The sequence below is a fragment of the Grammomys surdaster genome, unplaced genomic scaffold, assembly GCF_004785775.1.
Source record: "Grammomys surdaster isolate TR1022 unplaced genomic scaffold, NIH_TR_1.0 125925, whole genome shotgun sequence".
Lineage (NCBI taxonomy): Eukaryota > Metazoa > Chordata > Mammalia > Rodentia > Muridae > Grammomys > Grammomys surdaster.
Window position 1 is genome coordinate 1,823,675 of NW_021620749.1, and position 141,352 is coordinate 1,965,026.

Here is a 141,352-nt window from a genome sequence, read left to right on the forward strand (position 1 = left end):
AAACACACACATGTGCGAGTACACACACACATGCACACACACACACACAAACACACACATGTGCGAGTATACACACACATGCACACACACACAAACACACACACATGTGCGAGTACACACACACATGCACACACACAGGCATGCACACACGGGCACATGCACATGCAAACTGCACACATTAACCAATTAGTTAATTCTGATGAATGCACAGAAGAATTTGCCACAACCCTGAATACTCACCCCACAATACTGCTCTTCATTGAAGATCTGAGGGGGTAAAGGAATCCCATTCTGAGGTTTCTTCTCCCCGGGAACGTTCTCTCTCATCCACTTCCTGTTGTCTTCATCCCCAGCTATGTCCAGCTCCTTAAAATCTATTTTATTGGCTTCCAAAAAGCCCACCACTTCTTGCTGTTTTTTCCTAATCTGGTTAAGAGCAGAGAAAAAGAATGATCATTAATGTACTGTATCGTGTTATAGGCGCCTTTGAAGCATGTGTTGCTGATATCTACACAGCTTCGGTCCTTTCCTTTGGCTGTACTCTACAACACAAATAATTGTGAGCAGCATTAAAACAAAGAAAACGAAAACCACGCCTTCCCATCAGAAACGATCGGCGATGGGGCAGGGTGCACAAGTGGGTGCTGATACTATACTAGGCTCTCAGCATCTGCCCTCTAGAAAGAAAACAAGAAATCTGTTTGTTCTTGGACTCACCAAAGGCCACTTAAAACAGTCTCCTTGGCCAGACTGGTACAAATGAGGGAGGCCTGGCCTGGGAGCTTGAGAGAAGAAAGGGTCCTAAAGCCAAGCCAGAGGAGGAAGGAGGGGGCAGTGCCTTTTCTCTCTGATGAGTCCCCTCACCCTTTTACCCACCTCATGCCTTGGTAGGACCTTGCTCAAGTACTCCCACTGCTCCTCTCAAAAAGCTGTTCTTCTGGTAGCCTCCTGAGCTGACCCCCATGTATGCAGCATCAGCCCTCAGAGGACTCCTCCCCTTTAAGACAGGAATTGGGGCGCACATGGCACCCCAGCAAATCTCCTCCAGACTCACTTCACATCTTCCTCAGGGTCCCTTCTCTATCCTCAGGATGCCAAGGGGCCTGCTGGTTCCTAAGGAACCGGTCTGCAGGTCTGAACTCTTGCTTGTGCAGCAGAGGTTAAGAGAGTTCTTTCTCTGTCCTGTGGTATTTGCCCACCGGGAAGCTCTGTCTCTGTCCTGAAGTCACCCAGCAATTGTTGGCCACTCCAGCGTGTCTGGGAATATACAGCCATGCCTCTCCCAGCCTTTCACTTAACACCTCTTGTTTATTGTCTCGTACAGTGAGGAGACTTTCCAACTGAGGTCACCATACTGTAGAAGCCCGCTGGATGGAAGTTGTGGATGACATTTGTGTCCTAGCTCCAAGGACACTCTATGAACAAGGTCTTACTGCTTCAATTCCCTCACCTCCAAAACAGACACTGATGTCTTCCTCTGTGGTGTTCGAGTTCGTGACAAATGAATGAGATGAGGTGGTAACAAGGTCAGAGTCACAGCGGGGAGCCTGCACTGCCAGGCACCCAGCACCCAGTTAGGCTGGCCATGCCATCAAGTGAGATTTTGTTTTACTTGAGACAGGGTCTCACTACACAGTCCAAGTTGGCTTAGAACTAGCTATGTAGCCCAGGATGCCCTCAAACCTATGTTTTTCCTGCTTCAGCCTCCTGAGTACTGGGATTGCAACTGTGTGCCATCATACCTGGTTTGCCAGATACATGTTCTGATCAGTATTTTAAAGTAATAATGGGCTGGAGAGATGGCTCAGTGGTTAAGAGCACTGACTGCACTTCCAGAGGTCCTGAGTTCAATTCCCAGCAACCACATGGTGGCTCACAACCATCTGTAATGAGATCTGATGCCCTCTTCTGGTGTGTCTGAAGACAGCTACAGTGTATTCATATATAATAAATAAATAAATCTTAAAAAAAAAGATTCCTTCTAAAAAAATAAATAAATAAATAAAGTAATAACAGTGCGTTTCTGTTGAATTTGGTGGATTTTCCAAGACTGACACCAAGACTGAACAAATTTTTTTAGGGATAGAGAGAAAGACCAAAGTAAAAAAAATTTGTAAGGGTGAAGAGAGACTCAACACATGAGTGCTTGCTGCACAGACATGAATTCAGATCCAAGAATCTGTGTAAAAATCTGGTGTTGGGCAGTGGGCTGTGAGAAGCAGCTGGATGCCTGGTTGAGCATAGGCCTCGAACCCCAGACCCTTATCTGACAGCAGGTGTTCAGCTCTGCTCCCAGGCCCTGGTTCTTTTCATTCAGCTTCAGCCCTCCACAGCCCCTCCCACAGAGAGGTCTATGGCCATCAGTCATGAGGAACAGTGGCTCTCCTACACGTAGATGAGGTATCTCCAAGCTCTCAGACCAAGCCAATAGGCGTTATCTGCTGCCAGACCCTAACCCACCCTGAAACTGTATATAAGGGCTCTATTCTGGAGAAGTAAAAGGTGTGCGAGAATCATCCTGGTGTCCGAGAGTTTCTGTCGTAAGAGCTGTAACACTTGGGAAGAGATCTGCTCTCCACGAACCTGCCTAGGACACCAAGCTGCCTCCTTGCCAGCTAGCCGGCGCCTCACTAGCATAGCCTGGACCAGTTCAGCACGGAGAGACGAGTGCAGCACCTGGGAGTAACAGGGCAGTGACATTGGAGACACGGGGCAGAGGCAGCAGTGAATTCAATCCCCCTCCCTGCACACTCTCTGTCCTCTTTGGCCTGGACCTCCCACACAGGGCCGGGCCTGAGACTGACGGGACAGTGGAGACACGGGCAGAGGCAGTTGCAGAGGCAGTGGCGGACCCTCCCTGCTCGCACCCTGTCCCTAGCCGAGCGGGAGATCCTCGTGGGACACCCTCCAGAACAGGGGACCCTCAATCTGGCTGTCGCCACATGCACACCTGTAACCACAATCTGGTTGCCACATGCACACCTGTAACCACAATCTGGTCGCCACATGTATACCTGTAACCATAATCTGGTCAATATGCACACCTGTAACCAGAATCTGTGGAGAGCAGGGATAGGAGGATTGTGGGGCCTACAGGCTGCTAGCCTAGTCCCAGGCTCAGTGAGAGATCCTGTCTCAAGTGAACAAGGTGGATAATGATAAAGCAGAGCACTGGACACCCTCCTCTGGCCTCTGCACGTGTGTGCAGACACGTGCATACATGCACATGCATACACATACATGCACACACATGCTCACACATGCTAACAAATACACTCACAGAGTCCCACTTTTCCCATCACATTTATTCCAGCAATTTAGTGGACTGAGAAACCTAGAAGTTCCTATGATACTCTGCCTTCAGAGTGGTCACTGCAGGGGATTGAACACCTTGACAACAGTCAAGACTCTTCTCTTTTCTCTATCCTGCTACCCCATCGCAGAAGCAGCCTTCTAAAGAAGAGGGCTGTATGAGAAGAAACCTATCTTCTCCTGCCTTCCACATCTTCTTAGGCCAAAGCCCTCCTGAACATGGTACAGTGTGGCCCAGATCTTTGAATGCAATTGTTTAAATGTGGCTGATGCATACATTCAGGTCCTGTTGATGAGATTGTTGGCTGGTTTTTGTTGGCCCAGAACTCATTTTCTAAACCTGTGGTCTTTGCAGACAACAAACACAGACCGCCAACACATGCAGTCGAGATGCAAGCAGCCGCTGCATGATTTTTCCTGTCAAGAAGCTGTTGGGTGAAATTCCTCATTCCTGAACACTCGGCAGTGAGATGTAGGGTGCTGAGTTCTCATTATTTTTTGAGGGGGGTTGGTGTTTTGAGACAGGGTTTCTCCATGTAACCCTGGCTGTCCTGGAACTCGTTCTGTAGACCAGGCTGGCCTCGAACTCACAGAGATCCACCTGCCTCCTGCCTCTACTTCTGCTTCCCAGGTGTGCCACCACCATCTGGCACATCCTCATTCTTTATGGAAGAAACTCTTCCACTTAATGTGGTTTTAGACATCTAATATGTAATAACCATAGCCTGCTAAAAATCGTTGCTAAAAGCCACAGTAACTAATAATGATGACAACTGTAATGCTCATTAAGATATATCGTAGATAATATAATCAATTCCTGGTGGCTAACAGAAATGAAAATGGCAACTAACATAGCATTAACAAACAACTGCCAGTGACTGTAATTAATAATCGCAAAACTTTCCAGTGCCCGGATAGGCCCTGGCACGGTGCTGGGCGCTCGAGTGTGGCATCTCAGAGGTCCTCATGACCAAGCTATGAGGTGAGCACTATTCTTATCCTCATTTTACAGACAAGGAAATTGAGGCTTAGCAAGGAGAAATACCTCCTTCAAGGTCACACAGTTACAAACGGCACTCAAATAGTCGTCTAGGGAGTCACAATTAACTCAGCTACTCCAAAATTAAGACACCACCCAACAGCACCCCCCTGCCAGAACCAAAACAGACTCCCAGACTTCAAGAATGCAGGACAATAAACAAACCAAAGAAATCTGTGGATTTATTCTGTTGTCTGAAGAATACAAACAGCCATACAGAACAGATAAAAGACAGGCTGGAGAGATGGCTCAGCAGTTGAGAGCACTGGCTGCTCTTGCAGAGGACCTGGTTTTAATTCCCAGCACCCACATGGTGGTGGCTCACAACCATCTGTTACTCCAGTCCCAGAAGACCTGAGACCTCTTCTGGCCTCTATGTACATCAGGCATACAAGTGGTATACTAACATACATGTATCTACATGTTCATGGTAACATACGTGTATCTAAAACTAAGAATAAGTAAATGACTGTGAAAAGTTTTCAACACTGAGCACTGTCGTTTAAGACTCACTTCAAAACTGGCCCACCAAAGCAACTCTCTTTGAAAAGTTATTTCCAATCTAAAACACCCAAGCATGAACTCTCAGGATGCAGCACCATGGTAAGATACCATGCTTACACAACAAGTGTGAGGCCCCAGGTGTGAACCCAGCATTGAGGAAAGATGGATGTGTTTATTATGTATACCTATCAAAGCCAAGTCCACAGTCACCAACAGCCACGGAAGGTCTACGTTTGCAATCTCTGTCACTGGAACTCTCCACTCGAGCTGTGTGCTCCTCTTTTTCTCCTAGACCAGGGCATCAGCTCAAGGCCACATGACACGTCATCCTATTTCCAACTCTGAGTTAGTCTACATCCTACAGAACGAATAGAACCACAGAAACCATCGTAGACCGGCGGGTGAGTTTGCCAAACTCTTTTATTTTCTGCCTGCCTTCTCTGGAAACCCTCCTGAATGTCCGGGATTTTGGAGTGGTGGGCCTCTGCAAACTGTGGTTGGGGCTGACACTTAGCCAGGGACTGGAAACATCTCTGCGGAGTGACTGTCAGAATTCCAGCCGCAACCTGAGACCCTGTAGGAATCAGCTATAAAAGGAAACAGCCCCCTCTCTGGTCTCTAACTCTTGGGATTAATAGTCTGTTTTCCTCCCACAGTCTTCCTCAGTTCTGCTAAAATATTGTCCAGAACCTCCACCAGACAGATACTAGAGTCCACCTGAAGCCAGTCTCCTACAAGTCATTCCTAGAACTGAGTCTCTAAGTCGCTCTTATTTCTTCGGCTGGTGGGTCAACACAGCACAGAATGCAGGCTGGAATCAGAGGGTGGGTGGTCTCAAGCAATCCAGGCTAAGCCATTGTATGGAGCTGGGCTTTTGGCTCACACTCTGGGTGCCCTCACTTCTGAGAGCATTTAAAACTGTGGCCTCAGATAGGTTTGCTGCTGTCATTGTGACATCATGTTCTACAAATAATAACATCACACCTACTATCTTCGAAATGCTTCCAGCTATTTCAAATATAGGAGGAATTGTACCCCGAGGTCTTTTGGGCGATCTGATTGAGTTCTCCCTGGTCCATCATCTGTCTCCAAGTTTTAGCCTACAACTTACAGAATGAATGGTGAAGCACCAAAAAACAATCCAAATGGCCAATACCACACAGCACTACCCACAGCACACCAAGCACAGGTTAAAAAGAGCATGAAACACTCCACCCTCCTGTCATTTTTCACGCCCACCTGCCAGATTACACACTTCACAAACTTTTTCCAACATCGCAACATCGCGAAGACAGAGGCAAAAAGCGAAGGGCACTCATGCTCACCGGCAGTGTGCAGTTGACTCCCACACAAAAACAAAACCAGCATTCAAGGCCAAAGCCAGGGCATACCCGCTCCTTCTGCCTCCAGAAAATCACATAGGAAGAAAGCCCACAGAGCCCCAGACACCTACCGCTATGGACCCAGAAGATGTGGCAACAAACACTTTGATAACCATTTCGACAGTCGGAAAGAGGACTCCCCCTAACACACCCCTGCTAGGGAAGTCTCTGGACAAATCCCGCAGTGACGCTGGAGGAGCAGGTGCCAGGTCGGCGCTGGAGGTGATCCAAGCCTCTGCTCCCAACCCTCCCCTCCAACCAAGAGGCGAAAGAGTAACCGGGAGGCATCCTGGGTTTCCCCCACCGTTTGAGATGTCAGGAAAATGATTGGCTGATAAAAGCGGCCACTGGACCCTTTCCCTTATCACTTTAAAGGCCTAACAACAGTCCCTAAAAGGCCAGGCTGCGAGCTCGGGAGCGCACCAATCACAGACCCATGGAGAGGTGGCTAGGGCAGAAGAGGCGGGGCTGGGAAACTGTGGGGTGTGGAAAAGAAGCGAGTAGTCCCGAGTCTAGGGGAAAGCCCAGAAAAACCCACCTTATCCAGGACGAGGCTGAATTCGCCGGGCTTTGGACAACCAACAGAGCTGTGGAGACTGAGACAGCCGCAGTGGCCATTTAAATAAAGTGCAGCTTCCTGCTTTAAAGTTTTCTAGAGGGTTACTTCAAAACCCAACGAACTGTCACACAACAGAGGTTCCTCTGTGAGCCTGTTTTGTGCTTTCTCCCTTCATCAGCTGTTGGGTGCTGTAAAACATCACTGACACTTCAGAGCTGGTGGCTGCCGATGACTGTACCTAGAAATAATCTCCCCTATTTTATTAAAGGCCTTGCGGCATGTTTATATCAAGCTCTAATACATCTTATTTATATAGGTTCTTTGAAATGCATTTTAAAAATCAGAGTACAAAACTAGTAAAGAAGTCCAAATGTTAGGAGCCCAGATTCTTCTGAAGGTTTCAAAGCAAGGTCAAGGGCAGCTCAGTGGATAAAGGCACTTGCCTCCAAGTCTGAACACCTCCCTGAGTTCCATCTCTAAGGAAAAAAGCAAAACACACACATACACACTCATACACACAGACACACACATGTATGCACACTTATACACACAACACACACACAGATACACATGCACACACCCTAGAACTTCATAGTGAAGGGAAAAAACAATACACACACATACACACTCATACACATAGACAGACATGCATACACACACATGTGCACACATATACACACAATAAAAACACTACACACTCATACACATAGAGACACATACACACACATGAATGCACACATGTGCACACATAAGTACACACATGTGTGCATTTATACACAGACACACAGACACACACATGTATACATATACACACAATACACACACATATACTCAGACACACATGCACACATATGTATACCCACGAATGCACAAGCACACTGATTGAGAAATCAGATCCGAATGCATTAGGGGCAAAGGCCCATCACTTAGGAAGCGCTGTGAGCATTTACCTCCTTCTGGTACCAGACCCTCTCCTCTCCCTGTTACTCATCACAGAGAAGAGAGGCTGGTGTTCTGGAGCAGGGTGGGACCTCTTTGGCTCCAGTACCTGCTCTTTACACCAGTGTCTCAGAGATCCCGAATCCTGGTCCCTGTCCCCAGGTGGGTGTTATCGCAAAGATCCTTATTGGACTTGATTTTTTGTGGAAATTTACCAGCCTTTTTTTTATATTATTATTTATTTTATGTATACAAGTACACTGTAGCTATCTTCAGATACACCAGAAGAGGGCATCAGATCCCATTACAGAGCACTGACTGCTCTTCCAGAGGTCCTGAGATCAATTCCCAGTAACCATATGGTGGCTGAGTAGTCACAGACTTTGTAAATAGGTAGCCTTGGCAGACAATATCAACTTAGATAAGGACAAGCGAGTCATAGGCAGAGTCATAGTGACTTGTCCCCTGAACCTTCACCCAGCTGATACCCAGTTCTGAAAGATATCTGTATTCCCCCTGAACATTCACACTCCAGTGTCACTCCCTTCCCCACATCCTGCCTTTCTGTGTTTATAACCCCTGTGTGAATGAATTACGATTTGAGAAAAAATAAATTATTTTTTTAAAAAAAGTACCCTGGGGCAAAAGTATTTGATGCACCCTGGTATGAATCAAGCAGACAGTTTTGTATGAAAATATCACTTCTATAAAGCATCTAATTTCACAAAGCAAAAAAAAAAAAAAGGGTTTGCCATCTGGAGATTTACAAATTTATTTACATACTGAGCATATATGTGCTAATTAAAAATATCTGACTACTGAAAAAAAAAAGACTTAAAACCCCTAGTAAGTCTTATAAATTATGGACGTAATCATTGTTTTCATAAAAAAAAAATACTTGCTATTTCTTATCAAATCCAACTGCCATGCAGTGCTAAAAGACTGTTCGAAATTTCCTGTGAAGGCATTTTAGTTTTTTTTTTTTTTTTTTTTTCGAGACAGGGTTTCTCTGTATAGCCCTGGCTGTCCTGGAACTCACTCTGTAGACCAGGCTGGCCTCGAACTCAGAAATCCGCCTGCCTCTGCCTCCCAAGTGCTGGGATTAAAGGCGTGCGCCACCACCGCCCGGCCTGTGAAGGCATTTTAATGTGAGCAAATATAAAAGGACTCAATATGAAAAAGAAAAAAAGAAAAAAAGGCTACCTCATACATCCTTGGTTTAGATTAATAATTCCCTACTCTCCTTCTCTCCACCCTCCTGTTTCCATTCCCCCTTATTTAATTGCCAGTGGTCACCCTATTCTTCAATAGCATATAGTAGCTTCTTATTACCATGTGTACTGGCTAAATCAGAGACACATTACTGTTAAAAGTGTAGGAAATGAGCAACTGGGAGCGTTCGAACATAGAAGGAACATTTATATCAGTCATCTTGCCAAGACTCAGGGAACATGAGAGAAAAGGAAGGAGAGAGAATGTCAGGGAGGATGGCTGTGAAAGGCTGTCCCTGGACATGGCATGACCGTGACAGCTGTGGCTCTCCACATAAAACCTGCACAGGACCAAGCCAGTTACAACATCCAATGTGCAGAGCAGATGGGCTCCTGAGGCCCATCCTTAGCTGAGGAGCCACTGGCAGGGGTGGGCTGTGATAAAAGGAAAGACAGTTTTCTTCATGAGTGTGGTCACTAGATTCCCCATGTCCCAGTGGGTGACCCACGCCCAGTACTAACTCGATTCAGAGAGTTTAAAAAAGCAGTCATAAAGTGGGAGGGATGTGTGATGAGAAGTCTGGGAGGCAGGGAATATAATCAAGATACTTTATATCCATGAAGATTATAAACCAATTTTACATTTATTTTTTCTCTGTTTTCAAAATATCTACACTGTGTACTTTTTCCTACACACAAAAATGCTTTTCACATCGTAAAGTCTGTTACATGAACCTTCTATTTTTCCTTTCTCTGAGGACTATGTAAGACAGCAATAAGCTGTCTTTTTCTACGCTTTTTTTTTTCTGTCATGTGCATTAGAAATCTAAACTGTGGCTACATTCTGCATGTGTGTTCTGTGGAGAATACACATCTGCTCAGAGGATGGAGTACATTGCTCAATAACGGTATGCCCTCCAGCTGTGATCCGTGAGACCTACGGGAAAAACAAAACTGTGGGTTAAAGTAACAGCTGCCAGGATTTTTTGGAGTTCGTCGTCAGCCAGCCTCACTCTGGGTGCTTTGTACAAACTGTCCTTTGATCTGGACACCCCTAACTTAGTTCCCCCTCAGCTGGTTCTCTTCACATGATACAAACGAAGGCCTACAATGCTTCCCTCAAATTCCCAGTGCCTCCTTTTGCATGGTGATTTTTTTAAAGTATATTCTTGTTTTAGTTTGGTTTGGTTTGATTGTTGTTATTTTGGTTTTGGTGTGGTGGTGGTTTGGTTTGGTTTGGTTTGGTTTGGTTTGGTTTGGTTTGGTTTGGTTGCTTTGGTTTCTTGAGACAGGTTTTCTCTACATAGTCCTCGCTGTTTGAAACTCTCTATGAAGACCAGGTTGGCCTGGAATTCACAGAGATCCCCCTGCCTCTGCCTTCCAAGCTCTGGTATTAAAGGTGTGCAGCTCTCGGACAAGCCCAGGTTTATTCTCTTTTTAAAAAAAAAATAACCATAAAAATGTATAATAAGGTCTCTGGAAAGTCAAGCTGAATTCCTGAAGTGTTCCATTGAAATGGCTGAGCTTGGAGAAGATAAACAGAATTGCCAAATATCCCAAATAAGTTTTAAAGTTCAATATGCTTCTGAATTTATTTTCCACCTCTGAAAGCAGCTGTGTGCCCAGGTAAGCATTCAGGGGCAAACCACTCAGCACCTGTGGTGGGTGAGAATGGCCCCCAGAGGCTCATGTATTTCAGTATTTGATCAACAGTTGGTGAAACTGTTTGGAAAGGTTAGGAGGTAAGGCCTAGCTCTTCCTCCCTTCCTTCCTCCCTGCCTTCTCTGCTTCCTATTTCTGGATCAGGATGTAAGCTCCCTGCCATGCTCCCTGCCATGCTCCCTGCCATGACAGTCATCACCTACCCCTCTGAGACTGTTAAGCCCCTAATAAACTCTCTTCCATAACCTGCCTAGGTCATGATGCTTTATCACGTGTTCCCCTGGAGTTGCTGGCCCCAGGGGAAAGGCCATAGACTTATTCCAATTATAATTAAAAGATTTATTGACAACAGTATCTGAGCCAAACTTGAGATTGCCATGCAAAGAGGACTAAGGGAAGAATTTTTAATGGTAAAAATCACAAGAAGACATCGAGTGTCTGCACAAGCAAGCCAAGGGCTGTTCTGCTCTGCCAAGACTAGGTAGTCAAGGCAACCTCAAATAGTCCTAGAACATCTGTATAAGCAGGTTACAGAATACAAAAAGACAGTTAGTCATAACATAGCAAGTATATCGTCACGGCTGGACATTTCTGAGTTGGGGAGTCACTGAGTCAGGGTTACTAGAACGTATCTTCCAGGGAAAAGACAAACAACTAGTGAATACCAAGATGGACGTCTAGCATAAAATGAAGTTAGCTGTCACAATGGCAAAAGAAAAGTAACTAACACAGTAGTACAGGCCTGTGGTTCCAACATTTTGGGAGGTAGGAAAAGGAGATCGAGAATTCAAGTTCCTGGAGGGTGCTAAATATATCAAGATACATCATATACAAATACGAAATTGTCAGAAATTATATAAAAATATTCTGGTTTTGTTGTTTGGCGTTCTAGTTCGTTTTGAGACAGGGTTTCCTTGTGTAGCCCTGGCTATCCTACAACTAGCTTTGTAGACCAGGCTTGCCTTGAACTCAGAGATCTGCCTGCCTCCCCCCTCCAGTGCTAGGGTTAAAGGCACATATCACAATGCCCAGAAAAAGATAAAAATATTCTTGAAAAAAAAGTAATTGTGCATTGAGGAGCAGTTCAAAGCTAGCCTGATCTATGAAGCCAGGCCAGTCAGAGCTACATTGTAAGAGCCTGTCTGTCTCAAAATGCGCAGGTGCTGGAGAGATGGCTCGGTGGTTGAGAGTACTCACTGCTCTTGCAGAACTGGGTGTAAATCCCAGGACCTTCAAAACATAAAACACATTTTAATTAAAAACTTAAGGAACGTAAAAGTCATACTCAGTTACAGTAACAATTGTGAGGCCAGACTGGACTACAAGAGAACCTGTCTCAAGAAACACAATACTTAAGAGAGCAAATAGAAATCTGCCTCTGTCTACACTAAAAACAAAAGATAACTTATGGGAGCATTTACCTTTAATCTCAGCACTCAGGAAACAGAGACAGGCTGATTTCTATGAGTTCAAGGCTAGCCTTGTCTATATATGGAGTGAGATACTGACTATAAAAAATATTTAAAAAAGTAATCAGCAACCTAAAGGAACTATTTACAACATATATCACAGACCAAGTTTCCATACATCGAAAGTTCCTCCAAATCAAGTTTTATAAAGACATATAACAAGCTTAAAAGTGAGCTAAAGGCCAGGCTCATCCTGGTAGACCAAAGCACTTGAGAGGCTGGGGTAAGAGGATCATTTGACCCCAGAAGTTGGAAGACAGTCTGGACTGTGTGGTGAAAATTAAAAATCAAAATCCTAAGGCCCTGGGTTCCACCTCTAGTGTTGCCAAAATAAAAAGTAAGGGGAGGGGGAGAAATTACAAAATAAGAGTAATGGACACTGTGAACTGAAATCCCAAAGAAGAAAGGCACACCCTTGTTAAAGATACTAAGATCTGAGTAGCTAAGTAGATTACATAATTGTGACTAGATAGAATGTGGCAAGTTTGGAGCCAAATGGACTATCTTTAGTCTCCGTAATGGACTGGTCACTGTACAGGCCCATGATGGATATAACATTTATGTGACCATCGGGTAAATTCTTTTACAAAGCACCAACAGACCACTCGCTTCCACCAACCCAATGCACCTAGGGCCTATAGATTTTCACGATTTGCTGTAACCTGCTTGGTATCTGACGGCCCCCAACCTACATATTTTACAAGTGACTTGATTTGTGACTTATTTTGTTCTATGGCCAATAAAACTTTACAAAACATTTACCATGTTGGAACATGATATTTGAGGTAAAATAAATCTGTGTTCCAGGCCACGGTCATTCATATTTAGCTCCAGAATAAGCTCTTCCTCCCTGTGAGAGCCCTGGTTTTTAGGGGGGGGGTTCAGTTGTTTTGCAATGACACCAATAAAGTTATTACAGCCCCGTACCCTTCTTGGTAACAAGGAATTTACAGTTAAAATGCCAGTTTTAACACTCAAACTCAAAAATATCAGCTATAATTCTACCACCTGAGTGACTCTGTCTTAGCCAGTTTTCGGTTTGGAAACACCGTACACCAAACACAGTTTTTCTGCTAGCACTTAGTTTTAGCAAGAAGCCCCACCATGTATAAAACCAAGTTAACAGGGACACTCTGTTCCAGTTCTCTCCCTTCCTGGCACTGCAGCAAGGAGCAGGGTCAGCTATAAATTCCTCCTGCAGTCTGGGTTCCAGCTTCTCAGGGAGCAAGACCTCTCAGACCCGCCCTTGGGCCAAGTACGCGTGCGTACACCTGGTGTCCCGCCCCCAACTCCACCGGCCAGCCAGCTTGCCACAGCGCCAAGTACGCATGCGTACACCCAAGCTAGCAGTCCCAGGAGGCCCTGCGTGGTTTCCATGGCTACGCCCGCGCTTCCTTAGGTCCGGGGTCGAGGCAGCTGCGGGAGCAGCGCGGAGCAGGTAACGGCCTTGGCACCGCCGCCGCCGTCCCCCGCAGTCGTGGTCTCATCAGCCGGTGCTGGCCTCCCAGGAGCCACCAGACAGGCCCCTCCCGGGGCCCGGCACTGCGAGTCTCTCCGTCCGCTCTGGCCTCCGGCCTCGCCTTGCCTCGGCGGAGCTGGTAACGTAGCCCCGGCGCCTCCCGCCCGGGAGCATGCGCCGCCGGTGGGGTCGCTGGTCAGTGTCCTCCCCCAACCCCCTCCAAAGTGCAAAGAGCGAGAATGGGGCCCAAGCCTCAGTGCTTCGGAACCCCGAACCTCCGTGGTGCATTCACCACCCCGCTGGTGTGCTTTTCCTTCCAACCCTGGCACCTCGCGATGCTGCCCCGTGGGGCGTCTGCATCCTTCTAAAACGCCTCAGAAGCTGTGATTTTCCACCCACAGCTCAGCCTTGGGACTCTCTTTGTCAACCCAGTTTACCTTGCGTGCTTTAAGATTTTGTTGTTTCCTTGACAACGGTTAACTCCTTTCAGGCCAGCCTTTTTTTTTTTTTTCCTTTTCTTTTTTCTTTTTTCTTTTTTATTTTTTTTTTGGCAGAGCGTGACACCGAACTTGTTTTCTGTCTGCACAAATCATATAGATGGAGTCATCCCGTTCCAAAGACTCAAGGCCCACGTAAATGCCGCTGAGCCCAAAATGTGTATATCCAGCCCTGGCCCTTTTCTGAACCCCATACGGTGGACTCAGCAGCCTGACCCTGTCTACCAGGTGTCTAAGCTGTTTCCATACCAGCTTGTCCAAGAAGGTGTCTGATAAGTCGGCAGCCAGGCTCCTCTTAGATGCATACATAATCCACCCAGTTGCTGAAAACCTCATTCTTCTTCCACTCGACGGATCTTTGTATCTATTTTGACTTTGTCAGCATACCCTTTCAAAACACATCCAGAACAGATTCAATGGTACCATTTCTCCCAGCCGCACTGTCCACCACATCATTGCCCGAATTATTTCAGAAATGCCTTGGGTTTCCCTGATAGTGCTCTTTCTCTACTCGAGCATGGTCGTTTTATACTAATAAGATTTTATGGGACTTGGAAATCTGTGTTTCGCACACGTGAAAACAATACCTTAGTATATATTTATACTTACAAATTCCAATTTTTAAGGCAAGACTACTTAAGCATGTAGAGTTGACAAAGTAAACCCTGAGTCCCTGGAGTCAAACTGTGGCCATACAGAAGAACAAAGCAGAGTTGCCTTCCAACCCTACCCTCTGATTCCATCCTCATCCCTTCTCTTCCAGGATCCTTAATAGCGGGAGGCCCTCAAAGTTCAGTGTGTTTCCAATCGTCTTCCTAGCCCCTGACACCAAGCACGCATCTGTGCCCACAGCTTTATGCACTGACCATAAGCACTCAGTGGAGTGACGTCACTTTTACTGTTACTAAGATACATACACCCAGCTCACCATGCCTGAGCAGGCACCTCCAAGCTGACTGAACAGGAACCTCTTCCACTGTAAAGCAGGGCTCCCCTCGCTGTCAACAGCACCCAGTAAACCACTCAGCCCCATTGATGAGTCCTGAACGTTTTCCTTCATGCTGCCACCACCTTGGTTCAGGCTGCCACTTCCTGTCAGTCAGCTTTCCATAGCAATAACAAATACTGAAGAGAGTCAGCTTGCAAAAATTAAAGGTTTCAGTTAATGGTCAGTTGACCCTGTTGCTTGAACCTGTGGTAAGGACCACAATCCTTACTAAAGGCAAGTTCTAGGGATCTAAATTCTTCATTGTATAACAATTTGTATCTTGTCTTTTTAAGACAGAATTGTGATTGGTGTCTTGCCAACATAGGATTCCACACACACCCCACAACGTGCTAATTTATTTACCTTTGTGTTCAGCGTGGTTCCTTGATACATCACGGAGTTAGTTCCTGTCACTTGATGGGTTGGAATAGTGAGTGGAACTAACATCCAGTACAGACAAATCAAATGTGAACTGCCAGATGTCCTAGTACAACTTTATTGAAACAATGAAAATTTTAGTAAGAAATAAACGTTGGGAAAAATAAAGTCAGGGGAGCTAGAGATCTGCACCTCTATAGTGACCCGTCAGCTTCCTCTGAATTGCAGTCTGATGCATCTACAACCACTTAGAAGGAGTAGACAGGAAGCAGACAGGCACAGATTCCCATCCGAAGACAAGACTGCAATATCCAGGGACTGGAAACTAAGTGAATGTATGAAACTGATAACTCATAAATGATCAAAACCCACAAAAGCTAGTGTGTAACCTTCCAAAGGTCGGGCTTGACACTTTCATGTTGCAACTCTTGAAGGCCCACGTGCATGTGCACGTGTGTGTGTGTGTGTGTGTGTGTGTGTGTCTGTCTGTCTGTCTGTCTAACTCAGAAAAGAAATGTGTGTTTCAGTGATGGATTTTTTTTTTCTTTTTTGAGACAGGATCTCAATATATAATTCTGACTGGTCTGAAACTTACTGTTCCTCAAACCTGGAGACACACACACACACACACACACACACACACATCCACTTCCAGAGTGCTGGGATTAAAGGTGTACTTCACTATGCCTAGCTTTCTTGTAGATTTTAAAGTTGGGCCTTAGAACTCATTGAGAAATCACCTAATTTCTTGTTTTAAGCAGCTGAGGCCAAATAGCTGATTATATTGACAAAGCTGGAGTATAAATTCAGATATCTTGCCAAAGTCTCACTTTTATTTTTCTTCTGCCTCTCAATCAGTGTTAATTCTTTTCCTTTCTAAACAGTGTTTCACTGTGTAGTCCTGGCTGTCCTAGAAATCACTCTGCAGACAAGACTAGCCTCAAATTCAAAGCTCTGCCTGCCTCTGCCTCCAGAGTGCTGGGATGCAGGTGTGGACTGCCCAGCTGTCAGTATTAATACTTAATTTCCCTTTGTCAGGATTTAGAGGGATTAAATTTCTGGATCAAAACTTAGGTAAGTATTAGAATGCATTGTTTCAAGCTGCTTTCTTTCAAATCCTGGACTTTCAACCCCTCACCTGTACAGCACATGTGCATGAGCCAAGGGAAGAACTTTTCTGGCTATGCGCTTGTTCCAGCAGATGCTCTGCCCTCTGCCTTACTTACTAAAGGGCTCTAAGAGCTCTTTCTAAATCTCCGTTTGTAGCACACCACTTACATTCTTGTTTGTTATGTGGAAGTTTTCATTTAAATACCATCAGTTTTGTCCACTGTCTCCTTCCCCACCAGCCTGGGCTCTGTGCCTCTCCAAATCTTGTGTTTTCATCTAAGAGACTTTTCTCAACACCTGCATCTCAAAGCCATCTGATAGCATCTTAGAGTAAAGAATGCAGTGAGGATCCACTTTGAACTTGCAATTGACCTTTCTGGTCCATGGGGTCTTCTTGTCCCCGAATCCACCTTTACTCCGTCCTGGGCTTACTGTGTGGACCTACGCCTCTATTCCATCAAGCCTGCAGCTACCCAGGCACTGTGCCCACCACAGCTTTGCTTCATCAGGTCTGGTGGGTGTGGCTCTTGTCACCATTGTTTTTCAGTCTCCATCTTCGTCCATACTTGTTGCCTGCACTTTTGTATCATTTTGTCCAATTTCCAAAAGTTAGCCTTGATCCTTTGAGCCACAGGGCCAGCCTTTGAACGAGTGACAGGAATCAGAGCTCAGGTTCTTATGCGCCTGTGACAGTCATTGTACCAGTAAGCCATTGCCACAGCCCCATCTTTCTTAGTGTCTTATGAAGTTTTCTAAGGATATATTTGTATTCTCTGCAGTTAATAAATAAGTTACCTCTCATTTTCCAACATTAGTATCTTTGGTTTCCTTCTCGTGTGTGTGTTTTGGTTGTGAGCTTCACCTTTAATGGTGGAACTATCTCTCCAGGCCATTTCCTCGTGTCTGATTCCGTTGGTGAATGCCTGAAGAACGATATTAGTTACTGATAGATGGTATCCTTATCTTTATTCATATAGCATCTTAATACTTCAGTGTTAGCACAATACTTGTTCATTTTCCATGCTGGGTAAGAGTTCACTGAAAACATTTTCAGCTGGGCTTAGCAGTAGTGAAAAGTTTTGCCAGACTATGACAGTAATGGGCATGCATTTAGAAATTAAGGTAGCACAGAAAACCTCTGAAAAGAAATTTATGTAGGTCATATTTATTGAGCACTCGGTATCCCTAGGAATTTTTCAGAACTCTAGAGGAACAACATTAGACAAAGTCGTCATCATATCAGCCACAGTGAAACATACAGTAACATACAAGCTAAATGAGTAACGTCTGAGCACTCAACATGATGGTCAGTGCTCAAAAGGGAAGAAGTAAGAAGGGGTTCTCGTCAGGAGTGAGTAAGGAGAGGGGAGACGAGTTGAGATGCTATTTCCCACTGACAGATGTGGGAGCTGAGCCAGAGCAGGCTGAGCTAGGGCTGCTGAGCCCGGCCTCCTTCACTGGACAGAATCCAGAACAGTGCTCCTGCTGAGCTCACCTGCTAGGGCATATGATACAGGAATCTGCAGAAAAGGCACTTGTGTCCTACAGACAGGACAGGACAGGACAGGTAATACGCTCGCCTCACTGTAGAATAATTTGGGGGAAGAAACACAGTCATTACCATTTAAACTATAAATATGAATTAGTTATAACTTCAGTGTACAGTATTTAAAATTAGGATTTTTCTCACAGGGTCCTGGGTGGATCACAAGCACTGGGGAACAGGGGAGAGGTTATGATTGTATACCAATAGTCAGAAATCTTTTACATCGTGAGATCAACTGAGGACAACATGTAATGGTCAATACCACTGCTTAGATCTAAGTAAGACCAAGAGCCTACCCATCATGCCTAGAGGCCCTTCTTTTTGACACTCATTTATAGTAACACATAATGGCAACACTACTTTATTTTCATGGAACACCAGAGAAAAGAACAGGCAGCCAAAACACAGGCTTTTTTGCTACTCCTTCAAATCTTACTTCAACACAGCTGTCTGATGATCACAGCCAAGCTCCTCCAAGCCAATGCAGTGTTCCTAACAAAAGCAGCTTAAGAGAGGTTTGTTCTGGCTCGAAGTTTGAGTGTACAGTCCTCACTGGGGAAGGCTTGGCAGCAAGGAGGGACATGAGGCTTCTGGTCATGTCACATACAACCAGGAAGCAAGGAGAAATGAACTGTGGTGCTCTCCTAGCTCTCCTTCTTATCCACCCCAACCCTAACTGTAAGATGGTGCTGCGACAGCTAGGCTGGCTCTTCCCACCTCAGTGAACCTAATCTAGAAGCTCCCGCCCCAGTCACACCCAGCGCCTTGTCAGGTCAACAGGTGGCAGCCCATACCTGCAATCACAGCACTCAAGAGGCAGGGCAGACAGATCTCTGAGTCTGAGGCCAGCTGGTTGACAAAGGAAGTTCTAGAACAGCCAGGGCTACACAAAGAAACCCTGTCTCAAAACAAAAATGAACAAACAAACAAACAAAAAACAGTCAAGTTGTCAATTAAGAATAATTCAGTGGCGTCTGGAAAATGGTTAGGGACACTGGCTGCTCTAGAAGAGGACCCAAGTTCAATTCCCAGCACTTACATGGTAGTTCACAACCACCTGTAACTCCAGTTTCAGAGGATCCCACACCCTCCAAAGGCATCATGCTCATACATGATGCAGGCAAAACACCCATACACATAATAAAATTTTAAAATAAGAGTAACTACAACTGCCAATAGCTGACTATTCTTTGGGAGAAAAAAAAGGACCTCAGTATATGATGTATACAGAAATCTATAGTGCACACAAGCACAGTATTTTAGTTATTTTTCTACTGCTATGAAAAGATGCCATGACCAAGGCAACTTATAAAAGGAACCATTTAATTTGGGGTCCTAGAGTTCCAGAGAGTTAGAACCCATGACCACCATGATGAGGAGCACGGCAACAGCAGAGAGGCATGGCACTGAAGCAGGAGCTGAGAGCTTACATCTGGTCCACAGCATGAGGCAGAGAAAGCTAATCTCAGAGCCCACCTCAGTGACTCCCCCTCCAGTAAGACCACACCTTCTAATCCTCCCCAAACAGTTCTGCCAACTAAAGAGCAAGCATTTGAATAAATGAACCTGAATATAAGCATTCTCATTCCAACCACTGCAGGTAAATGATAGATAAATAATTACTGTTCTTATACAATTGTCTCTTAGAGACTAACGTTTGTCTTTTATAATATTTTAGGGTTTTTTTGAAATATAGTCTTTGTTTAAAAAGAGACTAGAACATGTCAGAAAGTCTTACCTTGGAAGCTTCATGAGTCCCACAGTGAAGAGTGCTCCGCGTGCAGCATACAGTTCATCCCCAGACACCTTAGGGAATGAATTTGAGAAAGAGCAACAGGTATGCAGTAACTCGTTTTTAAATACGTTAATATGTGCTTTTTTTAAAAAAAAATCTGCTTTATTGCAAAATCAGGATTGAAAACAGCATGTAGAGTCTTGATGATTCAAGTGTCCAACTTAATCTAGAAGATTCTTATGTCTTCCTCTGCAATAGATAAAGCAACAGAAATGTTTGCTGCTATTATGAGCAGCCATCCCTTTGGTCTGGTGCAATCCATGAATATTGTCAGCCAGATCAGATTCTTCACTATAACAGCTGGTTCCATTTCAGATTGTGTTCCAGAGACATGACAGCAAAGAAACAGCTGTACACTTTGCACTACTGAGACAAAACTGTGCTTCAAATGAATAACACAGACATCACTGTACTGTATAACACCAGTGCTTCCAAGTGTAAACACTGCCAAAATGAACCTGAACTAGACACCACCTCAGATGTGACCAACCAGCACCTAACAAGCACTAAAGGAGCATCCTCTGGATGGGCTAAATAATGAAGAACACTTTGAGCTGGGCCATTTCGTGCCACACAATGAGAAATTCACGTGTGGAAACAGCATAAGTATTTGTTGGGAACCATGAAATGCAGCCTACTCACGTTAATGCACAGATACTCTAGAACAGTTTAATCAGAACACACTCCTAATATTAGCCATCAATCAACTCCTAACAGATCAAGGATGAAACTTGAACTGCAAAGTTGGAAACTGCAGAGAGCACTTGATGCTGTGCAGGGGGCTTGGAGATATCACTGCTGCCTGCACTTGACGTGCCAGAGTCAAAGCCTCCTCTTACTGAATTACACCTCCCATGAAGGGTCTCAGCCCTGTCTAGCTGCACAGGTGAACCCAAGCAGCCATATTCAGCAACAGAGGGAGAAAGTTTCGTATAGCTCTGGGGTCCCGAGAACTTCAGAATACTAATGTTCCATCGCTTTGATGGGTATAATTTAAGCTAAGTGCAGATACTACTCTTCCAACCAACAACAGGATTATGGTCACATAAACTTATCATCAAAAATATGTTTAGCAGCCAGGTATGGTGGTGCTGCCTTTAATCCCAGCACACAAGAGGCAGAGGCAGGGAGTTTTTCAACTCTGTGAGTTCAAGGCCAGCCTGGTCTACAAACTGAGTCCAAGACAGCCAGGGCAGTGTTACACAGAGAAACCCTGTATTAATAAATGGAAGAGAAAAAAAATCTCATGACACTGTTAGCATGCTGTGGGTTAATTTGAAACACTCCTGGTCTCCTGGGCAGATCTCATCATCCTGTCCTAACTCAGGCCCAGCTCAGACTGAGCTCAGAAGACAGAACTAAGTCTGAGGGGAGAGAAACAGTGCTGTTCTCCTCTCTTTATGGCGTCTTGTAGTGTCCAATGGGATGCCCACTGCCACAGCCTAAGTAAGAAGGGCTTTTCCAGGTGGAGTCTCCAGGCCTGCAGCATGGCCCTCAAGTGCCCCTCACTCCTGACACCACCCCTGTCTGCTAAGTGGGGACAGAACCTGAGCCTCACTCCAACCAGGTAAGTGTGGTACCACTGGGCTGTGCCGTCCTCTCCCTAACCCTGGCTCTCCCTGCTCTCCCTCCACCAATTTTCCACTTTTTACTAGCAGTCTCCTTAATTCCACAACCACAGTATGACAAAGGACATCTGTTATTTAAAAAAAAAGATAGCAGGTATAATATGATATAATATTACTCATACATGCATGCGAAACACCAACACACAAATGGATGCAGTCTGTCTAAAGTGAGAGACTGAGATTGCCTCCCAAAATGCAAAACAAGGACATCCAGTCTCGCAGAGGCTCTGTCCATTGCAACCAAGCAAGAAAAAGGCATAGCCATTCATAAAATGAAATAATTCGACTTTCTTTATGCACCAACTACACAGTCATCCACGGAGATCATATGCGATGCTGGGGTGGTGGGGGACTGGAGAGAGCAAGATACTCTTGCAAAGATTCTGGGTTCAGTTCCCAGCACCCACATGTCAGCTCACAATCATGTATAACTCCACTCCTTTGAGATTTGATGCCCTGTACTGACCTGTGCGAGCACAGTACTTGGGTGACTCATACAAGCATGTGAAACACCAACACACAAATGGATGCAGTTTTGTTTGTTTAAGTATGAGAAGAACCAGAAGACATTAAAACCGTGTGTGAACTTAGGCTGCACAAGGCAAGGTCAGTACACACTCCGGCAGCCTGCTCACTGACAGGGAGCCGCAGAAACTCAAGATAAAGGATGATACTAGGCACGGCATCCATGCCTGTTCTATAAAAAGTGTGAAACTGGGAGTGAACCTAACAAAACTCAAAGACTTTTTCAGAATGAAAACTGTGGAATGGTGGCAAAAGAAACCCAAGACGACCTAAAATGAGACACACAGTGCACATGAGTCAGATCCTCAGTGGTAGAAGTTTCCAGAATTTACCCACAGATTGTACACAGTCTCTACCAGACCATTTTCCAGGCATTGTCAAACCAATTTAGAAATTGATATGGAAATTCAAAGGACAACATAGGCAGAATAGTCTTGAAAATGAAGATGAGAGTTAGAGGGTTAACATGGCCTGACTTCAAGTTAAAGCTGACAGCGTGGATATGTGCTGATCAGTAGAGCATCAGTCAGTGTGAATAGCTGAGTCTTGACAAAAGGGAAAATTCTGTGGAAAACGTACTTTCAAAAAACGGTGCCAGGCATGGCATTACGTGGTTTTAACTCCAGCTCTCAAGAGACAGGCTCTCAAGAGACAGAGGCAGGTGTATCATTGTAAATTCAAGGCCAGGCTTGTATACACAGAGAGTTCCAGGACAGCTTTGGCTACATAGAGAAACCTTGTCTCAAAAAAACAAAAACAAACAAAAACCGATGCTGGAACCACTGGCTTCTCATCCATGAAGAGTGAAAGTTCTGTCAGTGCCATGACTAGCCCATCATCTCAGCTTGGTGGAAGGCTGAAGTGAATGGTCGAGCAGACCCCCACACGTGCGCATACATCCCACACATGCTACACTCTACACATACTACATGTGCATACAGCACACATAATACTACTCTTGTACACACTACATACACAACACATTAAGGCACCGCATACACATATACTACTTCACAAACTTTTGAGATGAGGCCTAGAATTGGCTGTGTGGGCCAGGCTGGCCTCGGCAAAGAGTTCTGCCGGCCTCTGCCTCCCAAGTGTTGAGGTTAAAGCCTGCCATCACATTCACCCAAACACATACAACTTTATAATTGCATTCCAAACATTTGGGAATGCCTTTTTTCATAAAAACATGTAGTTTTAGTAAGCCAAAGTTGGCCTATTGAGTGTATACTTCAAAACTATGTGTATGTTTAGGCCAAGCATTGTGTTAAACTGAAAAGAACTCTTAAGCAAACAGATCTGGGTCCAAAACTCAGCTGTCCATTCTGAACCCTCAGTTCCTAAACTATAGAGCATCATGGGTAATTATCATTTCACAGAACTGCCTCCTGATTAGGTAAGCTAGTGTATGCAAAGCCCCCACTTCTGTTAGACACAGAGCAGAAGGGGGCAGGGACAGTAGCTGTAAAGTGTTGGTTATGACAGCAGCTCACTAGACCTGAGTAACGGCAGGGACAAGACAGTGTTTCTGTCTTCAAGACTTTTTCAGTGTAGAGGGAATTTTCCAGCCATCCCTCTTGATACCAGCAGTGCCCTACCAGCAGTGCCCTTGACAATCCCTGTTTGTCCTAGAATCCCTCTTCCAGGATAGAAGCTAGTCTTTGTTGATGCTTGGTACGATGTGTTTTTACAGACACCATCACACACACACTCATGCACACACCCATAATGGAACTATGGAATTGCTGGTGTTTGTCTTGTACGGACAGCTAGGTGCAGCTCCAGGTTTGTCTACTTCAATACTGTCTATCATGCATTGCTCCAGCACTTCCTGCAGTTACCAGACTTCACTGGGCAGTCTATGAGAGAAGCATGAAAAGTACTTTACAACCAGGCAAACTGGTGCTCACCAAAATCTCAGCACTAGGAGATAGACACAAGGATTAGAGTTAAGGGTCATCATCAGCTACATACCTGAAGGCCAGCCTGTGCAACACAGGACCTTGTCTAAAAATAAAAGCCCTCGCTGTTGAAGCCTGAATTTGGCCCCTAGAACCCACAGTGGAAGGACAGACCTGACTCTTAAGCATAGTCTTCTGAGCCCCACCCCCAAACACACACACACAAAAATTATGCACACAAAAGATTTTTTTAAAGTAAAAAATTTTAGAAGATAAATTGTGTGAATTCTTTGTGTAACTGTATTAGTTGGAAAGACTTGTTTTCCCTGGAACTGGAGCTACAGACCATTTGAGAGCTTCAGTGTGGATGCTGGCCCTCTGGAAGAGCAACCAGCACTTGTAACCTCTTAGCCATGTCTTCAGCCCAACATCTGGGATTCTTAATCCAGAGGCAACAATTCACAAAGCAGGACCTTTGCCTGGAATTCTGTCCACTGCTACCCAGAAGAATGTGCCTAAAAAGAGAATTCTTTGTGCTGGGACTGTGTTCAATTCTACTAGCTATCCACACTGTAAAGCCGGAAAAGGACCCAGGCACAAGCTGCAAAGCCAGGGTAGTCACTTTGCTTCTGACCTGTCTGAGCCTCTGTGCAGAAGGAATTGTTGCTGCAGGCACAGTTTGTACATCATAAAGGTAGCAGTTAAGGAAAAGTCTAGTATTACTAGTCAGGTCATATGGCTATGATTCTTAGTGGGAAATAGGAATTGCACAATATGTCCCATCAGCCAAGGAGAAGGCTTCGAGCATTAAGCACATGCAGCAAAAGGCAGAGACCAACTTGGGACACACAAAGCTCTCAGTAGAAAATGTTGTGTTGCCATTGAAAAGGATCTTACACCAGCTAATGCCTCTTTTACTTTCTTGATAAAACAGAATCGAGAGCTGAATGAAATAGCCATGCTTTCAAAGACACCTGCGATGGATTGGTTTGTCTCCTTCTACTGATGAGGTAGGCTACTATGCAAGAGCTTCCCAGAGCCTGATCCTTCCTAATGTGGAGCCTCATGAGGAAATGTTGAGCCTCTTCCTCACAAATCAGTTGTGTTGAGTGTATCCACTGGGGGTTCTTCTCGTGACATCCTCTGCTGTCCATTTTAAATAGCTCACACCAAAAGAACCCAAACATTTCTTCCTTGAATGACATTGAGTCCACCTCTGAGGTCACTCAACAGTCTGTAACGAACCATATAGACCTACCTGAGCTTGGCAGCATGCCTGTAGTCCTAGTGCTGGGGAAGCTGAGGCAGGAGGATTAGAGTTTGAGGTCAGCCTGGTCAGAGATAGCAAGTTCAGTAGATAAAGAAGCCTGCAGCCAAACCTGACAACCTGAAGATGCCCAGATGAACTGGTTCTGGTAAGTTGACCACTGCCCTCCACGTATGTCACCTCCACCCCATAAATAAATAAATGCAAAATAAATTATTTTTTTAAATACTGTTGGGCTGGGTTCCAGATCTAAGAATTAAGGAAACTCACTGCTTTCATTTTCCTTTTCTTTTTTTAAACTTAAATTGTTTTTAAATTGTGGCCAGTCAGGGCTGTGCCTTTAAAAGGATCAATGGCTCAGCAGGTGAAAGCACTTGCTGCTCTTGCAGAAAGCCTGAGTTGGGTTCCCAGCATCCACATGGCAGATCATAAGTCTCTAACCCCAGTTCAGGATGATCTGACACCCTCTTCTGGCTTCTACAAGCACTGCACACATGTGTACACAGACACATAGGGCAAACACTCATAAATATAAAATTTAAATATATCAAAAAGTTGCCAGGGTTTTTATCTGATATACTTTTATATTTCCTGTGAATAGTATCAAAATTTGACCCCAAAGGTCCTATATTTCATGTAGAAATAATATAAAACCAAACTGAGACTGTTCAAGAAAATGGTTTTTAATAATGTGTCATTTTGAGCTGGGTACGATAGCACATCCTTTAATCCCAGGTCTTGCAAAGCAGAGGTAGGTGGAGCTCTATGACTTTGAGCTGGTCTATACAGCAAGCTCCAGGCCAGCCAGGACTGAACGATGAAACTTTGTCTCAAACAAACAAACAAACAAACCAAAAACAAAAAACAAAAAAATACTGTTTTACATCCTAATTACCCATTATAGTAAAGAAAATATAGTAAAGCACAGACTCATTTTAATGCCAATAACCATAAGCCAAAGCATCCTTTTGTTTTATTAGGTTGTGGACTATGTCTTTGGCTGATACAACAGAAGCACACACAAATGAGCATTTCCCCAGTCTGGCACTAGGAAGCAACAAGAGGTCTGCAGAAGGCAAGCGTAGCCCTGGCACTGGCAGCCTGTCACAGAACAGCCGGGCTTCCAATGGGAGCGTGGATTACAGCAGGTCCCAGTGCTCCTGCACAAGCCTGACTTCTCACTATGACTACTCAGAAGACTTTCTCTCTGAGTGCTCTGAGGCAGCCATCAGCAGATATCAGTCAGAGCAGCCTCTGGCGAAACAAAAGGAGAAAAGAAAGTCTAATTCTTGTAAATTTCCCCAGCCTAAAGGTAAGAAGCCAGGCTTCCCAGCCCGGCTGCAGCACTGGTCACAGTGCAGTCTTTGTTTAACGCTGGTATCCTGTAGTGACCACAATCAGTTACATGTGTGTGTTCCTGAATATATATGGGTGAGATTTTGGAAGGAACTGGAAACAGAAAAACTAAGGAAATCATAAAATAACAAGAAACTGTAGTCTCTTCCCCACAGAGCTGACCCGCTCCCCAAGCCTGCTAGTAGGGAGAGTTCTGTTTTAGTTAACAGGTGCTCATCACAGGTACTCAGTACACAGGTACTCAGTACTTGGTTTCACCAGCTTTTTGCCATTGGTCTCAGCTAAAGAATCAAAATTTGAACTGTCAATGAAATGCCTTGTCTTGACCCCAAGAAGACAGTCTCCCAAGCCTGGTGAGGATGTTGAGTCTTTCAGAACCAAAATCACTGTTAGCCTTTTCCTTGTGGCCTTTTGTTTTGTTTTCTTAGTTTTTTTGAGATGAGATTGCACTGTATAACAACGCTGACTAGCCTAAAACTCCCTTAGTAGACCAGGCTGGCCTTGAACTCCTAGAAATATGCCTGTCTCTGCCTCCGGAGTGCAAGAATTAAAGGCTTATGCTTTCAGTGCCCAACTGAAGGCGTTATCTGAGGTTCACTCCTCTCAAAACTGACTTTAGCTTCTGTCAAGTTGACATAAAACTACCCAGAACAATGGTTTTTAACATAACTTGATGTGTTAGAATTTCATTGCTGTGAAGAGACGCCATGACCAAGGCAAGTCTTATTAAAAATAATAATAATAATAGGGCCGGTTTACATTTTCAGAGGTTCAGTCCGTTGTCATCAAGGTGGGAGCATGAAAGCAGGCCTGGTACTAGAAGAGCTGAGAGTTCTGCATCTTCATCTGAAGACAACCAGGAGGAAACTGATTCCACACTGGGCAGAACTTAAGCCTAAGAGACCTCAAAGCCCATCTACACAATGACACACTTTCTCCAACAAGGCCACACCTCCTAATAGTGCCACTTCCTATTGGCTAAGCATATTCTAACCACTAGTGTTCTGGTCTCATTTAGTCCAGGCTATCCTTGAACTCATAATCCTCTGCCTCTACCTCCCCAGTATTAGCACACAGAAATGTGCCTCCACACCTGGCGTGATTTTTAGAGTAACTTTTATAGCAGATATCTAAACACAGGCTTTAGACTTCAAAAAGAAGTCGTTTTTAATCTATTCTGTGTTATTTACTTCATGGCTTTCCAACCTTGGATGACTTAAAATAAATCTCCAGACATAAAGTAGATGCAACTGGACCGAAGAGCTGTGTCTGTGAGACAGCTATGTGTGGAGTGCCTAGCCTGCAGCAGGCACATCCAGTGAGCCTTAGGTGTGTACTGGGGGGTCGCTACACGTGTGCCTATTTACATGCCTCTGTGCACTGCTGGTAACAACCTGCATTATCTGTTCACTCAGGCCAGAAGGACATCTCAGCTGAGAAAAAGCACATCTGGAATGCTTCATTTTTCAGTTCTCAAATCCAAACAGTTGCCAAGAGAAGAGACACCATGACACATCGGATCCTGTCAGCCAGGCTTCATAAAATCAAGGAGCTGAAGAACGAGCTGGCAGACATACATCGGAAGTTGGAAGCCACTGTCATAGAAAACCAATTTCTGAAGCAGCTTCAGCTTAGGCACCTGAAAGCCATAGGGAAATATGTGAACTCTCAGGACAATCTACCTCAAATTACAGTTAAGCACCAGAATGAGGTGAAGAACCTTCGACAGCTCCTCCGGAAATCCCAGGAGAAGGAGCGAGCTGTGTCCAGGAAACTTCGAGAAACCGACAGCGAGTTACTGAGGACCAAAGACACCTTGCAAGCCCTGCAGAGACTCTCAGAAGACAAAAACCTTGCAGAGAGAGAAGAACTGACTCACAGGTTGACCGATCTTACAGCCAAAATGGAAGCAAATGATAAAAAAATACAGGTTTGTGTCTCAGAAGTTCCAGTATTGGTAAAGGAGCAGTCAGCCATGGGCTGTGACCCAGTTCACCACAGGGAGTAGCTGTGTTCAGTAGAGAGTGGGGGAGGGGGCTGGAAGGAGGAGCACAAGTGTCAGAGCTGGGAGTCTGCCCTGGAGTGAGCAAGAGTGCTCTCTCTCCAGCAAGAGTGCTCCCCAGCAAGAGTGCTCCCCAGCAAGAGTGTTCTCTCTCCAGCCTGACTGGAGGTAGCTGGCCAGATGGCCACATGGGCATGTCCTGTGAGCCAGAGGTCTACAGTGTGTTGTGGGAATCTTCCTTTGAAATGAACACCTGCTTTCAGCTCCTAGTGAAAGGCCTCCTCCTCTTGCCAGAGGATTGTGTCTGCCTGTCTATCTGCCCAGCCCCTTGGCTTGTATTGTCTCTCCTCAGTCTGACAGGTTAGACTTGTTTCCACAGTTTTAGTTATTTAAAAATAATGTTTCCCTGGGAAGAAGAAAGAAAAGGGGAAGAAAAGGGAAGAGAACAGAGAGAAGGGGAAAGAGAGGGAGGGGAGAAGGGGAAAGGAGAGAAGAAAGGGAGGAGAGAGGGAAGGAAGAGGGAAGGGAGGGAAGGAGCAGAGAAGAGAAGGAGGAGGGGAATGGAAAGAATGGAATTAAGTATCTGAAGAGGGAACAGACCCTGGTTGTCCAAAGCCGGGGGATTTCACTAACAGGGACGATGGGGGAGCAGGCACTGGCCACACAGGGCCCTGCCTGTTTTATATGATCTTCATGGACATAAATACAAGTGGACCGTTCAATTCTCTGATACTTGATGGTGATAAATATTTTCTGATAAGCATTCGATGGCTTTGCCTGCATCTTCATGATATTATTTGTTATGAAATATAGTGTTGCGAGGGGGAACCTGGGGGCCACGCCAAGGAGTCCCCTGAGAAATCACACTATGCAACAGATCTGGTACAAGGCAGTTTATTTGGGGGAAGGGAGGAGAGTGGGGACCTGGAGAAGGGGTAGAGGCAGACATGTAGACAGGCAGATAGGCAGGAGCAGAGCCATGAGGGCAGAGAAGAGGAACAGAGAAGGACAGAAAGGAAAGAGACCAGCAGGAGCACTGGGGACAGAGAGAGCTGGAGCCACACCTGAGGCACCTGATGGCAGACGATGACATAGGCCTGCTAGGACCCTGGGAGTGTGAGCTCTGCTAGGTCCCAGGGAGTGTGAGCCCCTGCTAGGTCCTTAGGAGCAGCTTAGTGGAATGGTCTTTAAACTAACACAATTCTGCAGGAAAAAAATCCTTTACTATACAAGAAAATTGTCTTCCATAGAGTAGGTGGTAGGCACCAACAATACCGGTAGCCCCTGTTGCACTGCTACAGCTAACTCTCAGCACCTGGGTACTGGTGCATCTGGCAGACTTACCCAGCATGTCTGCTCTCCCATCTTACAGTCCACCACTGTGGAGAGCAGCATGAAGCCCATTACAGCCTTCCTGTCTGCTCTCTAGGGACCCCTGTCCTTGTGGCCTGTACCGAGGCTGAGCCCTTCCTCTAGGGAAAGGAGCCAGAAGATTTACCATCTACAAAGACAACAGAGCAACGCATTTGGGTCCCACTGTTATGTATGCCCTGGTTGTACTTGCTGGGTTTTCAGGGTGCATTTGAATATCTGTTACCAGTGTCCAGGGTTTGTAAAAAACATTGGGGCACTGGGCTGGAAAGACTTATTTACTCTCTAGACCTGAAAGCTGGGGCTTTTGGGCTATGTTTCCTTTTATAATAAATGTAGCTTGTTTCATCACAGTCAAGTTTCATGAGGACACACTGGCTACAGAGTAGTTGAAATATATACTGTTTTCAGAACTTGGAAAAACAGCTGCGGCTGAACAATCGGTCCTTTACTCGGCAGTTGGCCAAAGAAAATCGGAAGACGTTAGCAGCCCAAACAGCGACAAAGACTCTGCAGGCAGACGTGCAACAGCTACAACAGAAGCTTAAGGTATCTCCCCCAAGACAGTCTGTCCCAAACACCGGGTTATTTACACATATTATTTCTTCAGGTTGTTTCTTCAGACCGTTGTGAGCAGATGCAGGATCTGTAGTTAGCAGAGAGTGAACAGCCCAGCCACTGTGCATTGCGATTAGAAAAATTCACTGTCTTCACAAGGCTGCTTGTTTCATTGTCATTTCACAACAGTAAACAGGAGTACATTCTGACAGCAACATTTTAATGCAACTCAGAATATGCTTTTAAACTTAGAAGTCAAAGCATGGTAATAGTCAGAATATATTTCGATAGCCCATAATTTATTTAAGGTCTTACTTGTGACTTGAGGTATAGACCAGTCCTGATTCATCTGCACGGTAAGCATGGCCACAGATTCAAACCAAACAGATGCAAAACAAATAGTTTGATTTGCACATCCAGGTGTGGTGGAGACAGGGGGATCAGTAGTTGAAAGTCACCCTTGGCTATAGAGCAATTTTGAGACCAGCCTAGGCTATGTGGGACTGTCTCAAAAAATAATAGGGCTAGCATAGTAAAGGGGCTTGCTGCCAAGCCTTACACCCTGAGTTAGAACCCTGTGACCCACATGGTCAAAGGAGAAAACCAACTCCCCCAAGTGGTCCTCTAACCTCCACATGTATACAATGGCATGCATGCAGAAGAGCTGTACACGCTGGACCACCTTAGAGGAGGATGCAGAACAAACTATATGCTGGTTAGTAACATAAGAAAACAGCCGGCTATGGTGACTAACAGTCTTGGCACATGTAAGGCTGAAGCAGGAGGGTCATGGGTTCAAGGCCACAGCTGAGCTAGATAGGAAGATCTAAGCCAACTGGGCTATTTAGTGAGATTCTGTGTCTACACATACACACACACACACACACACACACACACACAAGAATGTGCAGAAGACAGAGCAAAAGGGCTGGCTGTAGAACCATACCTGGGGCCACAGAACTGTTGTGTGTCATTATACAGCAGGGTTGAATATTTTAAAAAATCCTGAAAAGTCCCTGAAAATACAAACTAAGAGTTAAAAAAGAACCAGCTATGTATTCCACTGATGGTATAAGGTAGTCATGGGGAAAAGCCACTTCAAGTGACTTAGCACAGTAATTTCAGGTAATTCCAGCCAGTCACCTGCTAAGAACTGAATAACTAATAACTTCACACACAAATGTGAATGGTTTCAGAAATGACATACAGAGGGGAGTGAGTAATACGGTGCTTTGAAAACACTGTGAATAATGTTGGTGCCCTTCAGAACAGGGTTCTAGGGATATGGTAAAAAGAAAATACACAAGTAAGACAAGGTTAAATAAAAGTCCACAGTCCTGATTTTGATCTAAGGTGGAAATATGACTTCACAACTTTTTTTTTTTGGTTTTCCGAGACAGGGTTTCTCTGTGTAGCCCGGGCTGTCCTGGAACTCACTCTGTAGACCAGGCTGGCCTTGAACTCAGAAATCCACCTACCTCTGCCTCCCAAGTGCTGGGATTAAAGGTGTGTGCCACCACTGCCCGGCTGACATATTTTATTTTAAAAGCTAAATATTTCCAATGTGACTGAGAACAGTGGATGCCTCTAATGTCCACTGGTTCAAAGAGAAACACACCATCTTAAAGAAGTCATACCAGAGAAACTGTCACCTTGCAGGAACATGCAGAACTAGTTCTTACTGGCCAAAAATGATCAAAAAAGATAGTCAGGCATGATGCATACTCCTGTAATGCCAGCACTCCAGAAGCTGAGACAGGAGAATTCAAGGCAAGGACCGCCTAAGATCTATAGCAAGACCCTGACTCAAAAATTAGTAATATAAATAAAGGGAGACATATGAGAGTAGAATGGGATGAATATGATGCTCAAAACATTATATATGTGTATATATGTGTATGTATGTATATATATTATATATGTATATATGTGAATTATGTATGTTATATATGTATATGTGTGTATTATATACTATGTTATATATGTATATGTGTATATATTATGTATGTTATATATGTGTATATATGTGTGTATGTATAGTAGATATGTATATGTGTGTATGTATGCATGTTATATATGTATGTGTATATTGTATATGTATATATGTATATTATATGTGTATATATCATATATGTATTCATGTTATATGTGTATATGTGTATATTATATATGTGTGTGTGTATTATGTATGTATATGTGTGTATATTATATATGTGTATGTATATTATATATGTATATGTATGTATATGTTTATATATATGACATTGTCAAAGAATAGTATTTTTAAAATTTTTTATTTTATTTATTTGAGTACACTATAGCTGTCTGAAGACACACCAGAAGAGGGCATCAGATTCTATTACAGATGGTTATGAGCCACCATGTAGTTGCTGGGAATTGAACTCAGGACCTCTGGAAGAGCAGTCAGTGCTTTTAACTGCTGAGCCATCTCTCCAGCCCCAAAGAATAGTATTTTTATATAAAGAAAAGGAATAAAGAATGTGTAGTTCTTAGATAAAACGCTTCACCTGGAGAAATGGCTCTGCAGTTGGGAGCATTTGTCTTGAAGATGGGCTTAGATCCATGTAACAGGCTAGGAGCCCCATGCACACCTACAAACTCAGCTCTGAGGGAGACAGGGACAAGAGAATTGCAGGGGCTCGCTGGTTTCCAGCCCAGAAAACAGGAGTCTCGGGTTCAGGGAGAGACTCTGCCTCAAAGTGATAGGCAGAGGTGCTTGAGGAGAGCCATCCTGGTGGGTCTGAGTTGTCGTTGTCGATTGAGTATGGGGGTGCTTGTGGGGAGCCATCCTGGTGAGTCTGAGTTGTCATTGTTGATTATGGGGGTGCTTGAGGGGAGCCATCCTGGTGGGTCTGAGTTGGTGTTGAATGTGGAGTTTAGAATGTGCTCTGCTCTAGGCCACTCCAGGTTGTACAGCACAGGGGTTTCAGGCTGTGCCTCAGTCTGGCTGATGCCACTTTACTAAGCAAAAGTTAAGCATGTGCCATCACACAGAGAATGATGACACTTACTCCCACAAATCAACTTTAGGTGAGGAGCACATGGGCATGGGCATAATAACATCAGGTCATGAGACACAGGAGACCAATGAAGGGCACAAAAGCCTCACCATAATGAGGGGTACAGTAGTCAGTGGAACCCCAAAAATGAAGGACATCTGCCCTCCACCCACTGGCTGCCCATCAAGAGATGACAAAAGTCCTGTCCGTCACTTTCCTTTGGGGCTTCAGTTGAACACTATCTACAGATTCCCATCGATTGACACATCCCTCTCAAATTATGTCCACCTGTCCACCCAGCCCTCCAGACACAGACCTGGTCCTGTGTCTTGGTGGTGGCTTGCCTCTGCCATGACATGTGGTTCTGCAGCTTGACTCTGCAAGCCTCCAGCTGGTCTCTTCCTGGATTCGCTAATATGCAACCACCTGTAGTGACTGACTGTCAACCTCTGTATTAGCTCTGTCTTTGCCTTCTTAAGATTTCTGCACTCGTGTGTGTGTGTGTGTGTGTGTGTGTGTGTGTGTGTGTGTACAGATCAATACTTCATGCCTTCCTCTATCTATCTCTACCTTATTTTGAGACAGGGTTTCTCACTGAACCTGGAGCTTGGCAATTTGTCTAGACTGGTTTGGCCAACAAGCTCCAGGATCCTCTATCTCTGCTTCGCTAGGGTTACAGGCTGTGTCACTGTGCCTGACTTTGCATGTGTATATGTGTATGTACACATGTATACACATGTTTGAAGTGTAATGTGTGACCTGAGAATTAATTCTAGTAATTAAGACTGCAAAAAGAACCCATGATTGTCAGCAGGCATGCTATCCAGAGTAATATAGATAATGTGGTAGACCACAGAACAAAGATAATGTAGCTTGTGAAGTTATCAGTAGCTAATAAATTCTGACACAGACTTTCCTGTTCTGTTCTAATGGAGTGTGGGCTTGTTGGTAGGTTATTTCTGCACTGGTGAAATGAGCCAGTTCAAGCCAGATTAGATTATATGAAAGGCAGATTTATTGGGAAGGTTCTCTAAGGTGAGTTCACTGGCCCCAAGGACTGAGGCCAGGGGAGTCACCATGGGGGGCAGAGGTAGGAAAAGGGGTAGGAAAGAATGCACACAGAGAAAGAAGGGGAGGAGGGAGGGAGGGAGAGAGCACTGCACAAAATGCCTGGATTATATAAAGAGGAGCCTCTGGTGTAACCGCCCGAGCTGCCCCACATTCGGGGGTCACTTTATAATGACCCATTCTGCTGTTCCGGTCCGAGGGTCAGGGTCTAGCAAGAGAGAGTGGGGGCAAGAGACGCGAAGAATGGAGACAAGACAGGGAGTCTGATCAAGTCTCGGTTATTGAAAGGAAATCCTGGGTATTTATACCCTTTACCACGTGCCTTGCCCTCGTGGACAAGCACAGCTGAAGGCACTACGTCATGTGCCTTGCAGCGTGGATATCACGTGCGCCTAGCTAGCAGTGAGGAGACCACGTGCACCTAGCTGCTGGCGGCACTAAACAGCAAAACAAGATATGTGAGAAAAACAAGATGTTTATCAGAGTGTGCTCAGCTGTTGCGGGCTGTTGAAAACAAGTCTCTTGTCAGGGTATATGGCTCGAGATGGCTACAAAGATGATAGCCGCTTTTGGCTAGAAGTCGGCTCCTAACACTCTGGAGGAAGGGCAGCCCAGCTCCTGGGCTAGAAAGTTCAGGGTTGAGGGCAGGATATGCCAGGTAGGGACTGAAGGATGCTGGGAGAACCTGGAGGCCAGGTCTGCTTTGATATATAAAATATGCACCTCAGTCCCTTGTCCTGGGGTCTGAAACCAAACACTCATGACCCTCAGACACTACCAGTGGCGATCACTGGGAATTCTTCCTGTGTTTAGGATCACCTCCCAACTGTAGATAGAATCTCTTATAAACATCACCTGTCAATAAAAAAAGCTATGGCCAATGAACTGAGGCAGGAAGTAAGAGATGGAACATCCAGAAGGCATAGAAAGAAATCTGGGAAATAGAGGCACAAGGGATTTCCCACAAAACACTGGGGAGATGGATGTAAACTAGCAGGTAACTGAACTCAAGGTAGGATAAAGGGGAGATTTGTCCCAGGAACCCTGAGGAGATGTAAGAAGACAAGGAGGGGAAAACAGCCACAAAGCTGAACCCAGGTTAGCATAAAAAGGAAAACAAGTTAAGAGCAAGTCAGAGAACAAGTCGAAGGTTATGGCCTAGGCATTTCTTAATAAATAATTAGTCTCAGAGTTGTCATTCTGGGAGCATGGGCTGGGAGGAAAAGCAGGATGTATTTTTTACACCCACCAGAGCAAGTCATCTGGGCAAATGAGTTGGGCTTGTAGGCTTCTCCACTATAGTCATCCTTGATAATGAACCAAGGGCAACAGAATAGAAAACTTAAGGGTGTTATATTCTAGACCATTCTCATTATTATGTTGCATAAAATTACTTTCAGGCACTAGAGAGATAGCTCAGGGGTTAAGAGCACTGGCTGCTCTTCCAGAGGTCCAGAGTTCAATTCCCAGCAACCACATGGTAGCTGACAACCATCTGTAATGGGATCTGATGCCCTCTTCTGTCATGAAGGTATACATGCAGATACAGCACTCATACATAAAATAAATTACAAAATCATTTCTAAAAATATTTTTTAAAATTACTTTCAAACATCAATGACTTAAGAAATGACATTAATTTTGTTTACAGATCTGTAGTTTAGGCAGGACTTGTCAGACAGCACATCTGTGTCCCTCCTGGCTTGAGTAAGGATGGTTCACAGTCTGAAAGATAAACAGCCCAGAAGGCTCACTCCTGTGTGTGCAGCTAGTGCCAGTTAACAGCTCAGACCCTAGGTTGTTGGTGGAACTCGCATGTCAAGGCCTTCCTCACAGATCAGTGACTGAGAGAAAAAGGATGGAGGTGCGGGAGAGGGAAGACATGCCACTCTGCCCGTATGAACTAGCCTCAAAGTCACAGAGCCTCTCAGCTGCCTCCTTCCATGAGTTGAGACAGATAGTAAACTCCTGCTGTGGAAGAGCTTAGGGACCAGAAATCAGGCCAATTTCAGGACACTATAATCTACCACATAAACCCAAGTTCCCAGGACATCTGTTTCTGTACATTAGCCTCATTTCCAGAGTCATCTCTACAAATGAAAGCCCATCACTGAAGTATGGGATTAACTATGCAGATGGATGTCAGCTTCCACAGCTCCCAAGTGAGATGCTGGGGCCTGGGCTTACAGGCAAGCCCCAGGGAGCACCAAAAAACACATCCTTAGTTGATGGGATTCCGTGTGAGCTCATGATAAACTTCACTGTAAATTCATCCATGAGCCCTTGTCCTCTGTGGTCTGTTGCAGGTTATGTGATCACACTGTGAACCCCAAGATTGTGTTATGGTATGGCTCAGCCATTAGCACACACCTTTAATCTCAAACAATGAAGGTAAAGTTAGTTTGTAGAAGGAAGCACCCGTGTTTGAAAGTGGTGTCTAATTGAGTGGCAGACAGCGTGACGAATCAGATTTGACAGAATAGATCTACTTGAGAGAGCAATGCAGAGAGGGGCTCAGTCTTACTGGGACAGCCCTACAGAGACAGACTGCGAGAGACCTCACTAGACACAGACAAAGACACAATGAACCAGTGAATGAGAAGGAGCCAGAAGATAGCCAGTTTGAATAAGATTGGAAAGGAGTTTGAGCCAGAACAGGTAAGTTGACCAGCCAGCTAGAATTCAGAACAAGCTAGAAAGGGAGAGCTTATTCAGCAGTAAGTTGTAGAAGCTGAAAACATTCTAGGTATAGATAAGATTGAATAGAAGCTAAAAAGCTTCCAGGGCTAGGCCTAGGTTAGCAGACGGAGACGATAGATCTCAGAGAGGGCAGTTATATCGGGTGAATAAAAGTTATTTTAACAGTGTTCCATCTTTCTTTTTCTCTTGATTAACACACACCAGTATCCTGGATTGTGTTACAAACTGTTAACTTAGCCCCCTTGGGCCCAGCCCAACCTCTGTTCTGTGCCCAAAGGAGCTTCTCCCTCATGTTGCTCCCTTCCTTCCCCACTCAGCCCCGCATCAGCTTATCTGCGACCACTGCATCCGCTGCTGAGCTAAATCTCATACCAAACCAAAGACAGACTAAACTTCCCAGCAACCAAAACATGTGCCCTTGTAAACACTGAACTATCAAAAGCAGTGTGAGGGACAATCAGGCTAGGGCTGGAGAGACAGCTCAGCTGCTGTGGGCACTTGCTGCTCTTGCAGAGGAGTCAGGTTTGGCTCCCAGCACCCATGTGGCAACTCACAACCATCTTAACTGGCTCTAGATCTGGTACCTTCTGCCCTCCATGGACTCAGGCTGTTACAGCTGTAAACTGTTGGCACATCTAGTCTCTGAGCTAAATGTTAAATTATGACAAAGCAGGAAAGGGCAATATGGACCATAATACTTTGTTTCTGGAAATATATATTCTAGAAAAGATATTTCTCACCCACGTCCATACATCTCAAAATAAAACATTATGATTAAATAGAGCATAAAAAATAAAAGAGGAGGGAGGGAGAGGGATGGCTCAGCTCTGTTCTTTCAGAGGTCCTGAGTTCAACCCTCAGCACCCACATGGTGGCTCACAACCATCTGTAATAGGATCCAATGCCCTCTTCTGGTGTATCTGAAGACAGCAACAGTGTACTTACATAAAACAAGTAAATCTTTTTTAAAAAAAGATAAAGGACTGGGATGATTCCTGAAAGGTTAGCAGCTGCTCTTGCAGAGGACCCAGATTCAACCCAGCACCCACATGAAGTTCACACCATCTCTATCTGCACTTCCGGGGATCTAATGCCCTCTTCTGACCTCTGCAGACACCAGGCTCACATGTGGTGCCAGTGAAATGACCTCAGAGACAGAGGTGAAGCCCAGCAGGCCAGCAGGCTTGTCTCCATGTATAACATCAGGACTACATCCGGTTCTTAGTCCTTTTCTTACCCCCACCCCCAACAAGTTAAGACCTTCAAAGCTTTTGTTTTGCCATGATTTAAAGCCATTATTGTTGGGGTTGAAAGCAGAGCAGAGGCCTTGTCGTTGTCAGTCTTACCCACCTCTATGCACTACCTGAGTGAAGGGGGCCAAGATAAAGGGCTTGATCTCTGCTGTCCAGTACTGTGGTCACTAGGTATGGCCAGAGAGACTGAGGACTGGATTTTTATTTTATTTCACTTCTCCATTACAGCATGTGACCAGTGACTTCCTCTGAAATTGATCTTTTAAGTCTAGGTTTATAAAGCAATTGTTCCTGGGAAACTGACAAGATGCTCTTTTTAGGAGAAGGATCGTGAGCTGGAAATCAAAAACATCTACACTAATCGAATACTGAAAAATTTACATGATAAGGAAGATTACCCGAAAGGTATGTTTTAGTCCCTTCTGCTCAAAATCTATTTTTAATCATCTGCGAGTATTTTCCTAACTTATATAGGCAGAACAGTGGCACTTGTAACAGTCCCTTGACTGGGCACTGGCATGCATTTTGTGACTGGAATAATGGAGCTGATACTGTCACAAAGAACCAGCAACACTCTTGCTCTCACTGGGCTCAGTCCCTCCTGCTCCACCTCAGGTGAAGAAGACAAAATGACTGCCCACTGGAGCTCTCTAAGGAGATCTGAAAGCCAGTGTACAGCTTCTGAACAGGAAAGTTGTCTGAGGTACATTTTATAACACGTGTCTACGTCAGCCTTCAGGGTCAGTGGATTTAGGCCAACACTTACAGCCATGTAACTATCACTCTGGTCAAAAGAGCATCTCCCACCCTACACACCCCCACACCTGATTATAATCCTGAGCAACACCCACCAGACAAAACAGTGTGACTGTCATGGACATGAGACTGTTTTGGCAGTCACATCTCTTGTTCACGTCACAGACAATCTCCTCACCAGGCCTCTGGAGCTCTGGCATGGTGTGGCAGTGGCTTGGTCTCTCACAAAGTCAATAAAACAACTATGCTGCCTGGTCCTAGCATCTACCGGGTTCCCCTTAACACTGTGAGGCTCATGACCTCTGAGACCGAGGCTAAGACAGATGAAGGAAAGGTAGGAAAGAGAACCCTGACCATGTGTTGCCTGTTTAGAACACTCCTGTACAGGGTGTCGTTTAGTGTGCACTTGAGAACAGTAAAGCTGCTGAATACAAAATGTTTCTCACATATAATCTACCTATTTAACAGTTTGTTCAACAAAATCAGTACAAGCAGACAAGAAAAGTTTGCCATTTGTAAATATGAGACACCAGGAAACCCAAAAGTCAGATGTCCCATTTTGGATAACTAAGGTATGAGAACTCTGAAATCTTGCATTGTCTAAAAAATATCTTAACAAAAAATAGATTGTCTGGCTGGATGTGGTGGTGCATACCTTTAGTCCCAGCTCTTGGGAGGTAGAGACAGGTGGATCTCTGTGAGTTCAAGGCCAGCATATTCTACAAAGTGAGTTCCAGAACAGCCAGGGCTATTACTCGAGAAATGGAGGGGTGGGGGGTAACTAAAAATAGTCACTCATATACAAAAAGCATTGATATTTATTCAAAATTATCTACACTTCAAAAATGTGCTTTTTACTGTTTTTATAAATTATAGGGTAAAAAGGCAAAAGGAAACATTGTTCATAAAGAAAAATCAACAGAAATAAACCATGATGTTTCTTACTATATGTGTAAACTACCAAAGCAAGAAGAGTCTAAGAGAAAATATGAAGGTAACTGAACAGCTTTAAAAAGTCTCCTTGGCTCACCTGCAATCTCAGCATGAGGCTGTAGACAGTGAGGCAAGGGAAGGGCCACAAGTCCAGGGCCCAGTCAACTGGCAAAGTCATGAATTATCTTGGAAGACACGAAGTCATAAGCTCTACAGCCAGGGCTCTTGGGGGTAGATCCAAGACAGAGAATATTCAAATGGGCTGCTTAGAGTATCTAAACCTAAGATCACCAAGCTAACTTTCCGCTCTTGAGAGCAGGTCAAAGCCAGATAATTCTGTGGGTGTAAGGAGGACCCTCACCCAGCCCAAGCTACAGCTGCCCGAACAAAGTCAACCCCCCAGGCCACAGGCAGGGCGGGGCCAAATCTCTAGCTGTCCTGGTTAGAGGAGTCTGGAGGAGAAAGGGATGGGGGTGGGCACATGGGTTGATCCTGATCTGTCTGCTGCTGGTGTGCAGCTGGGTTCTCCCATCATTCCCTGAGGCTCCCTTCACTGCCTGAGTCTCCACTGAATCTTCTGTTTACTAAACCACGTCCTCATTTTTGCACAGCAAATCTCACGGTCTTAAAGAACATGCCATCTCCTCGAGCTTCCTGGGGACAGGTGGCCACTGAGCAGATCTGTGCCTTCCATCTGGAATGTCACTCTTGTACCCAGACAGGTGATTAATAATTTTTACATAGGTAAAAAAAACTGTAGGTTATCGCTTTCCTTGAGAATCTTGAAGACTGGCCACATTGTTTTTATAGTTCACAGGTGAGTTAGGAACGGCAAGGCTGAGCAGGAGGTGAGCCAGCCAAAACTCCATGCATTTCCTCAGGCCTGACAGGAGCTGAGAGGACCTAGCAGGGCCAGACTCTTGCTGTGAAGTCAACTATGTTGAAATAGAAGTTTTGGCAGTGTCCCCCGTAAGGCCAATCACTGGGGGGTTGGGGGGACAGCTTCCTGGAAGGATCACCAATTGTGCATTTCCTGTGGCCAGTGTTCACTTAACTTTCCCACTTATTTTTAACCACATTTGGAAAATGTACTTGTTCATTTGACAAATTCTATTTGAGCACGCACTGTGGTGAGGCATTCATACACACATGTACACACACGCAAGCACACATGCACACATGTACGCACACATGTATACATGCACTCGTGCACTTGTGTACACACACATGCACACACACCAGCAGCAGCAGCAGCAGGAGGAACAAATGCAAATACCTTGAGCTCCTGTTCTAGTGTAGAATTCCCGGAAGGCCACTTGCCCAGAGCTGCCCAGAGCCCACAGCAGCATGCTGTCTCTCACCAACAGCTTCTCTCGAGTATCTGCAGTGTTTGAACTAAAGCATGCCTGCTGTATACACAGCCTTGCAACTCTGGTTGTGTAAGTTTGTTCCTAAAGATGAAAGAATGTTTTCACTTAAATTCTACTAGAAACTGCCAAACTACTGGAAAAACAAAAAACTAAATAAAAATAAATTGCTGATTTACACACACCCATCATTGGGCCATTTCCTCAGCTTCTATTGAAATGATTGCTGTTTGAATTGATGCTTAGCATGTTTTAATAGCCCCAAGACAAGATTCCCTTAGTATTTTGCATGAATAACCTGTTTATTTTCCTAATTCCCACTTATTTGGGATGGTTTAGGGAAGGTTAGCCATGCCCCCTTCTGTGTATTAGTGCACTGAGTATTTGCCACTTCTGCCATTTCAGTGTCTTGTCTAGACGTCTAGGGAGGTGTGTGAACATGCTATCCTGAAATGGGAATCCCCTGAGGTTTTTCTGGTTGGGACTGGTCTTATGGAGCAGGGGTGTCAAACCTAGAATCACACTCTCAGCCCTGAATCCATTCATTTTTTTGTATGGTGTGTGTAAGTGCAGTGAGCACATGGGTGGAGACCAGGCCAGGAGACCAGACCAAGACACCGTATCTTTCTCCACTACCCTGGGCCTCATTGCCCGGAGGCAGGGCTCTCACTGAGGGAAGCTCCCCTTTAGCCCAGCAGCAATGCTCAGGATCTGCCTGTGCTGGGGGCAGAGTCCCGCACAGCCATGAATTTGCTTTCTAGTGGGTGACAGGGGCAGGAACTCAGGCTCTCAGCTTGCACCGCGCTGGGAGTGGGGGTGAAGGAACCTCCTAAAATCCACTTGTTTGATGGAATGCTCCATCTTTCTAACGCAGATTTATCAAAGGAGGTCGAACACCCGAAACCACAAACCTCTCTGGAAACTCCTAGGAGGCCAAAAGAGAAAAAGGAAGACCAAGAAAAGAGAGCCATCCCAGCAGAAGCACAGCCAACTGCAAAGGGAAGCGAGGCCCCCAAGGACACCGAGGATGAGGCCATGGCCAGGGCGGCCGGCGATGCAGGCGATGCAGGCGATACCGGCGATGCGGGCGATGCTGGTGATGCGGGCGAAGTCGGCGAGGTGGTCGGGGCGCACGAGCTGCCCGGGGCGGACGAGGCGGAAGAGGTGCACGGTGCGGGGGAGGCCGGCGACAACGAGCACGGGCGCTGCCGGAGGAAGACCCCGCGGTCGCGGAAGCACTATTCCTTCACCGAGGCCACCGAGAACCTGCACCACGGGCTGCCCACCTCCTGCAGGCAGGTTTCCGGCAGCCCGCACTGCTGCTGCCGCCACGGCACAGGCAAGCACCGCAGCGAGCAGGAGCTGCGGCTGGAGCCTACCGGCTACGAGCCCTCGTTCGGCAAGGGGGCCAAGGCCAGGGCCAGAGCGACGGCGTTCCGCGACAGGAAGAGCAGCCTCATGGAGGAGCTGTTCGGAGCGGGCTTCGCGGGCAGGGCTGGCCCCAGCAAAGGCGAGGCAGTCAGCAAGTCCCCGCAGCCCGGGCTCCAGGCCTCGGCCAGCAACGCCTTCGGGGACTCCAAAGCCACAGTGGTGCGGTCCATCCAGGCCTCACCCACCGAAGCCAACAAGAAGACTGTTGTTTAAATGCAGCAGCCACCTGATACATTCTGGCTTATATACTAGTTATGTGCCTTTAATCTTTTTTACCATGTGAGGGCTTACATAGTGTCTGTTTTAGTATTTGGGTGGACTGTGGGTAATTTGGGTAATTTGCATGATATCTAATAAAAAAAATCCACTGTACCTTGGTCATATGGTAACATTTTAAATACAAATCTACATCTTTATTATGAAGGCGGAATATGCATGCCCACTCTTTTTAGGAAGATTGGATTTATTACATAGCCCGGAAATCTGGGACTCACAGCTCGTGATTGTTGGCCAGCCTAAGGCGCGTTAAGTTCTGTCAGCAAGACTGCTGGTCGTCACAACTGCATGGAAGAGGTACTACTGATCAGCAAGATGGCCAGCAGACACAAAGACAGTACAAGGATTCAGGCTTGGCCTCGTGAGACGTTGCTGGTGGTCTCTTGCTCAGCTGAGCTGAAGACATCTAAGTGGCCTGCCTTTGTGAGCCCCCCCCACCCCGTGCCTGTATAGAAGTCTATTATTTTGTTATTGTTGAGATTTATTATTTCTTTTTGCTACACAATGACCGTTTCTCTTAATCTTGTTGTAGAACAACTGTATGTTCAAGCTGGCTGCTCAGGTCTGATTCTAACAGTATTTTGTTGGACTATAAAGGGTCTGTATTCCCAGTCTACATTGTGTAACTTGCCTTCATTTAGCTACTAGAACAACTTAATCATTATCTAGAATTGCTCACACTGTCTCTAAATGTTTATGGGCTAGTATGTATTAACACTTTAACAACTGAGATCAAGGGCTGTGTGTGGCCCAATGGTATAATGCCTGCTGAGGGATAATGATGGTGATGGTGATGGTGGTGGTGATGGAGATGATGGGGTATACTGGATATAAGCTGTGTGTAGAGCCTCTACCCACATCCCAGCACTCAGGAGGCAGAGGCAGGCTATCTCTTAGGCAGGATGTGCCAGCCTGGTCTTTATGGTAAGTTCCAGGATAGCCAGGGCTGCACAGTGAGACCCATCTCAAAATTTAAATTTAAATAAAAAAAAATTAGAGATTCTGATTTTTTAGATACTTCCTTTTATAAAAAATGTTAAAGGCTTTAAATGCACACACACCAACATTCATAAACATGGACCATCTTGGAGAACCCTAAGAAGCAGGTAACAGTGGAGCCTGGGAAAGTGCCAAGGCAGGAGGAGACAGAAGCACGCTTCCAAGGCACCCAGTCCCTTTTTAACTCAACGTTTATTACCCATTAATAAACAATTACAATTTGGGGGGAACCACAGTGACATCCCCTCCTTGGTGTTACATACACTACACGCAGGGGACACTAACAGTCACTCGTTCCTTCAGGTCAGCCAAAATCATGAGTCCTGTGAGAGGCATCTGGTCGGGACACTTTCTTCTGATTGCCCTTCTAAGTGGCCTTGGGATGCTGACCTTGGCTACCTAAATGATGTGGGCAAAAAGCTCCATTGCAGACTGTGGCTCACTACAGAAAGGAGGAAAACATACACCCTCCCCCACCCCAAGGGCTGAATCCCTGGAGGGAACCCAGATTCTGCCCCAACCTCCTCAGGTCCTCAGCTAATCTTGTACAGACCAAGTGCTTGCTTTGTGGTGAGCATGCTGGAGCTAGCGGGCAGGTTCTCCTGGCAATGTTGCCTATGCCCACTGCTGCACTCCGTTGTGCCCATTACAAATAGAGCCAAGTAACTGTGGATCTACCTGCAGCATCTGCTGAGTTTAAATCAATGGACTCTCAAGCCTGCTCTGGTGGCACTCGGTCTACAGTCAACCCAAGAGCCACACACTTGGCCTGTTCACAGTACAGTCAGAATAACAAAGAGCTACTTAGGAGATCATTAGGAAACACAAGAATATAAATATGATCCTTCAAAACCCATTGCTATGACTTAAATCCCGGCAGCCATGAGGCAGAGACAAGAGGATTCTTGTAAATTCCAGGTCAGCCTGGTCTACGTAGTAATTCCAGGACAGCCAGTGCTGACAGGGAGCTTTTCTGTGCAGCCCAGGCAGTGATGGACTGCTCCCGCAGTAAGGCTGTTGGGACAGTCACACTAGCACTGGCAAATACTGTAACTAGGAAAAGTGCTTCAAAAACAGTCTTGGCGTAACACACCTTTAATTCTATCATCTGGGAGATAGAGGCAAGTGGATCTCTGTGGATTTGAGACAAGCCTGGTCTACATAATTTCAGGCAGGACAGCCGAAGCTACACTGAGAGACCTTGTCTCAAAAAACAGAACAAAAAAATAAAAACAAAAACAAAGGCAGAATTCTGCCTAGTATCTTCACAAGCCTAAGGAGTCTCAGATGAACCGGATCAGACTGCACCGTGCTTGATCCTGTTCCACTCTGCACAGCATAAACACCCAGTGCTTTAAAGACAGACTTCATTTGAGATGCTTTACATAAAAATATACATAGTCTTGTGAACACATGTAGGAACCACTATGAAAAATTAACAAGCTTAGCCATACGGCAATACTTTTCATACACTTATGTGTGACATTTCAAGGGGACAAGCACAGACAGCCACTAGCCTATGTCACCTTCAGTAACTGAAATTAAAAGGAGGTTTAGTAGTGCTACGAAAAATGTGGGTTTTTCTAAAATTAAAAATGACACTATAGGAGTTGCTACAAGTCTGACTTTGCAGCTGATGACAGACCCAAACCATGCTCAGAACAAGCCCCAGCAGATGCCGCTTGGTGGTTCCCAGTCAGTATGGACCGAGAGCTGTGTCAGACGATACGCGAGTGCTGTAACTGGTCTTTCTGGCTCAATGGCGAGTGTAGAAAATCCTGACTTCAGCAAGAATCCCAGGTGACACATCAAAGCAAACATATTCCAAAACATAAAAGACAATCTGTGGACTTGTGTGCAATCTGCTGTTTATCAGAATCCTTTTGTAAAGACTTGTAGCTGGCCTTCCCCTCAGCTGAAAGGATGGAGAATGATAGCCACAACTTTGTTACAGACTAAGATCCAACAGGTGATTCCAATTCCACCTGAAAAGAAAGAAACTCACGTCAGAGGCACAGCAGCCAAGCCTTTGTTACCATCAACCTACAGGGAGGAGGTGCAGGAGAAGGAGCTCCTTAGACACGGCCAGACAGGGCTGCATGTACACCTCCTGACAGAGAACTCACTGGGTCTATGTCAACAGGCTGGAAGAACACCTGTACCACTATTCCTTTTTCACTTCTCACAAAAGCACTATAAATAAATTCATGTTTTCTGAGGCCTAGAGTGAAGATATCCCCAACCTCCCCGCCCAGGCTGTGAGGCCTACAGCTCAGCAGAGTGCTGCCAAAGGTGGTCTGCTGCTCCTCAGGCCTGAGCCCAACAGGCGGAGGGGAGGTGGGAGGGGAGGGGAGAGGGGAGGGAGGTCGAGAACACAACACAGCTACACTGTAGGACCACACATTAGAACCCATGACTGGCGAGAATATGCAGGTTGCTTTTTTTTTTTTTTTTAACAGGCTTTTACACTGTAGTCCATGATGGCCTTGAAGCTATATCAATCCCTCCTCCCCCTCCCCCTCCCCCCTCCCCTGGCCCCTCCCCTTCTTCCTCCTCCCAGGGCTAGGATTCTAGGCATAAGCCGTCACATCCAGCAGCAGTACTTCTACTAGCAAAGATCAGGACCCAAAAAAGTGTCCTCACAGGAAAATTCAGATGACAAGCAGCTACTGAATGTGGAATGCTATGACCTACAAGTATGGATTCTAATTCACACACTAAAGTCATACCCTGGGGACAGTGGTATTCTGGGCCTCTGAGAGAGGCTGGGATCACACGGCAGCCTGAGGAAGAAGCCTACATGGTGCAGTCTGATGTTCCTCCTCTCACCCAAGGACCCTAGAGAGGGTGCCATTTATGAACCACTGAATGGGTCCTAATAATACCCAGTCTGTGTGTATAAGCCGCCCACTGTGGTATTTTACTGAGTGGGCTTACAGCGTCGAGGGAAAAGGGATAAAACGTCAGATGACCTCGATCACTTCAAAACAGACCACAGCATTAAGGGTTTATCTGTAACTGAATGGATTTTGTAGGGGGAGTGGTGTCTTTTTTTTTAAATCTATACAGCATTGGCTGGCTTGAAACTCCCTATGTAGACCAAGATGGAAGGCCTAAAACTCAAGAGATTCTCCTGCTTGCCTCCCAAGTGCTAGACTGAAAGTATGCCAACTGGCATGATTTTTAAAAAATAGTTCCTAAATTGCCAGGGCATGGAGGATCATGCCTTTAATCCCAGCACTGGGAAGGCAGAAGAAGGTAGATGTCTGTGAGCTGGAGGCTAGCCTGGTCTACAAATCTAGCTCCAAGCCAGTCGGGGCCACACAGTGAGACCCTGTCTAAAGAATACCCAACAAGAAAAAGTATTCCTATGTGTCTGCTCACTCTTCAATGACATGAACAACCTTTAGCGTCCAAAAGACCTTTCACACTCAAAGGCAACAGCCAAGAGCAGCAAGCTACTTAGAGAGGGAGCCATGGGAGGAGAAGCAGCCTCTGGGTGCCAGGGATGTAACCCTGCCCCTGGCAAGTAGCTTCCCCAGACCATAGAAGGCTGGGATAGGAGGCGCAGGTTGCTGAGGGGACAGTGAGGATGAAGTCAGGTCATCTAATCTCCTGCCACCACTGTATTTCCAGAAAACAATTACCTGCTACTCGAGTGGGAAAGGCGAGCAGGCGGTCTAGTGGGGTGATCCACTTGCTGGGCACCACAGCCACAGGGATGGAGTAATACTTCCAAATGAGTGAGATCATCAGTGCTGCCTGGAAGGAGGCTGTGGTGAGTGGGGGCCTCAGGGCTCCATCAGTCCTTGCAGTAAACACACAAGCGTGCATGCGCACGCAAACACACATAGCTCCAGACAAACCGTCACACACTGGTGGCAGGGGGTAGGCCTTCTTGTGGGAACTGGCATTTTCCTGTTTTAACATAGATGCTGCACATTTAAGTGAGCTGAGTCTGCCCACAGCCTCTGGGCAGCTGAACTGCATGCCTGTATAAAAGCAGCCCAGACTCCATAATCCCTCTGTCACCCCAATCAGCTCCAAGAGGGTGAAAAACTAATGTTTCACTTCTTATCCTTTCCCAGAAGCACCTTCTGTAGTCCTGAACGCTCTGCTGAAATGCTCAGAATGAAGAGAGCCTGAGTCTCTGTGGGTGAGTCTCTGTGGATAAGTCTCTGAGGATGAGTCTCTGTGGAGTACCCTAAGTGGCATCCAGAAGGCAGAGAACACACACACCCAGATAAGAATGCCAGGGGCCAGTAATGGGACAAGTCGGGGAGAATGGAGACCAAGAGAGATGGCTGGCTCTGCTTTTAAGAGTACTGCCTGCTCTTCCAGAAGATCCAAGTTCAATTCCCAGCACCCACCGGGTGACTCGCATATGTCTCTAACTCCAGTCTCAGGGAATCTAATATCCTCTTCTGAACTCTAAGAACCCCAGGCACATACATGATGTACAAACAATTATGCAAGCAAAACACCCATACACAGAAATGAATACATTTAAAAAAAAAAAAAGACAAGTGTCAAGTCAGTGCATACTTTTACATCCCAGGACTGAGGGGGTAGAAGCAGGGTGATCTCTGTGTCATTGAAGCAGCCTGGTCTACAGAGCTAGTTCCGGGACAGCCAGGGCTACACAAAGAAACCTTGTCTTGAAAGAAAAAAAAAATAAAAGAAAAAGAAAATCTTTTGGTTTCCCACCTGGAGGACACAAGCACTGCCTTACAGCACCAGAAAACATACAGCCCCAGGGAGAGCATTCCCCTCTAGGGGAAGGCAAGGCAAGAAGCTCTAAAGCCAGGTCTCCAGCTGGGAGGCTTTTTTATTTTCAATCTTAGGAATTCACAACTGGGGACTGGGTAAATGGCTCAGGAGGTAAAGAGCTGGCCATCCCAACACCCACAAAGACTGTCTCAGAGGCCACAGCAGGCCCTAAGCAAACTGACTAGATTACAAACTTCAGTGACAGAGCCTGCCCTGGGATAGAAGATGGAGAGTAATCAAGATACCACAACCAACGACAACCTCTGTACACATGTGTGCACAAACATACACAGGAAAATGCCTACACACATGTGCACATACACAAGCAGACTAAGGGGAAACAAATCACAGCTGTGCAGAGCACTGGCAACACTCACTTGCAGTATGTAGAAAGCAACACTGATAAACCACTTGATCTTGGCCAACTGAGCTGTCCGTGCCTTCACTGAAAGAAAAAAAACAAGGTGAAACATGAATTAATCCTGCAAAACTGAGAACACAAATGAGAACTGAGAACCGAGAAATGTTTTCCCTTATTAAACATGTTCTAATCATAATCATAATCAACATACTTAGAAATAACAAACAGGACAACATATCCTTACGCTGGATGGCACTTTACAAAATTTAAAGGTGGATTGCTATGCTATTATTTAAGTAGAAATCTACTAACACTGCACCCTGAAGTCACTGCAAGCGTCTCAGAGACTCTTCTCCTAAGGCGCTTGCCGCTCATTGACAGTCCCAAACCCATCATCCCCATTTTCTAACCTACACCATCTCTGAGCCTCCTGCACGAGTCCAGCCCTCCCAGGCCTGTGCTCTACACAGCCTGCTCCAGCTTACACAGCCCAGCAGGGGCTCTCAGGACACACTGCCCTCTGGAGGACTCACTGTGTAGCCCTAAAAGGAGAGATAGACAGACAGGGCTTCACTATGAAGCCCTGCCGCAGAACACTGGGACCAAGGGTGCACTATCCTTCACTCGCACAGGACCTGCTCCGTGCCATCTACACACTGTGTGCATGCCCCTGAGAGTGCCAAGTGCCCTGAGGACCCACTGTGTGTTCATCTGGACTTCCCTAAGCAAAGTGCCAGCCTTGAAAGTGAAAATCTACAGAGAATGAATTGGCTCTGAAGAAAAATCTACAAGGATTTCTGGATCTAGAAAGCAAAGGGTTTACCAGCAAATAAGGAGAAGTAACGCATGTACCTCAAATCCACACATGAAGACAGTCCCCCCACCTCCCCACCCCCTGCCCTCAGCCCCCTTCCCCCGCCCACCCCCACCATCAGTGGCTGCAAGACAAGCACCGTGCGTTTTGAGCTTGTCCGTCATCTTGTTGATCTTCCTTTCCAGCCTGGCGTATCTGGCAAACTCGTCCATCATGTTGACGGTGGCCAGCTCCTGCTTCATGTCCTGGATCTCTGCTCTCATCTGTGACTCCTGCTCTGCATCCTTCTGCAGCACCCTGGAGATCTGGCAGGGAGGAGGCCTGCATCAGTGTCCTTCCTCACTGAGACCCGGACGATTTAACTGTGCTCTGGATACATGCAATGGTGGCCACCAGGTGGCACCCAACAGCTATCAGGGCTTGTCAGGTCCCAGGACTAGGTGGGGAAGGCAGGGTGCAGAAAGGTACAGTCTAGGCCAGTAATCGCCAGAGACCTGCCTCACCGACAAATGGAAGCACTGCCCCAATGGCTGAGCAGTAACAGCATTGTCCAGGACCCTCCAAACACAGCACTACTGGAAAGAGCCCTCTCCTCTGAGGGGAAACCAAAGCAAGCCTTCAAACTGAACACGTGTGTCACCAGTATTACAGCCAAGACCTTTGCTCACTCACCAAAGTACAGAACAGCAGAGGACTGTCAATTTACCTTCAAGGGTTCGGGAGGAAAACTGCTTTTTTATATACTGTATGCCTAACCCCTGAATGTACATGTTTGCCCAATCTTTAAGAGAATAGCTCTGTTGGTTTGAAAGATGAAAAGAGTATGTAAAGCTTAGCTGGCCCACAGCAATGGCGCCACCTCCAGCTCAGAGGATCCCTCTGCTTGCCACAAAGTAAGGCAACTTCAGTTACAGCCAGGGCCAAACCCTTGACCCCAGCAGTGATGGTAGACAAACAGTTCAGGCACACAACCTGAGGCGCCTTCAGGAACCCCTATGTTGAAGCTCCTAGGCCGGACCAGCACTGTGAGTCACCCTGATGGCTACACAGTGGACGAGGAACAGGGTCTGCAAACCTGCCTCATTCTCCACTGTTCTCCACTCAAAGGGAGAGTTGCTTCAGCCTGGTCCACCCTGGAGAAAAAAAAAAAAAAAAAAAAGGAATGGACCAAAGTCTGTAATGGTTACAGGGGCAGAAACGCTCAGTGCTAAGAGTGCTTGTCTTTAGAGGGTTGGGGTACAGTTCCCAGCACCCACATGGTGGTTCACAACCATCTCTAACTCCAGTTCTAGGGGATCCAACACCCTCTTCTGAATCCATGGGCACCGGGCATGGAGGTGATACACAGATACATATCATACATGCAGGCCAAACATCATTCACATAAAAAATATAATTTTAAAGGCCAAAATAATATTTAAAAAGTCACAGAGCGCCGGGCGGTGGTGGCGCACGCCTTTAGTCCCAGCACTTGGGAGGCAGAGGCAGGCGGATTTCTGAGTTCGAGAGTTCGAGGCTAGCCTGGTTCTACAGAGTGAGTTCCAGGACAGCCAAGGCTACACAGAGAAACCCTGTCTCGAAAAAAAAAAAAAAAAAAAAAACAGTCACAGAGCTATCATTCAAAAATCAGAGAACCAACTCCCCATCTCCCCACCCCTCATTCCCTGGAGTCAGCCCTGACCCTTGCCACCTGTAGCACTCAGGAGGGTTAGCTGGGTCAGTATTGGAGGCTCTGCCTTGCTGGTGTTGGTACAGGAGAACAGATAGGCCAATCAACTCAGCTACCCGCAAGGCCCAGATCCAGGGCTTTGAGCTTGCTTACCCACCCCAGCGTCTACCCAACCTATGAACTTTGGGAGCATGTGAAAGGGTCGGTCCTGCAGATGCAAAGCTGCAGCATCTCCATGATACAGGACAACAACAGGATATCCTAGAGCAGTCTCATTGAGGATCCAATGTTGGTGTAGCCAAAGCCAGAGGCCTCAAACCAGGCCAACGACTCACTGCAACCAACATTTACAATGTGTGCTGGGCAAAGATGTGTGGACAAAGGGTACACTGTGGGACACACTACAATTAACACGACAAGATTTTTTTTTATTTTTTCATTTGTGGGGGTGGGGTTGCAAGGGCAGAGAACAGATATGAAGGGACAGGGAAATGAATGGGGTTGGGGTGCATGATGTGAAATTCACAAAGAATTAATAAAGTTTAAAAAATCTGGGGGGCTGGAGAGATGGCTCAGTGGTTAAGAGCACTGGCTGCTCTTCCAGAAGACGTGGGTTCAATTCTTAGCACCTACCTGGCAGCCCATAACTGTCTGCAACTCCAGTTCTAGGGGATCTGACACACACAGACATACATGCAGACAAAACACCAATGCTTTTTTTTTTTTGGGGGGGGGGTTGGGTTTTTTGGTTTTTTGGTTTTTCGAGACAGGGTTTCTCTGTATATCCCTGGCTGTCCTGGGACTCACTCTGTAGACCAGGCTGGCTTCGAACTCAGAAGTCCACCTGCCTCTGCCTCCCAAGTGCTGGGATTAAAGGCGTGTGCCACCACTGCCCGGCACATCAATGTATATTAAATACATACATAAATATGAAAACTTTACATTTAACAAAAAATCAGGAACTCTATAAAGGATGTTTAAACTTAAACAGGAAACATCCCATTAGGGCTCTGCTTTCCCGCCCTATAGCAGCATGACCTGTGGTCACAACCAGCAGATCCTGAGGTGGTGGGGTGGACAAGGAAGAACAGTCAGGGATGGGGACCTCAGTCAGGGAAAACAGACTCTCAGGCTTCAGTGAGACAGCTTATTTAATTTGGAGAACAAAGGCTATTATTAAACCTTTGGGGGTGTGCAGGGGTCTTCAGGGAGAATGCACATCATTGGCTGGGGTCAGGGTGCTGAGGAAGCCTCACACATGGGGAATTTCAGATACTGCTGGATGTAACCTTAGAAAGACATACATACAATGCCCATCATGGTTGTGGGCTCCCTAGCCTCCTCTGAGGCGCAGAGGGTGGGGTGGTCTTACCCCTCCTCATCTCAGGGGTATGGACACGCCCGGACCCCACTCTTGCTTCAGGCCAGCTCCCCAGGGCTCCACAGAAGCAGGAAGCACTAGGCCTGAAGATGCTCCTGTCAGCCCATCATTTGGGAAGCTACAGGAGGAGAGGCTCAAAGCCAGCTACCTGCAATCCAGTGATGGCACAGTGGGTACACCTCAGAAGAAAAACAGATGATTCCAACTCACAAAGGCCCTGGAGGGAGAATTACTCACAATCTGAGGCACTAAGTTTGTGAAATTTTTACCCAGATGACTCAGGTGGAGCAAAGGACAGGAGCTCAGCTTCCTTCTTCCCACCCTGTGGCCGGAGGTTAGCTGCCTGCGGGCAAGTACACCGTGCTCCTGCCTGCAGTGCTTCAGTCCAGTTTGGCCAGGATACACCCTGCCGATAGGTAATGTTTGTCCAGGACTTAACTTGTGGCCATGTTGTCACTGGCGAGCCAGGGACAGGTCTGAAAGCTGGCAGCATGACATGCACAGCCCAGCTCCACCCTCCTGGGATTCCTCAGGCAAGTTCAAAAATGACCAACCCAGGTCACCAACATGTAGACACCAAAACCTAAACACAGAAAGTCCAGAAACCTGCACAGGCTCACAACTAGTACCAGGGTCATCTAGTGCGACTTCCTGGGCAAGCCTAACTTCCTCCAGAAATGCCTGTTCCCCATTTGTGTACCCTACAGAGGCCCTGTCAGCCAAGCACTGTGCCCACCACCCAGAACACACCGCTCTGTCATGGCCCAGGTTGGTATGTCATCCTAACACTTGGAAGTCGTACAAAATCCTGTCCCAGTCAAGCATGGTGGTGCATGTCTTTAATCCCATTTAATCTCATAAATAAGAGGCAGGCAATCTCTTCAGTTTAAGGCCAGTCTGGTCTAGAGAATGAGTTTCAAGATAGCCAAGAAACCCTGTCTCAAAAATAAGTATAATAAATAAATAAATAAATAAATAAATAAATAAATCCCAAAGAAGGGCTTTGCTCAGAATCTGGTCTGTGGAATGCGAGTACCTAAGGCTTGAAGCAAAAAGCAAAGGGGTAAATCAAAACTGCTGAACAAGCAGAGAGAAGTAGGCTACACCAGCCAGGCCCCAGAAGCATGTGTACACATGCGACTGCCAGCAGAGAAGGGTCTATCAGGAACTTGGCATAGGCACCTGCATACTACAAGCCCAGGACTGTCATGCCAGTCCTAGGAATTCTGAAAATCTTAGAAGAGTCTCACCCACCTGTACACGTCAAATCAGGGGCACCTGAGCAGTGTACCCCTCCCCATGAATGAGCACACAGTGTGTCCAATGTCCCCTTCTCCTAAGACAACACTGGATCCCTTTCTTTATAAATTAGGCAGTCTCAACTATGCATGTCGTGACCAACCTAAAGGGAAGGACACTCAGGAAAATTCCAACCAGGCAAACTACAGGCACTAGACAGAAGCCATCTAGGAAAGGCTATGTATGGCAAGTAAGTTTTCAGGAGACGGTCCACCACTTCTCCATGGCTGCAATGGCTGCACTCTGAGAGACAGAATCCTCAGAGACTTCCCCGCAGGACTGCATCCCACCGTTGATATGCCTTTCCTGACACAATTCTACAACTTAATGATTCCTTCAGTAACAGGAATTCACCCCACCCTACTGGGCAGATTTTCTGGAGATCAACATGAACATGTACTTTCATGTAACAATGCTGTGTAGAGGAACTGATGATTTCATAATTCCTGATCATGATTTTATAGAACCCCTAAACTGACACAAGTAACCGCAAGCCTTCCCTGTAGAATGAAAGCTGCAAATAGAGCTCTGTAATCCTTCATGTGTCGTGGGCTAATTGAACTAGGGAAAGAAAGCAGGCTTGGAACAAACCTACAATCCAGGAAGGCATTCCTTCAAAGTTAGGAACAAGGCCACTTTCTGGTAACTGAAGGTCATAAAACTGGACATGGGCAATTTATTTGTAGGTGCAAGGACAGAAAATAAATGATGGACTAATCTATCTATACAAGACTTCAAACTAGTAAGGCACAAGGAAGATGACTTGTCTCTTGACAAAATCATGCTAACTTACAACATAACAACTATCGCTCTAAACTAACAGTGAACTTGTGGGGCTAGTAACAGTAATGAATGTTCACTCCGGTAGGTACTAGCTTAATGGAAAGACATGTAAACAACTCTGCTGCAACGCCTTAAGCCTTATCAATCTACGACATGAAATATGACCTTAAACTTACTATGAACTTATGGAATGTAAAAGTGCTTAGAAGAAAATGTAATCAATTATCCTGAGAAGGTATAAAACTAAGAACAATAAGCAAACAGTGGTGTAGCCCTTTTCCGATTCATCCAGTGTACGTGCATCTGTGTGTGTGCCTGACTTTCTTTCTTTTCCTTCCTCTCTGGCTCACGAAAAGTTAATAAACTCAGAGCCTCTGGCCTGGCCATCTAGAAGCCCAGTCAGAGTTAAGAACCTAGATAACTAAATTTCTTTTCTTATCCCCTGCTGCTATCAGCAGGAGTTAATAGCCAGAAGCCATCAGCTTTTGGCTCCAGAACAACAAGAGAGTTAAATAGCCCAAAAGTCATCAGCCTTTGTTCCCCACTGACACTGACACAGCTCACTGCCTTCCTCAGTCTACCTGGGTGCCCAGCACCTTGCCCTCCTTCCTGCTGCACTGAGGGTGTGCACTCCTCCTGACTGCACCGATGCTCAGGAACACAGTACAAAAGGCTACACTCTATAGCCTCAACCCAACCTTCTTGTCATTGATTTGTCATAGTTGGTTCTTCAAATCAGAGGCTCGGGGGTTGGGGAAAGGGTGCTCTAAGCATTGTAGGAAGGTATTCTGGCCTCCTTATACCAGGGTGTACCCAAAAGCTCCCTTACTGGAAACCCAGCCACCAGGCAAACTGATCTCTTATTTGTCCTCCCTGTTCTAAACACCAAGGGCAGGCTCCTCTCCCCTATGGTAATGCGTTGTCTTTCTGAACCCAGCAACCACCCCAGGTGTCACTGCCAAAGGATTTTACCTCAGTGGGTTCAAAGCAGAGCCTATACAACCTTCAGGAACAGCACGGGACTTGGGACAGGCCCAGGTCAAGGCCCAGGCACTGCCTCAAAACTATGATGGCCATGCACAGAGAACAAACACTCAGGCATGTGAAACTATAGTGCCCATCCTTTGTGACAAGGGACTAATACAGAACACATGCAAGTCTGGTAAACATGTACTGGAGGACCCTGAGTTGGTGACAGGATCTGTATCTCCTCCCAACCTGCTAGTTACTGGAAACTCGCGACCAATTCAGTGAGGAGGACAGCCCTACACAGCCTCCCTGAACATCTGAGTTCCGTTTCCTTAGCTCCATTGTGAGGTCAAAGGGAACAAGACACAGGACAGAGGTGGAACCCCCAAGGCAGGGATCTGTCTCAGTGGTTAAAGCTCTCAATATACAAGCATGAGGAACCACCTGAAAGGTGGGTGTAGATATGGAGCCAGGGTCCCCACAGCAAGCTAGCCCTGTCAGTGTCCTCTGGGTTTTACTGAGAGACCCTGCCTCAATGAATAAGGCAGAAGAGTGGCCAAGGCACCGACTGACCTCAGTCTTCACACACACACACACACACACACACACACAAGGATGGAAAAATAAAACTACACAAGAAAGCAGAATGAGAACACACATAATCACAAGGGGCTGCTATCCAGACACAACCACGGAAACAAACAAAAGGATTACAGGGATGAAGGACTAGATGCCTCTCCAGAAAGACAGATGATGATGGCATCACGTTCAGTGTCTCCTATCAACTGCTCACAACACAGATGTCTGCTGTGATCTCAAATGTGTGGGCTCACCTGCAAGGTGTTCCCCATTCTACAGTGTCACATCCCAAAGGTGGGGGGCCTCACTCACAAATCACACAGGCCAGCTACAAGTTAGCGTTCCCTTGACTCCTCTTCAGGCAAAACTCTCACATTAAAAAAATAGTTTTTTAAAAAAGGTTTAAAGGCTACAGATAGTAAGACAGATGAAGAGAAATATGCAGGCAGGTTAGGAAGGGCATTGAGTGTGGGAACATCCATCCCCAGTTAGTAGCCCCTCAACCCCTCTCCCAGTGCACAGAAAAATCCTTATTGAGCTTCCTGCATCCAGTCCTTAGAGGAATTATGTGAAGACTTCATTATACAGGCATGAGTGAAAGACGAAGTCATGTAGAAATATGTTGGGGCTGGAGATGGCTCAGTGGGTAAGAAAGAGCACTGAATACGGTTGTAGAGGGCCTGGGTTCTGTTCTCAGCACCTACAGGGCAGGTAACTAATGTCTGGAACTCCAATTCCAGAAGATCCAGCGCTCTCTTCTGGACTCTGCTGGCAATGAAACCACAAGGTGCACAGATATACACGCAGGAAAAACACCCACACACATAAACAGAAACCTGAGTGAGGAAGAACAGTATGGCCTGTGTAGATTGCTCTATAGTGTTCCTTGTTCTCACGGATAGAGCAGAAGGGAACTAGCTCCCTTTAACTGGGGATCAGCCACTCAGGCACCTGTGAGGATGCCTGGCCCGGGCTGCTCCTCTGTCGGGAACCGTGGTTCGGGACCTCCCACCTCTAGAATGCAGTAAGTAGAGCTGGCTGCAAACTCGCGATCTGTGAAGCTCGGAGCCACCTGGAGGAAGAGAGCTTGCAGCAAGGACCGCTCAAGGCCCAGGGCTCGGCCTCTCCCCGACCCCCGGCAGCTACTTACAAACGAGGACAGGGACGGCAGGAGGATGCGCAGCACGTTGCACCCGAACACGAAGCTCAGCACCAGCAGCCACGCCCAGCGGTCCGTCTCGGACCCGCTCATTCTGGATCCCAGGCACCTGCACCGCTACTGTAGCGCCATGGTGACCGCGCCTCCGCGCTCGCCTACGCCGGCGCACTGCAACCCTGCTACGCTACGGCGGCGCCTGGGAGACAGCGTCGTCTACTGCGCCTGCGCACTGCGGCCCCGCCCCGCTATGGTCTTGGCTGGGAGACAGCGTCGTCAACTACGCCTGCGTACTCCAGCTGAGCTCCGCTACGGCGGCGCCTGGGAGACAGCGTCGTCAACTGCGCCTGCGCCGGCGCACCGCGGTTACAGCAGCACGGTTGGACCCAGCACCAGAGGCCGCAGTGCTCACACGCTACACCTCCTCTAGGGGGCAGCACGGAGTATTACTTAGCTCTATCTTCGCCTTTCGCCTTCCCGGCTTCCGTAGCCGAGTGGTCGTCATCCCACTCGCGGAGGCTAAACAGCGTTTAGCAAACTGTAATAACCGAAAACTACTTACATTCTTACTAAGTTAACTAGTGCACCTTTATTCTTAAATAAATTTGTTTTAGGATAAGCCTCTAAATGAACAAAAAGTTACTTTATCATAACAGGTAACTAAAAATGTTTTCTAACCTGTTGTCGCATGTAAAATGATTCGTCTACATTTTAAAACTAAGCACTAATAAACACGAACAATGTAGAAAATTATAATCCTATAAGATAAGTTTATTAATCAAAAGATATCATTTAGTGACTGGTAGAGACTTGTCTAACATGTGGGAAATCTTAGGTACCAGCCATCCTCAGCAAGCTCAAAGAAAAAGTTTACAGTGAGCTTTTAATACAATTATCTAAATTTAGACAATAATGAGTATAACGAACCCAGGTTCATTTACATATGGTAAATAAAGTGAAAGATAGTTGGCTGTCTTTTCTGCTTTGTTAGTCTGAGAATGAGATACATATAGAAATACTGCCTGTGGTTCTACCACCAGCAGTGAAATGAATTGTCTCCAAGAAAGGGCATGCTGACCAGAAGACTGCCACTCCATAAGCTTTCCTTCCAACTGGACTACCCCAGACTGCAGCCAGACTGCCAGACACTGTACACGCTGAAGATTTAGGTGGATTAAGGAAAAGCAGCCTCATGAGAAATTATGGTAGTGTGTCTGAGTCTCTCCCACCCACAAACCCTTGATTCCCTCACACCTACTTGCTCTTCAATACCAAGTCTCTGCTGTTTAGAAAGAAGAGGAAAGTATCAACCAGGTCCCCACTGCCCCAGAGGACCACTCTGTCCTTGGTGAGGCAAGATGCTAACAAAATTAGTGGTGCATATGCTATAATACACATGCAGCTGGGATAGTGTGATGGTTTGTATATGCTTGACCCAGAGAGTGGCACTCTTAGAAGGTGTGACCCTGTTAGAGTAGGCGTGTCGCTGTAGTCATGGGCTTTAATACTCTAATCCTAGCTGCCTGGAAGTCAGTATTCTGCTAGCAGCCTTCAGATGAAAATGGAGAACTTGAAGCTCCTCCTGCATCAAGCCTGCCTGAATGCTGCCATGTTCCCACCTTGATGATAATGGACTGAACCTCTGACCTCGTAAGCCAGTCCCAATTAAATGTTGTCCTTATAAGAGTTGCCTTGGTCATGGTGTCTGTTCACAGTAGTAAAATCCTAAGACACAAGCTTTCTGGGACTCCTTGGCCAACGAGCCTGGCTGAATCAGTGAGTCCAGATCCCAGTGAGTAAGACATTCAACATCAACCTCTGGCCTTGAGAAGTCTGCACACACATGTGCATGCACAAGCACAAATAATCAAAAGATGTTAAAAATTCAAGATTAAGGACCGGAGAGATGGCCCAGCAGTTAAATGCACTGACTACTCCTCTTCTAGGGTCCTGAGTTCAATTCCCAGCAACCATATGGTGACTGGCAACCATTTGTAATGGATCCAGTGCCCTTCCTTGTGTGTCTGAAGACAGCAACAGTGTATTTGTATACATAAAATAAATATATATTTTTTAAAAATCAAGATTGAGGGGCTGGAAAGATGGCTCAGTGGTTAAGAGAACTGACTGCTCTTCCAGAGGTCCAGAGTTCAATTCCCAGCAACCACATAATGGCTCATAACCAACCATCTGTAGTGGGATATGATGACCTCCTCTGGTGTGTTTGAAAACAGCAACAGTGTACTTACATACATAAAGAAATACATTTTAAAAGTCAAGATTGAAACAAAACAAAAAAAAATAAAACAGCAACAACAAATACAGCCTCGAACTTCCTTTGCCTCCAGTACATCCTAAAACCCGGTCAATCAGAAATGAGAAAGTCTTCTGCTGTGGTGTGAATTTAAACATGTGTAACATAAGAAAGCAAGCCAGACTAATCTACCAGGGCAGACCTCACATCTTACTTAGAGTCACTGATGGAAAGAGGACTTTGGTAGGCTCAACTAGCAGGACAGGTGCATTTACATTTAAAAAAAAGCCCTTTCTAGTGCAAACCTAAATGTATGGTGTTTGTACAAGCTCAGTAAGACTAGCAGAGCACATAGCCTGGTGCTGCTGAAACACAAAATTATCTCAAAGAACAGGAGGGTTTTCCCAAACACACATAATAATGAATATTAATCCGCAAATAAATGAGGTTGCACTTACATTCAATTAGCAGGAAAAGCTATGTGTTACATATATTTTTACCAATTAAATAGTGATTTTATTTCTTTTAAGATTTATTTATTGATTTTATGTATATAAGTACACTGTCACCCTCTTCAGACTCACCAGAAGAGGGCACTAGATCCCATTACGAGCCACCATGTGATTGCCGGGGATTGAACTCAGAAACTCTGGAAACACAGTCGGTGCTCTTAACCATTGAGCCATCTCTCCAGCCCTTTATTATTTTAAAAAATATATATATTTACTTTTGTCATTTTAGTCACGTGTATGTGCACATGAATGCAAGTTCCCACCGAGCTCAGAGGGATGTGATTTCTCTGGAGATGGAGTTACAGGGGGTTGTGAGCCACCTGATGTGGTTGCTGGGACTCAAACTCAGGTCATCAGGAAGAGCAGTGTGTGCTCTTAACTAAACTATCTCTCTCCAGACCCCTTGGTTTCTATTTATTTTTAATCTAATGTTTTATGGGGGCTAGAGAGTCGGCTCAGCAGTTAAAAGTACCTGTTGCTCTTGCATAGGACCCAGATTCATGACAAGCACTCACAGAATGGTGCACTACCATATGTAACTAATCCCAACGGATCTGATGCCCAATTCTGACCTCTGTGAGCACTAAGTATGCACTCAGTGCATAAACGTATATGCAGGCAAAACACTCATACAAACGATGTATAGATGTGTTTTTAAGTTGTCGTTTTATGTGTATGTGGGAGCGTAGGTACGTGAACTACATGTGTGCTGGCAGAGGCCAGAGAGGCCGCTGGATCTCTGGAGTTATCTGATTGGTTGTGAGCAACCAGATAAGGGTGTGGAAACAGAACTTGTGTCCTCTGCAAGAACAAGTGCTCTTGACTGCTGAGCCATCTCTCCCATCCCTGTTCTGAAAGGGAAAAGGAAAAGGCATTAAGGTAGAGACCGCATTCTGTGTCTCTTCAGTATGAGGAAGGGTTATTTTTGTCCCTTTGTTTTGTTAGCTGTCCTTATACCAGAGCAAAGTCTCCAAACAGTCCCAAGAAAGGATTCACACGTATGTTTGCCCTTTTCTTTGTATAAAAGTAAGAGTATGTTTCTCAATAGAACATTTCACTGCCAGACACAGTGGTGCATGCCTAGAAGCCCAGCATCCAAGAGACGGAGGTAGGAGATACTGACTCTGAGACCATTGTGGACTACAACGTAAGACCCTGTCTCACAACAACAAAGAAATTCCACTTTTGCTATTCTGGTCAAGGCTGAAAATCGCAATTGTGGGTTAAACTTAAGGCAGCTCCCTGTTCTAGGTTTGACTGGACCATCGTCCCTTAGACTACCTCAGGTAAGCGTGTCTATGTCCTCCCTCTGACTTGACAGTCAGTTTACGGGAGCCAACAAGAGCCACACTTGTTCACAGACCCTCTGGAAGCAGGTAGAGCAAGCTCCTCTACCATCAGGATGAATATTCTTATTTCTCTTGAGTATTAAACGCTGCTCCTTTGAGGAAGTGATCCTCCCTTGAGCCATGTTGAGTAGAAACAAAGAATGAAAGGAATCCTTCCATCCCGTATTTGGAGGCAGGACAGAATGATTTGATCGAAGTCTGGCAGGCTTCCTGTTAGAAAATAACCATAAATGCGATGGACTGTTTAGAAGAAAAGGTTAACCATAGAAATAGATTTTTTTAAAAAAGAAGAGAGACCAGTGTGTGGCACATGCCTTTAATTCCAGCTCTTAGGACACAGAATCGGGTGGATCTTTCTAAATTAAGGCGAGCCTGGTGTACATAATAAGTTTATGTCATACCCTGTCTAAATAAATAAAAAAGAGAAAAAATAGTAAGAAGGCAGAGAAAGAAGGGAGGACAGAGAAGGACACAAAGAGAGAGATGGGGGAGGGGAGGGGAGAAGAGGAGAGGTCGGCCAGGAACACGTGGAGAAGGAGGGACAGATAGAGAGAAAAAGACCAGAAAGAGGCCATGGAGGGGAAAGAAAGAGGGAGAAGGAGGAAGAGGGAGCAGGAGGGTAAGCGGGAGGGAGAGGGAGAAGGAGAGAGGGAAGGAGAGGGGGGGAGAGAGAGAGAGGGAGGAGGCTGGCCAGGAACACGTACACGTGGGGGTGGAGAGAGGGAGAGAGACAGACATGGACAGACAGACAGACAGACAGACAGAGAGCGAGAGGGAGAGAGGGAGGGAGGGAAGGAAGGAGGGAAGGAGGGAGGGGAGGGGGAGGGAGGGAGTTCAGAGAGAGCCAAACAGGCTGTTTCTAGGTAATTATTGGGCGGAGCCTAGAAGAAAGGCTAACATCCTATCAGGCTCGGTGGTATTTATCCCATAAGCCATCTTGCCAGCCCTTAATTTGTGTGTGTGTGTGTGTGTGTGTGTGTGTGTGTGTGTGTACACTCGCGAGCACCTACTGCAGGAATGTGTGCACCACAGAGCGTGTTGAGGTCAGAGAGGGTAGCTGGGTAGCTTTTGGGAGTCAGTTTTCTCCTCCTATCTTGTTGAGGCAGAGCAGGGTGTCTCTAGCTGTTTCTCTCACTTTGTACGCCAGGCTAACAGGCCTGCAAACATAGACTGGTCCTGTTGCTGCCACCTATCTTACCTAGGAGTGCTGGGATGACACGTGTGCCACCACACCCAGCTTTTGGCATGGATCCTGGGGCTGAACTTATCTTGATGGCTTGCACTACAAGCACTTTTACTCTGGAGCCATCTGGCCCAGGGGTTTCACTCTCCTTTGCATCCCTAGCTTCCTGAACTTCTGCAGCAGCTGAACTATCAGAGTGAAGTCAACAGTCAAGCGCTGGGCTGTACTACCCTTCAAGTCATTTCTTTTACACACAGGCTTGACTTGACTCACACCTACCATTGTTTATCCGCAGCCTCCACCACAGGGACAGAGGGTTTCACAGTGGCAAGAATGCCACAGCACAGCAGGGACTGGAACTGTTTCCAGGTCTCTTCTTCATCCTTGCTCTCTGTGGTGGTTTGAATGTGCTTTGCCTAGAGAGTGGTACTATTGGGGGTGTGGCCTTGCTGGAGTGGGTGTGGCCTTGTTGAAGTGGATGTGGACTTGTTGGAGTGGGTGTGTCACGGTGGCTTTAAGACCTTCTTCCTAGCTGCCTGGAAGCCAGTCTTCTGTTTGCCTTCAGAACAAGAGGTAGAACCCTCAGTTCCTCCTGCACCATGTCTGCCTGGATGCTGCCATTCTTTCCACCATGATGAAAATGGACTGAACCTTTAAGCAAGCTCCAATTAAATATTGTCCTTATAAGAGTTGGCTTGGTCATGGTGTCTGTTCACAGCAGTAAAACCCTAAGACACTGCCCATGAAGCTATCCCATCATTACTAGTCCTGGGCACGTTACCATCTCCACTGGACCCTGAATGCTCTTTCAACTCAGTGTATAAACACAAACCCACCTGCCTCCCCTGAAATCCTTCTGTTTTTTACTGAGTCTCCTTCTATCCTGCTGAGCAAACACTGCTGACACCAGCCAGCAATCCCACTTCTGCCCTTCTGACAGAGGCCCCCTTTGGTTCAGATGTTCACTTTCTCAACTTGTGGTCCAGGTCCAGGGGTAAACCCATGTGGTTTGTGTCCTGTTCTCCTTGAATGTTCAGACAGGATTTGGAACGATGAATCAGGACAATAGACTACTGAGGTTCTGGGAAGAGCAACTCTATGTTCACATGTTGTAATCTGGGTCTGTCAAAGAGTTCCCCTTCCAGCCTGAAGGTGAAGTCATCAAACAGGAAAGAGAGCATGCAGGGCATGGTGGCACACACACACACACACACACACGCACGCACACACACGCTGTCCCAAGCATTCAAGTAGCTCAGTGAGGGAAATAATTACATGAACCTAGGAGTCTGAGACATGTGTAGGCAACACTTAACAACCATGTTTTTAAGAAAGGACTTGGACGGCCGGGCGGTGGTGGCGCATGCCTGTAGTCCCAGCACTTGGGAGGCAGAGGCAGGTGGATTTCTGAGTTCAAGGCCAGCCTGGTCTACAGAGTGAGTTCCAGGACAGCCAGGGCTACACAGAGAAACCCTGTCTCAAAAACTAAAAAAAGAAAAAAAAGAAAAAAAAAGAAAGGACTTGGAGGGATGGCTCAGTTTTTTAAAAAGTATTTTTTATTTACTTTATGTATGTGAGTACATTGTGGCTGTCTTCAGACACGTCAGAAGAGGGCATTGGACCCCATTACAGATGGTTGCTGGGAATTGAACTCAGGACCTCTGGAAGAACAGCCAATGTGCTTAACTGCTGAGCCATCTCTCCAACCCAGATGGCTCAGTTTTTAAAGCATGTACTGCCCTTGCATAGGACCTGAGTTCAGTTCCTACCCCCTATATTGGGAGGCTCACAACCACCTGTAATGCCAGCTCCAGATGATCTTCTGGACATTCTCTTCTGGTCTCCGTGGGAGCCCATACTCTGCAAAAATCTACCTAAAGACACACATGCTTACTTATAATTAAAAGGAAAGTGCTTGGGAACCCGGGACTGTGATTTTGCTCCAAATTCTGAACCCAATAGTCTTGGAACAATCTCCTGTTGGAGATGACCCATTTCTTATTGTTGGCCCTAATCTAAGTTCTAACTCGGGAACCCTATCCATGACATAAACCTCACTAGACCCTTCCTTGCCTCTTTGCTGTCTACACACACTGGGCATCGCTACCACAAGCAACTCACTGTTGCCGCTACTGTCTTTAGATACCAAAGGCTACTGCTTTCAGTGCCTTGCTACTACTGCTTGGGTACCCGATCTTCTTGAACACCAGCTCCCCCAAAGACACAGTTCATCTCACCCAGTACATTCCACTTCAGAACCACCGACGACGACAACCACCACCACGGCCATAACATCCCATCACTTCCCGCTCTGCGTCATCCCCTCATAGATGATTTTGTCGTAAGATCACTTCACACATTCAGCTCTATTCTGTGGGGACTTCAGAGATGTCTTGGCAGTTAAAGAAGACTTGCTGCTCTTGTGGAGGTCAGGAATCTTGTTCCCAGCAACCACGAGGAGTGGCTTAGATCCACCTGGAATTCCTGCTCCAGGGGATCCAGGGGATACTGAAAATAGAATCTAAGCATCACCTGTCAATAAAAAAGCTTGTGGCCTATGTGCTGAGACAGAGAATAGGAGGCGGAATCCGGCAGGAAGAGAGAGAATTCTGTGAAATAGTCAGAGGCGAGGAAGAGTCACCCAGAATGCTGAGGAGACAGACATAAACCATCAGGTAACTGAACTCAGGATAGAATAAAGGGGAGATTCACTTCAAGAACACTGTGAAGAAGGACATAAGACAAGGAGAGAAAATTAGCCAAGTAGCTGGACCCAGGTTAGGGTAAAAAGGATAAGTTAATAGCAAGTCGAAGAACAAGCTGAAACTCATGGTCAAAGCATTTATTAATAAATAATTAGTCTCAGAGTCATTGCTTCTGGGAACCAAGTGGTGGCCAGGAAGAAAATCTTTTTCTGTTTTTGCACAATACCTCTGACTTCCTTGTACACGAAGGTTTACATCCATATACTATATATACATATGTGTGTGTGTGTGTGTGTGTGTGTGTGTGTGTTTGGTTTTTCGAGACAGGGTTTTTCTGTGTAGCCCTGGCTGTCCTGGAACTCACTCTGTAGACCAGGCTGGCCTCGAACTCAGAAATCCACCTGTCTCTGCCAAGTGCTGGGATTAAAGGCTATATACTATATTTTTTAATCTTCTAAAGAAGACTATAATCCCTTTATGTTAGCTCTACCCACTATGTTGTATATAGAGATCCAAGACTTACCTTGTATAATTGAGACTTTGTATCCTTTTTCCCCCCTTCCCTTCTCCCTCTTGCTCTGCCCCACCCCGCTCGCTCAGGCCCTGCTCTCTCCGCTTCAGTCCAAAGTCACCTGGCTATGGTATCTTGGGACCAAATGAGGCAGAACATCATGGCTGCAGGAATGCACCAGAGGGAGCTTGCCTAGCAGACACCAGGAGCAGACTCAGATGCACCTTCAAGCCTGCTCCCAGTGACACCTTCCTCCAATAAGGAAAATTTCCTCACCTCCTAAAAGCCCACCCAGCTACAATCTCATCAGTGAGTTCATCCATAGAGGTCACTGCCGTGCGATCCAATCAGCTCTCGACAGTCTGTTCAATTGGACGTCATGCCTTCAACACAGCTTGTGTATTTTCTTCCCTGCTTTATAACAAGCCTCAGAGTTTGGCATCCAGTCTCTCTCTCTCTCTCTCCCCCCCCCCCCACCCCAATCTTCGCAGTGCCTGACGCAGATAGGTATTCTGTACAAATTTGTGCCTCAAACTCAAGTGCCTCTTAATGGTGAGCCTTTTTTAGGATTAATTTTTAAAAAGCTACAGAACTAGAGAAAACCTAAGCTCCATTCCTGTTCCAGTTGTTCTCCCTGTAGGTGACTGTGGAGTCCAGATAGAAGAACTGGTAAGGTTGAGTGACCTCAAACCGTGTGAATCTCAAAATTCAGAACGGTAGGAGTGGGGCTTCTCCCTGCCTACCTTTATGTCCTCTGGATGAGATAACCAAGATACCCCACTGAGGACCATGGCAATCGGCCAAGGAGCATAGAACCCTGGAGCTCTCCATGGTAATGAGGTATCTAGATAGATTTTTTTTTTCCTATCAGTTGCTCATTATCAACCCATCTTGCCTCATCTGCTACCAAATGATGGCTAGCGGGCCTGCTCTCAACATCACTCCAAGCATTGCTATGACTTTTCTTCCTCTACAATTCCAGCCAATCCTAAAATTAAAACATTTTTGTATAGTAACCCCACTCAATTTGTTAGAGGTCACAAAGAAAGAGATTACTCCAGCTGACATCTCTAGACAACGCATGTGACAAGGCAAGACAGGGCAGAGGTTCCTCCACCTTATATGTGAGTGTGGCAGGGCAGGACAGGGCAAGGGTTCCTCCATCTTACATGTTAGTGTGACAGGGCAGGGGTTCCTCCATCTTACATGTGAGTGTGGCAGCGCAGGACAGGGCAAGGGTTCCTCCATCTTACATGTGAGTGTGACAGGTCAGGCAGGGCAGAGCTTTCTCCATCTTGTATTCTTGCTCAGGCCATTTCAGATTTAACTAGAATTTGATCTCCTTGATGGAGAATCCTGTGGAAAACTGCCCAGCTCTATTCCAGGACCAGAGGCCAAGATGCCCCCACCTAACTCATCTTAGCTCCTGTCCAACTGCTTGCTTGTGCAAACCTCCCCTGCAGCTGCAGAGACAACAGGATATAGCTTTTGTCTTTAAAAGCCCCTTGGTCTAAATGCTCCGGGCTACACTTAAGCCCTGAGGACCTGAGTGTAGTACCAGCCACTGGAATAGACTTTGTCAATTGAGGTAGGGTTTCTCTATGTAGCCCTGGCTATCCTGGGAAATAAAGACTTGGAATTGGCTACAAACTGTGTCTGAGTGGTCATTTCTGGTGGCCTTCCTGTAAGAGCAACCTTTATTTGGATACAATCAGAAGATTAAAAACACAAGGACAGTAGGTGCATTTGGTTTATATTTTAACTCAGATGTTATCAATGTCTTTCCCCCACTAGTTGGCATAGGACTTCACAGTCTTAACTCAGTCGGGCAAGCATGAAAAGACATGGGCCACAGGAGATGAAGGGAACGGAGTTGCACCCGCAACGACAAAGAGTCAGTGCTTCAAGCCATTTAATCCCTGGAATACAGCAGTCGGCCTTTGGGAAAACAAGGGTTTACTGGGTCCAGGAATTAAAACATTTGTCTAAAAATCTTAAACGGTGCAAGAGATAAACGATTCCAAGATCCTGTCCTACATACAAGTTTTACAGTAGGCAAAGACATATATAATAATTCTTACAATTGAATTGGGACCCTACTACCCAGCCTGCTGTCTGCCTTCTCAAGGTGTACTCAATGTTAACTGCTTTCCTCAAACAAAAGGTGCAATCTGGAAGTCGGAGCTCAAACCGACGCCGCTGCACAAAGCACCGGGTCTGGAAGAGGCCGATGCGATTCCTGCACACACTGGAACATAGGACGGGGATGATGCAGAGGGGAGGGCAGAAGCTCAAGCCCGAGATCCTGACAGCTGCAAGCCCTAAAACAGACAAAGTTACCTAAAAATAGGCGGGTAAAGGCGCGTAGGACAGGCTGAGTCTGCGCCACTAGCCCGCGCGCGCCTGCGCACTACAGCCTGTGCCTGCGCTTCCCGGGGCTAATGGCAAATCTGGCCAAGGCATTCCCAAACCCAAGGTGTCTGCGAGTGGACACCACGGGCGGGTGCCTGGTGTCCGGGGCATTGTGGGACAGCGATGCGGTGGGCACGTGACATGTCCCCACTAATCAGCGCGCAGACCGCACTTTTGCTGTCGGCTTCAAACAAACTACCTAGCGGGGTCGAGCGGCTCCGGCCCGCCCCTCGGCCGGGGTCGCGCCCGCGGGGTGGGGGGCCCAGGGGGCGGGGCGATGAGACGGAGTGACAGCTCGCTGCACCTATTCGGGGTACGGGCTGCGGCGCTGGCGGGCGCGGTGGGCCTAAACAGCCAATGGGGGCTGGGGGCGGCCCGGCCGGCGGGGAGGTGCGGGGGAGAGAGGGCGGGCCCCAATCCGGTTCCATCCGGTTCTCCCACCGCCCCCGCGACGGGTCGCAGCAGTTCGTCTGGTGGCGGCTAGGCAGTGCAGCTCCGTGACAGATCCGGCGTCGCACGCGTCTCCCACCCCGCGCCGCCACGATGCCCAAGAGGAAGGTGAGCGCAGCGGAGCCACGGCGCCCGCAGGGTTCGGGTCTGAGGGGTTCTGGAATCTTCGGGGACGCGGGCGGCTGGGCGTGACGTCACGCGGCCGCATTGTTCTCCGCTGTGCTTTCTCCTGCAGGTTAATGCAGATGGAGCTGCGAAAGCGGAGGTGAGCGCGGGCCTCGGGTGGGCCGGGCGGGTCGGGGCGGCCGGGGGTGTCGCACACCGCGTCGCTTACCCCGTCTTTCTCTCCGCAGCCCAAGCGCCGCTCCGCGAGGCTGTCGGCCGTAAGTACCGCGCTCGGGGCGGGGCGGGAGCGAACGGGCCCAGGCACAGCTCGCCCGCTCAGCGCCTCACACCCCCTCCCTTTATTAATTTATCTTTTGCCAGAAGCCTGCCCCTGCCAAGGTGGACGCGAAGCCAAAAAAGGCCGCGGGAAAGGTAGGTTTCGAACTGGTGTTCAGGGAAGGCCGCTTAGTTGAAGTTGTGTTTAGGAGGTTTCTGGAACGTGGGTGGGGGTAGATTGGGTAAAGTGTGGAACGTTCGTTCTCCCGCAGCAACAGGGCTTTGCAGATGACCTGAGTTCAGTTCCCAGGACCCACGGGGCACCTCAAAAACATCTGTTGATTCCAGTTCCGAAAGGATTCATGCTCTTTTCTAATCTCCAGCTGCAGGCACACGGTGCACATATGTACGTGCAAAACACTCATATAATAATACAAGCCTTTAAAAAAAAAACTCAGAAGCATTTTATGAGCTGAAGATGACTCACTGGTTAAGAACGCACAATGCTCTTACAGAGGGACCTGAGTCTTGAGTGACAGCTCCAAGGGATAAGAGGATCTGATAACCCCTTCTGGCTTCTGCAGGCACAGCCCAAGCATGCACAGACCTATATGTACGAATGTTGTTTAAAAGTAAAGTCCCCTCCCTCCCCGCATTGAGGACATTGAGCGGAGTAAACAATTGAACTGTTTTCCCAATAGTTAGTTGGTGTTTTACTTTAAATATTTGTGGGTATTTTGCCTGCATGCATGTAGGTACATTTTGGAGGCCAAAAGAGGACCTCTGGAATTAGAGTTATCAGTTTATAGCTGCCCGGGGAGTGCTGGGAATTGAACATAGATCCTCTGGGAGAGCAGCTGAGTACTCTTAGCCAGTGAACTGTCTCTCTCTCAAGTCCTAGTTTTGGTTTTTTCAAATACAGCCTCAAGGAATGGTGGTAATGTGGACTAGACTTTCTCAGGCCAGAGAAAGTCATCCTGACCTGAACACTATGCCTGAGGGTCTGAAGAGAGTCGGCACCTCTGTCCCCACCTCTTCTCTATGAATAAACTTGGGCATTAGTACCTGTTTTCCTCTTAAGTTTGTTTATATTTTGAGCTGCTTATAGTTTGAGATAAGAGCAGTTTTAGGCTTGACTTAAGTAGGTTTGCTGAGGCAATGTAATCATTTTCTTCTTTTGAGGGGTGAGTAGGTCTTTCCTTTTGCCATTCTTCCAGCCCCTGTTACTTAAGGGCATGGGGTGACATGCATGCACCCCTATACCTGGCCACCATGCTTAAAGAACGGACTTGCCAGTTGGCTTTCTTAAGGAAAAACTTGAAAGAAGGGCTTCATTTTTATATTTCCACTAAATTTTTATGCCGAGTTTCTTTCACAAGCTTTTATCTTAATTACTCAACTAGTAGTATATGCTGTGTTACTCTTTAGAAGTAAACATTTCAAAGGTTTAACAAAGGAGGACTTGATTTATTTCATTTAGCTTACAGGTGTTTTATGTATACATATTTTGGGGGAGAAGCTTTCATGTGTGGCCCTAACTAGCCTCGAACTCACAGAATTCTGCCTGCCTCTTTCGAATTAGTGCTGGGATTAAGAGTGCACCATCACACAGGGCCAAGACATTTTATACTTTTTGTTGGTGCAGGGATCAAACCCTAATAGTCACCTGGCATTAGTGGGTAAATAGCCACTCTACTATAAGGTGACACACACACACAGACTTCGAACACTGATTTGTTTATCCTGGGGCCCTTTAAGTCGTGGAAATCCTGGGTACCTATAAGGAGTTTGGCTTTTCTTACATTTGTTTACTGGAGTATGGTTGTGCCACACCGCCTGTGAAGATGAGAGCTCTTTCCTGTACGACAGATGGGATCCAGAAATATTGTTTCTTACTGCTTATGGGTTAGTTTTAAACTTAATGTTTCAAGTTATATCCTCACAATAATAATACCCATGCTTTTCAGATTCTTCCAGCACCCAGGTGAAGATAACTCAAAAAGTGATCTTTGTAGTTACTCGTATGGTAGCAAGCAAGGAACTGTGGCAGGATAGTCAGCATGACTTACTGGAAGGTGCATGAAGGCGAATGGTCTTACACATGTGGGTACAAGTCTTGTCAGGACAATGGCTGCTGTGTGGCAATTAGATTATTCATGCTTAGAAGAATTTGGGGGACTGGTGGGGTTATACGGCCTTTGCATTTAATCTTTCGTGTGTGGTAATTCGTCTGTGGAGAAGGGCAGCACAGGCTTAAGGTCTAATCCCAGCTAATGACAAGATTCAGGACTCCTCGGCCACATGTGTCCTTGTTGGGGTGGATCTCGAGTTGTTTAATGTCAAGACTGAGGTGTCAAGATATCCATTGTGGATGCATTGTGCATCAAGTCAAAGTTGAATGCAACGTCCGGTAAAATGTCTCTTGTTTTAGGATAAAGCAGCAGACAAAAAAGTGCAGATAAAAGGGAAGAGGGGAGCGAAGGGCAAACAGGCTGAAGTGGCTGACCAGCAAGCTACAGATCTGCCTGCAGAAAATGGAGAGACGGAAAACCAGGTCAGAAGAGTGCGCAAGCGGGCACCGTGATTCTAAGCAACAGATGTTAAATTGGATCTTTAGTGTAGCAGATTAAAATTTTTTTTTGTTGTTGTTGTTTTTGTTTTTGGTTTTCGAGACAGGGTTTCTTCTCTGTGTAGCCCTGGCTGTCCTGGAACTCACTCTGTAGACCAGGCTGGCCTCGAACTCAGAAATCCACCTGCCTCTGCCTCCCAAGTGCTGGGACTAAAGGTGTGTGCTACCACCACCCGGCTTTTTTGGGGGGGGGTGGCTGCAGATTAAATTTTTATGGGAACTTTCTATACAGTTCTCTCCCGTGAATAGGTAGCACATTAATGAACTAGGTTTTATTTGAACTTGTACAAATCAGTGAGAGTAAATAAGAGATTTGCGTATGTCAATTTCACCTGCAGTATGATACAAAGCGCAGAGATTTTTCCCACGTGACTTTGTAAGACTGTGGGAGCAGGTGAGCTGATTCTCTGCCTTACATTGCAGTGTTCAGCTTGCTGTGGTCTCTGAGGCTGCTTTTGTGCTAGAATCCTAGTTTGTATATTCTGGATACATAAATTATTAGACTCACTCCAATGAAAAATAACAGTTTTGTTTCTTCTGAAGAGTAGTTTCTAGCTGAGTGATAACTTGGTTCAGAAAAATGACATTGATTTCTGTGTTTTGTTTTTTGTTTCCAAGACAGGGTTTCTCTATGAAGCCCTGGATGACTTGGAACGTGCTCTGTAGCTCAGGCTGGCCTCAAACTCTGCCTATGTGCTACCACTGGTTTCTGTCTGGCTGCTCTTTCAAAGGACTGTGGTTCAATTCCTAGCACCCACATGGCAGCTCACTCAAAACTGTGTGTAACTCCCAGTTCCAGGAAATAGATACGCTCAGACAGACATGAAAGCAAAACACGAATGCACATAAAATTAAAAAAAAAAAAAAAAGACTCAAAATGCAGTACAAGGTGGAAACAGGGTCTTGAACTAATCCGCCTGCCTCAGCCTCACCTCCCAACTGTGAGGACTTCGGGTATGAGCCTCCATGCTTTGTAACAGCCAGCTTTTGTTAAACCTAGCATTCTTATTTTTTTAAATCCTTTATTATATATGTTAAACTTGGAAAGGGAAATTTCATTTTATGTAGGATTGTGGTAGGGTCTTTTGCTAAACCAAGCTTTCTTGCATAGTGGGATTGCAGGTTGGGCTCCCGCACTCACCTGTCATTTGTGTGGTTGCTGAGGAACTCTAGTTATCCTGTCTAAGTGGCAGTTCACTTTACCCACTGAGCCAGTCCTCCAGCCTGAATAGTATTATAGTGGTTTTTGGTGTGATCTTACTGTTGGCCTGGAACTAGCTCTGTAGCCCAGGCTGGCCTTGAATTCTCAGACAACTTGTGTTGTCAGATATTTGCTTCTCAGTCAAAAAGTTTTGGGTGTTTTGTTTTGTTTCTTTTCTTTTTTTATGGTACCAGAGATCAAACTCAGGAATTTCTGCATAGTAGATGAAGACTAAATTTATAGCCAACAACTACACATGTTAAAACATTTTTCTAGTTCTAACTGCACGTCTAGTATTAAGTGATTGGGACTCAGACTACTGATCTAATCCCAATTATAATAAAAGATCGAGCTGGGCACTGTGGAGCACATCTATAGAGTCAGCAGGTGGTAAGTCTCAGAATCAGCAGCTGAAGGCATGCCTTCTCACCATAGTAACCAAATTAGAGTTGATTCTCCTACAAGATTGCCAAAATCCTAAACCATTCCACTTGGCAGATTAAGAAAACATGTTTCAACTGATCAACACAGTACTGTGTGTTCTCTGTAGCAGCACCTAGAGTGTGTAAAGGCATTTAAAGTTTGCAGATCATTAACATGAACTCAAACATGCTGCTCTGTTCTGTTGGGTACATTATAGCCAGGTGCAGATAGCATCCCTACAGTGTCACTCACATAAAGTTGGAAGGCCAATGTAAACAGCCAGACCACCAAAAGAAGCAGACATTTTGAAATTAGTGTCAATAAGGCTGGAGTGTCCTAGACTTGAAATGAGGCAGCCTGAGCAGCCAAGGCTTCACGTTGCTCTGTGTGCAGTATCCCTTGATTGCAGGTCTTAAAAGACTGGGTGTGTTGGCAAGTACAGAATCTGTGAATAAAGCAACCATATTAAGAAATAGGATGACTAGGCATGGTGGCTTTAATTCCTGCACTCTTGGGGCAGAAGAAGGTACATCTTGGTGAATTTGAGGCCAACTCGGTCTACATAGTGACTTCAAGAGAGCCAGAGCTTTGTCAAGAGACCCTGTCTCAGAAGGAAGGAGGAGGGCTGGGAATATATGAGCACCATTCTGTAACATATGGTGAATTTGATGTTTGCTTTTTCTGTGGTTTGCAGAGCCAAGCCTCTGAAGAAGAGAAAGAAGCCAAGTCCGACTAAGCATCCATCGTGTCTGTCAGTGGTCCCTGCCTCCCTTCTTGTACAATCCAGAGGAATATTTTTATCAACTATTTTGTAAATGCGAGTTTTTTAGTAGCTCTAGAAACATTTTTAAAAGGTGAGGGGATCCCACCTCATCCCATTTTTTAAGTGTAAATGGTTTTTTTAAGAGGTTAAATCATTTGCTGGTTGTTTATTTTTTGGTACAACCAGAAAATAGCAGGATACTGAATCAGGAGAGGCTGTGACTGTCTCGGGGGGTCACCATAACATTCCGTAGAGGGGGCTAGTTTTATATTCTTCAATACAAAGCATACTAAATGGCAATTTGGAGTCTCAGTCGTGCATTTGTGTCTGGAATATTTTCAGTTATATCTGGTCCCGTGTTTCTAGTAGAACCGTTTTGTAAGAAAGCCAGTCTTTGGTCCTTGCCCTGTCAGAACTGTGATGTCTGTGGTCACGGCAGTCCATTTTCCTAACAGTTGTGATAATACGCTGTGAAAGATGAAAATTTTGAGTGTGTTCTGTGTGTGGCATAAAATTGTGAATTGGTGGAACTGAGGATTCTGAGCATTTGGTTGTTATGAGAGGTCTTGGGGAAACTTGCCAAGTTTGAGGCTAGAACATCACTGGAATAAGTTCAAAGAAAAACAGTGTGTAGCTCTTCATTTGCATACATAAACACAATGTGACTCTTCAGAGTTTGGGTACGTGAACACAATATATGGCTTTTTGGGGGTACGTGTGATAAGAATTGGAATGTGTGTACTCTGCTCCAATAAAATCTGTTGTGAAAGAGTATTTGAAAATGCCTGATTAATTTTCTGATAAACTTCTCTGGGTTTTTTGAGTTTTTTTTTTTCTTTCTGTCTAGCCCTGGCTGTTGCTCTGTAGACCAGTCTGGCCTTAGCTCAGGGATCCTGCTGACTCTGTCTGTTGCGTGCTGGAATTAAAAGCATATGCTGTTGGGACAGAAGGACAGCTCAGGTTAAGAGCACTTCGCAGCTACCACATGGTGACTGAGAACCATATATGGTGCCATTTGCCATTCTTCTGACATGCAGGTGTACACGTAGATAGTGTCATGAATGGTTTCTCAGATTCTTGAGAGATTGACATAGTTTGTGATAATGACTCTTGGAGTTCACAGTTGTGCACTGCATCTGGCTTCTACTTTCATGTGTGTTGCTGATGACCTGTAGTGCAAGAACCTGGGACTTGCTAAGGTTATCTAAGAACCTGGGTCTTTGGAACAGTGCAGGCCCCTACTTGACAGGTTGCTGAGACAGTTTCATGAAACAGGCTTGCTTTGTAGTCGTGAGTAATCCTGTTTTTGTTTTTCTTTTTGAGACAGGGTTTCTCTGTGTAGCCCTGGCTATCATGGAACTCACTCTGTAGACCAGGCTGTGAGTGATCTTGAATTGATTTTCTTGCCTTATATGTTGAGGTCATAGGCATGCACCACCAGGCCTGGTTAATGTTTTGGGTCCTTGTACATGCTAGGGAAAGTTCTCTACCAGATAAGTTAGATATATGTCCTGGGGAAGAACTTGGTGCTTGCCGAGCATCTGTAGTCTTTGGTCTATCCCCCAACACCACCAAATGAATGGGGGAAAGTTCGCTAATGGATTCCAATAGCACAGACTTGTGATCCTGGCTACCGTGAGGGTTGGGACAGGATATCTTTAGTTTGTAGATGTGCTAGACTGGCTGATGATGGAATTCTGGGGATCTGAATTTAGTTCCTCGCCTCACTATTTTAGCTGTCCTGGAATTCTGTAACCCATGGTGGCCTCAAATCCACCAGCCTGTGCCTCTCAAGTGCTGGGAATAAAGATTTATACACCATGCCCTTGAAGCTTTTTCTGTTGTTTCTGAGACAGGTAGTTTGTAGCTCTGGTAATCCTGGAATTAACTGTAGACGAGGCTGTCTTCACAGAGATATGCCCGCCTCTGCCTCCTGGATTAAAGGTATGTGCCACCACAGCCTAGTCCTGAAGCTTTTTTAAAAAGTTGCCCTATGGGGGCTGGAGAAATGGCTCAGCGGTTAAGAGCACTGACTGCTCTTCCAGAGGTCCTGAGTTCAAATCCCAGCAACCACATGGTGGCTCACAACCATCCGTAATGAGATTGGATGCCCTCTTCTGGTGTGTCCGAAGACAGCAACAGTGTACTCATAAATAAAATAAATAAATAAATCTTTAAAAAAAAAGTTGCCCTTTAGGGTGGTAGAGATGACACAAACAAAAGCACTTGCTACTCTTGGAGAGCATCCTGTTCCGTTTAGGGAGTGACTTCTGCCCTCTGAGCTGCATAGGCACTAGGAATATGCATGGTGCACATACATATAGGCAAAATTTTAAATTGCTTTTTATTAAAGTATACCTATGCCTCAATGCAGTACAACATAAGGAAGTCCTGTGTGTTCCAATCAGTTCCAGCAGCCATGAGAACCACCAGACCTGACAAGTGTAATGATGTGTACCTTTATCCCAGCACCCAGGAGGATTGGAAGTGAGGCTAGCCTGAGTAACAACAACACAGTGAGTTGTGCACACATGTATGTGCATGTGGTTAAATATCTGTAGAGACAAAAATCAGAGGAACAATTTTTTATATTGTTAAAAAACATTTACCTTTGAAGTGAATATTGTGTCAGACGTAAATACAGTCAATTTAGCAAGCCTCTATCATTATTGATGTTTTTTTAATTACTTTAAACCAGGTGTGGTGGCATAAACTTGTGGTCCCAGCACTTGGATAAGTTCAAGGCCAGCCTGGGGTATATGACATCCTATTGAAGAAAAAGGAACAGCAACCGCAAAGACTTTAGTGTAGAAGACACTATGCTTAGCATCACACACCTTCTTCCAGGTTGTGGTTCCACAGGAGTCTCCATTGAGAAAAAGTAAATGTTGGTGATGCCGTCTGAGCTGCACAGGCACTAGGAATGCACGTGGTGCACATACATACAGGCAAAATTTGGAGGTGTGGGTGTGAGGAACGGCAGGCAAAAGCACTGACAGGTGGGATGTATCCCTTCTCCATCCCCCACACGCAACTGTAGCTGAGTGTGGCCCACTGTGGAAGGGACATGATGGAGTCAGGACTTCACAGGAATGGTGGGTTGTGGGGTGATGATGCTTAAAGGGGCAGTGCTGTAGCTTGTGTCCCCTGATAAGTGACAAGCTGGGGACTCTAGGTCTGGTGGGCTTTTCCTTGGAAACAGTATGTCTTATTGAGAGTCTTTGAAAGAACTTAGCAATGTAAGTGAAGCACTGGAGTGGACAGCTCTTGTTCATGAAGCTGACTATCCTGTTGGAAGGTGACTTCTGTTAGGTCCTTGTGCTACTTTGAATGAGATTGGCCCCCAACAGCTCATATGTTTGAATGCTCCCCTAGTTGAAAGAATTGAGATGGATTGAGAGGTGGCCTTGGAGGAGGCAAGACACTGGCGGCAAACTTTGATGTTTCAAAAGCCCAGGCATTTGTTCCCAGTTAGCTACTCTTGCAAAAGACCGGGGTTAAGCTCCCAGCACCCATGTAGTGACTACAACCATGTGTAACTTCAGCTCCAGGGGATCAGAAACTTCTTTTGGACTCTAGGTACTGGGCACACATATAGCACACATATACACACATGCAGGCAAAATACTAAAACGGTTTCTAAATGTGCGCTTGTTGCCACCGTTGGCCTCAGTTGAGTTTTCTCTAAAAGAATGTACTTTGCTGTGCATGGCTTTTCACTTTCTTCTTTACATTTCCTTATTTGACAGCAATGTGAACTACAAAGTAAGTTCAGTAAACTGAATTGAATGGATCCGTATAATGAAGTGCTCTCAGTAGCTCCTGAGGTAAGCCCTACTTTTGTGAAGGAGTCCAGCCATCCCATGGCTAGGTCTTAGTATCTTAGTCATTGTCAAAAATAACCAGCTTATAAAGAAAATACACCATGGCTAGAGTCTTTGATATACAAGGTGTAAGCAAAAGCCTTAAGAAGTGCATCTTTCGCCGGGCGGTGGTGGAGCACGCCTTTAGTCCCAGCACTTGGGAGGCAGAGGCAGGCAGATTTCTGAGTTCGAGGCCAGCCTGGTCTACAGAGTGAGTTCCAGGACAGCCAGGGTTACACAGAGGAACCCTGTCTTGAAAAACAAACAAACAAACAAAAAAAAAAGTGCATCTTTCTATCTAAAAACATTTAGAACATTAGTGCTCCTGCAAATAGCCTGGGTTCAGTTCCCAACACCCACAGAAGAAATCATCTGTGACCTCAGTTCCAAGGCTCTCAAGCTTGTTGCACATAGAGCACTACACACATGCAGGCAGTACAATGATACATGAAAAATGTAAACTAAAAGAAAAATGTAAATTCTAGAAGTCCCAGGAACATTGGAAAATTGGTTGTAGTGTTTTCTGAAATAAAAAGCAGGTGTCACCTCTTAGCCCTGTGACAAAAAGACAGGACAGGGACTTACAGGCACAGGGACTTACAGGTGCAGACTTACTCTGGCTCGCAGTCAATCCATCTTGAGGAGGAGGGCATGGTAGCTGGAGTGGCAGGACCTGGAAGCAAAGCTCACTGGCTGCATGATCAGAAACGAGACAGTTTGTGTTGAAAATAGGGCCAGGCTATAACCCTCAAAAATCTTCCCCAGTATCCTCCATCTCTAGCTAATGCCTCAAACCTCCCCAAATGGCCTTACCAGCTGAGGACCTGCTGCTCAAATACATAGGCCTATGGGAACATTTCAGACTCAAAGTATAACACTAATAAAGATCTTATTTGTATGTGTACAAGTGGTTTTGCCTGCGTGTATGTCTGTACCACAAGCATACTTGGTGTCCTTGGAGGTCAGAAGAGGGTACCAGCTCTCTAGAACTAGAATTAGGGTTGTGAGCCTCCGTGTGAGTGTTGGGAATCCAACCCAGATCCTCTGAATACCCTGAGTTTGATTCAGGGCACCAGATGACTCTCAACTGCCTATAACTCCAGCTCCAGGGGATCTGGTGCCTCTGGTGGTGTACTTATGTGCACATGCCTCCACACAGACAAATTATTAAAGAGTTATCTGTGTGTTGGCACATAGAGAAGCAAAAAGATGTCACGTGTCCTCTCTCATTTCCAGCTATTTTTTTGTGAGAAGACTGTATTTTCTTGGCTGGCATGGAAACCAGCAAGCCCCAGTGATCCTTTCCAGTCTCTGCCCACATCAAAGCTGGTGTTAACAGGTGTGTGCAGATCACCTGAATTGTTTTATGTGGGTACTGGGATCCAAATTCCCATCCTTGAGGTTGAACAGCAACCTCTGAGCCAGCATCCTGCCACATTCCAAAAGGTCCTTTAAAGTAAAAGGGGGATGTGAAATCTTCTTTGTCACAGTTAGAGAATAAGGATTAATGATACAGACTTGGTTCAAACAAGCTGCATTTATAATTAGGGTGACACTTTAGAGACTCATGGAGGAACAGTGAAATGGGTTACTGGGTGAAGGAACTCACCCCAAACCTAATGGCCTGCCATTTGGTTCCCAAAACCCATGTTGTAGGATGAGAAAACCAACCCTGACAAGTTTTCCTCCATCCTCCACAGGTACTGTTTTACGTGGACACACATGCACCCCAAATAAATAATAACATAGTAAGGTGTTCTCTAAAACTTTCTGCACAAAAGGCCTAGCTTAGTGTTGTATGCCTGTAATCGACATGCTCTGTGCTTTGGCAGCTGAGGCAGGAGAATCAAAAACTCAAAGTCATGGCGCTTGAGAGATGGCTCAGTGATTAAGAGCCCTGGCTGTCCTTCCAGAAGTCCCAGATTCAGTCCCCAGCATCCGTGTACTGGCTCACAACAGCCTGTAACTGTAGTTTCATGGGATTTGATGCTCTTTTTCTGGCATGCAGACATAACACTCAGACCAAAACAAAAACAAACAACACATATACATAAAATAAATGGTTGTGTGTGTGTGTTTTTTAAATCAAAGCTGTAATTCCAGAACGCAGGAGGCAAAGACAAGATCTCTGGTAACTAAAGGTCAGTCTAGACTATGTGACAGACCAGAGCAGCTAGAGAGCAGCTAGAGTTTTATAGGGACTGTCTCAAAACAAAACAGAAACCCTCAAGAGCAGCCTGAGCTACTAGAATATATGAAGCTCTGTGTTAGCCCTCCCCCTCCCCACCCCACCCCCCAGCTACGTTGCTCAGTGTGGCAAGTGACATGGAGCTGTGCACTCTGGCCACCACAGTAACTGGCTTTGGAAACAGCTTGACTCCAGTAACATGGGCCTTTGCAGGCAAGAGGTCATGTGTCTACAACTTTTTGCAACTTAGTGTCTGTACATGTGAGTCTAGGCCTTTTCTCCTTTGAGTCAGAGTGCCACCATCCAGGTTTGTCTCCAACTCCCTAAGTAGCTGAGGCTAACCTTGAACTACTACCACTTCCACATCTGGAGTGCTGTGATTACTGGCAGCTGGTGTGTGTCACCATGGTTGATTTTTATGGTGCCAGAAACACCAGGGCATCTGCTTTGCATCCTACCCACTGAATTACATATCCTGACATCTTTCTTAACTACCAATAGAGCCAAGGCTGGCTTTGAACTCCTGATCCTCCTGTCTCAAACTCCTCAAATCTGGGATTCTAGATGTGTATACCAGTAAGTGTGGCTAGAGCACACTTCCTGGAGGTGAGAACCCATGTGCTCTGATTTACATTAATGGCTGACTGTAGCTGCTGAAACAAATCATCACAACTGTGCTCAGCTCTGTGCACAACTCAGATTGATTAATCTCAGCTCTGATTAATCTCAACTGCCTGCTCCACAGGATTCAGAATCACCTGGGAAACAGACTGTCTGCTGATGTTGCTTTGTTTTGTTTTGAGCTAGGGTCTTTATCTAGTCCTGACTGTGCTGGAACTCACTATGTTGACCAGGCTGGCCTCGAACTCAAAGAGATCCTCCTGCCTTTGCCTTCTGGTATTAAAGTCAGTCGTACACCACCAACACCAAGCCACCGGTGTTTCTAGAGACTTGTTTTATTTGTTTTGGTTTAGATGTATTTATTTTATTGTACATATGTAAGTATTTGGCCTTCATATATGTACTTGCATGCCTGGTTGCCTGTAGAGATCAGCACAGAGTGTCAGATACCTGCAGCTTGTGCCTTCCACTCATCATGAACTGTACCTTAAAACCATAAACCAAGGGCTAGAGGGGATATCTCAGTGGTTAAGAGTACTGGCTATTCTTCTAGAGGACCTGAGTTCAATTCCCAGCACCCACATGGTGGCTCACAACCATCTGTAATGGGATCCGATGCCCTCTTCTGGTGAGCAGCTGTACATGAAGAAGAGCACTCATACATAAATCAATAAAACAAACAACAACAACAACAAAAGATGAACCAAGCCAGGCGGTGATGGCGCACTCCTTTAATCCCAGCACTTGGGAGGCAGAGACAGGAAAGGGGGATTTCTGAGTTCTAGGCCAGCCTGGTCTACAGAGTGAGTTCCATGACAGCCAGAGCTACACAGAGAAACCCTGTCTCGAAAAACAAAAAAACAACAAAACAAAACAAAAAAAGATGAACCAAAATAAACTACCACCCTTCCTCTCCGAGGTTGTTTTTATCAGGTATTTTGTGACACCATCAATCTAAGTAACTAATACAAAAAAATGGTACCAGAAGTGGGGCTGTTGCTATGATAAAACCGACTCATGTGGTTCATAGACTTTTGGAACTGGATCATGGAAAAGTTTGAAGCTGCAGGTCAGAGAAGCTATGGGATGCTGTAACTAGGGCTCAGGGAGACATTCTGGTAGGAGTTCGGAAGTCCAGAGTGCTGAGAGAGATCTGGAACCACAGTTTCCCAAGGTTCGGATAGGCTTGGAAATCCAACTACAGCCACTGGTGTTTCATTCTGGAGAAGACTCAGCTGCCTTCTGCCCATTTCCTGAGAGCCTGAGTGGAGCTGAATTCCAAAGTGATTGATAGACCAGCATGCTCAAATGGAGCAGATGTCAAGACAGCATGGTATTCAGGCTACCCATGCCCACTGCTTGGGGCTCTTACCTGGGGCTACAAGAGAGCAGCAAACATCAGAAAGACACAAGAAACTTAGATTTAATGAGGAGAGGATCCTGAGCACATTTAAGATTGCAGATAAGGCAGGTGCTGCAGATGCAGTGCAGTTGTTAAAGTGGTTATCTCTCTCTCTCTCTCTCTCTCTCTCTCTCTCTCTCTCTCTCTCTCTCACACACACACACACACACACACACACACACACACAGGAGTTATCTTCCAGTTCAGGAGGTCCATCATCCAAAATAGCTCTCTTACTATACTGTATATTATAAATCATCATGTGCTTGCTGATTAAGCTTACTGAAAAACTGGGCATATATATATATATGCATATGCATGCGTGTGTGTGTGTGTGTGTACATGTGGATGCCAGAGGATAACTTTTGAAAGTTGGTTCTTTTCTTACCATATAGATCTCAGGGATCAAACTCAGGCCATCAGCTTTGGTGACAAGCACCTTTACCCCAGTGAGCCATCTGCTGGAGGAGACAACATATGACTCTGTTGTTTGAGGACTTCTGCTTTACAACTCTGTGTGTGTGTGTGTGTGTGTGTGTGTGTGTGTGTACTCGAGAAGCCATTCTATGACAATGAAGATTGAATCTGGGGCCTCACACATGCTAGGCAAACACCATACAGCTCCACCTCATATTTTAATCTTTATTTGAAGACAAGTTCCAGATAAATTGCCTAGGATGGTCTTGAACTCTCTTTGTAGCCCCAGGCAGAACTGAGCTTGTAAGCGGCTGCCTCAGCCTCCCAGGTAGCTGGGGTGACTGGCTTGTGCCACCAGGGACAGCTCTCGTAGCTCTCTTCCTGCTAAAGCATTTATGATCAGCTCTGCCCAGAGCTGTGCTGCGAGCTGAATCGGGCAAAATTGGACTCTGTGATTTGAGGACTTCCACACAAACCTTCACACCATCCTGCTCTGCAGGTGAGGGTCTAAGAAGCTGAGAGGAACTAAGTCCTGAGAGGGAACAAAGCCCTGCGGGTGAATGCATCAGCCCTGCACAGAGGCGAGCCCTTCAGTGCCACAGCACCGCATTGGTCTGTTGTGGCTTCCTGCTGGTTTCTCTTCAGTGATATGATATGCCCTGTGTCCTCTCCCTTCATCCTGTGAACATGTCGCTGCACATGGCAACAGTGCAGACATGATTAAACTCAGTGCTTTGGAATGGTGAGATGTTCTTGCATGGTCTATATGGACCTGGGTTTTTTAAAGTGAGACAAGGAGGCGAGACAGGTCTGGCAGTGAAGACTTGGAAGGAGTCCACAAGCCAAGGAATGCAAGCAACTCCAGAGAACTATAAACATAAGGAAGTCCAGATCTGCTAATTCTTCAATGTAACCCAGTGAGTCCTGTTCTCTGTGGTCTGTGGTTTTGTTTTATTGGTTTTTGTCATTGTTGGTTTTTTTGTTTTGTTTTGTTTTTTGGTTTTTGTTTTTTGGTTGAGACAGGGTTTCTCTTTGTAGCCCTGGCTGTCCTAGAGCTCAATCTGTAGACCATGCTGGTCACAAACTCAGAAATCCCACTGTCTTTGCTTCCCTTTAATCCTCTGCTGGGATTAAAGGCAGATGCTACCACTGCCCAGCCAGGTCTGTGACTTGAGTGTTTATTTGGTAGCATGTAATAAGCATAAGGAAAACAACAAATAGCAACAGACAGGCAGCAAAATTTCACCCAGCATCTACACCACCAGCATACAGGACTGCTGCAGCAGCCACTGAGAGCCAGAAGATAATACCAGGTGTGGCTTTACAGCATCTAGATCCTGGGGAAGAGCTCAGGCTAGTCTCTCACAGTAGGCTCTTTATGCCACCAGTTAACAATAACAGCATCTGTTGGAAAGGCTCCTTAGCTGTTCTTAAGGACACAATGCTATTTTAAAATCTCTAGGCCTGTTTTACTGTGTTCTGCCCACTCCTGGACAAACAGGCCACAGAGGACACTTGGAGACAAATTTGAGTATGAAATGGGGATCTTAAAGTCCATGCCCACAGTGACACACCTACTCCAACAGGGCCACACCTTCTAATAGCGCCACTCCCTGGGCCGAGCAGATACAAACCATAACATCCACCATTCAGGGGTTTCAGGCAGGAGGACTACCATGAATTTGAGGCCAGCTTGGGCTACAGAGGGTGCCCCTGTATGATGCAGGGTCCTTGGTGTGTTCCTTAATTTGCCTCTTGGGCAAGAAGAGTACCATGGTCACATCCTACATGAGAAGCAGCTCCTGGCACAGATTAGTGACAATTACAAAGCTACATACCTAGAATGTGAACCGAATTTAATCTGCCTACATTTTTAAGTTTCATTCTTCTCCCTGAGGCTCAAGAACAATTTTGCTGGTGTTTAAAAGAAAAAACCTGGAGCAGGCAACTAAATTCTGGCAGCTACCCACAAGAAGAACAAGATTGGGGTGGGGTGGTGGGGGTGGCCATGCCATGGAGGCTAGCCACGTGGCAGGGTAGAGCAGGAGCGTGGCTGGGGTCGGGACTTCAGAGAAACAGTGAAGCCGATTGCATTAGGAAAGCATGTTAGAAGGAAAGTACGCTTTTCTGAATAATTCAGAAAAACAGTCCGACTCACAAAGCAGTATGGCCTTGTGATGGTTTGTATCTGCTCAGCCCAGAGAGTAGCACTATTAGGAGGTGTGGCCTTGTTAGAGTAGGTGTGGTCCTGTTGGAGTAGGTGTGTCACTGTGGGCATGGGCTTTAAGACCCTCATCCTAGCTGTCTGGAAGCCAGTATTCTGCTAGCAGCCTTCAGATGAAGATGTAGAACTCTCAGCTCTGCCTGCACCATGCCTGCCTGATGCTGCCATGCTCCTACCCTGATGAACCTCTGAACCTGTAGAAAACATCCATGAACCCACCTGCTAGAGTCTACAATTTGTGGTTTGTTTTATTTTTTATTTTATTTTTTTCGAGACAGGGTTTCTTTTTTCTTTTTTTTTCTTTTTTTTTCTTTTTTTTGGTTTTTCGAGACAGGGTTTCTCTGTATACCCCAGGCTGTCCTGGAACTCACTCCGTAGACCAGGCTGGCCTTGAACCCAGAAATCTGCCTGCCTCTGCCTCCCAAGTGCTGGGATTAAAGGTGTGCACCACCACTGCCCAGCTGTATTTAATTTGTTTTGAGACAGTGTCTCAGCATGTTGCCCTGGATGTCCTGGGACTCACTCTGTAGCCTAGGCTGGCCTTGAACTCATGGAGGTCTGCCTGCCTGCCTGCCTCTCCAGCTCAGGGATTAAAGGAGGCCACCACAGCTGGCACTATGATGTGTGCTTTTGATGGTTCTTGCTTGTCCTCCATCACCAGCCTTGCCTTGTTCTCTTGTTTCAAAGCATTAATACACTTTCCCCACAACTTTGGCTCACATATTATTAACTGAAGTTCAATATTTGTTTATGTTTTTTTCTTCTGGGAGGCAAAATTTGCATCTAGTGAAACATTCCAATCCGAGGCTTCCTGTTTGCCAGCACACCTGTTCACTTGTCACCTCCCTTGGGTCATAACGCACACACTTTGCCCATCCCTTCTCTAGGGTTTCATTTAGCCACCATAAATCAGTAGCTTATGTTGTTGTTGTTTGAGGTAGGGTTTCTCTGTGTAACAACACTGTCTGACTGTCCTGGAGTTCACTCTGTAGACCAGACTGGCCTTGAAGTCACAGAGATCCACTTCCCACTTCCAATGATAAGCCAGGAACTGTACCACTGAGTCATGCCCTAGCCCCAGTGATTGGTTTTGTCTTTTCATAACTTGAAGACTGTCTTAGGGTTTTACTGCTGTGAACAGATACCATGACCAAGGCAACTCTTATAAAGGACAACATTTAATTGGGGCTGACTTACAGGGTCAGAGGTTCAGTCCGTTATCATCAAGGCAGGAAGATGGCAGCATCTAGGCAGGCATGGTGCAGGAGGAGCTGAGAGTTCTACATCTTGTGCCAAAGACAAACAGGAGAAGACTGGCTTCCAGGGATCTAGGAGGAGGGTCTTAAAGCTCACACTCACAGTGACACACCTACTCCAGGGCCACACCTCCTAATAGTGCCACTCCCTGCGCCAAGCATATACAAACTACCACAGAGACCATTTTATTCTTTCCATTTGCTGATGATTTTATGACCAAGATCCTTTAGACATACATGTAAGTGTTTGTTACAAGATATACCTCCATATTTTCTCACATGGGAGTCAAATAATATGGGGCCTCTTTCATGGAGAAAAATACCAGTATGACTACAGGAGTAAGGCCTTGGGTTTGATCCCCAGATCCCAGAGATGACAAGAGATAAAAATCTACTGACCTGCCAGGAGAAGGGGGAGCACACCTTTAATTCCAGCACTTGGGAAGTAGAAGCAGGTGGATCTCTGTGATTTCGAGGCCAGCCTGGTCTACAGAGTGAGCTCCAGGACAGCCAAGGCTGTTACACAGAGAAACCCTAACTCAAAAATGAAATAATAATAATTAATAATATCCATTGGTTTGGGGTGTGTCCCAAGGCAATGTCTAGGCTTGACGATTTAGCAGAAAGACTCATCGGATTCAGGATAAGTATTAATGTTGAGATTATGGTTTGTTACAGTGTGTATTAACCACTTTTCCCATTGTGAACTGAATGCCTGACAACAAGCAACTTACAGACTACAAGTGTGTTTGGGCTTAGGGCAGCTCTGTTCTGTGTAGGTAGGCATGGCAACAAGGAGAGGGCAGCTGGTCCCAACACAGCCACTGTTAAAAAGGCAGGGGCTGCAGAGAGACTCAGATGTCCTTACTCAGTCTGGGACCCCAACCCATGGGATGCCACCACATTCAGAGCTTCCTGTCAAATTCTCATAGACACTCTGGGTGTGAGCTTCCTGGGTGACTTAACATCCCATCAACTGACTAGGCAGACAAAAGTCAGCAAAGACAAAGGCTTCCACTCAGGAGGAGTCTTGGGGAATCTGGGCACAGGTTTCTCCATGATCTTGTCCTGTGACTTCTAGACACCTCTCGACCGACCCTACCATGTTCTCACCCAGGAAATCTCACCACAGCTTTGCTGTCTCAGTTTTATGGAGTGTGTGCATGCATCTCTCCTCTGACTGACTTTAGCTCCCTGGAAGCTTACATGCATGTTACCAGGCAGGAGACTCCAAGGTCTCAGATGTATGTCCTGGACCAAAGGGCCAGCTTGGGGATAGGTTATTTCTCTGCTGGTGAAATGAGCCAATTCAAGACAGATTAGATTGAATGCAGTTTATTGGGAAGCTGCTCTAGGACGGGCAAGTTCACTGGCCCCAAAGAAGGAGGCCAGGGAAGTAGCCATGGGAACGGAGAGAGAGGAGAGGAGAGGAGAACAGAAGAAAGGAAAGGAGAGGGAAGAGGAGGGGAAGGGAGGAGGGGAGAGAGAAATACACAGGATCTGAGAGACCTCCACACATGCACTTAAATTCATGTTTAATTGTTTTTGACTTTTGGTTTTTTTACTTTTTTTTTTTTTTTTTTTTCGAGACAGGGTTTCTCTGTATACCCCAGGCTGTCCTGGAACTCACTCTGTAGACCAGGCTGGCCTCGAACTCAGAAATCCACCTGCCTCTGCCTCCCAAGTGCTGGGGTTAAAGGCGTGCGCCACCACTGCCCGGTGGTTTTTTACTTTTTATGAATTTGGTGTGTGTGTGTGTGTGTGTGTGTGTGTGTGTGTGTGTGTGTGTGTGAGCACCAGTGAGCATGTGGAAGTCAGAAGAACAGCTTTTGGGAGTCAGTTCGGCTCTTCCTTCATGTGGGCCCCAGGGATGGACTCAGGTCATCAGGCTTGGCCACAAGCTCCTTTACTGAGCCACGTCACCATCCCTGGTCTTTTGTTTTTTTGAAACTTGGCTTCCCATAGCTCAGGTTAGCCTCAATCTCTATGTAGCTGAGGCTAGCCCACCTCTGGTCTTGACTGGTCTTGACTTCAGAGAGAGAAATGCACCAAAGAACTTTTCATGGTATTCCAGCTGATTCTGGCCGCTTCCACCGACTGGTGCTGATTTGACAGAACCTTGCTGTTCCTGCTGGATCGTGCTGCTGCTACTGGTTCCTGTTTGGTGTTTTCTATTAAACTGGACTGCTGGTATCCTGACAATGAAGAGGAGAATCATCCTGAGGAACTACTTCTTTTCTGGGGGGGAGGTGAGTGGGGAGGTTCCGACCGGAGTCAGAAAACCTGCTAGACAAATTCTAAAAGAGCTATAACACTTGAGGAACTACTTCTAAGCAGGTCCACAACTCCCTTTTCCTATTAACCGTCTTTCTCCCCTACCTCTGGTTGGTGGGCTAGAAGGGAGGTTGAAGTGTTTAAGAACCCTAAAATAAAGTAGGTTTTGAAAAAAAAAAATCTGCTGGGTGGTGGTGGCGCACGCCTTTAATTCCAGCACTTGGGAGGCAGAGGCAGGCGGATTTCTGAGTGAGTTCCAGGACAGCCAGGGCTATATAGAGAAACCCTGTCTCGAAAAACCAAAAAAAAAAAAAAAAATCTAAGTTCAAAAAATTCATTTTTTGTTATTGTTTGTTTTCTTTTGAGAAAACAGGGTCCCCTGTAGCTCAGGATGGCCTCAGATTCCCTATGTAGTCCAAGCTGGCCTTGAGGGGTTAATCATTCTGCCTTCAACTCCCAAGCCGGTGTGCTAGTGTGCTACCATGCCCAGTCTAAGGTTTTGTTTAATTATTATTTGAAATAGGCCACACTGAAGTGGAAACTTAAGGGTTCTTTGGAAATTCAGTTGTGTTGGATGGTGTTTTGTTTAGGCAAACACATGAAGGAGTGTTTTCCTGAAGCAGACATAGGTGAAAGACTAAGGTAGACTCACGAAGGAACATTTCACTGAAGCAGACACAGGAGAGAGGATGTTCTGCTAAAGCAAGCACAAAGACACAAAAAGACATGCGATGAAGGATTCTTCTCTAACGACAAGCATGTATTGGTCTGCCTTACATTGCATAATTGAGTTCCATTTGTCAGGACGCCATAGAAAGAAATGCACCAAAAACCTGGTGGTGTGGGGCAGTTTCTTGCCTCTTCTAAGGACTTGGGCTGATTGGCAGAGTGATGTCATCCAAGACAGACTCAGGTCCTGAGGCAAGATCTGCCGAGGACACGTCATGTTTGGAGGGTATAAATAGGACTTGAAGGACAGTCAGTGGAAGAGGCTGAGCTAGGCTTGCTCGCGTAGCTACAGGCTTGTCGGTCTTGCATCTGCGAGGATCTACACTTTGCTGAGAGAGGCGCAATGGAGAATTCTGTTGTTCCTGCTGGTCCCTCCTGCTGACTCGTGCTGAGACTGAGGCCTGGCTGTCTCTTCTAGGTAGTCCCACTACTGCTGATTTGTGTTTGCTATCCTGTCTCTACCAAACGGGACTGGTGGTATTTCTGTAAAGTGTTTGTGAGTGGATCGAGCTGCCACTTCTGATTCCTGTGAACTGAACTACCAATTTCCAGACAACACAGATAGGAGTTGCTCCAAAAAAAAAAACCCATTTCTAAACAGGTCCATGTCCTCCATGTCTTCCTTTCCACTACCTCTGGAGGGTGGTGTGCTAGAAGGGAGGTTAAAACTTTTAAGAACTATCATTAAAAGTAGGCTTTGAAAAACTTAAATTAACAGCACCCCTGTGTAACTCAAGCTGGGCTCAAAGATCCTTTCATCAGCCTCCTGAGTGCTGGGGTTAACAGGTGTACCTGGTTCTTACTCTTTTTTTAAAGTCTCACTATGTAGTTCTGACTAAGAAGCCCTGGCTACACCTGCCTTCATCTCCCAATTGCTGGGATAGGGCATGTGCCACCATGCTAGCCCATACCTGGTGATGGTTTTTGATCAAAGAGCCCTTCCTGAAACTTTGAGACAGGGAACCCACCTAAGCCTGGACTTCTGATCCACACATACTGAAGGAGAACACATGTACATTGTTTTATTAATTTATTATTATTTTGCTTTGTGGTTTTTTTTGGTGTTTGTTTGTTTTAATTATTATTTATTTAATGTATATCAGTAAACTGTCACTGTCTTCAGACACACCAGAAGAGGGCATAAGATCTCATTACAAATGGTTGTGAGCCACCTTGTGGTTACTGGGATTGAACTCAGGACCTCTGGAAGAGCATATGGTGCTCTTAACCACTGAGCCATCTCTCCAGCCCCTTGTTTGTTTATTTGTTTGTTTTATTTTGAGACAGGGATTATCTGTACGGATCTGGCTGTCCTGGAACTACCTCTGTAGACCAGGCTAGCTTCAAACTCAGAGATCTGCCTGCCTCTGACTCCCAAGTGCTGGAATTAAAGACATAGGCCACCATGCCCGGCTCAGGTGAATTATTTTGAACTTCTACATTTAGGAGTAGTTTAGTTATACAGTCCTAAATTCCTAGCAGAATAATTATCCTTTTGCTTTGTGGTTTATGTTTCCAACTTTAGGTTCGGGAAGCCTTTCCTAAATTGTGGAGTACAGGGATTTGGGGCTGGGGATGTAGCTCAGTGGGCTGAGCATCTGCACAGCATTCAGGAAGCTCTGGGCTTGATCCTCCAGCACAGGATGGCACTGAGTGTGTATAGTGGCACAAGGCTGTGATCCTAGCACTTGAGAGGCTGGGGCTGTCCAATCGGAGAGGAACATGCCTACACCCCTAGCTGCTTGGGAGGCTGAGGCAAGAGAATCGCTTTGGCCTGAGGAGTTTGCTGTCAGCCTGGGCAGCACAATAAGACTCCATTTCAAAACCAGTTAACTAAAGAAAGAAAGGAAAGAAAAGGGAAATACAACATATTAGATAAGAAACGTAGGGCTGGGGAGATGGCACAGGGATGAAGAGGCTTGTTACCGGGGCTGGAGAGAGGTTAAGAGAACTAACTGACTGCTCTTCCAGAGGTCCTGAGTTCAACTTTCAGCAACCACAAGGTGGTTCACAGTAAGACTCCATCTGTAATGGGGTCAGCCCTCTTCTGGTGTGTCTGAAGACAGCAACAGTGTATGCATATATATAAAATAAATAGATAAACCTTTTTTTTTTTTAAAAAAAAAAAGATGTTTGCTACCAAGTCCAATGACCCAGTTCTAACTCTGGGACCCACATATTTGGAGGAAAGAACCAACTTCCAAGAGTTATCCTCTGACCGCCACATGTACACTGTGGCACGTACACATGTGCACACACACACATGCACACACACGCAAATGTAAAAATAATTAAAACAGCTCTATTTCAAGTGAGTCAATAGAGCCGGGCGGTGGTGGCGCACGCCTTTAATCCCAGCACTTGGGAGGCAGAGACAGGCGGATTTCTGAGTTCGAGGCCAGCCTGGTCTACAGAGTGAGTTCCAGGACAGCCAGAACTATACAGAGAAACCCTGTCTCGAAAAACAAAACAAACAAACAAACAAACAAACAAAAGAACACCAAAAAACAAAAATCAAGTGAGTCAATAAAATATTGATCTCATTATGCATATGTATGTGATATAATACATACATATATATCATATATATCATATATATTATACACAAATGTATCTAAAAGCTAACACCTGCTCGAGGTATGTGGATTCCTTCCTACCATCCTCCCAGCTAATCTCCCAGCTGGAAAATACTTAAAGCCTGGGGTAGAAAAGACAAAGCCTGTTGAAAATACAGCACACTCGGTTCACAGAGCCCTGTGACACTCGATTTGCATCCATTCGGAATCCTGAAATGAACACTGCAAAGACACGTGGCTGCTCTGGCTGACACATTTAAATTTAGATGACAGTGTGACCATGGAGAAATGTTTGTTCCGTGACTCAGATATCCACAGAGCAAGGTTTCTTCTGTCAGGGCCATCCTTACCTACTAGCCAGAAGAAAGTGTGTTCCCCCCTCTGCTAATCATAGTGGAATCTCACAGAACAACTGTTCAGAAGATGGATTTGCCTTTACTTAGGAGGCAGAGCAGAACTGTCACCCTTCTGGAATGAGGGATCGAGATGAAGCCAAAAACGTGGGATGAAAACCTTTTTTCGATAGCTGCTTGTATGTGGAGGAGCGATAGGTCCATTCAGGGTACTTGAGTGGACGGAAAGAAGAGACCTGTAGGGTTAGGGTGATAAGTGATAGAACACTTGCCTCCTATAACCTCAGCTTCACTTATTCCTAGTGCTGCAGCTGGGGAAGGGACTTTAAAGCTAATTATTATGGGGCTGGAGAGATGGCTGAAGAGCATAGACTGCTCTTCCAGAGGTCCTGAGTTCAATTCCCTGCAACCACATGGTGGCTCACAACCATCTGTAATGGGATCTTATGCCCTAATCTAGTGTGTCCAAAGATAGCCCCAGTGTACTCATATACATAGAATAAATAATATATAAAAACCTAATTATTATTATTAGTTTTGGTTTTGAAAACATGGTTTGTCCGTGTAGCCCTGGCTGTCCTGGAACTCACTTTGTAGACAAGGCTGACCTCAAACTTACAAGATCTGTCTGCCTCTGCCTCCCGAGTGAAGGGATTAAAGGCATGCATCACCACTGAGTTTTTTATTTTTTGAGACAGGATCTCACCTGTGAAGACTTGGCTGGCCTGAAACTTGCCATGTTGCTGGACTTGGCCTTGAACTCACAGATTCACCTGCCTCTGCCTCCAGAGTGCTTCTGTCTCTCTGTCTCTGTCTCTCTGTCTCTCTCTGTCTCTCTGTCTCTGTCTCTGTCTCTCTCTCTCTCTCTCTCTCTCTCTCTCTCTCTGTGTGTGTGTGTGTGCGCCCCTATAAGGGTTTGATTACAGGAACATGGGTAACCTAACCAATAACCACAACACTGAAAAAAAGTTCTCCCCTTCCTCAAGAGCTTTTAAAAACATAAACTGTTTCACGGGGGGAAGACTTCTTTTTAAAAATGTAAGTTGCTGAACATGGTGGGTCATGCTTATAACCTTGGAGCCCTTGAAATTAAAGGCAGGACTGCAGAGAGGTTTGAGACTACAGTGAATGATCCTGTGTAAAAAAGAGAGAGAAAGAAAGAGAGAAAGAAGGAAAGGAAGAAAGGAAGGAAGGAAGGAAGGAAGGAAGGGAAAGAAAGAATGAATTAATTGATCTATTAGAAGTTGGGGTTTGGGAAAATGTCCCCAGAAGTCACATGTTAAGGCTTGGTCACTAGCATTCACTGTTTTAGGAAGAAGAGCCTTGGAAGGATGTCAGGTCATCCTGTGTTTGAGGGCACAATGGAACCCAAGTTCCCACTGTCTGTCTTTCCTCCTTGCTGCTTTAACAGGAACTGTACCCTCTCAGGTCCTCTGGAACAGAGCTGATGATCGGAAGATGAACCAAAAAGCCCATGGAACCGTCCTCCACAGGAGCTGACTGTCTCAAATATATCACCTGAAACTGGGGGGTGTTTTTGTGCGCTGTGTATCATATGCTGATTTCTTTTCTTTCTTTCCTTCTTTCTTTCTTTCTCTCTTTCTTTCTATCTTTTTTTTTTTTTTTAGATTTATTTATTTCATGTATATGAGTAGTACACTGTAGCTGTCTTCAGATACACCAGAAGAGGGCATCGGATCCCATTACAGATGGCTGTGAGTCACCATGTGGTTGCTGGCAAGTGAACTCAGGACCTCTGGAAGAGTAGTCAGAGCTCTCAACCACTGAGCCATCACTCCAGCCCCGGTAGGCTGATTTCTGTACCTAAAGATCTAGTTGCAGTCTTTTGTAAATCATTCCCCCATCACCTCCTGATTGGTTCAATGAAGAGCTGAATAGCCTATAGCCGGGAAGAAGGGCAAAAGGCGGGACTTCCGTGCCTGGACAGAAATAAAGGTTCTCGGCACTGGGGAGTCAACATCTGGACATGGATGAAGAAGGAGATCAGGGAGAGACCAAGATATCAAGTAATGGGAAGTAGACCATTCCAGCACAGTCAGGTTAGTATAGCTTATGCTTCCTATGAATCACACACTTAACGCCCGCCCAGGAGCTGTCCTTGGGTCCTTGAATGAAAGACACACACACACACATTAGCGTAGTTTTAAAATGCCTTGGCTACCTCAAAGGCTGGGCACTCGTAAACCTTCCTTCCCCTTCTACTCCAGGCCCAGTCGGGAAGTGGCCAGTGACCACTTACCAGAAATCTCATATGGCTGATTGGCTTTATCTCCTGCCCCCGAGCCCCATCCTTCATCCCCAGGTCATGGTAATTCTCTGTCTCCTTCCCCCTGCACCCTAGCCCGCACAACTCTAAGGGTCCAGCCCCATCTCCCCTTACCTAGCCATTGGCCGCTGGCATCTTTATTGATGGATCAAAAATCAACTGAGGACAAGGACCTTTAGCATTTGGACATGAAGATTCCCAATTGAATCTAAGCATTAGAACCAATCTCCAACACCTCACCTTTTCTGTCCAAATTAAAAACGACAACAACAACACCAAAAACCCTTCTCTCTGACATAAATTGAGTACAACTCAACAATTATGTAAATCGTGGAGCATGATATAGAATTACATCCAGTCCATCATATTTGTCTATTAGATATCGTACTCTACCATCATTCCTAACTTAAAGAGTTTACGCTTCTATACTGAATTATGTTTTGATTTTAGCCTGTAATACCATCTGAAATCCATGATTTTAACTCTATACCATATCTTTTAATGTTAAACAACTTAAGTTTGTTTATGAGACTATAATTAGTCTTTAACCCCATCAGAAACCCAAGAACAAATTACATATCACTCGAATTTATAGGGCCCATTTCTCTGATTGGGCCTGGGGTAGGTTTAGGAGTGCCCAGCCTTTGAGGTAGCCAAGGCATTTTTTTTTTTTTTTTTTTTTTTTTTTGGTTTTTCGAGACAGGGTTTCTCTGTGTAGCCCTGGCTGTCCTGGAACTCACTCTGTAGACCAGGCTGCCCTCGAACTCAGAAATCCGCCTGCCTCTGCCTCCCCAGTGCTGGGTTTAAAGGTGAGCGTCACCACTGCCCACGGCCAAGGTATTTTTAAAATAAGCTAATGTGTGTGTGCCTTTCATTTGCAAATCCAAAGATAGCTCCTGGGCAGGTGTGTGAGTTCAATCCACAGGGAGCACAAAGCAGTATAGCACAAACTCAGCGCTACAATCTATAGTGCAAGGAGCTTTTAATAAACAGGAAGATCTCTGTGTCGTTCCTGGGGAACAAGAGAGAGTGTAGAAAGCCCCTCACTTTTATACCCAATCCCATTCCTGTGTGAATTGTCTACACAGGCTGCCAAGCCGTCCCCTGACATTATTCATAACAATGGCAAGGAACCAATGTTTATTTCATTTTCTTCTTACATTTATCTGTGTGTGTTGTGGGGTGCATGTGACACAGCACAAGTGTAGGTCAGAGGACAACTCTTAGAAGTTACTTCATTCCTCCCACTATGTGGGTACCATAGGCATATATATATATGCTGATAGCAAATCCTATCACTGTGGCCATGGTGAGCTTCTGGAATTCTTTTCTGTAGGGTTTGGCGCATCTGTTAACCTGCTCAATTGAGTCTTTTACAAACTGCTGACTTGGCTCAACAAACTGCATGACCTGGTCCAGGTCTGTGGGATGGCGGTTTGAGAGGGTAGACACACATAGCTTAGGAATGAGGTTTATATTTTTTAAAAACCTACTTTAATAAGTGTTAGTACTCTGTCTAAACTCCACCTCCACAGTTATCTGGCAACACCCAGGTATGCTCCTTCCCCACAGTTACCTGGCAACAGCCAGGTAGGCCTGCCCACTATAAAAGGGGCTGCTTGACCCCTCCTCTCTCTCTTACTCTCTTGCCTCTAGCTTCTTCTCTCTGTCCCCTCGCCCTTCCCCCCTTCCCTTCCCCCTCTCTCCATGTGGTCATGGCCGGCCTCCACTTCTCTCCTTTCTCTCTCTTCTTTCTCTACCATCTTCTCCTGTTTCTCTCCCCACCTTTGCCCTCTGCCCTGAATAAACCCCCTCCCCTTTGGAACTGTTTGGTCTGTTCTAAACTGTGAGCCAAAGTCTAACAATAAGTATGTTTAAATGCTTTAACCCACCTTCTAGCCCACCACCCACCAGTTTTTTTTTGTTGTTTTTTTTTTGATTTTTTCGAGACAGGGTTTCTCTGTATAGCCCTGGCTGTCCTGGAACTCACTCTGTAGACCAGGCTGGCCTCGAACTCAGAAATCCGCCTGCCTCTGCCTCCCAAATGCTGGGATTAAAGGCGTGCGCCACCACTGCCCGGCGGATGTGAGCCTGTTTAGAAATAGTTTTTTTCAGTCGAATTTGATCTGTGTTGTTAGGATATCAGCAGTTTAGTTTACATGAATTAGCAGCGGTAGCTTGATTTGCAAACACCATTTACAAATCAGCAATAGTAATTTGATCCAGAAGAAACTGAGAGGGTCTGTCACCTAACCAGAGTCAGCAGAAGCAGCAAGAAGCCGCAGAAACACTACCAAAAGTACTTTGGTGCCTTTCTCTCTACTAAGTCACAACAAATGATGATCAGCAAAGAGTGGCAAGGCAAACCAATAACACAACGACATGTGTCACTGTCTGCTGTGCTATATTTCTACTCTTTCCAAACATCTTGTGTATTCTCAAGTGTTTCTCACTTGCCTACCCTAGCAAAACATCAAATGCTCTATGGGTAAGAAAACGCCTTGGCAGTGGTGTCCGGAGACTTGTGGCAGGCCCCAGTGATAGGAGAAAGTCCTTGGTTCCAAATGGGTTTATTTTCATGGTGGATGGTAGATGCATCTGGATGTACCCCCCCTTCCCCCAAACTCAGGTCAGACCTAAGTTAACTAGGGAGGGAGAAAGGGGGAGGGTCTGGGGAAAATGCTTAATTTGCTCCGCCCTCTGGCCTTCATTAGTATGTAAATCCCTAGGGCCGGAGGCCTGCGGTCACGCCCTCTACCTGTGCACTTTGGGAGGGACTGTAATGGATCTACATGACTGAACAGTGTAGGTCTATGGAGACAAGACTGCACGTCAGGACTCTGGGTTCTGGGGACGTGGCCGAACGCCTACCGTTTCTCCCTTGGAGTCTCAGGGTTCCCGTCCCATGCCCAGCCATGAACCAAGATACTCTAACGCTGTCCCACAATGCTCTATTTCCAGGCTGCTTCCTGGGAAACACCACATGTTTGTTCCCAGTAAAACATCCTCCCACCTGTCTGCTTCAGCAAAAACATCCTCCCATAAGACAGTTTCCAGAAAAACATCACATGACATAACCGAGTCTCCAAAAAACCCCAAAACTTCCACTTCATGGCCTTGGGATGTCAGGCTCAGTATTAAACTTTACCCACGGAGGCATCTCACTGGTCTCTAAAATCTATGTTTATGGTGAATTTAAACTCGTGGCAGGTTCATTCAATTTTTGATTTTCTGAGACAATGTCTTACCCTATAGCTAGGCTAACCTTGAACTCGTTGTTCTCCTTTGAAAACTTCCCCAATGATGGGGCTGCAAGTTTAAGCCACCACACCTGCCTTCCACATGACTACAGTTTGATTACATGTGGCTACATTCTCTCTGTCGATACTGCTGCTGACCCAGGGGATGAGAATGGTTGTTCCTTTCTCTTCGTAAAGACTCTCTGTGCCTATCAAATTGTCCACAGTTAGATGCTTAACTACTGAGCCAGCTTTCCAGCTGGCGTGGATGAAACCCGAGGGAAACTCAGAGCATAGACCCACTAGGTATAACATGCTTCTTTTAACAAAAATAGAGCCGCGTGATGGTGGCGCATGCCTTTAATCCAGCACTTGGGAGACAGAGGCAGGTGAATTTCTGAGTTCGAGGCCAGCCTGATCTACAGAGTGAGTTCCAGGGCAGCCAGGGCCCTGTCTCGAAAAACAAAAACAAACAAACAAAAAAATGGAGCCCACACTGAAGTCTGTTTTAAAAGAGAGTCAAGAGAAGAGGGGCTGAAATTTGAGAACATGACCTGGTAGAGGGGTGCTGGGGTCACCAATATGGGGCAGAAGGATCAGAAGTTCAAGTCCAACCTGTTACAGGATGAGTTGGAAGCTGTCTCATACCCAGGACAAAAGGCTGAGGTGTGTATTAAATATCAAAGGGGACACTCTGGCTCCAGAGTCCCTTGCTTCCTACTTGTTACAGGGTCCTCCTGGCTGGTATAATCCAACTCCTAACCTAAACTTCTCCAGCCCAGGCTGGAGATTTCCCTTTCTCCATCTTCTCTGATTTATATATACCTTAGCCACTTCGGTTATGTGGCCCCTTTGGCTCCTTTTGGCCTCCTTCCCTCTGGGTCATCATTCTTGGTTCCTGCTCTCTCTTTCACCCTCCCCTCACATGGCCAGACTTAGTTGGTCAGTCATGGTCATGTCCACTCTGGACTCTCCCAGCTATCTCTGTCTCTGCCTGTGGTCTCCCCTTGTATCTATAATAAAAACTTCAACCCCTTAGGAGTGGTCATATCCTCCTTCTCTTTCTTTTCATTCAGAAGCTACCATACACTACATGAGACTTTCTCTCAAAAACCCAAAACTAAGCTGGAGAGCTGGCTCAGTAGTTGGTAGCTCCTGCTGCTCTTGTAGTGGACCCAGATTTGGTTTCCAGCACCTACAAAGCAGATAACAGCTGATTGTAACCATATGTCTTAGTTAGGGTTTTACTGCTGTGAACAGACACCATGACCAAGCCAAGTCTTATAAAGGACATTTAATTGAGGCTGGCTTACAGGTTCAGAGGTTCAATACGTTATTATCAAGGCGGGAACATCCAGGCAGGCATAGTGCAGGCGGAGCTGAGAGTTCTACATCTTCATTTGAAGGCTACTAGCAGAATATTGGCTTACAGGTAGCTAGGACTAGGGTTTTAAAGCCCATACCCACAGTGACACACCTACTCCAACAGTGGCGCACCCACTCCAACAAGGCCACACCCACTCCTACAGGGCCACACCTTCTAGTAGTGCCACTCTCTGGGCTGAGCATATACAAACATTATGCCATACTCTTCTTCTTCTTTTGTTCTACAGAATTAGATAAAAGGTTATAATTTTATTACTCATTTTAAATTCTCATGGTGTTTTTTTTTTTTTCAGACAGTGGTCTTGACATTTAGTTCAGGCTGGTGTTGAACCCCTCATCTTCCTGCCTCAACCTCTCAAATGCTAGCATTGCTACAGACACATGCTACGGAGCCTGCCTTACATATACTAGTTATCAACATTTCAAAAAGATAATTTTTACGAGTTTAATCCAAAAAGCAGATTCTTTGAGCCTCTAATTTAGTTAAGGGATCAGCTAACTCAGTAGGGCATGGTGGTGCATGCCTGTACAGCCAGCATTTGGTAAGTCCTAGACTCAGTAGCCACAACATAGTTCATACAACTCTCATGAATATTGATGAGACTCTCATGAATATTTATGAGTAACCATCATTTTTATTTTTGAGGTGGAATGAAAGGAGGAGCCATAGCTAGTCAGGGCAGAGTCCGGCATCATTCCTAGAACTCTCTTGCGTTTATGGGTTAGTAACAGAGGTGATTACTCATAACTCACACCAGCCGGGAAAGACAAGAGCGGTGTGATATTTTGACCCTTCACATCCCACAGCCCAGGACAGGGATTCTGGCCCTGGTGGTATACAAGCTCATGGCAGTTTGTCTCTGAGTCACTCCTAGATCAGGCTCCCAGCTGGCTGGAAACTGCTCTGAAATTGATACCAAAGGCTTTCTCCTCAGGCTTTGGTAACTTTGACAGGGTTAGATACTGACATCCTCAAAACCTGAGGTGGAAGAATGTCTCTGGCACCCGTGGATGTCTGTGGCCTCTGGGTGGTCCTCCCACCCTTCCTAACTACTTCCCATTCCAGGCATTTGTCAAAAGGAAGATAAATGGCTGTAAAGACTTTAACCAGCCTGTGGTCTCATAAGCTCAAGTCTCTGTTTCATGCCTAGCAATCTACTTACTGTGGTTGAACTAATTATCAATATAAGCCACGACTTAAAAGCGGGGGCGGGGCAGTACGATGCCTCAGTGGGTGAAGGTTCTTAATGCCAAATCTGATCCCAGAAACTAAAAAGAGGACAGTGAGGAGTGAGTCCACCGAGTTGCCCTCTGACTTCAGCACAAACACAACCAAACAACACAAACAAACACAAACTGAGGGGATCTGGTTTATTTTAAGCCCGATGTCCCTTGGATGACCAGCTGAGGCCAGGATACATCTGGGTGTCCTCATCTCAGCAGGCTCTCCCTCGGGGTGGGAGCTCCCAAGTTTCCTTCGTGGCCACACTAGCCCCACACCACGATCGATCAGCCACAACATCTATCACCTGTTAAATCAAAACTCTAGATGCTTAAAGTTAACCAATGGATTTATACATATCAATAAAATCTCAATACACAAGATGCCCACACAATTTAGAAAGTTATCCAAGCCAGGCAGTGGTGGCGCACGCCTTTAATCCCAGCACTTGGGAGGCAGAGGCAGGCAGATTCCTGAGTTCGAGGCTAGCCTGGTCTACAGAGTGAGTTCCAGGACAGCCAGGGTTACACAGAGAAACCCTGTCTTGAAAAACCAAACCAAAAAAAAAAAAAAAAAAAAGTTATCCAAATTTTCCTAACCTTTAGATTTCATATCTACCTATTTACTTGAAGCCACTTGGGTCCACATCGGCTGCCATTTTGCCTACCTCGCTCCCCTCACAACCCCCATGTCTCTCCCTGTGTCCCTGTCTCTGCCATCCTTAGCTCTGCTTTCCTTTTCCATAAGGAAAAGGCCTGTCCAATCACAGGCCTTCTGATGCAAATAGATTGGACAGTGAAATTTTTGCCACAGGGAGGCTTCATCTAGTGGGCTTTGGGGAAATCCGTATCCCAGCTGGATAAAGTGAACGTTCCACAGATGTGCGTGGAAGTCAGGGCACAGCCTTGTGAAGCTGCTTCCTTCCATCTTGGGTCCTAGATCCTAGGTTTCTACAGCAAGCACTTTCGCCTACCGAACTACCTCACTAGCCTGGAATATACTCTCTCATGACAATTAACTGTGGTTTCATGAGCTTACTCTGATATTGCCTGGCTTATCAATGAGCTGGTCTCTGCTCTCTTAAATGCCTGTGAAAAACCCACCCTTCTTTCCCAGCCTGAGCAGTGTCAGGCTCTCCAAGCCTTGCGTGTGTGCGTGCATCTGCTGTTCGAGTGTAGGCCTCTGACTCAGCTTTGCCATCCCTGAGTTGCTCTCCAGCTTTGGTCACCGGGTAATAAGTTTAGGGTTTATCAAGTGCATCCTGTACTCATATCTCCCTGGCTCCTGTTTCTCACCCAAAGCCTTTAGGAAGGCAGTAACTGATGAGGACAAGACAGAATCCTTGCATGAGCGCACGTGTGCATGCGTGCATTTGGAGGCAAAAGGTCAACTTTGGTGTCAGTTCTCAGGCAGCGGTTTACTTTTCTTTTACTTTCCCCCTCAGACAGGCCTGTGGCAAGTGGCTAGACTGGAGAAGCAGCCCAGGGATCCTCCCCAGCACTGGGTTGTCCCACCACACCGTTTGTTTCCCCCCTGGCTTCTGGTGATCAAACTCAAGGTCTTGCATGGCCACGACTTTGGTGACTAAACTATGGGCACAGCCCAAGATTCTGTATTCTTTCTTTCTTTATTTATTTTGATTCTGTATTCTTGAGTCAAAAAAATATATAACTTTATATCATCATCAATACTTTTTCTCTTTTTTTGAGACAGAGTCTATGTAGCCCTGGAATTCTCCATATTGACCAGGCTGGCCTTGAACTAGCCTCTGTCTCACACTGCTGAGATTAAAGGTGTTTGTTACCACCAGGGTTCAGTATTCATATTGTAAGCCCTCCATGGAGTTGATATTACATCAGCTTTGTGCTTGGATGCCCCCAGAATTGTGCCAAAAGAGGGGGCAGGAAGCTTTCTGCTGGTTACATAGGTGTGTGTGGTCCTGTAGCAATCAAAGGTCCCGAAGAATTAATTCACTCTCACCAGCTATGACCAGGTCTTGCCTGGGGGGCATGCCCCTTGAGGCAACCATTGCAAAAATCCATCCTCACACAGGAAGCCCCCTAGAGGTCGACCCTGGGAAATTCCCATCCTCTCCCCCTTGAGCATCTTCCTTCTTTCTTTTGCCCTTTCTTTTTGAGTTGGCAAGATGTTCCCTGGGTGAAGGCGCTTCCTGCCAAGGCTGATGTTCTGAGTTACTTCCAGAGCTCACACAGTGGAAGGACAATGAGGTTTGTCCTCTAGATTTCACGAATGTGAACCCAAACAAACAACTGGAATCAAACAAACAAAAAAGTTACTTTGGCTCTGCTGGGATGCCTAAGGCTAAAGCTTGCCTGTGACCAGCTGAGGTCAGGGTAGGTCTGCTTTTAGGCAACATAAGAGTAGACAGCGCTGTGCCGCCTTGGGAGCAGTGGCTGAAGGGAGGCCAGCAGTGTGCATTCTCTTCTGTGGGGGTTCGGGAGAGTGGAAGCCTGCAGATGAAGCTGCTGGCCACTGTTGGGGACACAGAGCCGCCCCAACTCTGAAATCCTATCCCTCCAGGGTTTCTATTGCGGCTCCAAAGGCTTTCCAGAGAGCAGCTGTGACTCCTTGTAGGACAGGGTCAGCTTCATGACCCCAGGCTGGCAGGGGAAGGTTCACAGGTATGTCAGTGGCCAACAGGTTCTGACTGGCTGTGTCTTTGGATCTAGCTTCTAATTGGCCCGAAGACTTGAGTAGAGGTTGAGAGCGTGACTCAGGCTTTCACTATCTGGCATGCGCTTCATCAGGCCAGGGGAAACTCCAAAAGGCTGTCCAAATACCCAGGAATGAGCTCTGTCTGGACTATAGGAGGATTTCTGGAAGTTACATAAAAGCCAGCATTCCTCAGGAACTTGGGAGCCTGTTTCCCTCTGCTAAAAGGAGACATTTCCCTTACCTCTAGGAGAAGGGACATGTGGCTCTCCAGCTGACATACACTTATATGGCACCTATCAGCATATCAAGGTCCAGGCTAACCTCCAGGCTCTCAATCTACAGGTAAGTAAATGTTAGGGATTTCAAAGATCCCCATGTCCCAGTCTCCTGGCCCTTCCCTCCCTGTTTTGGTTTGTATATGCTCAGCCCAGGGAGTGGCACTATTAGAAGGTGTGGCCTTGTTGGAGTAGGTGTGTCACAGTGGGTGTGAGCTTTAAGACCCTCATCCTAGCTGCCTAAAAGTCAATCTTCCACTAGCAGCCTTCAGATGAAGATGTAGAACTCTCAGCTCCTCCTGCACCATGCCTGCCTGGATGCTGCCATGCTCCTGCCTTGATGATACTGGACTGAACCTCTGAACCTGTAAGCCAGCCACAATTAAATGCTGTTCTTATAAGACTTGCCTTGGTCATGGTGTCTGTTCACAGCAGCAAAACCCTAAGACACTGCCCCTAGCCGTTCACCTTCTAGCCTGGCTTCTCTCTTTCCGCAGCTCCCGTTCCTTCTGTTCTTTCTGTGTTTCCCCAGTCTCTAGCCCCTGCTAGTCTCCTTCAGAGATGGCTCTGGCTCCTCCCTCTCATACCTACAATAAAACCTTCCTGCTGGATGCTGGTGACACACACCTATAATTCCCAGCCCTCTGGAGGCAGAGACAGGCAGATCTCTGTGAGTTCAAGGCCAGCCTGCTCTACAGAGGAAGTGCCAGGACAGCCAGGGCTACACTGTCTGGCAAACTGAAACCAACCAACCAACAAAACAAAACAAACAAACCCCCCAAAAACCAAAACCAAAACTCTTTCCCATACCACAGAGTGGTCATATCATCAGTTTACCCATATTTACTCTGTGCCTACTGTGTGTCTGACTTTGGAAGAGCTTTAGAGTGGCCTGGTGGACAACAAGGGCACTTCAGAGAAAGGAAGGAGAGGAGGGGTCAGAGAGAGGTGTGAGAGAGGAGAGCTGTGAGGACACAGAGCTGTGGAGGAAAAGCAAGCAGGATCCGGGCTCGGTGGGTGGCACACACATGTAAGCTCAATAGTTGGGATCCCCCACCCCAAAAATAAGCCTCAACAAAATAACAAAAAACAAAAACAGATAAGAGGAGGAGGAAGAGGAAGAAGAAGAGAAAAAGGAGGAAGAGGAAGAAGAAACAAAATAAAAATAAAAAAGGAATGGGGTGTAGGGTGAGGTTGAGCTCCCTGTCTTAGGGTGCTGGGGAGGATCTCACTGTAAATAATGACATTTTACGAATGGCTTTTCTGGAGGAACAGCAAGGCCTGAAGGCAACCTCATTGCTACCAAAGCAGAGGGTGAGAAGGGCAGAAACAGAGGGGCCAGAGAAGCTGGAGAGGCCAGGCTGGGAGCCTTATAGACTGGGCCTCCCCTCTGGGTCAAACTGTGGCCGCTGAAGGGTTCTGAGAGGGGTACACTGAGCTTAGGTCTCCCCAGATGGAGGAAGCGGTTGGAGGTAGGAGGAGGATTGCATGTGGAGAGTACTCATGGTGTGTACTCATTGGTGGTATGTGTGTGGGGGGGGTGAGCTTAGGGTTTCGGAGCTTAACTGGGGGTGGAGGCATAGATGACTCAGGGAAGGCTTTATGAAGAGAGTTTGGGGTCTGGGTGGCTCCTTTGAAGCTGAGGATTTGCAGAACATGGGGCGAGTGCAAGGAGGTAGGCAGAGTGTATTCTGGTGGCTGCAGTGGATGGGTGCAGGCATCAGTGACAGAAACATACTGTCTGAGTGACAGCTCCAAAGGAGCAAGAAGGCCTAGCTGAGCATACCTGGAGAGCTGATGAAGGCTACTGACAAGGGTGTGGGCAGCCTTCCCTCAGCAATGGCTAGCAGGCTGTACCCAGATTCCCTCAAAGGTGAAGAGGCCAAAGTCCCTCAGGGCCAGAGGAGATTGCCACTTATACCACGTGAAGTGCAACCATCCGGGAGAGGAGCAGTGACTAGTTGCAGCTAACTAAGTAAGTGCAGGAAATCCCAGGATCACCTGGGAGGAAACCAGAGGCTAAGAGAGTCTGAGCCACAACATACAGGCAGCTTTCCAAAGTGTGTCCTATGGGAGAACCGACTGAGCTCAAGATAAAGCCAGTGAGTTGGGGTTTTTGAAGTTGAGGGAAATAAGAAAGACCCGTACAGACAGGAAACATGTTCAGCTATACTTCAGGAAATGGACAGTGCCTGGATGGGGAGTCGGGTGGGAGTCTGAGGTCTGGGGGACTAAAAGTGAAATGGGGATTGAGAGAATGGGTTTGGGTTTTGTTTCTTCTATATTCCCAGGACAGGGTTATATGAAGCCCAGGCCGGCCTCTAACTCTTCATGTAGCCAAAGACGATCCTGAACTTCTGATTCTCTTGCCTATCAACTGCTGGGATTACATTTTCTACTATGCCTAATTTTCTGGGGTGCTGGAGAGGGACCCAGGGCCTGTGCATGTTAGACAAGCACTCTAGGGACTGTGCTAAGTTCCGAGGCTGAGAATTATTTATATCTAGGAGTATTGTGTGGAAAGTAGGTTAATTTTTTGGAAACATTGTGTGTGTGTGTATGCTTGCCGTGGTGTGTGTATCAAGGAGGTCAGAGGACAACTTTCAGGGGTCAGTTCTCAACCTCCCCCATGTGGGTCCATGGACTCCATACAGGTCCTCAGGATTGGTAGCAAGTACTTTCACTGCTTATCCTTCCATGCTTGTTTGCTTTGAGACACAGTCTTGCTATACGCCTTAGAGGGCCTCAAGCTCTCAATCCTGCTTTAGCCTCCTGAATGAGCTGGCCGTCGCATGTCCACATTGGCATTCTCTCTGTGTACACAGCCTAGCTAGCCGTGTCATGAGCACTAAATTATACCATGTATGGATGGCTCGGCAGTGCCCAGGATATAAAAATCATTAAATCATTTTTTGGTTGCTACCCTCATTTGAAGATCATTAGACGGGGATGGTGAGATTGTTCAACTGGTCAAGACGCTTGCTGCCAAGCCTCATGACTTGAGTTTGGTCCCTGGGATCCATATGCTGGAAGGAGGGAATGGGCTGAAAATCACATGCAAGGGTTCCCTAGATGAATGTCAACAACACTGAACAACTGGTTGGAAGCTGCTCCTGGGTGGATGAGGTGGCAGCTTGGAGGGCGGGAGAGTGGGTCTTTGAGGCTTGGGGTTTGATCTGCAGCACCGCCAAAAGGCAGCCAAGCCCACAGAGAAGTTATTCTGCTCTGACATCCAAACAGAGACTCATTCTAGGACCAGCTCCTCCATTTCAAGGTCCACACAACACTGTGTTCTGATGCTGGGAAGATTTCCAGGACTTGGGGATAGACGTGGGCCAATGCCTACAAGTGGGGACACGTGGGGACAGAAGTCAGTGACTAGGGAGAGGCAGGAGTCAGAGAGGGAGATTAAATGTGGAAACAATTTGCTGAGGGAGGCAGGGATGAGTAGCCTCAAGGGACAGCTGGCTGGGTTGGCCTTGAAGGGAAAGATGACACCACCATTGGTGGGTGGATGAGGGGCCTCTGGAGTAGCTGCAAGGCTTGTGAGCAGCTGAGGACCTAATAGGACCAGGAAGGTTGTGATGTGCATTCCTTTGCTCTAAGAAGACAGAGCTTTGTGAGTTTAAGGTCAGCCTGAACTACATTGAGAGATCCAGGGCTATATAAGTGAGACTCTGTCTCAAGATAGTACCATTGTTTCAAATTCTTCTGTGTATCTGTTAAGACATTAACTCTCATTTCTAGGAGGATTTATTTACACAATAGGAAAATCTGGAACCTGCATTGACCACGGAGTGCCTGCCTTTGAGAAGGCCTTGGAGGGAGTACTTGTAGAATGAATAATGATCCAGGGTTCTGGGTACTTGATTTCTCTTCCAGGGGCTGATTAGGTTCTGTATAAAGGACTTCCCACTTTGTGGCTCTCAGAACTCCACTGACCTTGTGGGCTCATTACCAGTACTTGCCATATGAATCTACATTCAGTTGATATATCTAGTCGTGGTGCTGCATGCCTTTAATCTCTGCACTCCTTAAGGAAGAGGTGGGATTTTTGTGAATTCAAGGCCAAGTCTGGTCTATAGAGAGCTGAGGCCAGCCAGAGCTAAAGAGTGACACCCTGTATCAAAAATCAAAAAATAAATTCAGTTAACATCAATTTCTGCTTTTTAATCCCTGCATTCAGGAGGCAGAGGCAGGCTCTGTGAGTTTGAGTACAGCCTGTTCTATATAGCAAGTTCCAGGACAGCAAGGGCTACATAAGGAGACTCTGTTGCAAACCAAACCAAACCAAACCAAACCAAACCAAACCAAACCAAACCAAACCAAACCAAACCAAACCAAACCAATTGTTTTCCACTCACCTATTATTAGACGTTGATTACTGCAGACTTCCCTATCTTGTTTTTCAGTATTTCAAAAATTGACTTCTCCTTTCTGGTTTGAGACAGTCCTATGAGGGAGCCCAGGCTAGCCTGGAACTCTTGCTTAAAAACTAAATTACCGGGGCTAGAGAGATGGCTCAGTGGTTAAGATCACTGACTGCTTTTCCAGAGATCCTGAGTTCAATTCCCAGCAACTACATGGTGGCTCACAACCATCTATAATGGGATCTGATGCTCTCTTCTGGTGTGCACTCATACATAAATAAAAATGTAAAAAGACTTAAATCACCACTGACTGTGCACACATGTGGGTGTGCTTATTACATTGTGAATACACAGATGTCAGAGGGCAACTTTTAGGAGTTGATTCTCTTCTATTGAGGAGTCTGGATTTGGGGGGCTTGAACTCAGGTTGTGGGACTTGCATGCTAATCACTTTTACCTGCTAGAATGACTTTGGACTTCTGATCCTCCTTCCTCTGGGTGTGTGTGACCATAGCTGGCTTATGCCAGTCCTGGGGACTGAATTCCAGGCTTAGTGTATGAAATGGGCATGGTATTAATTGAACCAAGTTCCCTGGTTTGGAACTTTTGATTACAATGTGTAGCAGGATATCCAGCCCTTGACCTACTGTTTGTCTCTGGGGGTGGAATTTAAGGGTTGAATTCACACGTGCTGGGCAAGGGCTCTACCATTGAACCTTCATTTCCTGAACACTCTCTCTTGTGTGGTTGCTGTGGTCAGACTGATTTGCCTCCACTGAGGTGGTTTTTTTGTTTTGTTTTTGAAATTGAGATGAGGCCTTACTTATCCCACACTACGAAGCCAAGGAGGTCCTTGAATTTCTGATCTTGTGTGTCCACCTTCTGGCTGCTGGTTTTATAGGCATGCACTACCACCATACATGGTTTTGTGAGATGCAGGTGACCCAACCCAGGGGCTCTGCATGTTAGACACTCCAACTGAGTGATGGAGCTCCTGACTTCCCACTGATATTTTTATTTTTGAGATTACATAGTTGCATTATTCTCCCTTTCCTTCCCTCCCTCCAAACCCTCATATACACCTCCTCACTCTTTTTCAAATTCATGGCCTCTTTTTTCATTGTCATTACATGCATATACATATATGTTTGTAAATATAGTCTGCTCAGTCTGTGTACTGTTACTTGATGCATACGTTTATGGAGAGCATTTGATATTGGACACTTGCCTGGTATCCTCTTCCCTGGAGGAGACTGTTTCTCCCACACTCTGCAATCCTGAGTTGCCTGTAGTTCTTTGTATAGAGTTGAGGTTTCGTGGGCTTTCTCAGTCTACTTTGGCATGCTTAGGAAAATTGTGTACGTGGCTCTGTCTATGCACATGGAAGGCAGAGGTGTCTGATGTCTTCCTTTCTTGCCCTCTCTAACCTTTAAGGTGGGGTCTCTCTTTTTTTTTATTGTTTGGTTTTTTGAAACAAGGTTTCTCTGTGTAGCCCTGGCTGTCCTGGAACTCACTCTGTAGACCATGCTGACCTTGAACTCAGAAATCCTCCTGCCTCTGCCTCCCAAGTGCTGGGATTAAAGGCGTGTGCCACCACTGCCGGGCTTAAGGTGAGGTCTCTACCTGGGGGAGATTTTTTTTGCCTAGGCTGGAAGCCTGAAATCCCCAGTTATACCCCCCGGATCCTTTGGAGCTATGATGTCTAGGTCCTGGGATCCAGAGAGGCCTTATGGTTGCACAGCAAGTATTAACTATGATCTTTCTTGTCCCAGGGAAATAATTCTGTGCGTGTGTATAGCATGAAGGTCAGAGGACAACTTTCAGGAGCTGGTTTTTTCTTTCCACCTTCACATGGGTCCTGAGAATTGAACTCAGGTTATCAGGCTTGGTAGCAGTCACTGTTACCCACTTAACTGTCTCACTGACCCCTTAGGAAAATTCTTAAACTCCTTAGGCCTCAGCCTCCTCATTCTTAAAATATGGGCTAATTCATGTTTGCATTTACCACTTGGCCTTTCACATTTTTCAATCTTACGCGCTGAATGAGCAATCATATGTATCCTATTCTTCAGACCTCTTTCCCTATGTGGTAAAGGGAGGTGCTTGACTCCAGCTAGGGTGGTGCTGGCTCACCTGGGCCTCTTTCTGCTTGCCACTAACTGGGCTGACTGCCCTGGCTGGGGTGGTTCTCCAGTTCTCTGGCTTCTTTGTGCGTTCTGTCTGTGAGGTTGGAGCATAAGTGCACGTGATACAGCTGTTTGGGCCTTGTGTGTTCACCTAGGAAAGGAACGGGCTCCAAGACACAGAGCGGGCTGGAAGATGGTGATAGTAGTCTCTCCACACCACTTGCTGTTGAGATTTTTCTAATCTTGCTAATTTTTTTTTTTTTTTGATAATTGAGTTCTTTGTGCAGTCTCTTTGGGAGTAATTCCAGTATGGCTTCTGTTCACTTGTGTTAGGAACACATGCAATTCTAGTCTTGTTTGGAGAGTTCTGTCTGGCAGGCATGGATGGTAGTGCATTCCCTTTTCTTCTTCCTGGTAGGTATATTATGCATCATCAGGGTCTCTGGACTGAGTTGAAAGAGAATGACAGTCCACCTTGTTAGAAAATTTTGTGTGTTGTGAGTGAGGGCTCAGAAGATGAAGTTGCTTGCTGCTACTTAGCCTGATGGTCCAAGTTCAATTTCTAGGACCAGGAGTAAGGGAGAACCAACTCCTGAAAACTGTCTTTATGCTGCTATGTAAGTTGTATTCCTGCTGGGGCTAATTTGTCCTTCCTTCCTTCCTTCCTTCCTTCCTTCCTTTTTTCTTCAGCCAGTGCTGGCACCAACCCAGAGCCTCGTGCATAGGTAAGTGCTGTGCCACTGAGTCACACCAAGCTATCATGTCTTATGTCCTCATCTCTGGTCTCATGTAAGGGTTACCAGGCTACCTGCCCATGATTAGAACTTTAACTCCAGACAACAGCCAGCATTTGGGATAAAGATTCTTGTATCTATTTGGGAACTACATTTTACTTCATGAAAGTGTTAGAAAATGAAACACATTAACTCATTGATCTGTCTAAACATTTACAGACACTAGAAGGATGGCTTAGTGGTCAATCTTCCAGTGACTCGTTAAGTCACAAGGGGATATATGAATCAGAGTGTCAAATAAGGTGTTCTAGTTACGAATCTTTAACAACTTTGTTTTGCCAGCTTGTATGTATGTGCATCACCTGGAAAGGTCAGAAGAGGGTATTGGGTCCCTTGAAAGTGGAGTGGTTGTGAGCCACCATGTGGTTGCTGGGAATTGAACTCAGGACCTCTAGAAGAGCATCCAGTGCTCTTAGCCACTGAGTTCTCTCTCCAGGCCCTATCTTTAACACTTTAACTATGGCTTGTATGCCTATTGACAGTAGGTTTCCTCAGTGCTGCACCAAGCCCCATCTCTTAATCTTTATGGCTACAGTCCCAGGGTGTCCTCTTTGATTTACTGTCTCAGGTTTACTAAGTAATATTTTTTCTGCATCTTGGTCTCAACTTGCAGCCTCTCCTTGATTGGAACTTTTCAGTTTTCCCAATTTCAGTTGGAGACTTTCTGGTTCTGTCCATCAATCACCCCAAATACTTGGACTAAACCTGTTTTAAAGGATCTCATGTATCATGGACTCTCTTCAAATCTGCCATGCAGATAATCATGTCCTTGAACTTCTGAACCTCTGACCTCTGCCTGTTTTGGGATTAGTAGGTGCTCCAGTTCTGTGATGCCCTGGATCAAACTGAGGCAAGCTACCGACTAAGCGACATCTTCAGCCGGAAGCTAAGTTCTTTGGCTTTCTCCTTCAGATGTATTAAGTCTTCAGAGGAGTAAAGTTCTGTACCTTTCCCTCAGGCAAATTGGTTTTTAAACCAGTCCCCTAAATCTTATCATTATAGTGCACATTTACCCTAAAGGACACCAAACTGTTTGATGGAATGGTGGAGTTTACTGTTCCATTTTATCTTACCACTTGGTGTTTGCTGAGTTAGCATTACTATGAACAGGTGTGGGTCATCTAAATATTCGTACTTTTCATGTAATTAACGAAAGTCAACACAGATGCTGGAAATGCTTATTAGCTCATAAAATCCTTGCATTATGGAAGTAGCAGCACTGTTGGCTACAATTTACAGATAAGGCCAGTTGGGACACAGAGGTTAAGTGATTTGTCTAGGATCATACAACTGATAGTTGGAACCAATCTAAGGTCCACTGCCCGGGCGCTACTGGGACAACTCGTTCTGCTCCCACGGGCTGCAGAGGTTATGCTCGCACGCAGGCACCAGAATGACTGGCTGATAGAAAGAACGCCTTGGTCACAAGACAGGAGGACTCCTACAAATGACCTTGCTGGGTCAGCCCAACGGGAACAAAAGAATGCGGAGCCACCCAAGTACTGCCTCCTGAGCCTACGGAAACAGAGAGCGGAACCACCCCAGACTCTTTACAGATACAAACAACAACCTAGACCCCCCGACAGGCGCTCGCTTTCCCCTTGGAAGACTGACTGTCCTTTGGTGTTTCGGAATAAACAGTCGGTCGTTTGAGGTCAGGCCTCTTTCTCTGCCTCTATGCAGCCTAATAAATCTAACAATGGCCATGTTTAGTTCTGCTCGCCACCCTACGTCAGAGCTTGTCAGCGCACACTGGACATGGTGAAACAGATCCGGTTGGGTAGCCTAGCGCGGTAATGAGGGGAATTTTTTTGGAACTCTTCCACCTCTCCAGCATTAACGATTGACACTTGCGGCCGCAGCCCGCTTCCCACAGCCCCTCTGAGTCCCCGCAGATTCCGTCACCCGCCCAGGGCATCTTTAACTTTCCGCGAGGCGCGGGGCGGGCAGCGGGGCAGGTGGTGACGCAGCCTCTGCGGCTCCGCTCCGGGTGCCGTCGTCCTCCCGCAGCGTCCTCCCGCAGAGCTCCTCCCCAGCCTCGGGGTCTTCAGGCCGAGCCCAGGTGACCGACCTCGCAGGCTCCGCCCCGCCCGCTCCGCCCCGCCCCCACCGCCTCCCGCACCGGCTTGGCTCGCCGCGTCGCCGCACAAAGGCCGGCGGCCGCCTCACCGCGCGCAGGAATCCGGCCGCGCGCGTCCCAGCCCCCCGCCCCGCTCCGCGGACGCAGCCCTGACTGGTTCGCCGCCCCTTGCGCTTCACGCCCCCGACGCGCAGGACGCCGAGACGAGGCCCGCCTCCCAGCAAAGGCGCCATATCCGCGTCGTGCCACGCCGCCCGCTCCCCGCGGGGGGACTACTTCGCTCCCCGCCCCTCCGTCCCGCGCTACTTCCTGAGGCGGACGCGTCGGTGCGCGGCGCGCACGGCATGGCGGCGGCGGCGCGCGCCTGAGGAGCTGGGGGTACGCCGGCCCGGTCAGGCCTCGGCGCGGCCTACACGGTCCGCTTCGCTCGCTCGCTCCCGCCTGGCGCCCCGCCATGGCGGAGCCTTCGCCGGCCCGACGTCCGGTGCCTCTCATCGAGTCGGGTAAGAGGCGGCCGCGCGTCCCCTGCCCGGTGCTGTGCGGCCGCCGCTGACCGTCCCTGTCTTCTCCCCGCAGAGCTGTACTTCCTCATCGCCCGCTACCTCTCAGCTGGCCCGTGTCGCCGAGCGGCGCAGGTGAGTGCGGGCCGGCCGGGCGAGCGGGCGAGCGAAACCGGGGGCGAGCGGGGCAGCCGGCGGGGTCTGACCGCGCGTCTTCTCTGCCGCAGGTGCTGGTGCAGGAGCTGGAGCAGTACCAGGTCGGTCCGCCGCCCCCGCGTCCCCGTCCCCGCGTCCCCGTCCCGCCCGGCCTCCCGGCCGTGGTGGTCACCCGGACGCCTTTCGTGTCTCTTTCCAGCTGTTGCCGAAGAGGTTGGACTGGGAGGGCAACGAGCACAACAGGAGCTACGAGGAATTGGTGAGCAGCTTCCGCGCGCCCGCGCCCCCAGCCGGGGCTCTGCTCCCGTGCGAGCGCCGCGGGGCCGCGCCCGGGGGGTTGTCCACGGTGGCCGGGCGGCCCGGGGCGTCGGGCCTGACCCCCGAGGGCTCATGGTGGCGGGGTGGGGGCGGATTTGGCAGAAAACGGTCCTGGGGGCGGCGCCGGGCGCAGGCGGGGGCGCCCCTGGCTCGCGGCCCGGCTGGGGCTCCAGGTGCGGCCGCCAGCCACTCAGAGGGGCGCTCTCATCGCTTTCCGTTCTGACTTGTAACTCGAGCTGCCATTGGTCTCTGCTTTTCTGCCCCGCCCAGACCTTCAGACCACTTGTTCCCTAGGAATAGAGTCCTTAGTCTCCGAAGTGGAGAAATGGCCCTGTACTCTGTCCCCTTTCCTCTGTAGGATCGCACAAAGTTCTGCTTGGCGGTTATGCCATGCCGTACCTCGCTTCCCCGACCCCGTGCACTGTATATTGACTGCCTTAGAAAGTTGACTCACACCTGATCTTGCTATATGTAGCGGTTCAAGCATTAAGTTGACATCCATCAGTCAGTGTATTTTTTGAGACAGGGTGTCATTACGTACCTTTGGCTTGCCTTGAACTTAGGTAGACCAGGCTGGCCTCAGATCTGCTTCCGAGAGCTCGGACTAAAAGTGTGTGTGCCTGTCTTAATATTCTTGGGGAGTGGCAACGTGCGGGTTATGTTTATTTTCCTTTGCCTTATTCTTTCTACGCTTGCTTAGAGGTTCTTGTGTATAATTCAGTTTTATCCGGTTAACAGAGGCTTTGGGGATTTGTTTATGGTTAACGGAGCGTAGATGTTCCAGGAGAATATCTTTGACAGTTTTAAGATAAAGACTTGTTAACCCACGCTGACCATGTTCATTACAGAAGGTTGAGAATAGTGTGCTAATGAGTTTTGACTACATAGGCCTGTTTGATTTGACTTGCAGCAGCCCTGCTTCCTTCAACCTCGGTGCTGGGATGGGATTACAGGAGAGCTCCAGCGCACTGGCTTCACCATATGTCCAAGAAGTCAGTCAGGGTGTCTGTCTTGGATCTGAGCAGTCAAGTCTAGACACCTTGAACTTTCAGGGCCGGAGATTTAACTTGAGTGCGCAGTAGTGCAGGGCACTTTGGGGGGGTGTTGGCTATCAGGTATTTACATTGTGATTCATAACAGTAGTAAGATTACAGTTAAATAGCAATGAAAATAACTTTATGGTTGGGGGTCACCATAACGTGAACTGTCTTAGAGGGCAGCATTAGGACGGCTGTGGACCACTAGTCTAGAGCCTCTACCGCCGTCCTTCCCTCAGCAGGAGTCGGCCATGACAGGTGCAGGTGCTGAAGAAAACAGGGTAGCTGGCTTGCTGTTTAATTTGTCTTTTGAGAGTTATTTTTAAGAAAAAGAATAGTCACACTTCTAAGATGACTTATCGGCTATAAAACTACTTCCTTTTACCCCTAACAATGTGAGTTTACTCCTGGGGACCCTGAGTAGAGGAGGCAGAGAATCTACTTCCACAAGTGGGCCTCTGCTGTCCACACCCACAAGCCAAGGCACACACTTACAGGAATGCAATGCCCTTTTTTTTTTTTTTTTGACAGGGTTTCCTCGGTGTAGTTTGGTTTTTTCCCTTCCCCTGAGAGCCTCCCCTTTTTTCAGTGTTTCTCTTTGTAGCCCTGCCTGGTTTGGAACTTGCTTTGTAGACCAGGCTGGCCTCAGGCTCACATAGATCCATCTACCTCTGCCTCCCGAGTGCTCAGATTTAAGGTGTGTGCCACTATGCCTGGTCAAATTTATTTTCTTAGGTTTGAAATTGTAAAAGGCTCGTAGGATGGGTGCATGCCGGAATGTGACTCCAAGGTGTCTCGTAGTGCTGTACCCACAGGCAGGATTTAACCACATGCCTTTTCTACTGGATAGGGACCCTGATTCTGATTTACAGCCCAGGAAAGCTCAGCTACTGTTACTGAGTTGGAGCCCAGTCTAGCAGGGACATACTTTGTAGCCACGCCCCCTTCCTATCTACTTCCTGGTGTTCCTTTGCAAAGTCTACGGAATGAGTAAGTAGTTTGTCTCACAGTTTTACTTCTGTAGAAAACCAGAGCTGTTGAGGACACTGTTGTCCTACTGGGGAGAAGTTAAGCTCACATAGAGAGGGCTTGTGTGCCGTCAAGGTCTGAGAGAGCTGTCTTGTATCATGACTGAACAGCTCATGCTGCTTGTCACCTGGATGGTCACTGCTAGGGTATCATTTCCTCACCCCCTTTCTTTCCCCTGATGGTTGAGGACAGGGTGCAGGAGTCAGGGTTGGAGGTGGAACTCAGGCCAGTGCTTTTACTCACTGAGCCATCTCACTGGCCTGGAGTATTGTAACTCTTTTGTTGAGGATGTATGCATAGTTTCTTTCTTTCTTTTTTTTTTTGTTTTGTTTTTTGGTTTTTCGAGATAGGGTTTCTCTGTGTAGTTCTGGCTGTCCTGGAACTCACTCTGTAGACCAGGCTGGTCTCAACTCAGAAATCCACCTGCCTCTGCCTCCCAAGTGCTGGGATTAAAGGCGTGTGCCACCACCGCCCAGCTGTATCCGTAGTTTCTAGACTTCAAATATTCTCACTTTGTTTAGTATTTAGATAAGTGCTATTTGAAGCATACAGAAAATGGGACTTGTCCCCCATTGTCTATGTTCATAGATTGCAATTTACCATTTGCTGTGTTTATGTTTCCATTTGAGGTATTCCATTCTAATTCCCATCAGTGAAATCTTCCCACAGGTGAATGGAACTCTGATCCAGGCACCAGCTCCCTGTTACCCAGTGATTAGTCAGAAAGCTGAGTCTGTGCTCACCCATTGAGCCTCCTGTTGGCCAGTGTCCTCTGACCCCATTGCGTTCCTTTTTAAGCACATTCCATATAGTATTTCTTGTAATTGCTGGAGTGGTGTGTGTGGTGGTACTGGAGTGCCCTAGCAGGTGTGTGTTGGTCAGAGGACGACTTAGAGCTGGCTCTTCTTCCAGGGTGGGTCCTGGTGCTTTTACTTGTTGAGCCATCTCTTCCCCTCCTGTAATTTATATTGTGTAAGTTACATTCATTTGGTGTGGGGGAAGGTATTTGAGTGGGTGAGGGCAATTTGGGGGGTGTTGTTCCACCATTGGGTCTCAGGGATTGAACTCGGGTGTTACAGGCTTCACAGTAGTCATCTTTACTCACTGAGCCCTCTTGCCAGCCCCACCTGGAATATTTTGAAGCAGATTCTACACATTTATGTGTATCTTAAGTTCTTAATGTTGTTTATGTTGAGACGGTTCACCTAGCTCAGGCTAGCCTTGAACTCCTACTTTTGCCCTGATGTGATGGGGTTACAGGGGTATGCCACCATGCCTCGATAAAAAGGACCATTTCTTTTCAAGGGGGACAGCCCAGGTTCAGTTTTTAGCACAGCCAAAATGGAACTTCCTGAGTGCTTGTATCGCAGATTCTGTGTGGATGTTTTCTTCTGGTTCTCCAAATGCCTTCATAACATTTTTGCAGGTTGGGTGGCTTAAGGCAAGATCTTATGTAGCCCAGGCTATCTGGCCTTGAAATATGTAGCTGAGGGATGACCTCTGTCATCATCTTGTTCCCTCCAAGTGTTGGGTTTACTATTATGCAGCACAATGCTTGGTTTGAATATAATCTTAAAATCTTTTTTTAAATGAATAACTGTAGCCCCCCCTCCAATTTTAAAATCTTTAATAGTTATTTTCTGTACTAAACACTGAAGAGAGTGAGAGATTAGTCATCTGCCTTTGTCTGATTGTTTGCTCACAGTATTTCTCAAGTTCCTTTTCAGTGGTTCTCATCCTTTGATAAGAGTCATTTGGTGGGGTTTATACATTCTGGATGTCCACAGTGGCTACCAAGTCAGCCACATTGGGATCTGTTATGGTGCATGTGGGCACTAGCTTTTCAGTTGGCTCTAGTACAGCTTTACTGTGGTGCCCTGTAGTGTACATCTGTGCCTGTGCTGCTTATCTGACTTGTACTTAGGAGCAGGAGTGCTCTTTCCTACTAGGAGCTGAGAACAGGTTTCCGTCAGTGGTTAACTCTTTAACAGGCCTGGGAATTCATAGAATTTAATTGGAATCTTCATGATCTGTAAGTAGTAAGGGAGAGGGAGTAGAACTCTGAGCTGAACATGAGACTTCAGAATGGCTAGGTTTGTAAGAGTGAGGCGCTCATTGAGAGAAGGCAACCTCGCCTGTAGGCAAAGGTGATTGATTGCCCAATCTGAGCTATGTAGAGAGACTGTCTTGAAATCAGTGAATGTGGGGGCCTCAGGAGGGCGTCTGTCTCCCTCTGCTGCAGCTTAGATTGAGTGTTGACATACTTTTTTTATGTGTGTGTATGGGTGTGTATATGCCACAGTGCAAATACAAAGTGTCAGAGGACAACTTGTTGGAGTCAGTTTTCTTTCATGTGTGTTTCAAGCTCCTTCCTTGTTGAATCATCTCATGGGCCTTGAACGCATTTTTATATAAGGTAGTATCTTCCTTAACCAGTGAGAGGAAGCTGTTTATTCTTTTTTTTTTCTTTTCTTTCTTCCCCTCTCTTCGAGACAGGGTTTCTCTGTGTAGTCCTGGCTGTCCTGGAATTCAACTCACTCTGTAGACCAGGCTGGCCTCGAACTCAGAAATCGCCTGTCTCTGCCTCCGCCTCCCAAGTACTGAGATTAAAGGCGTGTGCCACCACCGCCAGGCTCGAAGCTGTTCATTCTTAACAGTGTACTATCATTATTAGGAGATTGATTATCATTACAATTTTGAATGTTGACATAGAACTTTCTCACATGACTGATCCCACAAGGCAGTTCTGGCTGGCTTGCCAGTACTGAGATTAAAAGTGTATTGCCATGATAGGCACATTGCAATTTTTCTTAGACCTTAAATTAGAAATCTTTTATCTGGGCTGGAGAGATGGCTCAGCGGTTAAGAGCACTGACTGCTCTTCCACAGGTCCTGAGTTCAATTCCCAGCAACCACATGGTGGCTCACAACCATCTGTAATGGGATCTGATGCCCTCTTCTGGTCTATCTAAAGACAGCAACAGTGTACTCATACATAAAATAAATAAATAATTCTTTAAAAAAAAAAAAAAAAAAAAAAAGAAAGGATGCCGTGTGCTGTAGAAAAAAAAAAAAAGAAATCTTTTATCTGTCTAGTAATTACTTTTTAAGAATTTGGGTGATGGTTTAGTGGTTAAGAGAATTGCCTGCTGTTTCAGTAGGACCTGGGTTCCATTCCCATCACCCACAAAATAATTCACTACCGTCTTTGTCTCTCTCTAGTCTTGGGGATCCCATGCTGTCTTCTGGCCTTCAAGGGCACCTGATGCATGTGGTGCATAGAATATATGCAGGTAGAACACACACATAAACACATTTTAAATATTGTTCTGTTTTAATTATGTGTACATGTGTGTATGTGCCCACGAGTTCTGGTCCCCTCTGAGGCCAGAGATACTGGGTTTTTTGGAGCTGGAGTTACTGGCAGTTATGATCCTGTACAGTGTGGGTGCTGGGAATGGAACTCTGGTCTTTTGCAAGAATATCATGTGCTCTTAACCAATGAACCATCTTTCCATCCCTCTTACTAGCTTTTTTATTCTTTGACAAATTAGTTCATCTCTGCTCCCCTTCTGCGTTTCCTTTCTTTCCTTTATTTGCCATCCTTTCCTTGTGTTTTCCTGTCTCACCTTCTTCCCTTCCTCCAACACAGGGTTGTGTTCTGTAGTCCTGGCCTGTCTGGAGCTTTAGATGTAGACTAGGCTAGCCTTGAAACTTTGATTCATCCTCCTTGCGTGTTGGCATTTTAGGTGTGTGCTACTTTGCCAGGCCCCTACCAGCTTTGTTCTGTGTAACAGGTCTAATAACTTACTCTAAAGAAGAGGCTTTAAGATGTGCTTGTAGGGGTTGGGGAGATGACTTGGCATATGGGAATACTCGCTACCCTTCCAGAGGGTCTGGGTTAAATCCTCTGCACCCATGTGGCCCCTCACAACTGTCTGTAATTCCAGTTCCAGGGGATTTGATACTCTCACACAGACATACATGCAGGCAAAACACCAATGCACATAAAATATGGATAAATCTCTTTTAAAAAGATGGGCGTGTGCAGTCAGTACAGCTTACTTTGTAGCTCTGGCTGGCCTGGAACATGGGGATCTGTCTTCTTTTGTCTCCTGAATGTTGAGATTAAAGTCATTAATATTTGTAAGGTTGCAGCTAGAAATGACCTCATTTGAATTAACTTACATTTATGGGGTCCTCTTAAGATAACATTGTTACGAATGCATTTTCTGAATCAAGGAAGGGTACTGGTTGGGTCACTAAAACAGGATAAAGATAAAAAGCAAGCTTGTGGCTGTTGCTGAGATGGGTGTGGCCATCCTGAGTCACTTGGCCTTGGCTCATCTGGTCACTGAGGTCTGTGTCTCCAGGATAAAGGTCCAAAAAAAAACCATTCTTTGTATATGTTTTTTTTTTTTTTTTTTTTTTTTTTTGTCCTGTTGCTTTCTATATAAGTAGGATTGTGGATTTGTGTGTTTTCTTTCTAATTTCTTTAGTTCTTAAGCAAAAGATACATTAGGATTTAAGTCTTACTATTGAATAGACCTAATATTTTAAAATTAGAAAATGACTCTCATTTAGATGACACTTACAAAAAAAGCCATTAAAAAGATCTATTTTCGTGTGTATGAGTGCTTTGCCTGCATATGTATGTGTGTCTGTGTGTCCCATGCATTATCTGAATCAAGGAAGGGTACCTCCTGATTGGGATAAGAAACAAGCTTGTGGCTGCTGCTAAAATGGGCATGTAGGGGCTGCAGAGATGACTCAGACGTCTTAAGACCCTACAAATGTAAATTAATTAAAATGAGGCCCATGGATGTCAGAAAAGGACGTGAAATTCTCTGGAACTGAGGTAACAGATGGTTGTGAGCTACGATGTAGTTTCCACAAACTGAACCCAAGTCCTCTGCAAGAGCAGCAAGAAACACCCTTAACATTTGAGTTCTCTTCAGTCCCAAAGGATGATGCTTTGTAGCAGTTGAGTATCTGAGTTTGTTTCTGTCAGCCCCAGCTCACCGTTCTGGATCTTAATCATGGGCCATATGGATAGGGTTGTTTTACTAGTTCTTGAGGTGTTGGTGTAGATGGCAGAAACAGGTCCCCCCCACCCCCCATTTTGCAGCCTGGGAACTAAGATTTAGGTTATCCTTTCCAAATGTGACAGTTGCATGAAATTTTTATAGCAATAAAGTCATAAAGGGAATTCTCTAATACATGGGTGGAAATGGGTAGGTGATTACAGTGAAATAGTCTTTGCCATACCTCCGGGTGTTAGCCTTTAGAGTGTTGGAGTCTGGCTGGAAGTAGTGTACACCTTTAATCACAGCACTTGGGAAACAGGCAGGCAAATCTCTGAGTTGGAGCCAGCCTGGTCTAGGACAGTCAGGGCTACACAGAAACCATGTTTCGAAAAACCAAACCAAAATCCTAAAAGCAGCAAGAAACACAGAAAGGTGGAGTCTGCTCAAGCATTCCAGAAAGGATTTTATCCAACACCGAGAAGACTAGGTGAAGTACAGGTGGGCAGTAGTAAATAGCTAGTTAGGGGCCCAGAGACAGCCCAAGGTGGTTATGTTCTGGACCTGGACCACTCCAGCTCTCCCAGCAGGTTCTAAGCAGTCGACAGCCTCGTACTGTGTTGAACATAATGTGGCTATGTTTGAGTACTTAAGTTTGCACTGAACTTTGTTGTATAAAAGGGATAGACAGATGGTCTAGTGATACATTCACCCTAGTAAAAATACACTGTTTCCTCACAGGCTTTAAGTGCTGTGGCTGGGCCTTTGTAGTTTGTAGAACGTTTTGTTCATTGCTGACTTTGCATGCTTTGAGGGTAAGAGCAAGACTTTAGGATTTGGGCATTTGTAACCTTTCTAATGTAATTCTAAAAGGTTCTACATACATGAGTGTATGTGTGTACATATTTATTTATTTATTTATTTGGAGACAGGGTCTGTCTCACTGTAGTTTTACCTGTCCTGGAACTTATTATGTAGACCTGGCTGGCCTTGAACTCGGAGATCTGCCTTCCTCTGCCTCCCAAGTGCTAGGATTAAATGCATGTGATGCCACATCTGGCCTGTATGCATGTCTGTAAATACTATTTTATTTATTTTTCACTGGGTAGTCCTGGTTGTCCTGGAACTTGCTCTGTAGACCAGGCTGGCCTCTGCTTCCTGAGTGCTGGAAATAAAGGTGTGCCGCAAGTTTCCAGCCAACACTATTTTATTTTTTATGTGTATACACTTTTATTTGTGTATGTGTGTGTACTCGGTGTCAGTGTGCATGTGCAAGTTAGTGTTAGTATACTTTTCTGACCACATGGGATCCAGGGATTAAACTTCAGGTGTGAGGGTTGGGATGAGTACTTTTAACCTGCTGAAGCATTTTGCTGGCCTGGTTTATATTCTTTTCAAAAAAAAATTATAGGCCGGGCGGTGGTGGCGCACAGAGGCAGGTGGATTTCTGAGTTTGAGGCCAGCCTGGTCTACAGAGTGAGTTCCAGGACAGCCAGGGCTACACAGAGAAACCCTGCCTCGGGGGGGGGCGCCCGAATATATATATATGTATATGTATTAGTATATACACACACACAAACATAAATGTAAACATACATACATATACACACACATACATACATATACACACACATACATACATATACACACACATATGGAGTAGTCACGGATAATTGTGAGCCAGCATGTGGGTGCTTGGAACCAAACCTGGGTTCTCTGCATGACCCCCAAATGATCTTGGTGAGCCACCTCTCTTGCCTTCTGTTTAAAACTTAACTTTATTCATTTGCTGATTGTATCTACACTCACATGTCTGTGCATCCCAGGGCACACATCTCTTCGTGTGGGACCAGGGGATCGATCCCCTGTTCTCAGGCAGGACAACAGTTTCTCACTGTAGAGCTCTGACCAGGCTGCCCTTGAACTCACACATCATTTGCCTTCGCTTGCTGATCGCCTGCATCACTACATCCTTCATGGTTTTTCTTGATTACAATAAATTGGAACACATTGATTTTTTTTTTTTTTAAATGAAGATTGTCTTTTTCAGTCTTAGTTAATGTTTTATTTTTATCTTCATTTTCATTTTGAGACATGGTCTCAGGTAAACTGAGCTGACCTCAGACTGGTTGTGTAGCTGAGGAAGAGTTCCCACTTGTGATCTTATCTGCTGTGCCTCTCAATTGCTGATGGCAGGTGTACACTGTATGATGCTGGGGTCAAACCCAGCGTCCTGATGATATAATGGGTCAGATGTTTTTAAGTAGCATGTGGGTCATTTTTATTTATTTTTATTATCGAGTACTATGGGGAAAAAAAAGCTGTGACCTATAGAGCCTTTGATTTATCAGTTTGGTGCAGAAGGAACTGAGAATGAATTGACCATGAATTATAGATCATAAATAGATTCTAGCAGACATACCTTATTAAAGAAGGAACTATTATGCTCAAAACATTTAAAAATTAATTTTATATTTAGATTTACTTTGAGATAAGTTTTTGCTATGTAGACCAGGCTGGAACTCGAATATCTTCCTGCCTCAGCCTCTGAGTGCTGGTGTTAAAAGGTATGTGCCACCATACCTGGCTAGATTAACCATTGTATTTTATGTGTTTGGGTGTTTTTCTCCGTATACGTCTGCACTACACGTATACCTGGTGCCCACAGAGTTGAGAAGTGGATGTGAGGTGCCTGGGACTGTAGTTAAAAAATGGTTGGGAGCTGCTGTGGTGCTGTGCGTTGAACCCGGGGCCTCTGGAAGAGCAGCCAGTGCTCTTACTGCTTAGTTGTTAAGATACTTGGGAAAGCGGTAGTTGGTTGGGAGGAAGTTGGCTGATTATGGTTGACAAGGCCAAATTCATAGCTTAGTGTGTTCAACTTACAAATGCTGCTATAGATATGGGGTTTGTTAGCGTGGAGAATTATTGTTGTGTCTCATGTATTTTCTGGGCTCCTCAGATGGTGAGTTTCACTGTTGAGAAAGGTGGTTGTGGGTCAGACCAGACTGGTGCAGGTTTGGTTTGGAGCTCTTGTTGCCAATCCACTTTCTGTCATAAGTTACTGCAGAAATGGTTCATTTGTTCTCAGGATGGCAGCGGTCCAAAGGTTTCTGTTTTGTTTTTTGGAACGTTTTCACCTTTTCAACTTGTTTCAAATGTTCAGTGGCCTTTGAAGGTCCCTATAGAGTTCTGCCAACTGCTGTTGTAGTTTAAACATGATAGCTGTCCAGTGTTCTCAGTTGGTTGTTGTCCACTTAATGTCCAGCCTCTGCTTCTCATCTTCAAGGCTCAAGGTTCTTGCTTCCTTTGCAAAACAGTACAACGTTTTTTTGAAATTAATTTTTTGTGTGTGTGTATGAGTGGTTTGCCTGGATGTATGTACATGAACAAACCTCTGGTGTCTTTAAAGGTCAGAAGAGTGTGTTTTGTCTGATCCCTTAGAACTGGAGTAGACTGTGGAGAGTATTCTGAGTGCTGGGAACCAAATCCCAGTCCTCAGCAAGAGCAGCCAGTGCTCTCTGATGCTGACCCATCTCTCTGGCCCTGCAGAACTTGTACACCTCTGCTACCTACTTACTGCACCTGTACTCTGCCATAGCATTTCTGGTCCAAGTGTGCAGTTGACACTGTGGGTGGTCGTCTCTGCTTTATGTCCCATTCTGAACTCAAGATGATTGTGTGACTGGCTATTGTCTAACCCCATTTCCATATTATAGAGCAAACATAGAATAGCAAGCAATAAATCACTAGCAGAGAAGATAACCGAACTACTCACTAAAATCCTATATAACACATTTATTAGGAATGTATTCCAGTATAACATGATATTTCCACATTGAAAAGACACCATTACTGTTGTATAACCTAGCATGAAAAACTAGTGTATGTTTTTGGCTTTTAGAGAGTGTTTGGTGTTTTTTGGTATTGAGTGCCTGTGAGAAGTAGCTATGTTTTCATTTCTTCAGCTTCTTAATTAAGGATGTGTCAGATCAGGTATCTGTGCATAGAAGGAGGTGCCTGCAATCCCATCTTAGATAGCTGAGGATAAGGGTCTCAAACAGAGGAGATTAGCCTGGCCTTCCATACATAGCATAACCCTGTGTTAAAAACAAAATTTGTGTCATTGTATAGACATGGTGCTAATGAAGGAGCTTGGTTGTAGATTTTGTGAAGCTCTGGGTTAAATCTTCAGAGCTGTAAACACCTCCCCAAACAGGCAAACCAGCCCAAAGCCTCCAATCCAGAGTCACAAATCCACTACTACAACCTACAGCTATAATCCCTGGATAGGAGACCTTCAGATTCAAGGCCAGCCTGACATGCCAACAGTCTCCAGGCCAGCCAGGCCCAGAATGAGGCTGTCTTTGTCTTTTTTTTTTTTTTTTTAAGATTTATTTATTTATTATATATGAGTACACTGTAGCTGTCTTCAGACACACCAGAAGAAGGCATCAGATCCCATTACAGATGGTTGTGAGCCACCATGTGGTTGCTGGGATTTGAACTCAGGACCTCTGGAAGTGCAGTCAGTGCTTTTAACCACTGAGCCATCTCTCTAGCCCGAGGCTGTCTTTAAAAAGGGGATGGGAGCAGCCAGGCTCAGAGTGAGACTGTCTTTAAAAGGTGTGTGTGTGTGTGTGTGTGTGTTTTCACATACCTTTAATTCGAGAGGCAATTGAATCTCTGAATTCAAGGCCTGCTATATATGTATGTGTATCTATTATACCTGTGCACATACATACATGTATATATATCATTCAGTTTTACTTGAGATGCATTCATGTCATTTAATGGTGGGTGTCCCCATATGTTAAAGTTACAGTTCTCTTTGTGTTTTGTTCTTGTGGCTTATCTTTATTGAAGTATAGTTAACATTCTGCCTAATGATTTGATTTAAGTGTGGACTTTGATAAAAGCAGAATGTTGTTACACCGTGAGAACAGTGAAGAGTTCTACTGGTACCTTCATGCATTCTGATAGTCTCTGACTTCAGTAGCTGGTCTGTTGTATCTTATCTGTGTATTATTTAAGTTTCTTTGTTCTTTGATATGTTAATGAATATATGTAGTATCCCAACTTCCCTAGGCCCCTTTCTCACTTCTCTCTGACTGCCGTGATCACCTCTTTCCTTCTTAGTGATCTACTGAATCTTAATTCATGAGTTTTCAACTTTCGAGTCTTGACCCCTTTGGGAGTTGCATAATCAGGTATTTACATCATGATTAATAACAGGAGCAAAATGATAGCTATGAAGTGGCAACGAAATGAGTTAATGGTTGGGGATCACAGCAGCGGGAAGAGCACTGTTGTTTAACTAGTGCTTCTCACATGCAGAGTTGTGGAATCAACTTTTCTGTAACCCTGGCTATTCTGGATCTTGAACATGAGTTCTGCCTTGCAAGTATGATTATAGATATCAGCTGCTGTGCTTGGCTTAAGAGTTTGTTTTTATTGCTAAATATTATATTGGTATTGTATATTTACTTATTCATTTGTTTCTAGAAATTGGTTTTTACCTTAATTGAAAAGAACCTTTTTTTTTTTTTTTTTGGTTTTTTGAGACAGGTTTTTGCTGTGTAGTCCTGGCTGTCCTGGAACTCACTCTGTAGACCAGGCTGGCCTTGAACTCAGAAATCTGCCTGCCTCTGCCTCCCAAGTGCTGAGATTAAAGGTGTGCGCCACCACCGCCCGGCTGAAAAGAAGCTTTTGTATTCATGTACAGCCTGGAGAGATGACTCAGTGGTTAACAGCGCTTGATGCTGTTGTGGAGGCCTGGGGGTTTGGTTCCCAGCACCTATTTGGTAACTCAAATCATCCTTAACTCAAGTTCTAGGGAGATCTCCCTCTTTAGTCTGAAGGTATGCACATAACTGACAGGTGCAGGCAAACAGCTATACACAGATATCTTAAAACGTTGAGAACATTAATTGTCCTCCTTTCATGAGTGTGTGTTTTACATACCTAGGAGTGGAGTGGCCATACTGTTTTCAAAAGCTCTCGTACCTTTTGTACTCATCTGAACTTTCTTCATATGTTCTTTTTCTTAGTTTTTGTTTTGCCTCTGCTCATTGCGATGAAGTCTGATAGCTCAAGGTGGTCTTGATTTTACTGTATAGCTGAGTATGGGATTGAACTTCCGCCTCTTCTTCCCAAGTGCTAGGATTTACAAGTGTCAGAGTAGTTTTTCCTTCTGGCCAGTCTTTACTGCTAGCCAGGCCAGTCTACTTGATAATAGCGTGGCTCCTTATGGCTTGCACTTGACTCAGTGCTTGGCTCTTCCTGTGTCTTCACACCCATTTGCCACCTGGATCACCTTCTTCTGGTGATTCTTACAGGTGAGTGCTGAGTGGTATTTGGATTTTGTGTTGTTTGAGTACTGCTACAAATTCTTTTCATCTCCTCTAGATACAAGTTCTTAATCAGATGGGTGCTTTGCAGTATTTCTCTTGGTCTATTTCGATTCTCTTACCAGTGTAAAAGTTGTTTAAAGTCCAGAATAGTAGTAACTTATCAGTGATGAGTTCAGAAATGTATACGATGATTATATCTGTCATGTACATTGTTATGCTAGATCTAAAGTTTTCATTTGTGCATAGTGTTGCTTGCTGCTCAGCTGGCCCATGTGTATTCCCACATATGCAACCACAGCAAAAAGTAAATGTTAAACGTTTCTATTCCAGTGCCATTTATTGGGAGACACTTCTGCACTGACTGGAGTTTGCACTTTGTCAGAAATGAGTGCTTTAGAAACAAGCCAGTCTTTTTCTGTGCATGTACAGTTCCTCCGATGGATTTATCTGTTTCTAACACTGTCTGGCTATGGTACTGCACCTCTGCAGCAAGTCTTGAAATGGAATATTGGTCCTCCCCCCCCCGTTTTGTTTTTTTTTTTTTTTGGTTTTTCGAGACAGGGTTTCTCTGAGTAGCCCTGGCTGTCCTGGAACTCACTCTGTAGACCAGGCTAGCCTCGAACTCTCGAACTCAGAAATCCGCCTGCCTCTGCCTCCCAAGTGCTGGGATTAAAGGCGTGCGCCACCACCGCCCGGCCCTCCCCCCTTTTTTAATTGGATATTTTATTTACATTTCAGATGTTATCCCCTTACCTCATTCCTCCACCCCCACCAAGGAACCCCCTATCCCATCCCCCCTCCTCCTGCTTTCTATGAGGATGTGCTCCCACCTACCCCCCCACTCCTACTTCCCCACCCTTGAATTCCCCCACACATGGCGTCCAGCCTTCATGGGACCAAGGATCTCCTCTCCCACATATGCTCAGCAGGGCCATCCTCCCTTACATATACAGCTGGAGCCATGGGTCCTTCCCTATGTGCTCCCAGGCTGGTGGTTTAGACCCTGGGAACTCTGGTTGGTTGGTATTGTTGCTCTCCTCATGGGGCGGCAAACCCTTTCAGCTCCTTCAGTCTTCACTTTAACTCCTCCGTTGGGAACCCCTTGATCAGTTCAATGGTTAGCTGTGAGCATCTGCCTTGGAATATGTCAAACTTTGGCAGACCTCTAAGGATACAGCTATATCAGGCTCCTGTCAGCATGCACTTCCTGACATCCACATCAACATCTACCTTTGGTGACTGCACATGGGATGGATACTCAGGTGGAATGGTCTCCAGATAGCCCCTCCAGTTTCTGTCCCACACTTTGTCTCCATATTTGCTCCCTTGAGTATTTTGTTACTCCTTCTAAGAAGGACCGAAGCACCTCCACTTGGTCTTCCTTCTTCATGAGCTTCATGTGGTCTGTGAGTTGAATCTTGGGTATTTCAAGCTCGTTTTCAAAGTTGGTGTGGCTTTTCTCTGTCATTTGCATTTAAGTTTTAGAATAAATCATGCCTTAGGTGTACATGTTTAATCCTAGTACTTGGGAGACAGAGGCTGGAAGATCTTTGAGTTTGAAGCCAGGTTGGTACACTGAGTGAGTTTGTGGACAACCAGAGTCATACATTGAAACCCTATCTCAAAAAACCAAAATAATGACAACACCACCACAAACACACACACACACACACACACACACACACACACACACACACACACACGGTGGTGGGGGAGAGAGAGACCAAGACCAAAAATTGTCAATTTCTGTAAGGAAAATTTTGGTTAGACTTTAAACAGTTTACTGTGTAAGTTATTTTTTAAATTTTTCTTACTATGTTTTACAGTTTTCAGTGTGATTTTCACATTTTAACTGGCTATCATAAAAAAAAAATGTTTGAGTACTGTTGTATGAAATGTTATTAAAACTTACCTCTCCAACCAGGTCTTATCCAATAAGCATGTGGCTCCTGACCACCTGTTACAGATCTGCCAGCGCATTGGCCCGATGCTGGATAAAGAGGTTCCGCCCAGTATTTCACGAGTCACTTCTTTGCTTGGTGCGGGAAGGCAGTCTTTGCTACGAACAGCAAAAGGTACCTTAATTTGAAGACGTGTTCTGCTTTGTATTAGTAGCTTACGTTATGATTGTGAAGCTGTGGAAGCACTGTGGAAGGTCATGCAATGCCATGGACTATACATTCTCTGCCTTTAGGATAGAGCTTTGAAGTTTATCATGTGCTTAGTGGGTCCTTCTCCATTTCAAAGACTTACAAAGATGGAGATGTTAAGCTAAAAAGCTTGAATTTAAGATGTGCTTGAGGTTTTATCAATGTGAGTTCTTAGTTTTTCCATTTTGTAGCTCACTCATAACTTCAATGGATGTAATTGTATATGTCTAATAAACTTTAAATTCTAGATTATTTCTTTTGATATTTAGATTCTGAAAGTCCTTTGTTATAAGGAGAAGTCATTTTTTAAAAAAAAATACAGTAGCAGCTTGAAAAACATGCACCAAAAATGTAAACTTGCATGATTTCTTTTTTTTTTTTTTTTTAACCTTTTTTTTTCTTTTTGCTAAGTTATGTGTTAGCAAAATGTTTGGAACTGCTATACCTTTTCTGTTAGCTTCATATAACTGACTTAGACTAAGTACCTATGTGTGATAAGCTGTATGTATGTATACATGTGTCTAAACTGCTAATGGGCACATGTGTTGGTTCTGCTGTTAGCATAAATTTCATCATGATTATTTCTGTTATGAGCTGTTGCTGATGTGATGCTACCTCTTAGATGCTCCAGTAGTACAAAGCCTGACTGAGAAAGAGCACCCCTGCTTGGTTTCCTGCCAGCCTTAGTTGTTTCTTAGTGCCTGATAGCCCTGCCACGTTGGCTCTAATCAGGAACCTGTCCCTGTTCACTTTGTAATCCTTCTGTAGTCAGTTGTTTCACTGCAGTTGCTTGGGTAGTGCATTTCCTTTCTCCTGTGTCAAGCTAAAGCTCAGAGTTGTTCTGTGATGAGGCCTGCCTGTGTGAGAACTCTCAGAAGAGAATTCAACGAGGCCCTGTTTCTGCTGTGTTTTGTGCTAGTGCCAGAGGACACCTTCCTTCTATTCATGTGAAACACAGCATGCCTGTCAGTTAGGGGCACCTGAGCTCCGCTCAGTGGAGGTTTAGCGCGATGCCTCTCCCTTGTTTCAAAGTTGTGAAGCAGGAGTGGAGCACAAGGTCTGTGTGTTGGCCTCTGTTCTTCTGTGACCTCAAGTGGGGGCAGGTACTTCCCTTAGTGCGGTTCAGTTAGCTCGGTGGGGATGCAGCTTTAGAAGGCTCACACAAACCCTGTGTATGTGCTCTTCTCTGAAGAGCTGCCTTCACCTTAAAAGTGGGAAGCTATTTAACTTGAACTGGTCAATTCTTCCTAATGAGTTCAAGGCAAGCCAACAGATTTCCAAACAAAAGAGTTAAGTCAAAGATTTTTAGATACATCAAAATATCTTCTTAAAATTCTTCACTTTTGAACACTGGGGTCAGTTGTGATAAGACTGCTCATTTTTAACATTGTATGGTATTTTGTATTGAAAAATAAAGTTAACTCGGTATTACAGTCCCTACAAGTAATTTACATGGATCTCTTGAAAGGTCCTGGAACCTGTGAGCCTCAGTTACCTCATTTGTAATTAGCAGAAACACCTACCTCACAGGGTTGTTGTGAGGACTCCATGAGCTGATGTATGTGGAAAGCACTTGGTGGATTGTAAAGTGCTGTGATGTGTTACTGCTGTATCTGAGATGTTTCAAGTTTTTCCCTCAGAAATAGTATAATAAACCTCCCAGGCTTTTCTGTTGTATATTAGTATATTAGTTGGTAAAACTTGAATAAAGAGTTTATTAAATATACGTAAGTATTCTAAAAAATCTTTCTTTGGGTTAACTTTCAAGATTTTATGTGTATCTAAAATTCATTTTAAAGACTGCAGGCACACAGTGTGGAAGGGCTCTGCCTTTGCTGCTCTTCACAGAGGAAGACCTCCTGAAATGCCCGTGAATTATGGCCCCCCACCGAGTCTTGGTGAGTGAGGTTGGCCTATGAGGTACCCAAAACTGTTTGTTGCATTATCTTGAAGACTTTATACATGCTGTGGAAGTCCTGGTAGAATGTTACTTCAGTAGTAATACATATCAAATGTCAATTCCTTGTTGACATAAGAGAATTAAAAGTAACTGAAAAAGATAATAGTGGTTATGTTCTACAGTAGAATTAGAACGGAGAGTCCTTTGGCTTCTCAAGTAGATATACTTACCCTACCCTCCAGAAACTGTTTGGGGGATCTTTGTAGTTTTTATGTGTCGGCCCCTTAACTATGTTGTTGTTTTTATTTCCTAGTGGAGATACATCGAGGGAAGCAGCTCACAGGATGTTCCACTTTCAGCACAGCGTTCCCAGGAACTATGTACCAGCACATAAAGATGCACAGGAGGATCCTTGGACATCTGTCTGCTGTGTACTGTGTAGCATTTGATAGGACAGGACATAGAATCTTTACAGTGAGTTAACTTCGTAACCTCAATTTGTTTCCACTTGGAGTGCTATATAGCCTTCTTCCTCAGGGACCTCTGGTGCATCTGAAAGAACACGGGGGAGTCTGTTAGATCTGCTGCAGGGCCTAATGTTGGATAGTTTTAATATGTATTTCAAGTGACCAAGGAACTGATCTGGGCTGTTTTGAGAATGGTGGTTCCAGAACATTGAAGAATCTTGTATAGCTGATGAGGAGGTGACAGTGAGTTTTGAGGGCTGCTGGATCTACCCAGCTTCAAAGTAACTGGAACTGTCGCTCCAGCTCTGTTGGATATAGACTCTGTTTTCAAATAATAGAAATTACAAATAAAAATTTCTCTTCTAGCCTATTTGAGAATTAAGGAGTTAAGTTACATCAAGATTAATCTTAAATATATCAATAAAAAAATTTCTCCTCAGCCCCTAGCTCATTAGTGATGACTTAGGGTTATGTAGATTAATCACTGATTTGGGAGAAGAACAGATTCATTATAAAACAACCTTTCTGTGGTCGAGTGCTTATTTGAAAACTGTAGAGTGATATTTCCAGTGTTTCTAGGGAGAAAAAATTTTTTAAAGTGGACCAAAAACATACTTAGCTCTGTTAAATGATGAGTACCATCTGGTTTGGGGATTCCAAGTTTGAGACTCTTGTTGGCTTATTTGAAATGAGGGTGCTTTCCCCACTACTGTGTGTAGTCTGGTCCCAGCAGTCTGGATCTGTCAATCTGTTGATTTTGTAGCTTAGTAATCTAACTGGTTTCTGCAGCTAGTATTGGGAACAGGAGTTCAGGGTGGGACCCACTGCATTCTTGGAAGAGAACTTTGTGAAAATAGACTATGGAGGAATCTGATCCACAGACACTGTTTTTATGTAGACCTTTTACTTGAAAAATACTGTGTATCTCTAGTGTGTTCTGATGATAGTTGTAGTTCAGTATTTGGCTGGAATGGGAGAGGTTAATAGTGGGGTCCCTATTTGAGTTTAATGGATGCTGTGTTAACATTTGTATTGGGGTATTGCTTTTTCTTAGGGTTCAGATGATTGTTTGGTAAAGATTTGGTCAACACATAATGGCCGCTTGTTGTCTACGTTAAGAGGCCATTCTGCAGAGATTTCAGACATGGCAGTGAACTACGAGAACACACTGATTGCTGCAGGAAGCTGTGATAAGATCATTAGGGTGTGGTGCTTGAGGACTTGCGCCCCAGTTGCTGTGCTGCAAGGACACACGGGGTCAATTACATCTTTGCAGGTAACCTGTAGCCTAGTGACACTAAAACTTAACTTTTGGAATTGAGAAGTAGTAAGATAATGTGATTGATGGTGTTTTAATTTTAAAAACTTGGGTATGTTTTAAAATTTTATTTTATGGGTGTTTTGCTTGTATCCATGTCTGTGCACCATTGTGTGTGCAGTGCCCATGGAAGATAGTAGCAGCCCTATGCATGCTGAGAATTGAACCCACATCTTCTGTAACAGTAGTGAGTCAGTGAGCGTTCTTGACCCCTGAGCCATCTCCCGTTCTGGTGATTTTTTTATAGATTACAGAATAACAACACATAAGGAGATGGGGCTTTCTGGGCGACTGACTGCTCAGTAGATGAATTGGATGAGAATTTGCCTGTTACAAACTGGCAATGTTATGTTTCTGTTTAAAACTTGTGTAATTGAGTTGATTAAATTTATTTTAAAAAATCTTCCTGACCATTTCAGGTTGTATCTAAAGCAAATTCTGCCAGTGTCAGGTTCTTTTGTAACTGTTTCAGTTTGTAATTCTAAAGCATAATTCTTTTAAAAACAACCTACGTGGTAACATTAAAATTGGCAGTTGTCATGCAAGTAGAGTAGTATTATTTAGTTAAAGTTGGAAATAAAAAAAGAGCTTGTGTAGAATTGAAAGACACTCAAGTTCCCACTATCCACTGCCAGGTCTCCGTGCTGGGACCTGGGCCACTCAGCTGTGATCTGGTGGAGGTTGCGGGTGTCATCCTGGGTTGCTTCCCACTTTGCTTTGTGTTTCTCGTAAATCAGTTTTCTCTGCCAGAGCATTGGTACTCTGGAGTTCATGAAGTGACCTTCAGGATCTGGAACTCAGATGCACCTGCCTCTGCCTCTTGAGTGTTGGGACTAAAGGGTGTACCACCATGCCCAGCCTTTGATAGTTATGTGTTTAATCACATTTCTTATGTCGATTTACATCGTTAGCTGATTTGTGAGGCTTTTGATGACATGTTGCTGCCTTTGATTGGATTTGCTGTAAAGTACAGCATTGGTTCCATTTTCTTGTGCAGCTTTGGTTTGCTAAGCACTGAGTACAGTGTGGGGATTATGTTTTAATACGCATGTGCCAGGCCTTGAGAATTCTTGGTTAAAGCACTGCTGTTGTACGGAGAGCATCAGATTGAGACATCAGCTCTCTGTCAGAAGGCACAGCATATCTGATAGTCTATGTTAGAATCCATTGATTACCACTTTACAACCATTGGCTCAATAGGACTTACCTTAAAATTGCTAGAAACACTGCACAGAGATGAAAAAGCCGAGGCTTTATACTGGGATATGTATTGGTCAAAATGTAATAAATAACGAGAGTACAGAGAGAGCGTGTATTAAAAGGTGTTTGAGTTAGTTGGGATGTTTAGTTAAATGTCTGACATAGATTCATGGTTTAAGGGCAGATAGGATACAAATTACAATCTCTTGTATAGGGTTTTGGTAAAATAAGAACAACTCTGTTGCTGGGCGGTGGTGGTGCATGCCTTTTAATCCTAGCACTTGGGAGACAGAGACAGGCGGATTTCTGAGTTTGAGGCCAGCCTGGTCTACAGAGTGAGTTCCAGGACAGCCAGGGCTATACAGAGAAACCCTGTCTCGAAAAACCAAAAAAAAAAAACAAACAAAAAAACAAACAAAAAAACAAAAACAAGTTTCATCTTAGAAGTAAGGATCATCTAGAAATATATCTGCCTTTACAGAAACCAGAGTCCAGCTTCAAATAATCTCAGTTCTTCTGGATCAGTGATTACCAATCTGGTGCAGGCTAAAAGCATTAGTTGCTTAGAGACAAGCAAACATAAGATGTAAAAAAGGAATATTAGAGAAAAATGCAAATACATATTAATAATAAGATCCAAACTTCACTGGACAGGAGCCATGCAGTGGTGAGCAGTCAAGCGGAATGGAGATCAGGGAATACATGGTCTCAGTCTGTGTTGGATGGCTTGTGCGTATACATCCTGTTGAAATAAGCAGAGACAATTCCACCATTGAACCAGAAGCAGAGGCAAACTGCATTGAATCTATAGCTGATTTAAGAGTTCAGTGGTGGAAGCTCTGTGTAGTGGCATAGGCCTTTAATGCCAATAGAGTCATGAGTTCAAAGCCAGTCTGGGCTATATAGCAAGACACACACACACACACACACACAAAACACAACACATTAGAAAGTGCAGACTGTGTGGGGCACTGCTTGCTAAGCCCAGTGTTCAGGAGTGAGACAAGAAGATCACTGTAAGAAACCTTTGTGGGCTACATAGTGACTTAAGAGCTAACCAAGTATGCAAAGTAGTGAGATCCGGTTGCAGCAGTAGCTGCAGTGTGTTGCAGCTGCAGTAGCAATATTGGTTGCAGCTGCACCACTGCCATAGAGCTGTTAGAAGCCAGTGTGTCAGTTCAGGCAGGATTAGCAAAGTTCTAGTGGAAGGAAATGGGGCAGCTGACTGTGTATTTGAGGTTTGGTGCAGAACCCCTGTGATGTGAGTAAGAGCATTTCTGTAGACACTGCAGTGTCAGTTTTAATTTTATTGGGCTCAGGGCCTAGGAAGCCTTCTGTCCTTGGGTTTCTCTCTTTAGCCCAGTTTCAAGTTCTCTCTTTTGGTTTGTTTTAAGACAGGAATTTCTTTATGTAACCCTGGAACTCCTATACCAGGCTAGTCTTGAACTCACAGAGATCCACCTGCCTCTGCAGTGCTGGAGATTAAAGATGTGTGCCACCATTGCCCGGTTAGCTAGTTGGTTAGCACACTGTTTTTATTCTGTTTCAGTAGAACTTGGTGTTTTATTTAGCTCTGTTTATTCTCTAAGGTGTATAAGTCACTGATGTTATTTGGAGTGTGCTCTTGTGTTGCCACCTTCCGTACCTCCTGTTGCTTCCTACCAGATCTAAGATGTTACCTTTGTCTTGTACTTGGGTCTAATTTAGGTTTTTCTTTTGTCATTATGTCCGTGTACTTTTCATGGACTAGGGTCTGGTTTTTCCACTGAATAGTATGAAATGTTGAAGCTCAGGTCTGGCACGCTTCTGGTATCTTAAAACTGGACTTGACCATGTCAGATCAAGTCATGGTTTCTGGTTCTTGTTTACTTATATTGAAAATGCATCAGAACCACATGTATTTTAAGTGTACTCTTAGAGTTCTCACTCATGTCACCTACAGCTTGAATTTGTGCTTTACTTTCTTAGCTTGTTGGTTGATGTGAGTTTGAGGCAACTGGTAAGTTGTAAACTAAGGAGAAACTCTGGAAGATTCATACATGTTTTTGACTTTCAGTTTAGCCCAATGGCCAAAGGACCTCAGCGGTACATGGTTTCTACTGGTGCTGATGGGACTGTTTGCTTTTGGCAGTGGGATTTAGAGTCCTTGAAATTCAGGTGAGTGATCTATCTCTATGCGGTGGTTTCTCCTCTGTAATGTAATGACGGGACCGTCTAAATGTTTTTCTCCTGAACTTGTTACTGCATGTGCTTTACATCACCTTCACTGTGACTGAGAAGCTTAAAGGACTTTATTTATAGCTCACCTTTGTGTAAGCAAATTCAAGTAATAGATGTGGATTTAAAACAGAGAAATGGAGAGTTAAGTGTGAAATCAGAAATTCAGTCAGTAGCACAGTACTCCAGAAACTTTGCTGCGGGAGTAGTGGCTCCAAGCTGCTTGTGAATACTCAGTACTTAGTGTAGTCATGGACTTGAGGAACGAAAATGTTTATTTAAATTTAAAATCTGATAGTATAGTCAGTTTGTGTAGAAGTTGTAAAATACTCAGAAGATTTGTTTGTTTGTTTGTTTGTTTAAAGATGGTCTCAATACATAGCCCTGGCTGACTTAAAACTTGCTGTGCTGATCAGGCTGGCCTCCCAATTCACAGGGATGCACTTGCCCCTCTGGGATTAAAAGTTTGTGACACTGGGGCAGAAATTTATGAGGATGTCTTGAACTAAATTGGGAGATTTTATATATATTTGTTTTTGTTACCATGTTGGTGAACAGATCTTGAGATTATATGCACGTAGCATGTGTTTTATCTGAATTTATAATGAACTCTAGCCTCTAACTTCAGCATTATTGATGGAAATTAAAGATTGATACTGAGATGTATTTTGTCATACGTGAGGAGGAGTTGGATTCTAAAATCCTTCCATTGACAAGGCATTCTCACAGAAATGTGTCTGTGACCAAACTCTAGTTTGCCTAAGGCAAGCAAGTAGCCTACTAGTTCAGTAAGATCTCTAGCACAAGGAGCTGTAGTAATGTTAATATGCTAAGTTAATAAGCAATAGTTTAGGGCCAGTGATATGGTTCTTGGTAAAAGCTCCTTCTCTGGAAACTGATGACTGAGTTCCACCCTGTCGAGGTGAAGACACTCATGAAAATGGTCCTCACCTCTGTGAGTGCATCATGGCACGTGTGCTCCCATATGGACACACATCATGCAGACTCCGTAGTCATAGAAAAACCTCCAGTGCTCTAATGAAGTGTATCATGTATTCTAAAGGCATATCATCTTCTTTTAAAGTCCACGCCCCCTGAAGTTCACGGAAAAGCCAAGGCCTGGTGTTCAGATGCTGTGTTCTTCATTTAGTGTTGGTAAGATCATACTCGATGCTTGCCTTTCCTTTCTTCCCCTTTCCAATCAGTATTCAGAGTCATTGATATGCAAGGAGGCTCATGGTGTCAGATAAGCCCTTCTAATGTCATGTGGCCATGTGTAGGATATTGTTTCTTATATTCTGCCTAACTTCAAATTTGTTTATATTTAATACAGAATCTTGGCAAAATTATAACCCTTATTCTTTTCTTGTCCAGTGGACTTGTTTGGGAAACTTTATAGACTAGGCCCATCCATGCATTTTCCTCAGGAAGGGACAGTGTCACAGGTGAGCTCTACACTGAAGCATCTGCTCAGAAGACGTCTGCTTTGTCCCTGGTCTTTAGGGCACCAATGCTCGGTGTGGTGCTGCCGCCTCTTGCTCAGTAAAGCTGAGAGAGAGAGAGGGAGTGTTCTAGTAGGGGTGACTTTTTCACCAAAGCCAAGAGTTCAGCTCTATAAGCTTACCTAATGACCTAGCTGGAGGATAGATTTGTGGCAGTAACTCTAATTTCCAGAAAGAACTTTGTACTGCATGTATAGAAAGAAGTATGTTTTGTTGGTGTTATTTGTTACAAGCTACATATTTTAAGCTTTAACATTTTTATTTCAGGTGGTATGTTTTTAGCTACAGGTAGTACTGATCATGTAATCAGAATGTATTTTTTGGGATTCGAAGCACCTGAAAAAATCGCCGAACTTGAAAGCCACACTGTAAGCATTTATTTTTAAAATTCTGAATATGGTTAATAATTCTTTTGCTTCTAAGCCCAAGTTTATTAATTTAACTGAGTGGTTGTTGCTGAACAGATTGCTTTTATTTTAAGTAAGGTTTTTCCCTTGGGCTTTCTGAGACAGGATCTGATCTCCCTTTGTTCATGGAACTGTCAAACTCAGTATTTTTCTGCCTCAGCCTGTTGAGTGCTAGGATCATAGCTACATGCTTCTCTTAGGATTATAGCTGTATGCCACTCTGCCCTACTTATTTTCATTCTCTTTAAAAATGGTGTGTGTGTGTGGGTGGGTGTATGTGTCTGTGGAGTGAGTGGTGTACATGTGTAGGTGGGGGTCTGTGGGGTGGGTGGTGTGTGGGTGTGGGTCTGTGGGGTGGATGATGGGCATGTGTAGGTCTGTGGGGTTGATGGTGTGTGGTCCACTTGAGTGCAGGTGCCAGAGGAGGCCAGAGGGAGGAGGGTATTAGATTCCCCTGGAGCTGGAGTTGCAGGCAGTTGTGAGCCTGCTCCATGTGGGTGGGCTCTCTCAAAGACCAGTATGTGCTCTTAAATGAAGAGCTGTTCTTCCAGCCCTACCCTATTTACTTGTAGAGACAAATAATGAGAGTTTGAGTTCATCTATGACTGTCTAATCTATCATCTATCAAGTCTGTCTTGTTTTCTTTTCTATGAGAATTTTGTACATGTTCAGATCATATTCATTCCCTACCATGCCCTCTGTAACTCTCTGTTCACCCAGCTTTCTGGCATCTTCCACCCCCAATCAAGGCCAAGTTTATGCTGCCCAGATATTCTTAGATGTATGGCCTTCTTACTGGAGCGTGGTCAGCCTACCAGGGTATGCCTTGGAGAGAAGGCTGACCTTTTCTCCTATCAGTTAACGAGTGCTAATAGCTCCTCTGCTAGAGGTGGGACTTTGTGGTGGACTCCCCCTTCCACCTCCATGCTGGGATTTGGTCTGACTTGACTAGAACAGGTAGGTCTTGTGCATACTATACCTGCTGTGTGCTCCTATGTGTAGCTGGCAGATGCATCCAGGAGATGCTGTTACCTTGCAGTCATCTACAGAGTATTTACATGTTGAAGTATGAAGTCACTTGCATTTCTGAGATGTCATCATTTATATTTTTTCTGCCTGGTGCTGGAGATTGAACACAGGGTGACACACATGCTTCATTACTCCACCTCACCTCCCAGTGATAGTCTCATCAGTTTTTATTGAATCACATTGCACAGCTAAAATATTAAATAAAATGTAGAGAATTTGTGTGTTTATAAATGTAAAGCTGGATATGGTGGTTTATACCTATAGTCCTGGCTTTTGGGAGGATAAGGCAAGAGGATAAGGACTGCAGGGTCATGCTTAACTACAGATTGAGCAGCTGGAGGCCACCCTGTGCTACATGTATCTTCAAGACAAGTAAGAATGTAAGTGTTCAGGTACAGGATGATTTTTATTCATTCTGTACTTAAGCTTATACATAGCATTTACATTTAAATGGAGGGAGATGACTGACAGCTCAGATGGACATTGTGGTCCTTTAGCTTTTAAGTGCCCCCACCTCCCAAGTTTCTCTTGTGCAAAGCTGGCTTTCCTCACTTTGTAAAATAAAGAGGCTGGCCTGGAAACCTGCCTCTGCCTCCCAAGTGCTGGGGCTAAGAAGCATGCACCAGCACTGCCCTAGTTTTAGCCCCGTCTTGCATATGATAATCTCAATGGTTTATATTAAAACAAATCTATTATTCTAACCAAGTTCATGCAGTTAGAATGCTGTTTTGTGAATGTCTAGTAAGCTAGCTGTCAGTATTTTGGTTTATCAAGGACTAGATTATCTTTAGTGGGAAGTTCTCCTAGAGTGGATGGGAAAACCATGGTGACCTGAGTTTGGACCCCAGTGCAAACCCCTGCTGGAGGATGGAAACACACAGCCTATCCTGGGGCTCCCTTTAATATATTTAGAAAGACCTTGACTCAAAAATGTAAGGTAGAGATGGGTAGGGAAGACACCCAGTATCTACTTGTGACTCTCACATACATTTGTACAGGAATGAATATGTACGTACACATTCACACATGCTACATACACACAGAGAAAGAAACATTTTTATCTTAAATTTAAAAATTAAATTTATACATAGAAGTACTGTGTTTATAAATTACTTGTGTACCTAGTGCTCTTTGAGAACTGAAGAGGGTCAGATTCCCTGGAACTGGAATTACCCACATGATTGTGAGACACTGTGTGTGCCTTAGGAATCAAATATCAGTCCTAAGGTTTTATGGAAAACAGTCCCTATTAGGGAATTTATTTAATAAATAGATAGGTTTAGGTCATGCTAAAGGAGAACATGTTTTGTACATAAAGTGCTGTATTTTGCTTCATCAGAGTTTGAGATACACGTAGATACAATGATCAGGCAAAGTCAGTTTCTTGCTGTTTATGCCAAGGACCAGCCTTGGGTTGGAAAGGGGCTTTGGAAGTGGTGAGGGTCCAAGCTGGTGGCCTGTGTTCTGCTGGAGACAGCTTTTCAGCCTGCTTTCTCTCTGTTCTCTCTCCTCTCTCCTCTCTCCTCCTCTCTCCTCTCTCCTCTCTCCTCTCTCCTCTCTCCTCTCTCCTCT

General features: G+C 45.6%; 5 protein-coding genes and 1 non-coding gene across 8 annotated transcripts in view; 3 read left to right on the forward strand and 3 right to left on the reverse strand.

The window, feature by feature from the left end:
• The window catches only part of LOC114608535 (SH3 domain-binding glutamic acid-rich protein), a 26,293-nt gene extending 19,762 nt beyond the window's left edge, over positions 1-6,531 (reverse strand). The window contains exons 1-2 of the mRNA XM_028752507.1: positions 6,309-6,531; positions 241-426 (exon numbers count right to left, since the gene is read on the reverse strand). Coding sequence (XP_028608340.1) covers positions 241-426; positions 6,309-6,353 — 231 coding nt within the window. The 5' untranslated portion in view covers positions 6,354-6,531. The remainder of the gene's footprint in view (positions 1-240; positions 427-6,308) is intronic.
• Positions 6,532-24,841: 18,310 nt separating this feature from the next.
• On the forward strand, positions 24,842-43,359 carry Lca5l (lebercilin LCA5 like). 2 transcript variants are annotated; one of them, XM_028752503.1, is made up of 10 exons: positions 24,842-24,917; positions 26,155-26,486; positions 27,946-28,460; positions 30,315-30,452; positions 38,823-38,907; positions 39,727-39,830; positions 40,135-40,252; positions 40,803-40,913; positions 42,433-42,713; positions 43,107-43,359. In XM_028752503.1, exons 1-10 carry the CDS (start codon positions 24,913-24,915, stop codon positions 43,200-43,202), a joined length of 1,785 nt encoding a protein of 594 aa, XP_028608336.1. In that variant the 5' UTR covers positions 24,842-24,912; the 3' UTR covers positions 43,203-43,359. The 2 variants fall into 2 exon arrangements, with proteins under 2 accessions (XP_028608336.1, XP_028608337.1); XM_028752504.1 differs by lacking the exon at positions 24,842-24,917 and having other exon boundaries at positions 26,156-26,486; positions 42,433-43,202.
• A 1,078-nt stretch (positions 43,360-44,437) lies between these two features.
• Wrb (tryptophan rich basic protein) lies at positions 44,438-58,186 on the reverse strand. The gene is made up of 5 exons (XM_028752506.1): positions 58,040-58,186; positions 50,349-50,514; positions 49,412-49,479; positions 47,912-48,026; positions 44,438-46,249 (listed from the first exon to the last, which is right to left on the reverse strand). The coding sequence occupies exons 1-5, from the start codon at positions 58,139-58,141 to the stop codon at positions 46,176-46,178; spliced, it is 525 nt and encodes a 174-aa protein (XP_028608339.1). The 5' UTR covers positions 58,142-58,186; the 3' UTR covers positions 44,438-46,175.
• An 11,201-nt stretch (positions 58,187-69,387) lies between these two features.
• Positions 69,388-75,592, forward strand: Hmgn1 (high mobility group nucleosome binding domain 1). Its single transcript, XM_028752522.1, has 6 exons — positions 69,388-69,529; positions 69,657-69,686; positions 69,775-69,804; positions 69,908-69,958; positions 72,234-72,356; positions 74,750-75,592. The coding sequence occupies exons 1-6, from the start codon at positions 69,515-69,517 to the stop codon at positions 74,789-74,791; spliced, it is 291 nt and encodes a 96-aa protein (XP_028608355.1). The 5' UTR covers positions 69,388-69,514; the 3' UTR covers positions 74,792-75,592.
• Positions 75,593-89,043: 13,451 nt separating this feature from the next.
• Positions 89,044-89,106, reverse strand: LOC114608583. The gene has a single exon (XR_003709389.1). It is a non-coding gene; the product is annotated as a U7 small nuclear RNA (small nuclear RNA).
• A 24,411-nt stretch (positions 89,107-113,517) lies between these two features.
• The window catches only part of Brwd1 (bromodomain and WD repeat domain containing 1), a 91,032-nt gene continuing 63,197 nt past the window's right edge, over positions 113,518-141,352 (forward strand). For both annotated transcript variants that reach the window (XM_028752554.1, XM_028752555.1), the window contains exons 1-11: positions 113,518-113,679; positions 113,753-113,811; positions 113,904-113,933; positions 114,032-114,091; positions 129,515-129,665; positions 131,540-131,638; positions 131,954-132,114; positions 133,162-133,383; positions 136,682-136,782; positions 137,927-137,997; positions 138,612-138,712. In XM_028752554.1, the coding sequence (XP_028608387.1) occupies positions 113,631-113,679; positions 113,753-113,811; positions 113,904-113,933; positions 114,032-114,091; positions 129,515-129,665; positions 131,540-131,638; positions 131,954-132,114; positions 133,162-133,383; positions 136,682-136,782; positions 137,927-137,997; positions 138,612-138,712 (1,104 nt within the window). In that variant the 5' untranslated portion in view covers positions 113,518-113,630. The remainder of the gene's footprint in view (positions 113,680-113,752; positions 113,812-113,903; positions 113,934-114,031; positions 114,092-129,514; positions 129,666-131,539; positions 131,639-131,953; positions 132,115-133,161; positions 133,384-136,681; positions 136,783-137,926; positions 137,998-138,611; positions 138,713-141,352) is intronic.

What these genes read in the sequence shown, in the direction of transcription:
- Lca5l (XM_028752504.1), top strand. Translation starts at nt 26,165, where the DNA reads ATGTCTTTGGCTGATACAACAGAAGCACACACAAATGAGCATTTCCCC. An exon ending in CAAATGATAAAAAAATACAG is followed by an intron (nt 28,461 to 30,314) that starts GTTTGTGTCTCA and finishes TACTGTTTTCAG; the next exon opens with AACTTGGAAAAACAGCTGCG. An exon ending in GTCTAAGAGAAAATATGAAG is followed by an intron (nt 40,253 to 40,802) that starts GTAACTGAACAG and finishes ATTTTTGCACAG; the next exon opens with CAAATCTCACGGTCTTAAAG.
- Wrb (XM_028752506.1), bottom strand. Translation starts at nt 58,141, where the DNA reads ATGAGCGGGTCCGAGACGGACCGCTGGGCGTGGCTGCTGGTGCTGAGC. An exon ending in TGCCGTCCCTGTCCTCGTTT is followed by an intron (nt 50,515 to 58,039) that starts GTAAGTAGCTGC and finishes CCTCCCTGCCAG; the next exon opens with ATCTCCAGGGTGCTGCAGAA. An exon ending in GGACAAGCTCAAAACGCACG is followed by an intron (nt 49,480 to 50,348) that starts GTGCTTGTCTTG and finishes TTTTTCTTTCAG; the next exon opens with TGAAGGCACGGACAGCTCAG.
- Hmgn1 (XM_028752522.1), top strand. An exon ending in ATGGAGCTGCGAAAGCGGAG is followed by an intron (nt 69,687 to 69,774) that starts GTGAGCGCGGGC and finishes TTCTCTCCGCAG; the next exon opens with CCCAAGCGCCGCTCCGCGAG. An exon ending in GCTCCGCGAGGCTGTCGGCC is followed by an intron (nt 69,805 to 69,907) that starts GTAAGTACCGCG and finishes ATCTTTTGCCAG; the next exon opens with AAGCCTGCCCCTGCCAAGGT.